This window comes from Melospiza georgiana, unplaced genomic scaffold, assembly GCF_028018845.1.
Source record: "Melospiza georgiana isolate bMelGeo1 unplaced genomic scaffold, bMelGeo1.pri scaffold_42, whole genome shotgun sequence".
Classification (NCBI taxonomy): Eukaryota; Metazoa; Chordata; class Aves; order Passeriformes; family Passerellidae; genus Melospiza; species Melospiza georgiana.
Genome location: NW_026652216.1, coordinates 2553676 through 2696462, shown reverse-complemented (window position 1 = coordinate 2696462; position 142787 = coordinate 2553676).

Here is a 142787-nt window from a genome sequence, read left to right as displayed (position 1 = left end):
CAGAACCCTCAGAACTGCCCCAGGGTGGGCATTGACCACAGGCAGAACCCTCAGAACTGCCCCAGGCTGGGCATTTACCACAGGCAGAACCCTCAGAACTGCCCCAGGCTGGGCAATGACCACAGGCAGAACCCTCAGAACTGCCCCAGGGTGGGCATTGACCACAGGCAGAACCCTCAGAACTGCCCCAGGCTGGGCACTGACCACAGGCAGAACCCTCAGAACTGGCCCAAGGTGGGCATTGACCACAGGCAGAACCCTCAGAACTGCTCTAGGCTGGGCATTGACCACAGGCAAACCCTCAGAGCCTCTTGCTCTACACTGCAAGAGACAAGCCACCAACGGGACCAGGCAGAGGAGAAAGGAAGAGGATCTGTGTCTTGAAATTACACAAGAAAGGGTTTATTCCAAGCAAAAGGATCAGAGCCAAAAGAGCCCTGGACACTCCTGTGCAAGGGCTTTTGTACAGACACAAATCAGGAGGTAGATAAGAACAGCAAACCAAAAGGGAATCCTCAGGGGAGCACTGAGGGGATTACATCAAGTGTCTGGGGCCACTTTGGGTTGGAGGGTGGGGAGGATGGCTCACTTGGGCCAATGGGGCCTCCAGGAACAGGGGAATTCCAAAGGGGTGTTGCAGACAGGGATTGGCTCCAGGTTAAATTGGCAAAGAAAGTTGGGGAACAAAAGGGGCTGGGTTTGACAGGCAGGGAAAGAGCTGGAACAAGGGGCAGGGAATGGCATGAGGGACAGCTTTACAGGGGTAAACTAACTCGGGGACAACACGGGGTACAACAGAACAAACCACTTAACAAGGAATCAATACAAAAAATTTGAACCGCTACACATGGCTGCAGATTTTTTTGTCTCCACTGGAGCTTCCTGCAGTGAACACAAATCATTCTGCTCCCCAGGAGGGGGGAAATGACACCAAGAAGAAAAGCTCACTGCTTGATACAATGACATCTCTCTAACAGCCACCTTCTGCCCTCATCCTTGCTCTGCCCCGTTGCAATCAAATCCATCGCTCTCAAAAACACAAGAATGGTTTCACGCCTTGACCATAAGGTCTGTGAGCTCAGCATATGATTTTGGAAAGCAAACAGTGCTCCTTGAGGAACATCCCGACTAAGCCAGCCAGCAGAGGCCTCCCAGCAGTGCAGATCTCTCCGTGCCAGGATGCTCCAAGCTGGCACCAGAGCTAAAGCCCTCCCACCCTGCAGTGCAGCTCCAGCCCTGGTGCTGCAGCGGCTGTGGCCGGGCTCTTGCCGTACCTCGATGTCCTGGTGTCCCTGGGGGAGGATGGTGCCTCTGCTGGGATTGATGGTGAACTCCCTGGGCTCCACATGGAAATGGATTCCCTTGCTCCAGGCCGGGTCGCTGTCCCTGCGGATCTGATCCACGCTGTCCACAGCCGGCTGCGTGCCATCGTCCGACATGCGGAGCTGGAACGTCAGGGGCACCGCGGAGCTGTTGGTGAGGCGGCAGCGCTGCGTGTAGGGAAAGCCTGGGCAAGGACACAAACAGCCATTCAGGCACCCAGCAGGGCATGATCCTGGGGGCAAGATCCTGGCAGGATCAAAGTGGGATTGGAGTTGAGCTCTTTATGATCTGAACTACAGCTCAGCCAGAAGCTGCGTGAGGAATTAATCGTCACTTAGTTCCCTTTGACACAGATTCCAGACTGCAGCCTTGAAAATGCCCACTCCTAGCCCTGCTGAACACTGCAAGCTTCTCTCTTTGTGATGGGGACCAGCTCCCTCACCTGCCCCAAACCAGCACCAGTTCTCTCTCAGTGATGAGTGTGCACCCAGAGCCAGCATTTACTCTGAGAATTCAAGCTGTCCAATTCCCTGCTCAGCCTGCCAACACTCCCACCTTTTTCAAGACATATAAAGAGTGAGTTGTCAGTGAGAAGAAGCTACAGCAAAAGAAAGTGAGGATGGGATCAGGAACTAGAACGTGATGCAAAGCACCCTAATGCAGCTTCTCTCTGCAGGATCCTTAAGGCATCTCTTGCTTTGGGCCAAACAGACTGAGCACGTGACAGCTCAGAGCCCACTCAGCTGGGGGCACAGCCCAGCCTTGCTTTGAGATTAGCAATCAGGAACCAGGTCCCACCTCAGCCCACATACAGGGACATCACAGCCGTGCTGCGCACTGAGGGTGCTGCCTGCAAGGGTTTACCCCACTTTGGCTCTGAGATTTGCTTTCCATCCTGCAAAGCCAGAGATACAGCCACTCATGGTGGGGATGTCCTGCAGAGCGCGCAGAGCAGCCACAGCCTGCTCTGCACTGCGCATCTGGCTGGGCTGACCAGCTCTGCAGGGAGGAGACTTCTCCCCAGGCCTGCTCACCAAGAGTCACTGGGACACAGATGGGGAGGAAAAACAACTGCAGCTGCAGCCCAGAGCTTCTCTGTGCCCATCCAAGTGACCACTGCCAGCTCCAGCAGGGACTCCAGTAGGGAGGCAAGAGAGGCACACAAAGGACAAACCCAGATGTCAAAACCTCCAACGAGACTGAGGCCAGCACACGCAGACAACAGTCAACGCTTACAAAGAAGCAAAGATACAACAGCTGCCTTCAGCCGAAGAGCCCTTAGGCATGAAAGTGGATTCAGCAGGATCAGTCTCCTGCTTCAGACCCATATTTCCATCTGTTGCCTTTCTTGTTTGATTCCTTCCAAAGTCAACTTGACAAGCGCCTCCGTGGTGATGCAGGCTGGGGAAGAAGCAACTCAAGAAAGGCAATGAGTTTCCTTCAGAAGTTCATGAACTTCATTGTTGTGGCTTTAGGCTTGGCCGTGAACGTTGCCCTGGCTCTGGGAAGGGGGACAGGGGTTCTGGGGGGTTTTGGGCGGTTTTGGCCCTGGGCTGGGCTTTTCCCTGGGGGGTTTTTGGGAGTTGTGGCGTGATGCCGTGGGCGGCTGTGCAGTGGGAGCTGAGGCTGGGCAGGGAGCGGAGCTTCCCTTCCTCCCGCTCGGGGCTCGCAGCTCGGCCGCTGCTGCTGCGGGAGGGTTTGTGCTTGGCCCGGGGCTGCCCTGGCTGCAGCTCAGCGCTGGCACCGACCCTGCCTGCCTGCCCCGCTGCTGCTGCTGCTGCTGGGCACTGCCCGCATTCCCCTGCCCTCTGGGGCTCTGCAAAAGGAGCATTTCCTCCTTCCCTTCCCTTCCCGCACCGGCTGGGGGGGATCCCTGCCCTGCCAGAGCCCACAGCTCCTCCTGCTGTCACCAGACCTCCACCAAAGGGGAAAAACAGGACTTGGCATCTGGAAAATGTCTGTTCTTGCCTTCTTGTCTCTGCTCTCCTGAGACAGTCTAGCAAAGAACTGTTATTCCTTTTCCCACAGTTTTGCCTGGGAGCCCTGTCATTTCAAAGGGATAATCATTTGGAGGGAGGGGCTCATCTTTCCATTGCAGCAAGATTCCCACCTTCCTTGGCACACATCTGTCTTTTAAAGCAGCACAGAGACACCAGAAAATTCTGCCTTTCTATTCCTTGCTTCCATTGGATCTCACAATGGCAAGATGCCCCCTGAGGCAGCAGCAGCAGCAGCAGCAGCCCTGCAGTTCACAGCCTGAAGAGGCTGCTGGGGCAGAGCAGGAGTGAGGGATGCTTTTCTGTTGGAAGGCACAGATCCCTGAGGCTGTGTCCCAGCCCAGGGAACACTCACCAAAGGAGATGTCCCCGAAGTCGAGCTCAGCGAGGTCGAAGTGTAAACTCGGTGCAGTGACGCTGCCCCTGCAGGCCGAGGACAGAGCAGGCAATGGCTCAGTTAAAGGCATTGCACAGGTCCGGCTGTCGTGGCTCGGGGGCACAAAACCCGGGCTCAGGGCACCCTGGGTTTCCAACCAACACAGCCCCGTGTGCTCAGCACAGGGCCCTGGGCACAGGAGGCAGCTCCAGCCAAGGGGCAGCAGCCAACAGCCCCTGATGGGCTCTGGGCACAGGGCAGGCAGGAGAAGCCCCCGGGTTGCTGCGGGTCCCATGAAGGACCCTGAACACACACCCAGACATGGCTCCGTGCCTCAGTTTCCCCATCTGCAATGGCATGGACATCAAGGTGTCCCCACTAACTTCTGAAAGCAGCCCTTCCAGCCACAGCTTCCCTGCTTTGCTCCTTCTGAGCTGCAACTGCTGTTCCCATGGAGGAGCTTTCTCAAGAGAGTTTGACCCACACAATCATTACAGACACTGTTCTGAGACACCAATCCAGGGCATTCCCAAACATCCTCTGAAAAGAGCAGCAACAGTTCTACCCAGGGCACAGATGAATCCTAGAGGAAAGGACCAGCTTGTCAGCAGTGCACCAGCTGGTACAGCCAAGAGCAAGAGCTTCAACAACCAAACTTGGCTGTCCTGAATCTAGCACAGCACCTCACCTGCCCTTGAACTCAGCAGACACACTCCAAAAGCCACCAACATCCACTGAAATCAGCACTTGAAGCTGCACAACATTCACCAGTTGATTTCATGGTTGATGCCAATCAGTGCCCACTCTGCCTTTTGGTTCAAAATCAAGAACCAGTGAGCTGTGTCCTCTATTGTACTCACAGGACTGCCCCTGGCTCTGCTCTGCACATCTCAACAAGAGACACCTGCCCCTGCTCAAGGAGAAAGCTGCTTATGCAGAAACACCCCATGGCCATTTTGGGGGAGGGACAGAGGAGAATCAATTATTTGATGGGGAAAGGTTCCCTCTTGATTTCCAAATGAAAAAAGCAGCACTTTTCCTCCAAAAACAAAGGCAGCATCATTGTTTCTCCACTATGGGCGCACCTGCTCACCACTTTTCTCTTGCTAAGGAATAACTCCCTTGTTCTTCTTTACCCATCTCCCTTATCTCTTTGCTATCATCCAGTGCAGATTGCTTTCATTTCTTCACTGCCTTGAGCCAGTGCCACCCAGGAGCAGCAGCCCAGCTCCAAAGCTGCAGAGCAGCCAGCATCAGCTCTCCTGCTTCCACTCCATTATCCTGCAGCACATGGCTCAGGCTGGCAGGGACAAGGCCTCACGCTGCTGTGGTGCTGAGCCCTGAGCTCTGCCTCCCCTATGATCCGCCCTTCTCCCTGTGCCTGGGCCAGGATTGTCTCTTGCCATGGCACCAGCCCACGGGACAGTGCCCAAGTCCTTGGCACAGTTCCTGACTCCCACATCAGCGCTTTGCTGGCTGTGCAAAGGAGGCACCAGAGCCCTCTGTGCACAGGAGCTGGGGGCACAGCTTGTGCCCCACAGCATGGCCATGAGAGGTGAGCTGAGGCTGCTGCTGCCCATCTGGCATGGATTATTCACACAGGTTTTACAAACACTGCTGCAGCTGCAGAATCAGCCAGGCTGGCCCATCTGCAAAGCCCTGAGGGCCTTGCTGGGTGTTCAGGTGGGACATCCCAGAGCAGCTGCTGCCCAAAGCTGATCCATCCCACTGCCTGCCATGGCCCAAGGCACAGGGAGATCCCTGCAGGGAGGAGTCATTCCGGCTCCCGGCTACCACACAGGGCAGCAGGCAGCCCTGACAGTGCTGAGGAGGCATTTCAGAAGCTGCTTGTGCTCAGCAGGGTGCAAGCCAGCTCCCAACATGTTCCAGCAGCCTCCAGGAAATCTGGGACACAGAAAGATCCAAGGCCACTGAAAGCAAGAGCAGATGCCTTCCATCCTGCTCACTTCCAGCCAGGCTGCAGGGCAGCAGATCCGGTGCTTGGTTCCTTCTGTAGCTCTTTCCCAACTCCGCTCTCACCCAAAGGTGTTTGCACAGGGACAGATGAGCTGCCTCACCTCTGGGTGCCCAGCTGGTACCGAGCTGCCCGGGCACCGACATTGCGCACCAGCAGAGTCTGCTGGGTGCTGACCTTGACTGGACACTTGGAGAAGTCCAGCTGGGCAGGGAAGTCCAGCACAGCTCGGGCACCAATGGCCCGAATTGGCACAACGATCCTTTCCCTTCCAGTGAGGCACACCAGCTCGTGGCAATAATCCTGCAGGAAAAGAAACTGGCTCAGCACAGGACATTTAGTGCCATCCCCACGGCAGAAGAAAAACCATTTCCTATACCTCTCCAAGGGCATCAATTTACCTATTGCACCCTCAAATGAACACTAAGTTCTACTACTATGTCACATTTTAAAGGCACCAGCGCACTTGGCAAAATCTGTCTCAGTGGCATTCAGCTCTTGTGTCACTTGGCTCATACAGATAACAGCCCTAGGCCACCATCATTTTTACTCTAAACTTTAATGATGTTAAAGAATTCCTAAGCCCTTTCTAAGCAACATGGAGCTGGGGAACACAGGACATTGCTCTTTAGGCTTCTATATTCCCACTGTCTGAGAATAGGACAAAGTGTCCAACTGACTCTAAGCAGCAAAAGGAAGAGGAGAAAACAGTTCACCCAAAGACATCCTGCACCTCTGGCCTGGTGCAGAAACATCAGTTGGCTCACAACTCCCCTCTAACTTTGCCTGTCCAACCAAGTCAGGAGAAGAACGGTGCTAAGAGGTAGCAGGATGATGTTGGAAAGGGCCTCTCTTTGTTTCCCTGCAAGGCTTCCTCCCTTCCATGCCATGCCCTCAACCCTTCTGTATGAACAAGCCTCCAGATCAGAACATGAACCCTCCAGATCCCAGCACTGAGATCAGACTTGCCAGGGCCTCAGCACTGCTGTTCAAACCTCCCCGTAAAAGCCCCTTTGGCACGGAATGGGTGCCAGATGACAGAGCAAGCACAGGGACAGGCATGAAGACAGAGCCCCAGCAGTGTCACTGCCACGGGCTCTGGGCTCACAGCTCTGCCTGCAGCTTGTACCTGCCCTACACCAGCTCCTTCAGGCAGGTGTCCAAGTGCCCTGCAGCTCAGCAACCTCCTGCTGACCAAGGGCACCCAGGGCCCAGCGTGCCTGTGCCAGGCCGGGCTCACGGGCACAGCACATCCTCTGCCCTGGCCCTGCAGCTGTGCCATGCTCACTTGTGCTCTGGGACAGCACAGCTGCAAGGCTGCACAACAGAGGGGGTGAAAAAGCACCGGCTTTGCTCCAGCCCAGGGGCAGGCAGGGAAGCTGTTGGCAGTCCAGGAAGGAGGAAAGCTCTCTGACCTCTTTGTTCCTCTGGTGTTTTCCATCAGAATGAAACCCCTTCCACTGGACCTAGAGATGGCCCAACATCTATCAACAGCCCTCTGTCATTTTCATCCTCTTTCCCGCGCATCTTCCCTTGGCAATGCTCAGCAATGTGCAGGGAGGGGAAGCAGAGCCTGTCAGGCCTGGCTGCAGTGCCTGCCAGCAGTGCCAAGGTGTGACTGGCTGCAGGCTGCCTGCCCACGCCTGGAGCCCAGCTCACAGCATGCAATGGGCTGCAGCCAGAGTGCAGGGAAAACAATGGCTGTGGAGGTCATTGTGTGCTTTGGCTCCTCCAGCCTCACCTTGTTCTTGCTGGCGGTGAAGCGGATGCGCACAGGGACAGAGGCGCCCGGCGGCACGGCACGGTACGCATCGCTGGAGCTCACCAGCTGGAAGTAAGGTGAGCTCTCCATGGAGACCTTCACCACGTGAAGAAACTGCAGCAAAGACATGAAATTATGATTTTGCCACTTGTGGAAACAGGACGAGAGGAGACCTGTCCATGCCCTGCTAACATCCCTCCCCTGCCCCTTTTCCAAAGCACTTTCAGCTGAGCAGGCACAGGCACATCATTCACAAGGCTGAACTTGAATCCCTTCTCTCTGGCTCCAGCATTTTGGCCAGGGGCAGTAGGGCAGTGCCTGCTGGGAAGGAAGGGCCGAGCAGGTCAGCACCAGCAGCATGGAGACACAGCACCTGAACCAAGTCACCTGCATATTCAACAAGGCCAAAAAACCTGCTGGCTTCTGCCTGCACACAGCCACAAAGTGGTCATGTTCCAGAGGGGGAATGTGCTACCTAAAAGCAAACCAGCCCATTTCTGTGGGGGAAGGAAGAAATTCCCTTCTAGCAGATCAGCTTTGGATAGGGACCTTCTGGGGATACAGTCAGGCAGGCAGAGCAGCAAGACAGGAGACCAAACACTGTGGTCTCACTGGGAATAAAAGCAAACCTGAAAAGCAAAAGAAGGAATGAACACAGCAAGACAATCCCTAAAACAAGGAGATGGCAAAGAGAATTTAAATGGGCAGTAAAGCAGCAAGCAAGAATCATAAAACCATGAGAGCAACCAGCTTGCCAGAAGTGACAGAAACACAGACAGGCGGTGTCTATTGACCATGGGGCTTCAGAGGCATTTTCTGCCTGGAGAAACAGGACCAGCACTGACTGACAGTGTGGTTCCAGTATGAAAAGCCAATCTTGGCTCTCCAGGGCTTCCTGCTGCCTGTGCAGGCAAGCTGGGCTGCTGGGCATTCCTGCCTGCAGCCAGCAGGCCAGGTTCGGCCCTCTGGGGTACTACATGCACAGCACACATGCATTTTCTAGCACACTGATCTCATCAACCCCTGAGCACCAAAATGCTCTCCAAAAGTCTAAACCAGGTGATTTGGACTCCCTCCTGTCTCCTCCCACCAGCCCACTCTTGGCACAAGCCTCACTTGAGAAAATGTTTCCCGGACTGAAATTCAAATGGTCTCAAGTTTTCCTCTTTACAGTGGAACACAATTGACATTTTTCAACTTTTTCCCTCTCAGCTCTCTTGGGAAACTGCAAAACAATGCCAATTTCTTCAGGTGAAGGTGGAAACCTCCAGGAACACATGCCTTTGGATGTGCTGTGCTTCTGCAAAGGGAAAGCAGAGCACCATGTTGCTTTTGGAAAAGCTGAGCAGAGCTCGATGAAGCTGAGCAGGAGCCTCAAGTGGCACCTAAAGGCCTCTCACTGCTTCTGCTCCATCACTCTGATTGCAGGGCTCTTGCAGAACCCAGTTCCTGCAGGGCCAATGCCATTAATGAGAAGTGATTCCAGCATAAAGTGCAGAAGGCTCAGCCCCTGAGCTTTGGCTGTGAGCTGCACAAAGGGAGCCAAACTGGCTGAGAGAGGCAGAGATTCCTACCAGGAGCCAAGATGAACCAAGGAGACACAGGTTGTGCTATAGAGCCAAGGCAAAGCATGAGAGCAGCTAAGAACTGTACAGCCCTCAACATTCCAGTCAATCCAGAGCTTTCAAGAGAAGGAAACTCCTTTGGGATAGACACCATCAACGCCTGGCCAAAATCTGGGGACAATTCCCAGCACAGGAAGATTTCCACCATCTTGCAGAAGAAGGTGCCGAGATATTTTCTTCTGCATGTGCTGCAGCAGATAACTTGCTTTGCTGTACACTGAGGGAATGAGAGCACTCTCCTCTTCCAGCACAGCGTTAAAGCTCTGGCAGCCAGCACTTACCTTGTCCTTATTCATGAGAGACAGCACCATTTCCGAGACCTCCCGAGCGACAAAGTCCTGAAATACCAGCTCTGGTGGGGAAACCCCAAACCAGCTCTGTTTCGGGGCAGCTGACGGCAGCTGGAGAGGAGAGAGAGCAGGGAGAGCTTCAGCTGCTGGGAGGAAGGTTCATGCAGGAGAATCTTCCTCTGATCCCCAGTGAAGTACAGACTCTGAGGGAGCACGTCTGCCCAGCCCACACTGGGCAAACAGTGGCTCACCCACCTCTGCTCTGAGCTCATCCACAGCTGCTGGGCCACACAGAGCAGGCTCAAGCCAAGCTGCTCTTTCGGCATGGATTTCTCCAGGTTTCTTTCTCCAGAATGCCAGGCAGCACTTTCCTAAAACACAGCCCTGTGCCCATGCGGTCACAGAGCTCTGGGGCACTGACTGAGCACTCATGGAGTAAGTAAAACCCATGAATTTACAGGAGACTCCATGGGAAAGGATTTGGGATGTCTTTTACTCTGAGACAGGGAAACCGAGGCCCACACAACTGCAAATATCTTTTTTTGCTCTAGAACTTAGACATCAGTAAGAAGAGCACAGGACCAGAGCAGGTGTGAGAGATGAGGTGACATTTGGCTGAAGCCAAAAGGTTATTAAGCAAAAGAATGGAATTTGTTGGTTCTGTGTGTTTTTTGTGGTTTGGATTTGTTCAGGTTGGTTTGTTGAGTGTCACAGTGAGAGGGACAGGGTTGAAGACCTGACCAAAAGGAAGGAGGACGAGAAGGGAGCGGACAGAAAAGTTGGTGCTCAGCAGAGAATGGAAGCGCCTGAGTACCCATCCAATGGCAAAGGGCACAGGCACCGCCCCAGCCGGGTACAAAGGGGATACAAAGATTGCCATTTTCTCAGAGGGTGTGTGTGTGCGCTTGGCTCTCAGGGAGGGAGACACCCTCAGCTCAGCTGAATCGTTACTAAGAAACACTTTCCTTTTGCTTTGATGATTTTGTTCCTTTTCATTGTATTTAAAAGTTAGTGTGTTCCAAAGAGAGGAAAAGGCAAAAATAAAAAGACAAATGACATGAAAAGAAAAAGACAAGTGAGGTGAATGCTGAATGAGGATAAGTTTCAGTTATTTTCTCAGCAACTTGGGTAAAAGCAGAGTTGGTATCTCCTTTTTCAATGGCCTTTAAATGGGTGCTCTCTTGTCATTACTGACATCTTATTTCATGCCATTGTAGAGGCACGTCTGGAATGACACAACAACAGCAAATGCTTCTGGAGCAGAGACATTGCTTGGAGAAAACTCTGCCCTGCTTTGTCTGCCTTCTCCAGCCACACTGCTGTCACTGCAGAGACACAAGCAGGTCTCCTCTGTGACTTCACAGCAGACACATTCTGCTGAAGGGAGTGGCTGCAGCACACTGTCCCTTAGCTGTGCCCTTCCCTGAGGTGTTCCCAAGGCCCCTCTCCAGGACAATCCTTAACCTGGATTGTGTTCCGTGTCTCTTGCTGCCAATTTCCTGCTCAACAGCCCACCTCAGTCACCTACCCGTTTGGACTGTGCTTTATACTGAGCTAGTCCTGCCAGAAAAGCAGCTTTAAACACACCTCTGAGTAGGCACTGATCCAGACAAAGAACATCCATTCCCCTCTGCCCAGGGCCAGTCCCCTGTACATCTGGCAGCCTGCAAAATCTAACACCCCGTCAGGGTCCAACACATTGTTCCAGCCCAAAGCAGTAATGACATTTGTTTTGTTCAATCTGAAGTAATTCCTGCAGATCCTTGGCCTTCAAAGGCCAAGGCTGCCACTCTGCAGGGAATCCTGGGACCCCGAGCATTTGATGGTGACCACACCAAAGCAAGAGGTGGCTCCTTCAGCAGGAGAATGGCAAAGGGCAATTTTGGGCCTCTGTGTCCCCAGCCTTCCTCCCATTGTTTTAGCAATGGCAGCTGCACTCCAGCACACCCCAGCAGCTTCAGCAGAGGGTATTTGTGTTGGCTTAGTGCAGATCAGGACTCCCAGTCCACCACTCCCAGCACCTTGCAATGACAGCAGGACCTGGACACTGAGGCATTTTGCTGGAGGCAAGCCTGTCACAAACACACACCCTCTTCAAACTTCATGTGAAACAGAAAGGAAAAGAGCAGGAAAAGGCTACCTTTGGGCGAGTCTCACTCCTGTCTAGAAGTGGGCCAAGTCTGGGCAGAATACTCCCCCCAGTGCTGGCCTCCTTCTTCCTGCTGAGAAACTTCTCCCTCTGGAACTTACAGGGAAGCAGCTGAAAGGCAAAAGTAAACCAGCTAGAGCCTCAGAGTTGTGCTTGTTCAGAAAGGCTTTTCTTCAACAAGTGACACTGGTGAATAACTTGTGATCACAGCCACTAGGACATCCCTGGAAGCCCTGGGAGTTTCCTGCTGAAATACTTAGCATCAGGGAATTAATAATACAGAGTGGAACACACATACTCCAGCCATATGGCTCTGTCCCATTGGCTTCTCCATGACTGGATGGGACATGGTTGGGCATTTCTGCTCTTTGGGCATTTGTTTCCTCTTACGTTTCATTGGATTGAGGCAGTGACCTTTCCAGAGAATGGGGAGGGGCTCTCAGAACTGCCTGAACTCCATCCCTTCACAACGCTCAGAACTCACAGCAAGGAGATATCGCTGCTGGATGAGTCCAAGAGATGCAAGAAAGGAACACTGTACCAAGAGTGAGGTGCACAGGAATGTCTCTAGGTTTTAGTTCTCCCTGTGAATTGTTTTTTCTGTCTGGGCTGACAGAGCCCTCCACAGAAGAAAACAGAGGCATCTCCTTGACAGAGCCTCAGCAGTGGGGCATCTTCAGCCAAGTGAGCTGCAGACAGCAAGGGACCTTTGTGGCCCTGGCTCCAGCGCTGCCTGCAGGGCTGCATCTGTGCCCACACAGGAGCTGGGAGAGAACAGCTGCTTTGGAAGCTCTTCCAGCTGGGACCAGCCGTGGCTCTCAAGGCTTTGGGCAGAGTTTGAGCTTCCCCCCCCCCCCCAACACGCCCAGGTGCCCAAGGGCAGCATGGTCAGAGCAGCACAGGTGAGTGGTGCCCAGCCTGACAGAAGGAATTCCTGTGGCACAGGGAAAGGGACAGAACACATGCTCAGGGCTTCAGCTGTACATTGGTTTCACTTGGCTCTGCTGGCACAGCCAGGCAAGACACAGCTGAAGCATCCCACAGTGTTCCCTATTGCACCAGGACAGCCCCAGCAACAGCAGCACAGCACAAAGGGCTGGGCAGGGGCTCTGCAGCTTCACAGCACTGCTGGACAACAGGGGCAGGGAGAGCAGGCACACCAGGGCAGTGCCAGCCTTAACACAGCCCCAGTGGGTACTCACAGCATTAGGCTTCAGCCCTTCCCTGGACAAAAGACGAGGTGTCGGTGTCTTCTTTGGCAATCCAGACGCCATTTCCAAGGGACGGTGTCGCAGGTGAGCGACAATGCCTCAACAAAACTGGAAGGAGCAACAATGGAACTCTGAAAATCCACAACCCAATTCATGGCAGATTCAAGGTATATTCTGGTGCTAAAAATGTTACATTACTTGAAAGTAGCTAAGTGCTTGTTTGGTGTAAGCAGCTAGTACAGTTAGGCCTCTAGTTGGACTTTATTTGAACTCGATGGCTACCTTGTGCAATTCAAAGTTAGATCATACTGAAACCTGGAGCTAAAAATCTGAACATTAATAACAGTTCAAACAGACAAAGCTGTAGCTTGAATATTACTCAAAAATAGCTAGAGTGGGCCTCCTCTTCTTTAGGCTAAAGCACCCTTGCTCTCTCAGCTGCTCCTCACAGCTGAGAGACTAATGAGAGACTGGAATATTATGGCTAATGGCTTAAATATCATTATAAAGGACTTTCTGCCCATTGTGACAAAACTCTATAAAGAAGCTGCGACCACCCAAGCCCACCCTTCCCTGAAAATGCCTCCTGACTGGAACTTGGCACTGTGAGTTAAGCTGCCTAAGGGAACTTGAGACAAGATCAAGGTGACACTATTGTCCCATTAGCTCAGGTCTGGGGAGAAGTAAACAAGGCTGAGGAGAAAAACCTATCCACAACAAAGCCAAACCCAGCAGCTGTCCTGAAAATCAGCTCTGTCTGCGTTCAGGCTGGGGAAGTCACAGCCACTGACTCTTCTGCTGAGGCCAGCTTTGCACACAAACCTCCCAGCAAAGACCTCCGCAGTGCCTCCAGACCCATTCCTGAGGCCTCGCACCAGACGACTGCAGGGCATGCAAGCTAACAGAACAAATCTGAAAATCCAGAACCCAACTCATGGCAGACTCAAAGGATATACGGGTGCTACAGATTTTATATGATTTGAAAGTAGCAAGAGACAGAGTCCAACTTGCCCCACTCCTGGGAGGTACCTGGGCAAGGTATCACCTTGCCCAAATCTGCATTAATCCATTGGAGTCTTACATTTTGCCAGACCTCACCACAGAGAAGACCAGAAGAGGATTTAATGGTAGGCCAATGGGATCCATGAAATGGTGATATTTTCTACTAAATCTCTCTCTGTCACTCTCTTTCTCCTCCCCCCCTTCCCAACCTCCATCCCCCTCCCACTTTTTCTTTTCATTCTCTCTCTTTCTCCCTCACATTTACTGTTCCATAAAATCCAGACCATTGACTTTGGCATATGCTCTCCTTTGCACCTCAATACAGAGGCATCTCCCTAAAAGTTTTAAAACCCAGATGATAAAAACCCACTGAAACTTGAACAGAACTCATTCACCCTGCATTGCAGCCAGCTGGCCTCTCCTCCTCAGCCTAGTGTGACTTTGCTGCACGGTGATGGACACATCTCGAGGGGCCGTAATGACCAGCATCGCACGGCGATCAGGACACAGGATGCGTCAGACACGGCCCTGTCGGGGCAAGGGGGTCAGTGACGACAGGGGGCTGATTATCTGCAGGGTGCTAGCTGGGGGATGAGTGGGGCTCTGTGTAGTGAGCTGGGTAATGTGGCATGGGTATTTTGCGTCTGGGGTAAGAAGGAAGGGGCAGAATGGAGCAGGAGGACTGGCACATGGGGCAACTGAGCTTGGAGCCGGAGTTACGTGGGAGAATGGCCATGCCCAGTGTGGGACAAGACCTTGAGTCCTGGTGCGCTGGGGCCAGCACCTGTGGCAGCTCACCCTTGTCCTTCACCGCCCAGGCCCTGCCGCCTCAGGAGAGCACCGGCCAGGCACAGCTCCTTGACAGGTCTCATGGGCCCCAGGGCTCGAGCAGCCTCTCCAGCCCCGCCAGACATCAACAACCCCCGGCCAGCTGGAAAGGACTCAGCGCCCAATGCTCGGCCTGGGACATCTTGTCCGAAGCGAGAAACACCTGTGACAATGTCATAAGGAACTTGACTTTTTACTTGTATATAAGAACTAAGTTAGTTGTATATAGTTATTAGGTTAATAAAAACTGTTAAAATTATGGGCAGAGCCTTGTCTCACAGCCTGTCTCTCCCCGGGCTCCCTGGTGTTATTAAAACAAATTCGGTTAATATTTTTTTGTGAGAAAAAGTTACAAAGAGGCAGCCAGATCACTGGCCCTGCCCAAGTTCTGTGTGTTTTGTTATTGTAATCACGGGTCGTTGTGGCTAATTGCTCCTTTTGTATTAGCAGAGCCTTGCCCGAGGCTAAGTTTTACCTTTCTCAGAATAGGGAAGACACCTGAGAAGGTGGGGGGGTTATGCAAAGTGACTCCCAATACCAGAATGCTTTGTGGGACCCCCGACTCCAAACTCACGGAGAAACCCCAAAAACAACGAGCCACCTAAGAGTTGAGAGACTAGAGTGATGTCTGGATGTGAGGAGCAGAGTGCTGGGCCTGCAAGAGATGCTGGAAACCTTCATCGTTCCTCACCCTGTCTTCGAGATCCCCCGGGCCAGGTCTGGGAGGGGAGCGAGACTCAGACCGAACTAACATCTGACGGAGATACCACGCCCTAAAGGCTCCCACGAGGACCGGATCCCCCAGCTCTGTCCCTAGTGGACAGAGCTGTGCATATCCTCCTCCTCTGAGTCGCTCTGGCAGACAACGGGACGCTGCAGACATGCCCGTCGAGACGCCCAATGGTGAGCTGATCACTTTTAATAAAGGCATTAAAAAAGGAGAAGAAGTCTCCTGGCCCTGTTTATTTCACCTGGTGCACTTTCAGCTCCTTCCCCCCTGCTGTGTCTCTGCCCCCGGACTGAGCAGATCGAGCCCCGGGCCAGGCCCTGAGGCCGCTGCTGCTCCCGTGGCGCCTGCGGGGCAGCCCTGAGGCTCCGGGCCGGCTGTGGGAGCAGGAGCCGTGCTGCAGAGCCCGCGGCCCTCACGGGCTGCGAAGGCACGGGCAGATGGCCATGGGGCCTGGGTGGCAATGCCGGCGCTGCTGCTCTCGGCTGCCGCCTGCAATCCTTACAGGCAGCCCTCATGCGGCTCAGGAGCCGCTCGGAGCCGTGCCCGAGGGCTGGCACCGACCCGCGGCCCCCAAGGGCACTTGTCCCTTCATCTCTGCACTGCCACATTCCGAGCTCATTTGTCAGCTCCCTCCTCCCCTTCCTTTCTGCGGGGCAGCGTTAGGGGCCGGCCCAGCGGCTTTCCTCCCACACAGCCGGCAGCCCCCGGCCCACAGCTCCCTGGCGGGAGCCAGAGCTGCTTTCCAGCCGGGCAGCCCCGCCGTGTCCCGCAGCCCGGGCCGGCTCTTGCCCGCCACCAGCGAGGCCCAGCGGCTGGGCCCGGCCATCCCGGGCCAGAGCAGCTCCCTGGCCGGGGGAACACAGCTGGACATGGGAGGACACACAGCAACACAAAGGGGACACACGACGGGAACCGTTTCCCGTGTCCCCGTTGCCGCAGAGCAGTGCTGTGTGCGGGGCTGGCATAGACAATGCAATGTCTGTGCTGTCACCGGAGAAAGGACACGGCAGGGGTGCTGCTCACGGATGAGGGTGCTTGGGGCTGGAGGGGCTCTCCGACCTTCTCACACCTGCGCAGGTCGGGGCAGTCTCTGTCCCTCTCAGCCCTGGTGTGACCCCACCATCATCGGGGTCAGAGGGACAGAGACACCCGCAAACCCCCAGAACGGCAGAACCTGGGATTTGGTTTGGGGCTGAGGATTTAGGAAGGGGCTGGAATTGGGGCTGGCTTGGAGTTGGGGCTGAGATTTGGATTAGAGCTGGGATTGGGGTTAAGACTAGACACGGGATTGGCTTTGGGCTGGGGTTGGGTTGTGGTCTGGGGCTAGACAAGTTTGGAATTGGGATGTGATTAAATACAGAACTGTGAGTGTGTCTAAATGTGGAGTGAGATTGAGACCAGGATCAAGGTCAGGTTTGGGACTGAGCTCACCCAGAGCGGGACAGAGGGGATGTCACTGCAGGATGTCCCTGGCATCATCCTAGCCCTCCTCAGGCACCTCCAAACATGAGGGGCAGCTGGGTGCCCCAAGATCCAGGTGCTCTCACGCTGCCCCTCAATACCAGGCAAGCATTCCCTGAGGGCAGCCCTGACTGTGACCCTTAGGGCTCTGGGATCAGCCCTCACATCCCTGTGGGAGCAGCTGCAGACAGGATGAGAGATTTCCCCCCCTCTTCCCTGTGGAAAGATGAAGCCCAGCTGCCCTTTCCTTCTGGTGCCTCCTCCTCTCCTCAGCTGAGGATGTCAAATTTCCCAGGAGCAGGAAAATCCCCATTCCCTGTTTCCTTGTGGCTGCAGCTTGGAACACCCACTCAGAATTAAGGACTTTCTGACAGCCCTGCTAAATGACACTGGGAGGAGATTTGTGAGAAAGGGAAGAAATTGTATTTCAATAGTAAATAAAAGGTGCAAAATTATTTCTTTCTGTAACATTTGTTTTCAGTCAGTTGCACTTCTGGTCCCAGGCCAGAGAAAAGGGTGGGGCTGGGGGCTGGGAAAAGGTTGCGTTGGTGCTGGATGAAGAGATGCAGGGGGGTGTGGGTTCTCAGGAATGGGGGTGCCAGGGGGGTCTCAAGGTCATGGGAATGGGGGGGGGTGGGCAGGGACGTGGAGAGGTAGAAGGGAGTTCCAGGGGGTCCTTGAGCCCAGGAAAGGGGAGTCCAGGTTTTCCCAGAAAGGGGGGACCAGAGTGGGGACACCCGGGATGTTCGGAAAGGGGGAGTTCAGGCTGTCTCTGGTTTTGCAGAAAGGTGTGCCTGGGAAAGGCAGGAATGGGAGACCAAGGCGTTCCAGGTTGTCCCAGAGTCAGGCCTACGCCAAGTCTGGAGGCTGGGAGCCATGGGATGGCCGGGAAAAGGGGAGCAGCGGGACCTGATGTCCAGAACAGGGCGATTCAGGGGGTCCCTGTGCAGGCTAAGGGGAGCAGGGGGGTTCCGGTGCTGGCAGTGGCGGTTCAGGGTCCCGGTGCCGGGGGTCCCACTCGCCCCTGGCCGCCCAGGAGCGCCCTCAGCCCCAGCGCTGGAGCCATCGCGCTGCTCCTCCTCACTGCCAGTGTGATCCCAGGATGATCCCAGTAGAACTGAGTCACCCAGGAGCTGCTCCCAGGATGATCCCAGTACAGCCCAGTCACTCCCAGTCCTGGCATCCCCCCAGGCCTCTCTGCTTTCCGGCCTGTCCCGGCTCCATCCCCGCCCCTGCCGGGGGCTGCGAGGGCTGCGGGAGCGGGGGAGGAGGAGGAGGAGGAGGGAGGAAGAGGCAGAGCGGGGGAGGAGAGGGGGAGCCAGGCGGCTCCCGCGCTGCCTGAACTTGCAGCAGCCTCTTGTCCCCTCCTGTCAGGGAGTTGTGCAGAGCCAGAAGGTCCCCCCTGAGCCTCCTTTTCTCCAGGCTGAGCCCCCTTCCCTGCTGCCTCAGCCCCTCCTGCTGTTCCAGCCAGGGTCGGATACTAGTGCTGCAAAGAGCAATGTACAGCCCTGGCATAGGTGCCTTTGTCACCACATTTTAACCTTTCATTAGTTACAGAAAGACTCTTGGGAAGCCCCAAACTGCAGTCAGTCGCTGCAGTGCCAATGTCCTTTGCAAAGCCCTGCGGCCCGGCCCGGCCCCGCCCGGCCCCGCACTCGGCGCCGCGGTTGCCCGGTAACCGCGGCCGGGCCCTCAGCGCCTGTGACAGCGGCGCGGCCTCAGCTGCCTGAGAGCGCGGCCCTGGCTGGGTGTGCGCAGCCCGGGCTCCTGCAGGCGGCTGCACCGGGCCCTTCGCCAGGTGAATTGTCGGCGTAGAGAATTGCTAAAGGTGCAGAGCATTGGCCTCTGCGAAAAGCTCCGCAGCGTGCAGAAGACTGGTGTCTGCTAGGGAGTCCTGAATTTCATTTGAAGGTAAAGAGCGACTAAAGTTGAACTTTTTGGTTTTGTTTCATCTGTGATCTGAAAGAGATTGCCAAAGGGAAATAGAGGATGTGATCATGCCAGTGTTCTGGCGCAGTAGTTCACTGACATGTACGCCTGAGAGGATGAACAATAAATGGACTACTGATTGTGCTTTTTTTACTGAAGAAATGCAACATTTTCTAAAAATAGTAGTCTATACATTTTTTTCCTATGGTAAGTGCTTGAACGACTTAAAGGTGAATGAGTTCTGTTCAAGTTTCAATGGGTTTTTATCATCTGGGTTTTAAAATTTTGAGGGAGATGCCTCTGTATTGAGGTGCAAAGGAGAGCATATGCCAAAGTCAATGGTCTGGATTTTATGGAACAGTAAATGTGAGGGAGAAAGAGAGAGAATGAAAAGAAAAAGTGGGAGGGGGATGGAGGTTGGAAAGGGGGGGAGGAGAAAGAGAGTGACAGAGAGAGACTTAGTAAAAGATATCACCATTCCATGGATCCCATTGGCCTACCATTAAATCCTCTTCTGGTCTTCTCTGTGGTGAGGTCTGGCAAAATGTAAGACTCCAATGGATTAATGCAGATTTGGGCAAGGTGATACCTTGCCCAGGTACCTCCCAGGAGTGGGGCAAGTTGGACTCTGTCTCTTGCTACTTTCAAATCATATAAAATCTGTAGCACCCGTATATCCTTTGAGTCTGCCATGAGTTGGGTTCTGGATTTTCAGATTTGTTCTGTTAGCTTGCATGCCCTGCAGTCGTCTGGTGCGAGGCCTCAGGAATGGGTCTGGAGGCACTGCGGAGGTCTTTGCTGGGAGGTTTGTGTGCAAAGCTGGCCTCAGCAGAAGAGTCAGTGGCTGTGACTTCCCCAGCCTGAACGCAGACAGAGCTGATTTTCAGGACAGCTGCTGGGTTTGGCTTTGTTGTGGATAGGTTTTTCTCCTCAGCCTTGTTTACTTCTCCCCAGACCTGAGCTAATGGGACAATAGTGTCACCTTGATCTTGTCTCAAGTTCCCTTAGGCAGCTTAATTCACAGTGCCAAGTTCCAGTCAGGAGGCATTTTCAGGGAAGGGTGGGCTTGGGTGGTTGCAGCTTCTTTATAGAGTTTTGTCACAATGGGCAGGAAGTCCTTTATAATGATATTTAAGCCATTAGCCATAACATTCCAGTCTCTCATTAGTCTCTCAGCTGTGAGGAGCAGCTGAGAGAGCAAGGGTGCTTTAGCCTAAAGAAGAGGAGGCCCACTCTAGCTATTTTTGAGTAATATTTAAGCTACAGCTTTGTCTGTTTGAACTGTTATTAATGTTCAGATATTTTTAGCTCCAGGTTTCAGTATGATCTAACTTTGAATTGCACAAGGTAGCCATCGAGTTCAAATAAAGTCCAACTAGAGGCCTAACTATACTAGCTGCTTACACCAAACAAGCACTTAGCTACTTTCAAGTAATGTAACATTTTTAGCACCAGAATATGCCTTGAATCTGCCATGAATTGAGTTGTGGATTTTCAGAGTTCCATTGTTGCTCCTTCCAGTACCTGCGACACCGTCCCTTGGAAATGGCGTCTGGATTGCCAAAGAAGACACCGACACCTCGTCTTTTGTCCAGGGAAGGGCTGAAGCCTAATGCTGTGAGTACCCACTGGGGCTGTGTTCAGGCTGGCACTGCCCTGGTGTGCCTGCTCTCCCTGCCCCTGTTGTCCAGCAGTGCTGTGAAGCTGCAGAGCCCCTGCCCAGCCCTTTGTGCTGTGCTGCTGTTGCTGGGGCTGTCCTGGTGCAATAGGGAACACTGTGGGATGCTTCAGCTGTGTCTTGCCTGGCTGTGCCAGCAGAGCCAAGTGAAACCAATGTACAGCTGAAGCCCTGAGCATGTGTTCTGTCCCTTTCCCTGTGCCACAGGAATTCCTTCTGTCAGGCTGGGCACCACTCACCTGTGCTGCTCTGACCATGCTGCCCTTGAGCACCTGGGCGTGTTGGGGGGGGGAAGCTCAAACTCTGCCCAAAGCCTTGAGAGCCACGGCTGGTCCCAGCTGGAAGAGCTTCCAAAGCAGCTGTTCTCTCCCAGCTCCTGTGTGGGCACAGATGCAGCCCTGCAGGCAGCGCTGGAGCCAGGGCCACAAAGGTCCCTTGCTGTCTGCAGCTCACTTGGCTGAAGATGCCCCACTGCTGAGGCTCTGTCAAGGAGATGCCTCTGTTTTCTTCTGTGGAGGGCTCTGTCAGCCTAGACAGAGAAAACAATTCACAGGGAGAACTAAAACCTAGAGACATTCCTGTGCACCTCACTCTTGGTACAGTGTTCCTTTCTTGCATCTCTTGGACTCATCCAGCAGCGATATCTCCTTGCTGTGAGTTCTGAGCGTTGTGCAGGGATGGAGTTCAGGCAGTTCTGAGAGCCCCTCCCCATTCTCTGGAAAGGTCACTGCCTCAATTCAATGAAACGTAAGAGGAAACAAATGCCCAAAGAGCAGAAATGCCCAACCATGTCCCATCCAGTCATGGAGAAGCCAATGGGACCGAGCCATATGGCTGGAGTATGTGTGTTCCACTGTGTATTATTAATTCCCTGATGCTAAGTATTTCAGCAGGAAACTCCCAGGGCTTCCAGGGATGTCCTAGTGGCTGTGATCACAAGTTATTCACCAGTGTCACTTGTTGAAGAAAAGCCTTTCTGAACAAGCACAACTCTGAGGCTCTAGCTGGTTTACTTTTGCCTTTCAGCTGCTTCCCTGTAAGTTCCAGAGGGAGAAGTTTCTCAGCAGGAAGAAGGAGGCCAGCACTGGGGGGAGTATTCTGCCCAGACTTGGCCCATTTCTAGACAGGAGTGAGACTCGCCCAAAGGTAGCCTTTTCCTGCTCTTTTCCTTTCTGTTTCACATGAAGTTTGAAGAGGGTGTGTGTTTGTGACAGGCTTGCCTCCAGCAAAATGCCTCAGTGTCCAGGTCCTGCTGTCATTGCAAGGTGCTGGGAGTGGTGGACTGGGAGTCCTGATCTGCACTAAGCCAACACAAATACCCTCTGCTGAAGCTGCTGGGGTGTGCTGGAGTGCAGCTGCCATTGCTAAAACAATGGGAGGAAGGCTGGGGACACAGAGGCCCAAAATTGCCCTTTGCCATTCTCCTGCTGAAGGAGCCACCTCTTGCTTTGGTGTGGTCACCATCAAATGCTCGGGGTCCCAGGATTCCCTGCAGAGTGGCAGCCTTGGCCTTTGAAGGCCAAGGATCTGCAGGAATTACTTCAGATTGAACAAAACAAATGTCATTATTGCTTTGGGCTGGAACAATGTGTTGGACCCTGACGGGGTGTTAGATTTTGCAGGCTGCCAGATGTACAGGGGACTGGCCCTGGGCAGAGGGGAATGGATGTGCTTTGTCTGGATCAGTGCCTACTCAGAGGTGTGTTTAAAGCTGCTTTTCTGGCAGGACTAGCTCAGTATAAAGCACAGTCCAAACGGGTAGGTGACTGAGGTGGGCTGTTGAGCAGGAAATTGGCAGCAAGAGACACGGAACACAATCCAGGTTAAGGATTGTCCTGGAGAGGGGCCTTGGGAACACCTCAGGGAAGGGCACAGCTAAGGGACAGTGTGCTGCAGCCACTCCCTTCAGCAGAATGTGTCTGCTGTGAAGTCACAGAGGAGACCTGCTTGTGTCTCTGCAGTGACAGCAGTGTGGCTGGAGAAGGCAGACAAAGCAGGGCAGAGTTTTCTCCAAGCAATGTCTCTGCTCCAGAAGCATTTGCTGTTGTTGTGTCATTCCAGACGTGCCTCTACAATGGCATGAAATAAGATGTCAGTAATGACAAGAAAGCACCCATTTAAAGGCCATTGAAAAAGGAGATACCAACTCTGCTTTTACCCAAGTTGCTGAGAAAATAACCGAAACTTATCCTCATTCAGCATTCACCTCACTTGTCTTTTTCTTTTCATCTCATTTGTCTATTTATTTTTGCCTTTTCCTCTCTTTGGAACACACTAACTTTTAAATACAATGAAAAGGAACAAAATCATCAAAGCAAAAGGAAAGTGTTTCTTAGTAACGATTCAGCTGAGCTGAGGGTGTCTCCCTCCCTGAGAGCCAAGCGCACACACACACCCTCTGAGAAAATGGCAATCTTTATATCCCCTTTGTACCCGGCTGGGGCGGTGCCTGTGCCCTTTGCCATTGGATGGGTACTCAGGAGCTTCCATTCTCTGCTGAGCACCAACTTTTCTGTCCACCCCCTTCTCATGCTCCTTCCTTTTGGGCAGGTCTTCAACCCTGTCCCTCTCACTGTGACACTCAACAAACCAACCTGAACAAATCCAAACCACAAAAAACACACAGAACCAACAAATTCCATTCTTTTGCTTAATAACCTTTTGGCTTCAGCCAAATGTCACCTCATCTCTCACACCTGCTCTGGTCCTGTGCTCTTCTTACTGATGTCTAAGTTCTAGAGCAAAAAAAGATATTTGCAGTTGTGTGGGCCTCGGTTTCCCTGTCTCAGAGTAAAAGACATCCCAAATCCTTTCCCATGGAGTCTCCTGTAAATTCATGGGTTTTACTTACTCCATGAGTGCTCAGTCAGTGCCCCAGAGCTCTGTGACCGCATGGGCACAGGGCTGTGTTTTAGGAAAGTGCTGCCTGGCATTCTGGAGAAAGAAACCTGGAGAAATCCATGCCGAAAGAGCAGCTTGGCTTGAGCCTGCTCTGTGTGGCCCAGCAGCTGTGGATGAGCTCAGAGCAGAGGTGGGTGAGCCACTGTTTGCCCAGTGTGGGCTGGGCAGACGTGCTCCCTCAGAGTCTGTACTTCACTGGGGATCAGAGGAAGATTCTCCTGCATGAACCTTCCTCCCAGCAGCTGAAGCTCTCCCTGCTCTCTCTCCTCTCCAGCTGCCGTCAGCTGCCCCGAAACAGAGCTGGTTTGGGGTTTCCCCACCAGAGCTGGTATTTCAGAACTTTGTTGCTCGGGAGGTCTCGGAAATGGTGCTGTCTCTCAGGAATAAGGACAAGGTAAGTGCTGGCACCCAGAGCTTTAACGCTGTGCTGGAAGAGGAGAGTGCTCTCATTCCCTCAGTGTACAGCAAAGCAAGTTATCTGCTGCAGCACATGCAGAAGAAAATGTCTCAGCACCTTCTTCTGCAAGATGGTGGAAATCTTCCTGTGCTGGGAATTGTCCCCAGATTTTGGCCAGGCGTTGATGGTGTCTATCCCAAAGGAGTTTCCTTCTCTTGAAAGCTCTGGATTGACTGGAATGTTGAGGGCTGTACAGTTCTTACCTGCTCTCATGCTTTGCCTTGGCTCTATAGCACACCCTGTGTCTCCTTGGTTCATCTTGGCTCCTGGTAGGAATCTCTGCCTCTTTCAGCCAGTTTGGCTCCCTTTGTGCAGCTCACAGCCAAAGCTCAAGGGCTGAGCCTTCTGCACTTTATGCTGGAATCACTTCTCATTAATGGCATTGGCCCTGCAGGAACCGGGTTCTGCAAGAGCCCTGCAATCAGAGTGATGGAGCAGAAGCAGTGAGAGGCCTTTAGGTGCCACTTGAGGCTCCTGCTCAGCTTCATCCAGCTCTGCTCAGCTTTTCCAAAAGCAACATGGTGCTCTGCTTTCCCTTTGCAGAAGCACAGCACATCCAAAGGCATGTGCACATGGAGGTTTCCACCTTCACCTGAAGAAATTGGCATTGTTTTGCAGTTTCCCAAGAGAGCTGAGAGGGAAAAAGTTGAAAAATGTCAATTGTGTTCCACTGTAAAGAGGAAAACTTGAGACCATTTGAATTTCAGTCCGGGAAACATTTTCTCAAGTGAGGCTTGTGCCAAGAGTGGGCTGGTGGGAGGAGACAGGAGGGAGTCCAAATCACCTGGTTTAGACTTTTGGAGAGCATTTTGGTGCTCAGGGGTTGATGAGATCAGTGTGCTAGAAAATGCATGTGTGCTGTGCGTGTAGTACCCCAGAGGGCCGAACCTGGCCTGCTGGCTGCAGGCAGGAATGCCCAGCAGCCCAGCTTGCCTGCACAGGCAGCAGGAAGCCCTGGAGAGCCAAGATTGGCTTTTCATACTGGAACCACACTGTCAGTCAGTGCTGGTCCTGTTTCTCCAGGCAGAAAATGCCTCTGAAGCCCCAAGGTCAATAGACACCGCCTGTCTGTGTTTCTGTCACTTCTGGCAAGCTGGTTGCTCTCATGGTTTTATGATTCTTGCTTGCTGCTTTACTGCCCATTTAAATTCTCTTTGCCATCTCCTTGTTTTCGGAATTGTCTTGCTGTGTTCATTCCTTCTTTTGCTTTTCAGGTTTGCTTTTATTCCCAGTGAGACCACAGTGTTTGGTCTCCTGTCTTGCTGCTCTGCCTGCCTGCCTGACTGTATCCCCAGAAGGTCCCTACCCAAAGCTGATCTGCTAGAAGGGAATTTCTTCCTTCCCCCACAGAAATGGGCTGGTTTGCTTTTAGGTAGCACATTCCCCCTCTGGAACATGACCACTTCATGGCTGTGTGCAGGCAGAAGCCAGCAGGTTTTTTGGCCTTGTTGAATATGCAGGTGACTTGGTTCAGGTGCTGTGTCTCCATGCTGCTGGTGCTGACCTGCTCGGCCCTTCCTTCCCAGCAGGCAGTGCCCTATTGCCCCTGGCCAAAATGCTGGAGCCAGAGAGAAGGGATTCAAGTTCAGCCTTGTGAATGATGTGCCTGTGCCTGCTCAGCTGAAAGTGCTTTGGAAAAGGGGCAGGGGAGGGATGTTAGCAGGCCATGGACAGGTCTCCTCTCGTCCTGTTTCCACAAGTGGCAAAATCATAATTTCATGTCTTTGCTGCAGTTTCTTCACGTGGTGAAGGTCTCCATGGAGAGCTCACCTTACTTCCAGCTGGTGAGCTCCAGCGATGCGTACCGTGCCGTGCCGCCGGGCGCCTCTGTCCCTGTGCGCATCCGCTTCACCGCCAGCAAGAACAAGGTGAGGCTGGAGGAGCCAAAGCACACAATGATCTCCACAGCCATTGTTTTCCCTGCACTCTGGCTGCAGCCCATTGCATGCTGTGAGCTGGGCTCCAGGCGTGGGCAGGCAGCCTGCAGCCAGTCACACCTTGGCACTGCTGGCAGGCACTGCGGCCAGGCCTGACAGGCTCTGCTTCCCCTCCCTGCACATTGCTGAGCATTGCCAAGGGAAGATGCGCGGGAAAGAGGATGAAAATGACAGAGGGCTGTTGATAGATGTTGGGCCATCTCTAGGTCCAGTGGAAGGGGTTTCATTCTGATGGAAAACACCAGAGGAACAAAGAGGTCAGAGAGCTTTCCTCCTTCCTGGACTGCAACAGCTTCCCTGCCTGCCCCTGGGCTGGAGCAAAGCCGCTGCTTTTTCACCCCCTCTGTTGTGCAGCCTTGCAGCTGTGCTCTCCCAGAGCACAAGTGAGCATGGCACAGCTGCAGGGCCAGGGCAGAGGATGTGCTGTGCCCGTGAGCCCGGCCTGGCACAGGCACGCTGGGCCCTGGGTGCCCTTGGTCAGCAGGAGGTTGCTGAGCTGCAGGGCACTTGGACACCTGCCTGAAGGAGCTGGTGTAGGGCAGGTACAAGCTGCAGGCAGAGCTGTGAGCCCAGAGCCCGTGGCAGTGACACTGCTGGGGCTCTGTCTTCATGCCTGTCCCTGTGCTTGCTCTGTCAGCTGGCACCCATTCCGTGCCAAAGGGGCTTTTGCGGGGAGGTTTGAACAGCAGTGCTGAGGCCCTGGCAAGTCTGATCTCAGTGCTGGGATCTGGAGGGTTCATGTTCTGATCTGGAGGCTTGTTCATACAGAAGGGTTGAGGGCATGGCATGGAAGGGAGGAAGCCTTGCAGGGAAACAAAGAGAGGCCCTTTCCAACATCATCCTGCTACCTCTTAGCACCGTTCTTCTCCTGACTTGGTTGGACAGGCAAAGTTAGAGGGGAGTTGTGAGCCAACTGATGTTTCTGCACCAGGCCAGAGGTGCAGGATGTCTTTGGGTGCAGCTGTTTTCTCCTCTTCCTTTTGCTGCTTCGAGTCAGTTGAACACTTTGTCCTGTTCTCAGAGAGTGGGAATATAGAAGCCTAAAGAGCAATGTCCTGTGTTCCCCAGCTCCATGTTGCTTAGAAAGGGCTTAGGAATTCTTTAACATCATTAAAGTTTAGAGTAAAAATGATGGTGGCCTAGGGCTGTTATCTGTATGAGCCAAGTGACACAAGAGCTGAATGCCACTGAGACAGATTTTGCCAAGTGCGCTGGTGCCTTTAAAATGTGACATAGTAGTAGAACTTAGTGTTCATTTGAGGGTGCAATAGGTAAATTGATGCCCTTGGAGGGGTATAGGAAATGGTTTTTCTTCTGCCATGGGGATGGCACTAAATGTCCTGTGCTGAGCCAGTTTCTTTTCCTGCAGGATTATTGCCACGAGCTGGTGTGCCTCACTGGAAGGGAAAGGATCGTTGTGCCAATTCGGGCCATTGGTGCCCGAGCTGTGCTGGACTTCCCTGCCCAGCTGGACTTCTCCAAGTGTCCAGTCAAGGTCAGCACCCAGCAGACTCTGCTGGTGCGCAATGTCGGTGCCCGGGCAGCTCGGTACCAGCTGGGCACTCAGAGGTGAGGCAGCTCATCTGTCCCTGTGCAAACACCTTTGGGTGAGAGCGGAGTTGGGAAAGAGCTACAGAAGGAACCAAGCACCGGATCTGCTGCCCTGCAGCCTGGCTGGAAGTGAGCAGGATGGAAGGCATCTGCTCTTGCTTTCAGTGGCCTTGGAGCTTGCTGTGTCCCAGATTTCCTGGAGGCTGCTGGAACATGTTGGGAGCTGGCTTGCACCCTGCTGAGCACAAGCAGCTTCTGAAATGCCTCCTCAGCACTGTCAGGGCTGCCTGCTGCCCTGTGTGGTAGCGGGGAGCATGAATGACTCCTCCCTGCAGGGATCTCCCTGTGCCTTGGGCCATGGCAGGCAGTGGGATGGATCAGCTTTGGGCAGCAGCTGCTCTGGGATGTCCCACCTGAACACCCAGCAAGGCCCTCAGGGCTTTGCAGATGGGCCAGCCTGGCTGATTCTGCAGCTGCAGCAGTGTTTGTAAAACCTCTTGTGAATAATCCGTGCCAGATGGGCAGCAGCAGCCTCAGCTCACCTCTCATGGCCATGCTGTGGGGCACAAGCTGTGCCCCCAGCTCCTGTGCACAGAGGGCTCTGGTGCCTCCTTTGCACAGCCAGCAAAGCGCTGATGTGGGAGTCAGGAACTGTGCCAAGGACTTGGGCACCGTCCCGTGGGCTGGTGCCATGGCAAGAGACAATCCTGGCCCAGGCACAGGGAGAAGGGCGGATCATAGGGGAGGCAGAGCTCAGTGCTCAGCACCACAGCAGCGTGAGGCCTTGTCCCTGCCAGCCTGAGCCATGTGCTGCAGGATAATGGAGTGGAAGCAGGAGAGCTGATGCTGGCTGCTCTGCAGCTTTGGAGCTGGGCTGCTGCTCCTGGGTGGCACTGGCTCAAGGCAGTGAAGAAATGAAAGCAATCTGCACTGGATGATAGCAAAGAGATAAGGGAGATGGGTAAAGAAGAACAAGGGAGTTATTCCTTAGCAAGAGAAAAGTGGTGAGCAGGTGCGCCCATAGTGGAGAAACAATGATGCTGCCTTTGTTTTTGGAGGAAAAGTGCTGCTTTTTTCATTTGGAAATCAAGGGGGAACCTTTCCCCATCAAATAATTGATTCTCCTCTGTCCCTCCCCCAAAATGGCCATGGGGTGTTTCTGCATAAGCAGCTTTCTCCTTGAGCAGGGGCAGGTGTCTCTTGTTGAGATGTGCAGAGCAGAGCCAGGGGCAGTCCTGTGAGTACAACAGAGGACACAGCTCACTGGTTCTTGATTTTGAACCAAAAGGCAGAGTGGGCACTGATTGGCATCAACCATGAAATCAACTGGTGAATGTTGTGCAGCTTCAAGTGCTGATTTCAGTGGATGTTGGTGGCTTTTGGAGTGTGTCTGCTGAGTTCAAGGGCAGGTGAGGTGCTGTGCTAGATTCAGGACAGCCAAGTTTGGTTGTTGAAGCTCTTGCTCTTGGCTGTGCCAGCTGGTGCACTGCTGACAAGCTGGTCCTTTCCTCTAGGATTCATCTGTGCCCTGGGTAGAACTGTTGCTGCTCTTTTCAGAGGATGTTTGGGAATGCCCTGGATTGGTGTCTCAGAACAGTGTCTGTAATGATTGTGTGGGTCAAATTCTCTTGAGAAAGCTCCTCCATGGGAACAGCAGTTGCAGCTCAGAAGGAGCAAAGCAGGGAAGCTGTGGCTGGAAGGGCTGCTTTCAGAAGTTAGTGGGGACACCTTGATGTCCATGCCATTGCAGATGGGGAAACTGAGGCACGGAGCCATGTCTGGGTGTGTGTTCAGGGTCCTTCATGGGACCCGCAGCAACCCGGGGGCTTCTCCTGCCTGCCCTGTGCCCAGAGCCCATCAGGGGCTGTTGGCTGCTGCCCCTTGGCTGGAGCTGCCTCCTGTGCCCAGGGCCCTGTGCTGAGCACACGGGGCTGTGTTGGTTGGAAACCCAGGGTGCCCTGAGCCCGGGTTTTGTGCCCCCGAGCCACGACAGCCGGACCTGTGCAATGCCTTTAACCGAGCCATTGCCTGCTCTGTCCTCGGCCTGCAGGGGCAGCGTCACTGCACCGAGTTTACACTTCGACCTCGCTGAGCTCGACTTCGGGGACATCTCCTTTGGTGAGTGTTCCCTGGGCTGGGACACAGCCTCAGGGATCTGTGCCTTCCAACAGAAAAGCATCCCTCACTCCTGCTCTGCCCCAGCAGCCTCTTCAGGCTGTGAACTGCAGGGCGGCTGATGCTGCTGCTGCTGCTGCCTCAGGGGGCATCTTGCCATTGTGAGATCCAATGGAAGCAAGGAATAGAAAGGCAGAATTTTCTGGTGTCTCTGTGCTGCTTTAAAAGACAGATGTGTGCCAAGGAAGGTGGGAATCTTGCTGCAATGGAAAGATGAGCCCCTCCCTCCAAATGATTATCCCTTTGAAATGACAGGGCTCCCAGGCAAAACTGTGGGAAAAGGAATACCAGTTCTTTGCTAGACTGTCTCAGGAGAGCAGAGACAAGAAGGCAAGAACAGACATTTTCCAGATGCCAAGTCCTGTTTTTCCCCTTTGGTGGAGGTCTGGTGACAGCAGGAGGAGCTGTGGGCTCTGGCAGGGCAGGGATCCCCCCCAGCTGGTGCGGGAAGGGAAGGGAAGGAGGAAATGCTCCTTTTGCAGAGCCCCAGAGGGCAGGGGAATGCGGGCAGTGCCCAGCAGCAGCAGCAGCAGCAGCGGGGCAGGCAGGCAGGGTCGGTGCCAGCGCTGAGCTGCAGCCAGGGCAGCCCCGGGCCAAGCACAAACCCTCCCGCAGCAGCAGCGGCCGAGCTGCGAGCCCCGAGCGGGAGGAAGGGAAGCTCCGCTCCCTGCCCAGCCTCAGCTCCCACTGCACAGCCGCCCACGGCATCACGCCACAACTCCCAAAAACCCCCCAGGGAAAAGCCCAGCCCAGGGCCAAAACCGCCCAAAACCCCCCAGAACCCCTGTCCCCCTTCCCAGAGCCAGGGCAACATTCACGGCCAAGCCTAAAGCCACAACAATGAAGTTCATGAACTTCTGAAGGAAACTCATTGCCTTTCTTGAGCTGCTTCTTCCCCAGCCTGCATCACCACGGAGGCGCTTGTCAAGTTGACTTTGGAAGGAATGAAACAAGAAAGGCAACAGATGGAAATATGGGTCTGAAGCAGGAGACTGATCCTGCTGAATCCACTTTCATGCCTAAGGGCTCTTCGGCTGAAGGCAGCTGTTGTATCTTTGCTTCTTTGTAAGCGTTGACTGTTGTCTGCGTGTGCTGGCCTCAGTCTCGTTGGAGGTTTTGACATCTGGGTTTGTCCTTTTTGTGCCTCTCTTGCCTCCCTGCTGGAGTCCCTGCTTGAGCTGGCAGTGGTCACTTGGATGGGCACAGAGAAGCTCTGGGCTGCAGCTGCAGTTGTTTTTCCTCCCCATCTGTGTCCCAGTGACTCTTGGTGAGCAGGCCTGGGGAGAAGTCTCCTCCCCACAGAGCTGGCCAGCCCAGCCAGATGTGCAGTGCAGAGCAGGCTGTGGCTGCTCTGCGCGCTCTGCAGGACATCCCCTCCATGAGTGGCTCTATCTCTGGCTTTGCAGGATGGAAAGCAAATCTCAGAGCCAAAGTGGGGTAAACCCTTGCAGGCAGCACCCTCAGTGCGCAGCACGGCTGTGATGTCCCTGTGTGTGGGTGAGGTGGGACCTGGTTCCTGATTGCTAATCTCAAAGCAAGGCTGGGCTGTGCCCCCAGCTGAGTGGGCTCTGAGCTGTCACGTGCTCAGTCTGTTTGGCCCAAAGCAAGAGATGCCCTAAGGATCCTGCAGAGAGAAGCTGCATTAGGGTGCTTTGCATCACCTTCTAGTTCCTGATCCCATCCTCACTTTCTTTTGCTGTAGCTTCTTCTCACTGACAACTCACTCTTTATATGTGTTGAAAAAGGTGGGAGTGTTGGCAGGCTGAGCAGGGAATTGGACAGCTTGAATTCTCAGAGTAAATGCTGGCTCTGGGTGCACACTCATCACTGAGAGAGAACTGGTGCTGGTTTGGGGCAGGTGAGGGAGCTGGTCCCCATCACAAAGAGAGAAGCTTGCAGTGTTCAGCAGGGCTAGGAGTGGGCATTTTCAAGGCTGCAGTCTGGAATCTGTGTCAAAGGGAACTAAGTGACGATTAATTCCTCACGCAGCTTCTGGGTGAGCTGTAGTTCAGATCATAAAGAGCTCAACTCCAATCCCACTTTGATCCTGCCAGGATCTTGCCCCCAGGATCATGCCCTGCTGGGTGCCTGAATGGCTGTTTGTGTCCTTGCCCAGGCTTTCCCTACACGCAGCGCTGCCGCCTCACCAACAGCTCCGCGGTGCCCCTGACGTTCCAGCTCCGCATGTCGGACAATGGCACGCAGCCGGCTGTGGACAGCGTGGATCAGATCCGCAGGGACAGCGACCCGGCCTGGAGCAAGGGAATCCATTTCCATGTGGAGCCCAGGGAGTTCACCATCAATCCCAGCAGAGGCACCATCCTCCCCCAGGGACACCAGGACATCGAGGTACGGCAAGAGCCCGGCCACAGCCGCTGCAGCACCAGGGCTGGAGCTGCACTGCAGGGTGGGAGGGCTTTAGCTCTGGTGCCAGCTTGGAGCATCGTGGCACGGAGAGATCTGCACTGCTGGGAGGCCTCTGCTGGCTGGCTTAGTCGGGATGTTCCTCAAGGAGCACTGTTTGCTTTCCAAAATCATATGCTGAGCTCACAGACCTTATGGTCAAGGCGTGAAACCATTCTTGTGTTTTTGAGAGCGATGGATTTGATTGCAACGGGGCAGAGCAAGGATGAGGGCAGAAGGTGGCTGTTAGAGAGATGTCATTGTATCAAGCAGTGAGCTTTTCTTCTTGGTGTCATTTCCCCCCTCCTGGGGAGCAGAATGATTTGTGTTCACTGCAGGAAGCTCCAGTGGATCTTCTGCTGGCAGTTGTTTGTATGGTGGAGCTTCCTCAGCCCGTGTCGCTTCTTGTTCCCCTCCATCAGAGAGACCAAAGTTTTCACCCTCTGGCCAGCTTGTAATTATTTCCAGAGACCCAGGGTTATTCAGGTTTCCAACACGGGCACGCTGTGTGATAACAGCAATGCATTTGCTCCATGTAGCACTGGTGGCATGGTGCGTAGAGGGAACTTTTGCTTTGGACATCCACCCCAGTACTGGTAGTCGGCGTGCCAGGAGGAGTTGTGCTTCAGGGCCTATTACCTCTGAGGCAGCCTGGACTCCTTCATAGGCAGCCAAGATTTCCTTCTCTGTGGGAGTGTAGTTGGCTTCAGAGCCTCTGTAGCTTCGACTCCAAAATCCCAGTGGTCGGCTTTGAGTCTCCCCAGGCACCTTCTGCCAAAGGCTCCAGGACAAGCCATGGTTCCCGGCTGCAGAGTAGAGCACGTTCTTCCCCTCTGGTCCTGTCCTGACTGGGCCAAGGGCCACTCCATGAGCGATCTCCTGCTTGATCTGTGCAAAGGCTTGTTGCTGCTCAGGGCCCCAGTGGAAAGTGTTCTTCTTACGGGTGACCAGGTAGAGAGGGCTCACGATCCGACTGTATTCGGGAATGTGCATCCTCCAAAAACCTATGACACCTAGGAAAGCTTGTGTTTCTTTCTTGCTGGATGGTGGAGACATTGCTGTGATCTTGTTGATGACATCGGTGGGAATCTGACACCATCCATCTTGCCACTTCACTCTTAGAAACTGGGTCTCTGCGGCAGGTCCCTTGACTTTGCTCTTCTTGATGGCAAAGCCAGCTTTTAGGAGAATCTGGATGATTTTCTCCTCTTTCTGGAACACATCTGCTGCTGTCTTCCCCCACACAATGATGTCATCAATACATTGCAGGTGTTCTGGAGCCTCACCCTTTTCCAGTGCAGCCTGGATCAGTCCATGGCAGATGGTGGGGCTGTGCTTCCACCCCTGGGGCAGTCGGTTCCAGGTGTACTGCACGCCTCTCCAGGTGAAGGCAAACTGAGGCCTGCGTTCCGCTGCCAGGGGAATGGAGAAAAATGCATTGGCAATTTGTCTATAGTGGCGTACCACCTTGCTGCCTTGGACTCCAGCTCGTACAGGAGCTGTCCGGCACAGCCTGTACTCCAGCCTGTCCGGCACAGCAGCGCTCAGGGCTGGAGTCACTTCATTCAATGCACGATAGTCCACTGTCAATCTCCATTCTCCTTCAGGTTTACCCACGGGCCAAATGGGGCTGTTGAAGGGTGAGTGGGTCTTGCTGAGCACCCCTTGGCTCTCCAGCTCACGGATCATTTTGTGCATGAGGATCACAGCATCTCGATTCGTTCGGTACTGTCAGCGGTGCACTGTTGAGGTGGCAATGGGTACTCTTTGCTCTTCCACCTTCAGGAGACCTACTGCAGATGGGCTTTCTGACAGTCCAGACAAGTGGTTCACCTGCTTGACACCCTCTGTCTCTACAGCAGCTATTCCAAATGCCCATCTGAGTCCATTTAGGTCTTTGAAATACCCACTTCGGGGGAAGTCTGTGCCTAAAATGCATGGGGCCTCTGGGCCAGTCACAATAGAGTGTTTCTTCCACTCATTTCCAGTCAGGCTCACCTCAGCTTCCACCAAAGTAAAATCCTGTGATCCCCCTGTCACACCAGCAATAGAAACAGACTCTGGCCCCACATGTCTCAATGGGATTAATGTACATTGCGTACCAGTGTCAACCAAAGCTTTGTATACTTGCGGTTCAGATGTGCCAGGCCAATGAATCCACACAGTCCAAAAAACACGGTTTTCCCCAGCCTCTACTTGGCTAGAGGCAGGGCCCCCCTAAGCCTGGTTATCCTTCTTTCCCTAGGCATATGCCTTGGAGGGTCTTTCAGGGGGATCAAAAATATTGTCATTATCATCATATGTGACAGTTCGGTTACTGGCCACTGGAGCTGCTTCCCTTTTGGAACTTCCTCTCTGAGTCTTCAGTTCACACGCCCATTGTGCCAGAGCAGCGGTAGGTTTTCTGTGCCATCTCCCCATGTCTTCTCCACAATCACGCAGGTAGAACCACAGCTCAGCTCATGGGGTGTTCCTTCTCTCGCCATCTGGGGAACGTCTGCGTTGGGTACCAGAACCTCTGATCTGTACTGCCGAGATTTGGAGAAAGCCCTCTTTAATCTCCTCCCTCAGTTTCTTGTGACCCTCCTCCGTCTTGTCTTCTAATTTTGCAGACATGTTTCCACTGCTGCGATTCTGGCATGTGTTGGGCCATGCACAGCACCTGCATATGCTCGGAGCTTCCTTGCCATATCCAGCACAGTCTCCTCACCATCATCCTGCTTCATTATTGCTAACGCAGAAGCGTATTCTCGTGGCCCAAGTCGTACAAGTTTTCTCCACATCAGAGATGTGCATGGTACCAAGTCTGGATTTACAGTGTTTCCATCATCTGAGAAGACAATCTCGGCCACTGCCATTTCCCTCAAGCGTTGAATCCCTTGCTCTATGGTTTTCCACTGGGTTTGCTGCATATAGAGATCGTCTGCGCACAGGTATCTTTGTGCTACACTCCTTAGGACCCGTTGCCCGAGGCTGTGAGGGTTAGCCCCGCTCATCATTCCTTGGTCGATGACAGGATCCTGTGACGGGGATCCCAAATGCTTGGCTTCAGTGCCATCCAGAATTGTAGCCTTGCCTGCAGCATCCCAGAGACGGAGCAGCCAACAAATTATGGATTCATCAGACCTTCGAGTGTAATCCTTCCCTAGGCCACGAAGGTCCTTCAGGGAAAAGGATTCAATATTTGCGTCTGATCTTGCACCTGCTGCTTTGACTCCTGATTTTATGTCAGGAGGCATCAAGGCTTCTTCTCCTGTATCACCATCATCATCATCATCCACTGGTTGATTAGTTTTTTCTGTGCATTTCCCACTTCTAGTACTGGTAGCAACAGCCATGGGTTTAGATGCTGGCTTAGGCTCACTATCTGGTTTGGCTGCTGGCTTCAAGCCTGGGCTGTTGGCTACAGCTCGAGTGACTGGGATAGCTGATTTATCTCCCTGCCCCCCTGCCCCTGTCTGCTGCCCTACACTATCTAACAGAGTGCGATAAGCATAGGGCAGGGCCCAGCTTATTGCAATGAGCCTTTTCTCCTTAGAATCGTCATGGCACTTCTCTTTTAGGTATTTGTCGACGGAAGGGAACTAGGACATCATTTTGATCATCACAGGCTCGATTTTATTGATCAGTACGGCGGGTTAAATACAGTTGGTAATGAGCTTCATGCATATTGCAAAAGTTGAGCTCAGGATTGGTCAGCTTGCATATCAGCATCTACGCCTACTTCTACATTCCTATGGTTCTACTTTTGATACTTTCTACATATTCTTAGGATGTATTCAGGGCTAATCTCAACTCCCTATCCTCATGTTGCAGCAAGGTCGCTGCTGACTCTTCCTTTTAGCTTGCTGACTGCTGACTTTTCTCCTTCAGTTTAACCAGTGGCATTATATCAGTGTGGCCTTTCTCAGCTAACCAATTATTAATAATGCTCTCCACATTTCCTTCGTTTTCTTCTTGTGCAAGGAGATTAGTTTGCCATGTTTTTGCTATTGTACGGCTGACTATGTTTTGGATACAGTTAAAGATACAAGGCAAAATAAGCAAAAACAGTAAAATTACACCCAGCAGTCTTATAGCATAGATCACAAGGTTCCTCAGCTACGGTCCGAGTCTCAGGCTTTTAAGCCATTCGTCAATTCCTAAACCGTCTTCTTCCTTAAGTTTGTGAAGTTCCTGTTGTAACTCTTTTATCTTAGTGTGAATGGACACTGAATGATCAGACAGATTCATGCAACACATTCCCTCGAACTCTTCACATCCATGCCCTTGTGCTAAGAGCAAAAAATCTACAGCAGCTCTATTTTGCAAAACAGCATGGTTAACACTTTGCACATCTGCAGTTAACATGTCTAGAATTTGTGATGTCTTGTTCAGCTCATTCTTTGCCTAGCATCCTAATTGTTTTGCTAAATTCATGGCTTTATTGGCAGATCTTCCTGGTAAGATAGTTGAAACCACCACCTGTTTGAATGTGCTCCAAAACCGTGGATCTCTTATCTTGCTGCAGTCTAAGTCATGTATGCTACGTTTTCTCCTGTTTGAATTTTGACTCAGCTGCATTAGCAAGGACACATTAGGATGAAACAGTGACAATTTTCCCAAAAAACAGGGTCCACCTTGTGGTTTAGCTGGTATACCATTCTATGCTCTGTCTCCACAAATCAAAAATATTCTTGTGGGTAATTTCATTGGTGCTGTGATATTTGTGCCGTTACATTGACTGTAATGCTGTGGAGAGAATTCACTCACATTCAGGGATGAATCTAGGGTGGCCCATGTTTCTTTAGGTTGGTTTAAATTCTGAGCACCCGAAAGTTTGAAGCTAAACCATCCACCAGCTGTAGTGTTAGATATGCTGGCATTTGTACTTCCAAAAAGATCTAATTCCTCAGGAGGAGAATGCAAAGAGGTGTTAAGTGATTGGATTAGTAAGCATTGACGATAGCCATCACTCTGACCTGCAGTATACTCCTGTTGCACTGGCAATGTGATGTTTGACATGTTAGACCTACATAAGGTTTGATTGTCTATCAAACTACAAAATTCTCTAGGAGACCACACCGGAAGTCCCACCAGGCATGTTTGAAATGGGTTAGTGACTCCTCTAAGGCTAAGACAAAGTGATGATTGGTTAGTTTGATTAGCAAGTGTTACCTATAAATTTTCCCTTGGTTGACTAAAGTGTGTTACTCCTACTGCTTCACTTGCTACAGCATTGAGCAGTATTACAAAAACAAACCTCATTTTTCTTTCTGCTTACTTTGCTTCTCCTTTTCTTCCTTCTGCTTACGTTGTTTTTTCTTTCTTCGCTGTCTTTTCCCTGGTTTGCTAGATTGACTATTGTAAGGCTGAGTCAACTTTTGAATATACTGATCTAATTCTAAATCAGCATCCTTGCTCACAAGTATAGCACGAGGTAAGTTTGAAGGCAAATCAGCTTTGCAGCGAGCTGCTATGATACGTGAGGCTCTAGTAATTTCAAATATTCTAAGGTTTTCCTGTAACTTCCACCTAAGATATGCTATAACTACTTGTTCTGCACTCTCAAAGAGCTGTAATCCTGTCCGTCCTGGCAGGCCAGTACTTTGTTCAAGAGCTCTAACCCAGATATGATTTCGAATCTACTTTCCAAAACAAGGGGCACACCATAAATATCCCAGTGACTTCTGTGAATACTAATAAACCTGATTACAATCTGCACAATGCAAAGCTACCCATGCATAGCATTTATCTTTATCCTTTTTGCAAACATAACAAGGAAGCGAATGCAAGTAAGGACTAGTATAAAATTGTGTATCTTCAACCCAAAGCAACCAATTCAATGGTGGTGATCGCAAAGCCTCTTCAGCTTTTTTACTATATGAGGCTAACAGCTCAAGGTCCTTCTTTAACACAAGGTGTATCTTATTTCGTAATCGTAGTTCTTGTTCGTTATCCTCCTCAACAACTATATCCTCCCGAGGGTCCCACAACAGTAAAATTGTTCTAATCATAGAAAATTAATTAGCAATCACTGATACCCCTATTCAAATGAGTTCTCCTTTTTGCTTTCTTTTTCTTATCTGTCTTCAATCTTGCTGCTCTTAATTTCACTGGTCCTGCCACTTTCAAACTTAATTTTTTCAACTTATCAATGCAGCAATCTAGTGCTCTATCAGGATCTCCTTGGAAGGGTCCTACAACTGAATGCTGTGTTAAAGGCACTAATTTTCTACACCTTATAGAAACTATACGTGATTTACTTTGAACCTTAATTCTATTTACAATACATTGTATTTTCCATCGATAATAAGCAAGAACCTTCTGTTCAGGAGACTCATAAAGATTTAAAGCTATATGTGCGTTTTGCCCCGTTTGTCTCTTTAGTTCATCTTGCAGGCTTTTACCCCACGTGTGCTCGTGTTCACAAGTATGACACCACAAATCCCGTAATAATGATTGTTCTATCCAAAAAGTTCTTTTACAACCCCCACAACGTAGAGCTATCCAGGCAGCACAATGTGGATTGTGACAGTCAAGGCAATATAGTTTCGCTGGATCTGTTAAATGAAAAGTTGATAATGAGTCAATGAAACGAATCAACTCCTGGGCTGTCCGATAGTGACGTGTCAGTGCTCTGTCCACCGCTTCCGAGTACCTCTTCAATTGAAACAGTAGTGGTTGTAGGACTAGAAGCAGTTTCTTCCCCAGTCGCTCCTTGTCCTCCTCCGTAAGGCGATCCACCAGAGGCTGCATCAAAAACAGGTTTAGTCCACTTAGCAGGCACTCACAAAGGCCCTGTAGGTGAGGAAACACAAAGATACCCCCGACCCCAATATAATACTTTTGCAGGTTTTTCCCATAATCCTGTGCTTGGGTTCTTATACTTAACTCAGACCTCTGTTTCCTTAGTATTTTCTTGACCTGACCTTGGATGATGTTTCATTGCAGGGGGGGTATCATCTTCCCCAAAAATGCATAAATGATTAATCACATACAAAACCTTAGCCAAACATGCTTGTGGATCTGTCAAATCTTGATGTTTTTCAATATACTGCTTAAGGGTACCGTTTGCTCTTTCCACTATTGCCTGTCCAGTAGAAGAGTGTGGAATACCTGTCACGTGCTTAACAGACCACTGATTCAAAAATTTCCGGACCCTAGCACTTACATAACCTCGACCATTATCTGTTTTGATACTCTTTGGAACTCCCATAACAGCAAAACAACTTAACAGATGTCTGATAACCTGTATAGCTTTCTGTCCTGCCTGAGCCGTAGCCCATATATAATGACTGTATGTATCTATGGTGACGTGCACATGCTTGACTTTACCGAATCTAGCTACGTGTGTAACATCCATTTGCCATATCTCATTTATTTTTAAACCTCGAGGATTAACTCCGATGCCTAGACCTATCCCTCCATTATGATAACTACATGTTGGACATGCTCTGACAATGGCCTTGGCTTCTGACAAACTCAGCTCAAAGTGTTTTGCCAAACCTCTTGCATTTTGATGATATCTACTATGTGCTTCTCTGGCCAATGTGTGCTTGTCAATAGGACAAGAATTATCAATGGGTAGGGTAACCAATTTATCTGCACGTTCATTCCCTTCTCCTAAACCTTCAGACCACTTATGGCTCTTAATATGAATCACAGAATATGCTGCATTTCTTTCTCGTAAAGCCTTCCTTAACTGTATCAGTAACTCATACAATCGTTTATTATTCACTTCCTTAATTGCTGCTTCCTCTATTCGTTTGACTACTCCTGCAACATACATAGAGTCTGTGACCACATTTAAAGGCTCTTGTAAGTTGGACACCGCCCATACTACTGCTAACAATTCCAAAGTTTGTAAGCTATCTGCAGGGTCTGCGGTGAGGAGTTGATGCTTCCATTGTCCTTTTTCTTGCCAGGTAACAGCAGCACGCCTTGATTTCTTTCCTGCATCTGTAAAAACTGTAATAGCTCCTTCTATGGGGTTTTCTTCTCTCAAAGGTCGAGTAATCCAGTTCCATTCTGTCATCCATTGCAAAACTCTAGGCACCAATTTACTAGTCTCTACTTTAGCAGGTGACATCAATAATGCTTCTTGTAAATTCTTTGAATTTATCAAGTACCAGTCCAAGGTTTCTTTTTCCATAGGCAATCTAATAGTAGCAGGCTCTCTACCATCCACTTCAAGAATTCTGAGACGCTCTTTTTTGATTAATGCAGCTAATTGTTCAATTTTTGAAGATATTGTTTTCTTATGCTGTAGTGGTGGTGATAACCATTCCAACACCCGTATCTCCCCCGTTTTCTTTTGCAACTGAGAGAGAGCACTAAGCAAGTGACAAGGGCTATTCTAAATAGTAAGGTCAATGGGGTGGTCGAGTTGTCGACGAGACACATACTCTTGCTGTACACAGTTACTAATTTGCTGCAAGGCAAGATGATGCTCTTTTGTCAGGTGTACAGGAGTAGTAGGGTCTACACTTTTTAACAAGGGCTGTAGGGCTTCTAATAAGTGATTTGGTATTCTCACAATAGGCTTCAGCCACTGTAAGTCTCTCAGCAACTTCTGTGCATCATGTAGTGTTTTAATGTCTAATTGTAATTCTAGTTTTTGTGGTATCACTATTTGATCTGTCAAAGTCTATCTCAAATATTTCTAGGGCTTTGTAGTCTGAATTTTCTCTGCAGCAATAACAAGTGAATATGCAGCAAGAGTATTTTTAATGGTGTTAATCTGTAAAGAGGAGAATGGCTGTTGCTGTGTAAACAAAATATCGTCTATGTAATGATATATTATAGTTGCTGGCTATTTACGACGTAGTGGCTGTAATGCTGCATCAACATAAAGCTGACATAAAGTGGGGGAGTTGCGCATGCCCTGCGGAAGAGATGTCTATTCAAATCTTTTATCTGGTTCTCTACGATTTATTGCTGGTAAAGTAAAAGCAAATCTCTTCATGTCATCAGGATGCAGGCTAATAGTGAAAAAACAATCTTTTAGGTCAATAATTAAAAGTGGCCAGTGTTCTGGAATTATAGCTGGATTTGGAAGACTAGGCTGTAAGGCTTCCATTGGTTCTATTTGGTCATTTACAGCTTTCAAATCATGTATCAAACGATATTTCTTTGATTTCTTTTTGATTACAAAAATAGGTGTATTCCAAGGGCTTGTGGATAGTCGTAGGTGCTCTTTTGTATATTGTTCTTGTACTAATTCATGGGCATGCATAAGACTCTCTCTTTTTAATGGCCATTGCTTAACTATCACCGGTGTATCCGTTTTCCAGGTGAGTGGAATGGGGAAAGTCTAAGCAATGGCAATTACCCCAAAGGGTGCTGATTAGTTAACACTACTCTTAATTGTGTTAAAATGTCTTTTCTAATTAAACAGGAAACTGTAGGAGGCAGTTGAACAATTGAAAACACAGCAGATATTTGTTGATTCTCAATGCACACAGACAAAGACGGCGACCTGCTTGCCAATGTAAATCTTCTTACTCTTGTGAGCATGTTTGATGAAGGAAATAGAGGCTAATGTTGTGGCTAGGCTTCTGGAGAAATGATGCTAGTATCTGCTCCTGTGTCCAATAATCTATAAAGGGTTATGCTTTGATGCTCATAGGTAATTTCAACTTTTTGTTTTGGTCTATTTTGTAAATCTACAGTTAAAAGTGTAACACCAGTAGAGCTAAAACTTTTTTCATCTCGTGCTTGTCTAGTAAATGGTTGTATTCTTGATGTCATTTGTGACAGTGGCACTAATTGTGCAATGCGTTGTCTTTTTGTAATTTTAATTGGAGGATAAAGGGTGTAAGCCATAATTTGTATTTCTCTTGTAAAGTCTGCATCGATAACACTAGGCAAGACAAATAATCTTAACATAGTTATAGAGGAACGTCTCAGCAATAATGCTCTACATGTTTGTCTATTTAGTATAAGAGGACCCTTTATTCCAGTGGGTATCTTCTCAGGCCGGTTTGTCATTAGTGTGACGTCTACTGCTGCTGATAAGTCTAAGCTGAGGCTCCCGGTTGTTGCGGGTTGCAGACAGGAGGTGGCGGCGATGTCACAGCAGCTGCTGGTGTCTCTGATGTCACGGCGGCAACTTGTGTCTGGGCGCGGCTTCCATGATTCGCGCTCTGCAAATGGTTTCTCGACCGGCGCTTACAAGCCGTAGTGTTGTGGGAGCTGGATCGGCAGTGTTGGCACTATACGCCAGTTGCTCGGCACGTTCGACGTGTATGTCCTTCGTTGTCGCATCGGTAACACTTGAGGAATGGCTTTGAACTTCTTTGAGTGAATGCCAGAGAGCCATTTCGGAGAGGAGCAAGAGCAGCTAGCACCTGATTTTGAGTGGACTCTGCTTGCTTTTGCAACTCTAATCTTAATTCTTTTAAGGCTTCTGCTATAAATGCTTGTGAAGCTGTTGGCATTAATGCTATTCGCTCTAATGCTTCCTCAATAGTCTAATTTGCTCCTAAAGTAGCTAACACTCTCTGGGTTGCTGGATTGCTATTTTGCAAGGCACACTGCTTCAATAGCGCCTCCTTCATGTAATCTGCCACACTAGCTTGATCTATAGCAGTAGCTGCTCTATCTATAAAATTTCTAAATGATTCCTCCCTTCCTTGCTTAATACTTATATAAGCTGGTAGCCTTCCTGGCTCTTTAACCATATCTATTGCAGCACGCACCAACCTCATAGACTCTCTAAGTTTATCAGCTCCCGATATCATCTGTGCTTCTGTACGCAAATATGCCTCTAAGCTCATCAGCTCTTCTACTGTCACTCCATGTAATGGGTCTCTCTGGGCTCGTTGTACAGCAACTGATTCATTTACCAACGCGTGCTAATGGGCATTAAACAATAACTGCTGATGCTGAGTGAATATCAACCGAACTATTCTTCTTAAATCATTAGGACATAAAACCTGAGTATTAAAAAGATAATCTAACATTTGCTTAACAGGTTCACTTTTTACTCTAAACTGACTAACCGTAGAACGTAGCTGAGTTAACAGCTTCCAATCTAAGGGAGTATATTCTGCTATATTATGCGTAAGGTTCCCCTGTGCATCATACTGTGGTGTGTATGTAACTGGACATGCAAGACTAGAAGCTATTTCCACCGCTTCACCATCTCCCATTTGCATTACTTCTTTCGCCAAAGCAGCTCAAGCTTCCCTCCTCTGTTTAGCTATCTCCCCCCATGGATCACGGTGCGCCCCTGGGATGGGATCTGGCCCTTTAAGGGTGCTATGCTGCTGGCGCTTCGGTGCAGACACCGAGGTTTCGCGCGGGGGGGGCAGTGAGGCAGAGGCTGGCTCAAGCGGGGGAAGCGGGAGCCCCCCCTCCCCCGCTGGAGCTGACAGTGAAACCGGAGCCGGCTCACGCTGAGCTAACCTGCGGGGAGGAACCAGCCCCCCCGCTGGAGCCGCCTCGGGCGGGGAAATGGGCCCCTCCCCCACCGAAGCTGTAACCGGAGCCGGCTCATTGAGGGGTAGCGGCGGAGGCAAGGCTGGCGGTGGAGGCGAAGCTGGCTTGCCCCTCCCCCCACTATCTGACTCGCCCTCCCCCTCTGACAGGAAAGGTGCAGACGGTTCCACTGCGCCTATAGGAAAATCTTCCACACTACTTTGCTGGGGACTCTTAGGCATAAGTACCTTAGTTACAGAGGGTGCCAGGGGATCATCTTCACGACCATACCCTATATTCCTCTTATGAGCTTCTGTTGCCCTTTCTGCTGCCTTTTTCTCAGAGACCTGCTGAAGTAACGTGTTATACACCACCCGCCATAACTTCTCAAATTTCTTTGCTGACTTATCATCGTCTAGCACTGTATCTCACAATATTTCTCCAAACTTTCTCCACTCTGATAACTCATGAACTGTATGAGGATTAGAAAAGATACCTTTAGAATGGCCATAAGCTAATAACCCGGGTAACTCCTTTTTTAAATCTATCTCTTTTATCCCACGCCGCTCTAAATAGGCGGTAAATAAATCATATGCCGCTTGCTTATCTATACCTATTAATCAGCGCGCGCTGTTGCAGCTCTCCAGGCTCCTGCGACACGTATTGGCTTAAGTCACGGTTGTGAACCTTAAGGGTGCTTCAAATTCTGGCACTGTCTCGGCTGCTGGGACTCAAACTCAACTTCTGGACCGTGGCGTAATCTCTTTTTCTTTTAATCCGAGAAAAAGGGCAGAGATTCGGTTATGCCCGCATTCTCCACCATTTGTCGACGGAAGGGAACCAGGACATCATTTTGATCATCACAGGCTCGATTTTATTGATCAGTACGGCGGGTTAAATACAGTTGGTAATGAGCTTCATGCATATTGCAAAAGTTGAGCTCAGGATTGGTCAGCTTGCATATCAGCATCTACGCCTACTTCTACATTCCTATGGTTCTACTTTTGATACTTTCTACATATTCTTAGGATGTATTCAAGGCTAATCTCAACTCCCTATCCTCATGTTGCAGCAAGGTCGCTACTGACTCTTCCTTTTAGCTTGCTGACTGCTGACTTTTCTCCTTCAGTTTAACCAGTGGCATTATATCAGTGTAGCCTTTCTCAGCTAACCAATTATTAATAATGCTCTCCACAGGTATTTCCCCACCTCAGCTGGGTTCTGAATTTGTTCCCATGGAAAATCCCAGTCTACAGCATCAGAAAATTCCTTCAGCGTTTGGCTTATATTTTCCCATTGTCCACAGCACTCAGGATTTTTCACGCCTGCATCTGCTTCTGGGTCAGGGGAGGGAGAAATAGGAGAGTTTTCCTTGGAGAAGCTGACTCAGATCCTACAGGCCTGTACTGAGTGTGGGATTTTTTGCCTTGTTTCCTTCCCCATGTAAGATGAGGCTTTTCTCTGCATCATCATGGTAACACCTCCAGCTTCCCTCCCAGAGCAAGCTGGGATGATCCTGGTCTCCATGGAGCCTCTTCCCAAGGCAGCCAGACTCCCTGTTTGCAGGGCTCTGCTTTCACCCAGAGCTGCTGTTGCACTGCTGGCCCTGGAGCTGTCTGACAAAGGCAGACTTTGCAGAGGGGCTGTCTCTTCCTCCCAGCATAGAAAATGGCTTGTTTTTCGGGTGCCAGCACCAAGTCCTGAGCACCCTCACCTGCCTCGAGGCTTGGAGGGATTCAGGTGCTCCCTGGACGTGGCGCACACTGCCCTGGGAGCGGAGAAGGCAAGAGGGAATCTGTCTCCCTTGCCCATTGTCAGTGTGGCAAGCAGGGCTGGAGCTGCCAGTGCCACTGGGGGCCCTCAGCATTGGCCACAGAGGGGCCTCCCATCCCTGCAGGCCCATCACCAAGTGCTGCTGGAGCAGCTGCTTGTTGGAGAGGCCGTGCAGGGTGTGTTGCAGGGCTGCCCAAGGACGCTGTGCAGCACCTGTGGAGGGCACTGCTTCCTCTGCAACTCCTCAGGTGCTCCACAGGAAATTTTTGCAGGAGCTTTTGCTGTAGCACCTTGAGAAAGCAGCATTTAAATCAGAGAGAGAGGGGAAGAGCCTCAGGAGTCAGATGAGCTGGGCTGGACTCCTTCCCTCAGCTCCAAGAGCTCTCACTCTGAGTCTCCTCCTTTTCTAAAAGCAGGAAGTTTTGAAACTTTGTAATGGCAAGCTGTGCATCAGAGAGAATTTCTGCTGCCAGGAGCCATCCCAGTTCACTTTCATGTGATGTACTAATTAATGCATTGACCTGTGAGTATGGGAGAAGATTTTCCCCATGGTCCCTGCACTGGTCAATGGCATGGATGCAGGATGAGGTGAGGGTGATTCTGGCAGTGTTTGGGGAATAGGCCCCTCTGGCTACAGCTGCAAGATGGTCTTCTGCATCCATTTCCATGCTCAACACCTCAATCTCTCCTGTCTTCCATCCAGGCTTTCAATATCCTGCCACTGCCAGGTGTGCTGCAGCCAGGAGAGAGCCAGCAGGTCTCCTCCACCTTCTCTGGCCACCTCACCACCACCTGCAATGTCCCAAGCTGTGCCACGTGGAGGGAGGCTCCACATCCGAGGTGCTGGTGCCCATGGAGGCCTCACGTGTCAGCTCCTCCCTGAGCCCCCAGGAGATCAATAGTGGCTCTCAGGCCCCTCTCAGGGACAGGTGAGTCAGCCTTCCGTGGGTTCCTGCTCTGCCATGGGTTATTGTCCCTGCAGGGCTTTCCTGCTCCAAGGCCTCTGAGCTCAGAGGAGTTGCAGAGCAAAGGCCAGCAGCAACACAGGGATGGCCACTCTGAGCTGCCTGGCTGCCAAGAGAGGAAGGACCTTCTTCTGTTGAGACAGAACATCTTCTTCTCTATTTGAGTGCTGAGCCCTGCTGGCTTAGCTGCTGCCTGTAGGGAGCTGGGCTCTGGGCTTGCCTTGGCACCGCCTCTAGAGGTGTCTTGAAGTCCATGGTGTTGAGTGGCATCTTCTTCATCATCTGCCTTCTTCACCAGAACAGTGGCATTGTGGTATGGGCAGGCGTGGGGCACAGAGCAAACCTTGCTTTGGGTCCTGCTCCTGCCACAGATGAAGTCCTTGCACTGCTGATCTGCCAGGGTTCTCCTTATGGTGGCACAGCAGCCAGAAGAGCTCCTGTGCTTTAGGCTCCCCTGCAGCTGCAGCCGTAGGCAAGCACAGGAGAGGCTCAGCTCCAGCAAGGCAGCCCATCTCAGGACACTCAGGCCAAGTGTGGAGCTGGGAGTGGAGGCTGCTTAAAGCAAGCCTGTTTGATGCAGAAAACATCTGGGTCTGTTGGCAAATTCCCATCCAGGTAGAGCTAAGGCCTGGCCACCACCCAAGCTCTAAGTGGGAGAGAATTCCTTAAATGTAATTTTAAACAAGGCTCTTGAGAATAGCACTTAGGAGTAAAGGTCTAGGGGTGACAGACTAATGAACCATCCAATAGCTGTCTCCTCCAAAATTTCCTCAGCACAGAGATGCTTTAAACCCAGAAACTGTTGGAGTGGTTCTGTAATAATAATTGGGGCAGCATCTGATTTTTTAGAGTTGATGCCACAATACCATCAGTTTAGAGGAGACTTCTGACAAAGCTGAGATCTCATTTCTTGGAACTGTGAAAAATACTTAAAAATGATGAGACAGCACTGGGTCAAACCGCAGAGCCACAGTGTGAAGCCCAGCTAGAGGGGTAGTCTGGTCTGAGAGATACATAAGCAGCTAGGGAACAAAAGGAGGATCTTGAAATGACACGTGTCTTGTAGATAACTACACCAAAAGATGGTAAGGCATATGGAAAGCTGGCTATAAAAACAGTAATACAAACATTTATATATTTATGACAGAATAAATGCATCATAGGAAAACACTGAACACCTCACTAGTAAAATTGATGATACTTCAGATTAAATAACACTCAAACCTGATAGAAATTTATTTGGACAGCGCTAGAGCTTAACAAGAGGAACCTAAACTCAGCCTTAAAAGGATTTCCAATTAATAAACATAATTTCATTATCACCTTAGTAGAACAAAAAGCGCGCTCAAATGAACTCAAAGTTAATTCCTATTAATACCAAACATAACTGGATCCATAAAACCTGGAATAGAACATTGTTCAAACTTAGTAATACTGAAACTTAACAGAAATAAAATCTACCAAAATTAACCAAATAAAACTTTGCCTTATTTAATTTAACAGAACAAAACTGAGCATTGCAGTATTGGGCTTTAATTTAACAGAGTTAAAATGAACATCCTTAAAAGTTATAGGTATGGTGTAGACATGGTGTAATTTTGTCTAAGATTATTAACACAAAACGACTACTTCAAGATGAATAAGCCATAAGTGAAATAACAGCATGATGGTGTACTAGAGGGATTCAAGGTGTTACAAGCATATTAGAATTATTATTAAGTAATTATTAATAAATCAGTTATGAGAAGACCCATGGTAACTGCAAATTCCATGGAAACAGAAATTCAGTTAGACTTTTTAAAGTGCAGGGTTACTGGAAAATAAATATAATAACATGCAATTTAACATATTGCTGAACAACCCAACAGCTTTTTGTGACTGTATCTGGCATCATTTTATTTGGCAAATTTGTTAGCATTCTTGTTAAAGAAATCAGACCATGTTAAAATTTGATAGGTAATAAGGCATTGCATTTACTGCTTTTCAATATAGTTGATATTTATCCATAGGGATAGTTACAGGCTTTGTTAATTGCTGATATGTCTTTTTGGTATGTGTTTTTTGCCTGGTCAATTACTGGCCAACTGTTTTTCAGACGTCTCAAGTAAAATTTGACTCAGGATGTGGCCTTGGATGACTCCAACAGGTCCAGTTCTTGGGATTCCTCTAGAGCATTGGGCAGCATTTTTGTCCACCTGTCCCAAGTATCTGCCAGGTTGGGTCTCTTACCTGTGGTGCAGAGGAGCTCCGAGTTATAGACAGGCCAGGCATCTGCTACAAAGGTGTCACGGTTTGACACAATGCCACTTTGGCACAATGCCAGTGCCCCCAGGAAAATACATTCTCCCTGGTGTCTGCTGTGAGATGGGACCAGGAATAGAGCAAAGCAGGCTCCAGCTTAGGAATAAAAAGGAAAAAAAAAACTTTATTAACTTAGAATATATAAGAGAAACACACAGAACTCAGGACAAAAACCTTCCAAATATTCCTCCTCCCCCCACCAAATTCCCAATACATCACAGTAAGCAAAACCTTGGGTTCTCAATTCAGATACTACCCCTCAGATCGCCAACTCTCAGACTATCACCACCCTTTAGATAATCAATTCTGAGTTCATCAAGAAGAGAGGAGTCCCTCTTGTGCCATAGGCTTCCCCTGGAAACACAGTTGAGACCTCTTGTGTTTCCATGTTACACGTGGCACCGCCCGGAGATCATTTGCCATCTTGACATCTTCCTTCCGTGCCCAGTGCTCTCACCACTGCACATGGACCTGAGCTGCTTCCAGCGTTCCTCTTTTAAGGATGCTTTGCCCAGTTCCAAAAAAAGCGCAGTCTCTCACTTTTAGGACACCTGTCACCCCCAAATTCACCCCCTGGGTCCGATGGGTCTTGAGAACAGAGATCTTCTTCCTTGAAGACAGAGGGCACCACCACCCTCCTCACCTGTCGTCCCTGTTCACGCCACTCCTTCACATAACAACACCACACTCTCTTGGCTCCAAAATTGCCTCCCCCAAAATGCAGTCTCTGTGTCACAGGAGAAATGCTTCTGTCCATGGCTATACAAGAGAAGGCCAGCCAAAGGCCACTCCATCATCTCCTCCCACCTAGGATTTTTCCCAACTCTTCTATCTTTCACTTGCACGGACTTCCATCACACTTGTCCATTTCCTTCTATTTCATCTCAATCTCTCTTGTCATTCAGATCCAGAAGGATCTGTATTTGTAAGGTTTCATCATCCAAGACAGAGTTCAAATCTCAGGCTCTGCCTGTCCAGGACTCCCATGCTGGCCCTGCCGGGCACCTGCTCGCCGCACCCTTGCTGCACGCCCCCCTTCTCCTTCAGCCGCGCTGCCAGCACATGATATCAAATTTCAAGGTGGCACAAGCATAGGCACAATCTCTCTCTCTCTCTGTCTCGGGGGCCGGGGGCTGCCTGCTGCCTCTCAGTGCTCCTCCACCCTTCCATCCTGCAGGGGCCTTCACCTCCCCTGTCTGTACAAGGCCCCGGCCTACCTCACCCGGCTCCATGGCTTCCTCTCACGCGCCCAGCCCGCAGCTGGGCAGGGGAGCTCTGACCTCTTTCACCCACTGGAACCAAAAGACAGTTTTCTTGGCAGCTCTTTGCTTTTAACCCCCTGTGTTCTCAGAGGCGTATCCATGTCCTCAGTGGCCACACCACATGCCAATATTCAAATCTGAGCACCTATTAGTTTGACTACAGCATATCCCAGAAAACTTCTTCCTTTCAAACCACGACAGGTCCATTTACATATTGGGATTAATTGTCCAATTACAGCCTCAGGTTATGCAATCCCATCCTTCCAGTTTGCTCTCCTCAATTCACTGTTTTTGGCGCTTTTTGGGCCTGAAGCTGCAACAGTGTCCAGTTCTGGGGCTGGAAAAGAATTGTTTTGTCTAACTACACTGTGAAGAAAACTTGCTAACACTCTGTATGAAGTCCAGAGTTACAGACTAATGCAGTACAGAATCTGGAAATATGCCAGCTAAAACTGAAGGCATCGGCCTGTTCCATGTTCCCTGGGTTCCATGGGGATCCAGAGCATCACAATGGCCGCTTGTTCCCATGAGGCTCCCGAGTGTCACCGTGGTGTCCTTGGACCCACCTGGTCACAACTGACCCAAGGTACCATGAGGTTCCCCAGTGTCACCATGGTCACTGTCAGAGGCTGGATGTGATCAGTGTCCTGAGACAGCCTGGGATGAGCTGTCAATCAGTCACACAGTGGGGACAGTGCTAACCCAGCCCTGATTGCCTGAGCGATCAGAAATCCCACCTGGGGGAGGCCCACAAGGGCCGGGGGGCTTAAAAACACAGAGCACAAGGTGAGCCCCTGGTATGGACTCTGCCTTCTCCTGGGGTTTGTGTCTCACCCACACTGGAACCCTAGGAACTGATAGTCATGTGCGTGTCTTTCTATAGAGCTTCTGTCTTTCTGTCTCTCTCTCTTTCTTCTCCTTCTAATGGTCTTTATATGCAACATTTTTGGGTACCTCAACAGCTTACATATTTAAAGTTAATGAAGTTGCTGCTATGAAAAGTGTTTTCTGTGTAATTGGAGGTTGCATTAAATCCTCTTCCAAAGTTTCTTGGTTTTTTGCACTTTGCCAGTAGAATTTTGTGTCATTTTGACCTCTTGAAAATATCTGGCTGGTGTTTCTCCTGTGCACCAAACTCGAGTAAAGGAGCCTTTGGTTACCTCCAGCATTTCAGTGTTCTGGGCTGTTGCGCCCCACAGGCTCACAACGGCCTCTTGTTTCCACACTGGCCCCTTGGTTCCATGGGCCCCAACAGTGCCACGATGATCCCCCTGGTTCCACAACTTCCCACAGTGTTGTAGAGAATTCATTGTTAAAGGAGTTAATATAAAGTTCCAATGATAGTTATAGATTGTTTGCTTAATGTTTTATAGTTATGTAATGTTCCAATGTTAGTTATTAATTGTTTGTTAAAGGTTTTATAATTATGTAAATCCCCTTACCGTTGGGTATTACCGCCGCTGCTCCCACTCTCGTCTAAAATGGCGAACCATCCAAGACCATAAAGATGATTACGTCACCTAATAAGCAAATATGAAACTCCCATAAGACTTAGCAGAAAAGGATTACATAACAAAAACCTCTAGAACAATGAAGCACCATGCAAATAAAGAATCAAAATAACACCTCTAAACAGAGAGAAACTTGAGACAATATCAAAGACACAGGTCAGAACTTTTTGCCTACGTCACCCTAACCAGAGTGGGCCAAGAGCAGTATAAAGATTATGAACCTGAAAGCAACAGGCATCTACTCAGAGACTCTTATGAGGAAAGAAGACCCAGCTCTGCTGGACGACGGAGTTGACCTCCTCCTCCTCCTCCACGCCGTCTCGGGAGGAGCGGTGGTGTGCGCACACCCCCATGGGTCCCCTACCTAGACTGTTTCCAGTAAAGCTGAAATCACTAAAGAGCTGGTCATGTGCCATTCATAACAGTCTTGGGGACTGGTCCAGGCCAGACCACACCCGAAGAGGACTGAGGGCCTCCGGGATATCTGGCCCTATCTGGACCGGTCGGCAGCAGCCTAGGACCAGTGTGGAGGAGCATCGGTGAGTAAAGGCGGTGGCAGAAGTAGGAGGCAAGCGAAAGAAGTGTGTGTGAGACGGGGCCCAGCAGCTCGGAGCCCGAAGCAGCTGTGGCCCTCCGAGTACCACGGTTCCGGACTCCTGCGAGGAGACCGGCCAGAAAGAGAGGGAAGCAAGAGAAGCCTGAGTGAGTGAGACGCCTCCCAGGGGAATGAGGTGGGCCCCCCGTCTGGGCGTGGGGAGGAATAGAAAGGTGAGTGGCACACAAGGGGTCGGCCTTTCCCCTTAAGACTTGGTAGGTGCCCTCAGGGTGTGCTGAGGGTGGCAGACGCATTGGTGAGTTGGCACGCAAACCCCGAATGGCGCTCCGGGTGCGTGGAGGATCGGGGCAGTGTGAGTCGCGCACAATCCCTGCAGTGGGGGGACACGGGTCCCTAGCAGGGTTTAGGGTGCCCCGAGTACAGCAGCAGCACTGAGTAGAGCCAAGAGGGCCCCAGTGCCCAGGGTGGAACGGCGGTGCTGGGGGTTCAGTGTGCCGCGGTTCAGGTAGAAACCGTAAACCCACTGGAGGCCCCTGGAGGGATTGGGGTCACAGGGCAGGGCAGGGCTGGGCTCACAGGGCAGGGCAAGGCTGGACCTGCCCCTTCGTCCCCCACACACAAAATGTTTAGAGCCAACAATCTCCTCCAGTCTGTCACAACAGGCAGTGTTGGAGGTGAAATCCCATTTGTGGCCATGGGCACCTGGCTGAGAAGGACAGTTCTTTTCCATGGGAAGGAAAACACAGAGCCCCAAGGTTTGGAAGGCAGGTGACAGCCTCAGCAGGCCAAGGCCAGCTAGACTTGTCAGTAATAGCACAGTTTGGATTTAGGGAATTTTGGAGGTGGAAACCCAATCTCGGCCATGGGCACCTGGAAAAGCAGGACAGTTCTTTCCCATGGGAAGGAGAGCATGGAGCCTCCCTCAGTGTTTTGGGGACGGATGAGAGGTGACCCTTGTGAAACCACTGCCAGCCAGACTTGTCCTGGCAATATTCCTATGGGAAGAATCCCTGGATATAAAGGAAATTTGGAGGTGAAATCCCACTTCTGGCCATGGGTGCCTGGAGCAGAAGGACAGTTCTTTTCCATAGGAAGGAAAGCACAGAGCCCCAGTGTTTCGGCAGCACATGAGAAGTGACACTCAACATGCAAAGGTCAGTTGGACCAGTCAGGCAGTCCATGGGAGGCCAAACCAGCCAGAGCTGTTCTGTGTTCCCTTGGTTTTATGGGGCTCCATAGTGTCACAATGGTGCCTTGGATCCATGGGGCCCCGCAGTGTCATAATGGTGACTTGATTCCATGGGTTCCAGCAGTGTCACAATGGCCCCTTGATTACAAGAAGACCTGCAGTGTCACACTGGCCCCTAGGTTCAATGGGGTCCCACAATGTCACAGTAGCCCCTAGGTGTCATAAGGCCCCGCAGTGTCACAATGGTCCCAAGGATTCCATGAGGCTTTGCAGTGTCACAATGGTCTCTGCGGTCCCTCAGGCCCCACTCTGTTCCATGAGGTCTGCAATGTCACAATGGACCTTTGGACACTGGGGGTTTGCTGTGTCTCAATGGTCTCCTTTGGTTGCCCAGTGTCACAATGGACCATTGATGACAGGAGGCCACTCTGTGTCACCCTGGAGCTTTGATTCCATGTAGCCCTGCAGTGTCACAAGGGTCTCCTTTGGTTGCCCAGTGTCACAATGGACCACCGATGACATGAGGCCCTGCAGTGCCACAATGGACCTTTGGTTCCATGCAGCCCTGCAGTGTCACAAAGGCCTCTTGGTTTCACAAGGCCCCACAATATCACAATGGTCCTCCCAGGGTCACAATGGTCTCACTGATTCCATGAGGCCTCACAGCGTCACAATGGTCTGCATGTTTCCATGAGTCCCCTGAGTGTCACAATGGTCTCTGTGTTTCCGTGGTGCCTCTCAGTGTCACAATGGCCCCTTGGTTCCATGAGGCTGTAAAGTGTCTTAATTGTTTTTGCATGGTTCCATGAGGCCTTGCAATGTCACAATGGACCTTTGGTTCCATGGAGTCTCGCAGTGTCACAATGGCCCCTTGGTTCCATAACACCCCACAATGTCAGAATGGTCTCCATTGTTCCATAAGGCCCCACGGTGCCACAATGGACCCTTGGTTGGAAGGGGCCTCTCAGTGTCACAATGATCCCTACATTCCATGGAGCCACACTGCATCAGTACAGTCCCCTTGGTTCCATGAGGCCCAGCTATGTCACAGTGCTCTCCATGATTCCATGAGGCCCCACAGTGTCACACTGGTCCCTTGGTCTCACACGGCCCCACAGTGTCCCAATGGCCCCTTGGTCTCACAGGGCCCCACAGTGTCATAATTGTCCCTTGGTCTCACAGGGCTCCACAGTGTCACAATGGTCCCTTGGTTCCATGGCCCTGTGCTGCTGCATTCCCCCCTCCCCTTCTCAGGCCGCCCCTGCCAGCTGAGAAATGCTCCCTGGGCCTCGGCCTTGGCCAACTGCCCCTGGGCTCAGCTCCACTGCAGCTCATCACAAACACTGTCTGCTCCAGGCACTGCTTCTGCCCAACCAGCTCCTGGTTCCTTTAGCAGCAGCCCTGGGAACTGTTTTTGTTCCCTCCGTGGCACAACATCCCTGTTCTCACACTGCCAAAAAAAGCTGTTGGTGCCAAGTGCGGCCAGGATGAACCATTGCTGGGACTGAAGCCCCTCTCTTGGGGCCCTGCAAACAGCGCTCCAAAAGGAGCCCTTGGAGCTCTCCTGGGCCAGCCACTCCCTCTGAGTGGGGCCTCTCCCAGCCGGGAACTCTCCCGTTTGCAGCACCCGGGGATCCTGAACAACGACGGAGCCTGGGCCGATCCCCCCACTCCTCCAGGCTCAGCCCTTTGCCCTTTGCTGGGGAGATGCCAAAGCATCAGCAGTGAGCATTGCCTGCCCTCAGGGGAATTGCTCACAGCTGCCGTGCACTGACTCTTTGTGTCTGTGTGCACACAGGAGTGCCTGTGCTGGGGAAATGTGGCAGAAATGCCACAGAACTCTGAGGGGTTGGAGTGCCTTGGATAGCTGAGTCAGTCAGGCCCGTAGCTAAGTTAAATCACACGATCTACGTGAAGATAAATGCTGCTAAGAGTTGTTCTTAGTTGCTGAGTTGTTACCTTTAATATAAGTTATAAGATAAGTATTGTAAAGTGTTATTCCTCTGTTAAATTGCAAAGTCATAGGTTTAAGTTAGGTTAAATGCCGTTAGACTCTGCTCTTTTGCTAAATTGTGAAGTTGAAAATATCAGTTAAGGTTAAGGTATCAGTTAAGTCCTGTTGAGTTTGAGCTCTGTTAAGCTTTTAGGCCGTATTCCTTTGATCCTTGCGCTCACTGTCCTTGTGTCACACACACACGCAGAGGGACAGTTCTGGGTTAATTTCTGGTTTGATTGCCTGGATTCTGTTTGGCGTTGCTGTTGCTTTGTTTCCCTGGTGTGCCTGAAGTGTCCAGTCAGGAGCAGAGTGACTCTTGCCAAGGAACTCTGTGCTGCTGTCCCTTAATATTCAATCTGGTTTTTGCTGCTCCCTTGCTGGGGATTTTTTCAGCGCTCTCAAGCCCTTGTTCGTACCAGGGTGAAGGAGCCCTGGCCCAGGCTCTGGCCCTGGGGCACACGGGGACGCTGCCGGGGGGGGGGGGGTCCCTGTCCCCCTGTGCCACCCCCAGGGCCCCGGCCCCCGTCCCCGTGTCAGGCTCTGGGGTCGATCTCGTGGAACATCCTCTGGGGGAGGCTGCGGGGCCGGGGGACCCGGGGGGACAGGGGACCCCGCTGTGCACAAGCAGGGTTGGACTGCTCTGGGAGGAACTGTGAGGGGGGCCGGGGCAGAGTGACCTCCCCGGGATGAAGCAAAGTGAAAATTTTCCAGGGTAGAAATCCATTTTTATTTAGGTGAAATGTACATTTTTGAGTTGAGTCTGTGGTTAGAAATCGTAGTTATTTAGCCAGACTGCAAGGCCTAAGCTCAGTGAAGTTACTTCAGCGAAGGACAGAGATAAAGGGGAGGAGACAGAAGATGATAGAGAGAGACAGGGATTGCTGTAAGGGCAAGTCAGCCTGACCTCGGAATTCTTGCTGATAAAAAGGAACTAGTGGTAAAAGTCGCACAAAACCTATAAAAATGAATATGTATGAACCCATTGTGAAACTGTATGCATATGTATTGGAGAGGGGGATAAAAGGAGATCTGAAGTTCTCAGAGGTACGCAGGCCTTTTTGAGGAGACTTTTCTCCGCATGTGTCCGGCGCCCTAAATAAACATACCGAGCTTTACAACTTTTAAAAAGTTGTGAGGTTTCTTCTTTTCTCTGCAAAACGGGGGACCTCACACTGCCCCTTTGATGTCACACTGCCCCCTGTGAGTTCACACAGCCCATGTGATGTCACACAACCCCCTGTGATGTCACACAGCCATTGCTGTGATGTCCCACAGCCATCTCTGTGATGTCACACAGCCCCCTGTGATGTCACAGAACCAACTTTATGTCACCTTGTGATGTCATACAGCAGTGCTCTGATGTCACACAAGAGTGATGTCACAAAGTCACCCTGTGATGTCACCATCTGTTCTGTGAGGTCACAGCCTGCTCTATGATGTTACACAGCCACCAGGTGATGTCACAACTCACTCTCTGATGCCACAGAGCCACCCTCTATGATGGCAGACTCTGCTCTATGGCCTCACACCCTACTCTGGGGTGTCACAGCCAGCTCTGTGATGTCACCACCCACTCAGTGATGTCACAAAACCCTCAAGAACTCAGTTCTATTGAAACACTGAAGTTCCTTGTACTTTGAAGAGATCCCTGTCAGGGACACGACTGAGAAAGTGTCCCCAGGCCCCAGGCAGAGCAGAGAACTGGAGGCAGTGATGACAGGTGGGGACAAAGAGAAGCCAGTTCTTGGTGCCCTGGGGCACAGCAGGGTCTGTGCCACCAAGGGCTGTGAGGACACACCTTGTCCTGAGGCCCTGGGGCCTCCTGGCACAGCCCCAGCCAGGCTGGGCACTGTCAGCCCCTTGTCCTGCCCTCAGCATCCCCCCCTAGCCCACATCCCAGTGGCCTCAAGGATCTGCTGGAAGGAGTCCCTGGGGAGCCTTGCTCAGCAATGGCCCTGGGGGCTCCTGAATGCTCCCTGCAGGGACTGCAAGTTTTTCAAAGGACCTTTTTTGGGTTTGGCTTTTGCCTTGGAGTCTCGGAGAGGTTTGTGCAATCATGGCCTCCAATTTTCTGCTGTACTTAGTCCCTGGAGAGGCTTTGTCAGTAACAACCCTCAGTGGGGCTCATTAATGCCTTGAGATACTCAAAGTTTTTAAGGTACTTTGGATTTTCCTTCCCACACTGAGTGTCTGAAAGGTTTCTGTGCCATCCTGGCCACCAGTTCTCTCCTCCAAGGAGTCCATGAGGAGCCTGTGTTGGAGAGGGACCTCAGTGGGAGCCATGAATGCCTGGAGACACTCGGGGTGTTTCCTCTGACTGTGACTCCTGGCAAGGTTTGTGCAATCTCCTCCTAGGCCCTGGGCTTCAAGGGCTCAGCTCCAAATGCACCACGGAGCTCATCAGGATCAGGCAAGTCCTGACAAACCATGGCTCTGCCTTGATTTCCCTCTGCTCTCATGCAGTTCATCAGGAGGGTTTCTGTAGACGTTTTGGGTCACCAATTTGAGATTTCTTGGCCAAAGCATCAATTAGTGTGGTGTGGTTGGGTAATTACCAGTGCACTCACTAGAATACATTGAGATAGGCTGTGAGATAGGATTAAGAGAAAGGCAAAGTAGGCTCAAAGCTTAAAAGGGTATAAAGAAAAGTTTGTCAATAATAACTAAGAGTAGTAGGAATTCAGAACACTTCTCCTCTCTCTACACCCTTTTCTTTCTTACTGACAATGAAAAGAGACGAAACCTAAAATTTTCAGTCAGTTTACCACCTCTAGAATAGTCTTTCTTCAGTTCACTTAGGGAGAGGAGTCTCACTTTCATGCCATGGAGACTTCTCTATAAGAAAACAGTTCTCTTGTGGTTCTCAATTCCCATGAAGAGCAGCTGCCGTGAAAATCTGCAATTGTGAATCCCTTCCATTTTTTCCACAGCTTTTCCCAAAGCTGTGTTTATGGGTCATGTGAACTCATGGGGTATTAGTTTAAAGATGAGCTGTTGAAGAGCAAAGGTGCACTTCATCTATTTCTGAAATCATCTTCATCCCTGAAAATAGAGATCTTCTTCTCCTGTGAGGGCACAGGGTCTCATCACTCTTTTCTCTTTCTCTGTGAAGCTTCTCATGGGATCACAGCTACTTCAATATTTGCTTACTTTAGCATGGAGGCCTTTGCTGAACAAGTCATCTCTCCATAGTTTTCAACGTGTTATAGGGAATAAGAGAGTCTAATGTATCAATTACATCCTTCTCCATGGCTTTACAAGAGGATTTCAGCCCCAAGATCAAGGTATCTCCTCATCCCTCCCATCTGGGACTCAACTTGCTCTTCAGGGATCTTGGTGTCTTCCTGTTGCTCCTCTGTGAGCCTGAACTTTGTCCTTTTCTCTCACTCGATGGAGGATGGAGGCACTGAAAGAGTTCATATCTCACCCGGAGCCTGCAGATGGTTCCGTGACCCCGGCCGGGCTCGGTGTTTGGGCCAGAGCTGTTTTACTATGGGGGTTTCTGCAGCGGCTGCGCTGGGGCTGTGTCAGGATGGGCCGCGCTGGGGCAGGGCCAGGATCTCAGCAGCCAGGCCAGAGCACAGCAGCAGCACGGCCGGGGCCAATGGCTTCTGAAATAAACAGGGCCAGGAGACTTCTTCTCCTTTTTAATGCCTTTATTAAAAGTGATCAGCTCAGGATTGGGCGGCTCAACGGGTCTGCAGCATCCGTCATCTCTCCCAGGGCGACTCAGAGGAGGAGGATATGCACAGCTCTGTCCACCAGGGCCAGAGCTGGGGGAAATCCAGTCCTCGTGGGAGCCTTTAGGGCGTGATGTCCCCGTCAGATGTTACCCCTCCCACTCTGTCAGCTTGGTCTCACCGCCGGGGTCAACTCCCATGGTCAGGGCGAGAGGGTCCGAAGGTGTTCCGCGTTTCTGCAGGCTCAGCACTCGGTTCCTCACGTCCAGACATCACTTCAGTCTTTCAACTCTCAGGTGGCTCGTTGTTTTTGGGGTTTCTCCATGAGTTTGGAGATGGGGGTCTCACAAAGCATTCTGGTCTTGGGAGTCACTTTGCATAACCCCCCCCCCCACCTTCTCAGGTGTCTTCCCTATTCTGAGAAAGGTAAAACTTAGCTTCGGGCAAGGTCCCCACCCAGGAGAAGGGCCATTACCTCACCCCAGCCAGGGCTTTTACTAATACAAAAACAACCATTAACGACAACGACCCGTCATTACAATAACAAAGGCAGCAGCCCAGCAGTAGTGGTAACTTTTTCTCACAGAAAAAAATATTAACCAATTTTTTGTTCATAACAGTCCCCCCTCTTTTTCTTTGATCAAGCTTAAATTCTAAGCTCGCATCAACTCCCAATTTTTGTTTTGAATCTACTATAAATCTCTTGTGCACTTTGGTAATCATGGTTACTTAACCTTGTTACTTTCCTTGGTTTCTTCTTGTTGGTCTGCACGGCCAGTACTATTTTACTAAAACAGATAAACAAGCATAATAAAAAGAGCAATCCTCCAAGTACACACACTGTGAGAAAAAGTACTTTTTCCCATACATCCTTTTTGAAAATCTCCAGGCTCCCCCACCCACTGGGATCAAGTGTAGGAGTTTGTTCCTCATTATTTACACATGCTAACCTTTTTATTTAATTTGAAATGTTCCTAATGATTGAATTCTTTATTTTTAATACTGCCTGGAGCCAGATAACTTTGTTTAACATAGATATTGGCATCCAAATTTGGCTTTTGCAATTTTGGATTTTCTCAATTTCTATTTCACTGTGCCTGTTCTGTTTAATTTCTCCCAAATTATTATATATATGAACTCCCAAACTTGATCCAGTTTCTTTGGGTAATAAGAAAATTGGTTTTATCACTCTAGCAGTGCAGCTGCCAGATACGATCAAACCTAGGGGTTGAGCTCCCCTGAAATGTGTTCTAAAGGGGTTTATCTCTTTTCCAGTACACTCATATAAATACTTGTAACAAACAATTTTTCTTACCATTTTCACCATTTCTTTGCTTTTTACTAGATCTGCTGAGCTTGTTTCAGCAGTATCCCATTCAAAGCACAACCAGGCTTCCCCTATAGGGTACTCTCCTAGGAGTGGCTGCCTAAAAGTGGCAGTATTGTATGCTCTCCAATACACTCTCTTATTTTTCTGATAAAGGACCAATTGGGAGAGGTTAACACAATTAGGGTTAGAACTGATGTGGACTCTCGACAAGGAGCTCACTTCCTCCTCACAGCGGGGTTGGTAGCATTCATTGCACGGCTCAGCTGGGCTCCCCTGAGCACCACCAGCAATCAGAGCCATCAGCACTACCCTTCCCAAGAGTCCGCTATGGGTCATCTCACACAGCCTGCCCACCCGGCCTTGCATCTTGGGAAATTTTACTGAGGAAAAGCTTCCAAGCTCTTTAGAGTCCCTTCTACCCGTTTCTCTGGTTAAACCTCTCTTGGTCTGTTCCCTACCAATTTTGGTTTCCCCTCCCAGGGGAGTGTTCTGTAGAGGATTAACCTGGAGTCTTTAGAAATAAATTGGGGAACTTAACCAGAATTACTTATTTACAGTCTTAAACTTTTTACCAACATAGTTTACACAGAACAGTCTTAAAACATTTTAAGCAATATTAGAACTCTTAACAAACATTTTTTTTTTTCCCACACAGTTCAGTCTTTTTGACTCTTCCTTCTGAGAGTCAACTTTAAATCCTTTGGTCCTTTTACCACAGTGTACTCAGGTGATTTAGCTTGTGAAGCAGATGAATCTCGTCCAGCGCCGGGGGGTGAGAGTGGTGTAGACTCTGGTCCAATGCCAGTGGGGGAAGCTGATGTTGGATCCAGTCCCGTACCTGGGGGTGAGACTGGCCCTTTTATTCTTGTGATATGATGTTGTGGTGTGCTGTATTGTCCCATTTGTGCCTTCCAGGTCACTTTCCCAGGTGTGCCTATGTCTCTCTCCCTTCCCCCTTACCCCCATGGTGAGTGAGTCCTGTCACTCAGACCTAACATTCCAGCAAGGCGTCGTGTGGTTGGTCAAGTTCAAAAGATGCCCCTATGCCCAGAGGTCATTGGCCTGTCTGGGTGTCATCTTCCCCTGAGACTCTGCCCCTCTCACATGGTTGGTGGCTCACCTGTACCTCCCCTCCCCCTGTCCCTGAGCTTAAAAAGGTGATCAGACCATGCGGTTGGTGTTCTGTTGGAGCAGGTCCTCACGTTCAGACCTCTGTAACCATGGAATAAACCTCTGGACATTAAACCCTCCAGCAGAATCCTCTCCTTTTTCTCTTCACCATCGCCTGAAGCTATCCTCCTGAGGTAACGGGGTCCCTTACAAGCCTGGACTTGTTCAGTGCCCAGCTGAAACCACCAGCAAGCTAAGGTATCTCTGGGGTGACACGCCGCAGTTGCTGCCTTTGGCCCAGCAGCGAGGGTCAGACTGGTCCAGGCACAATCTAACTGGTAATATTGGGAGCATTTTTTCCCGATATTTGGCGCCCAACGTAGGGCAAAGCGACTCTGCAGCCCAAGACGGACCCGCAGCACCTTGGAGGAGCTTCTGGCAGCCGTGCATCCAGCTGAAAGGGGCTTTGGTTGCAAGGCCCTCGGCTGGAGACTTTGGGAATATTCCCAGAAGAAGTTTCGTGGACTGTTCGGCGCCTCTGGAAAGCCCAGCTCCTTTCTGGTGAGCAGATTTTCCAGAGGAAGAACAGGGGAGCCTCTCTCGCCCACAGAGGGGTCCTGTTCCGGTGAAGAGACCTGCCTGTACCCAGCCAGCTACAGCTTCCATTTTGGGTGAGTATCTCTGCTCTCGGTAGGGCAGGAGCTCAAGAACAGACTCTGCCGTGAGTTCTGTTCCTTTTTGCCTTTGCATTTTTGGCTGCGCAGCCCCACAGACGGGAATTCATTGATTTCTAGCTATTAGCTTTCTGCCGCGTGTTTTGCTGTCTTTTGGAATTCGCGTGGGAGCTCTCTGCCCTTCCCTCCCAGCTCTGCAGGCTCAACTCTCTCCACGTGGTCAGGAGATCTTTCTCTCTCTCTCTGTGCGGGGGAGGGGGGGTTCTCGGCTCTCTTGCCGCGGGGGACTCTCTCTCTCTCTCTCTGTGGAGGAAGGGGGATTCTCTGCACACGCGGCGCGGGGGGCCCTGGTTTCGGCTTGCCACGTGGCGTGGCTGCTCTCCCTGCTCCGCGGGGGGGTGCATTCCACAGCGGGGGGAGGCTTTGTTTCCACCTCAGCTAGGCAGGGCGTGCCCTGCTGCTGCTGCCCGGGAATTTTAAAAGCAGTATATACAGCTGCATTGTGAAGCTTTTGTCGGCTCGTTATCCCTTTCCATCTGTGGTTTTTTTTTTTTAGAAATCGGTAGCTGATTTTGGCTTTGTTTTTGGTCAGGCGGGATTTAGTACTTTGCTTTTAACATCTAACATGGGTTTGAAACTCAGCATTGTACAAAAAGGAGTGTATTATAATATTGTTAGCATTTTAAATAGTGGTAATGTGAAGTTCTCAAAGGGAAAATTGAAACAGTTTATAAGATGGCTTTTCCTCCACTTCCCACAAATCTCCCCTGAAGAAATCCACAATATTCAATTCTGGGATAAAGTTGGAAATGAATTGATAACCTTAGGACAATCTGGCAATGCCCCCTCAGCTAAATTTGTGTTTTGGAGTTTACAAATTCGAACAGCATTGCTCAAACAAAAGGAAATGGAGAAAAAGCCAAATGTAAAGCCATGTACCTCTACTCTCCCTGTTTCTCCCTCTCCTAGTTCTAAAACCCCTAAACCTCTTTCCCCAAAACTTAGTATTTTAAACAGATCAAACTCATTGGGAAGTCGACGCCCAAAGTCTGTTGAAATGCCTGAGTTGCCCTGTCCACAAGGCCCTGGCCAGGCTGTGTGGAACCTTTCCCAATCCCCTGTGTCCCCTCCTCTGAAACCCACAGCACGTGTTAGCTTTCCTGAGAGCAGTGATAACCAAAATGGCCCCCAGTCCCTAGGGGGTCCACAAGATGGTGGATGCCACGTGGCATCTTCCCAAACCTGGTCTTCTTCTTCCCAAAATCCTCTTAAGCATCCCGAAACTCCAGCCCCATCCCCCCCTCCTCCTGTTCCTCCTGATACCTTCCCCCCTCCCCCTCCCTTTCCTGCTATACCCTCAGCTCCGCCCCTCTACTCCTCCCAGGGGGCGTCTGCTGACGTGATGTCACCAGGTGTCCCCGCCCCCTGCTTGCCCCCTGACCCCGCCCCCTGTTCCCACGGTTTCCCCGCCCCTTGCCGGCCTCCTATCCCCGCCCCCGGTACCCGTTGCGTCCCCGCCCCCTCCCCGGTCTCCCACAGTGGGGACACACCCACTGCCATCCCCCAAACCTGTAGCTGTGATCCCAATGCTTCTGTTTCAAGGGATACAGAGCACGGAACAGCAGATCCAATGCATAGTCCCATGTTGTCACTGGCTCCTGTTACCTTTCAGCCTGCTGCTCAGGGGGGAGCAGCTCCAACTGCTAATTGGAGTTCTTTTGGACGGCAATTGATTAAAGAGATCTGTAAGTCTCATAAAGAATATGGTCCACACAGTCCATATTTCCGTGGCCTTTTAAATTCTGAATTGAGTAGGACTGTAGTGATTCCACATGATTTAAAACAGCTTTTTTCCTGTCTAATGACCTCCACGGAATTTAAATTATGGGAAATAGCATGGAAACAAATCTAAAAGATGCTCTCCCAGGCTTGCATGCTGATCCAAACACAGCCAAAGACAACAGTGGTAACCCTATCACCATTGAGCACCTCTGTGGTGAGGGCCAATGGTCTTCTCCCTCGATCCAAGCTACTGCAATTCCTGCAGAAACACTCGAGAAAGTAAAAGAAGCAGCTGAAAAAGCATTCTTTTCTCTACAACCTGAGGGGCCTTTTGAGCCCTATAGTAAAATTAAACAGCTACCATCAGAGCCTTTTTTGAAATTTGTAGAAAAGTTAACTAGAGCTATTGAAATACAAGTTAAAAAAGAGAATGCTAGGGAAGCAATTTTAGAGGAAATGGCGTTTACAAATGCAAATGAACAGTGTCAAGCGGCAATCCTGAGCCTTCCTCTCGAACCTACCCCTACGTTAAAGGACATGCTTCTAGTGTGTAACAGGAAAGTGCCTCTGATGAGTGTGGCTGAAGACACCAGACCAAGGCTGCTGCCAAGACCACCTCAGCGTGTCACCGTTGCCAGCCCTGCGCCTTTCCCCTCAGCACAGCAGTACCCTGGGCAGCAGCGGAGACCAGCAATGGTTGAGCCCACAAAACCATGCCTGCTTTGTAACAACCTAGGGCACTGGAGTAACCAGTGCCCCCTGAAAAGGGAATTTGATGAATTTAGAAATGGCAGGGGAGGAGAACTACAAGCCCTCCCCAGGGGTCAACAACAACAAAAAAACTGAAGAGCCAGTGCCGGCCTGCCAGGCGCGTAGACACAAAAAGAGCAGGCCAAGGGAATAAAGGTAGCAAAACAAATCAAGCGCGCGATAATATTAATGTTTGTGTAAGTGAAGCAGGTGCTTCAAAGACTGTGTATGATTTAAGTGATCCTGTGTTAACCACGTCTTCTGTCAATGAGCCTTACAGGTTGCAGCTGACTGAGTCACTCCATCTGGAGGACACTGATTGGCATTTTGTGTCTGTAAATCCTGAACAGAAAGGTACTTGGAACTGGATTAGTTGTAAGTACATCGTCATTGGGGACACCAAACACACACCACAAGAGATCGAAATTGCTCCGGGAATGACAACATCAGATCCTGAGCAATTCGTTCTCGGCCTGCATTGTTTCCATCCACCCCTGTTTCTTCCCAAGGGACAAATTGTTGCACAAGCTATCCCTGTGCCATCTTTACCTGAAAATATCAAAAAACAAGGGCCCACAGTCGCCCAGGTCCAAGTTATTGGAAAAGACAAACCCAAATTATGGTGTAATGTCAGTGGGGGTGGGGAGTCTAAACGCATTGAGATGCTTGTAGACACAGGTGCAGACTGCACAGTGATTCCAGTACAAGACTGGCCAGCACATTGGCCTTTGCAAAATGTTGCCGGTCACCTTCAAGGTGTAGGAGGTCTACAATTGGCAAGACAATCCAAAAGCATTATTCAATTTGAGGGACCAAACGGACAATTGGCTAATATCCGTCCATTTGTGTTGGATTATTCAGAACCTTTGTTAGGGAGAGATTTAATGGCCCAGTGGGGTGTCACAATTGATATTCCAGACTCTCCACAGCATATTTGTACAGCAGCCATTGAACAACAGCGCCCCACCCAAAAACTGAAGTGGATAACAGACAAACCAGTTCAGGTGAAACAGTGGCCGCTCAGTAAACAAAAAATAAAGGTTCTTGAGGAGCTAGTAGAAGAGCAACTAAAAAAGGGCCACGTTGTGGAGACCATGTCCCCATGGAACTCTCCAGTGTTTGTCATCCAAAAAGCTGACAAAAAGAGATGGCGGCTCCTCTGTGATCTCCGACAAATTAATAATGTAATTGAAGATATGGGTTCTCCCCAACCTGGTATGCCATCCCCAACAATGCTTCCCCAAGATTGGAAATTAGCTGTTATTGATATTAAGGATTGTTTTTTCCAAATCCCCTTGCACCCTGACGATGCACCGTGTTTTGCATTTTCAGTTCCTTCTATTAATATGGAATCCCCTATGAAAAGGTACCATTGGACCGTTCTTCCTCAGGGATTAAAGGTATCTCCAGCTATCTGCCAGTGGTATGTCTCTTCCCTGCTTTCCCCAATATGTGCAGCCGCAGAGAAGGCCATTATCTATCATTATATGGATGATATCCTTGTGTGTGCCCCCAATGATGATTTACTCACACATGCGCTTGACCTAACGATCGATGCATTGATTGTTGCAGGGTTCGAGCTCCAGGAAAAGAAAATTCAAAAGATGCCACCTTGGAAGTATTTGGGCTTAGAAATTGGAAATAGGACCATTGTTCCTCAAAAACTAGAAATCAATCCAAACATCAAGACCCTTGCGGATGTCCACAAGTTGTGTGGCTCTTTGAATTGGGTAAGACCATGGCTCGGTCTGACTAATGAAGACCTTGCCCCTCTTTTCAATTTATTGAAAGGGGGAGAGGACCCAGGTGCTCCTAGATCTGTTACCCCAGAGGCACGGAAAGCTCTAGAAAAGGTTCAGATTGCAATGTCCACAAGACAGGCCAACCGATGCCGGCCTGACCTGCCATTCAAATTTATCATCCTAGGTAAGTTGCCACACCTCCATGGAATTATTTTCCAGTGGGAGGAAAAACAAACACCTAAGGCAAAGAACACACCAAAAACGGACCGGGACCAGAGGGACCCCTTCTTGATCATAGAATGGGTTTTCCTCAGTCACAAAAGGTCCAAGAGACTGACAAAGCCTCAGGAGCTGGTAGCAGAACTGATCCGAAAGGCAAGGACCCGGATCAGGGAGTTAGCAGGATGTGATTTTAAGTGCATTCACATTCCAGTTGAGTTAAAATCAGGTCAAAATACTGTGAAAATACTGGAACAATTGTTTCAAGAAAATGAAGTGTTGCAGTTTGCTCTGGATTCCTACTCAGGATAAATTTCGGTAGCGCGGCCCGCTCATAAATTGTTCGAACAAGATGTTCAATTTACCTTAAAACTGAGAAGTGCTCTAAGTAGGAGACCTTTAAAAAGGGCTCTAACTGTCTTCACAGATGCATCCGGGAGGTCCCACAAGTCCGTTATGACTTGGAAGGATCCTCAAACCCAGCAGTGGGAGACAGACATTGCTGAGGTGGAAGGTTCACCTCAGGTTGCTGAATTGGCTGCAGTTGTTGGGGCCTTTGAAAGGTTCTCAGAACCATTTAATCTGATTACAGACTCTGCATACGTTGCAGGAGTAGTATCCAGGGCAGATCAAGCAATACTGCAAGATGTGTCTAACATTGCACTTTTCGAATTGCTCTCAAAGCTGGTAAAGTTAGTCACTCACCGAGAGCAACCATTTTATGTGATGCATGTCAGGTCACACACTGACTTGCCAGGGTTTATCGCTGAAGGCAACAGAAGGGCAGATGCCCTTGCTGCACCTGCAGTGATGGCCACTCTCCCAAATGTTTTTGAACAGGCAAAAATCAGCCACCAGCTTTTCCACCAAAATGCACCTGGCCTGGTTCGTCAGTTTAACATCACTCGAGAACAGGCCAAAGCGATTGTGGCCACATGCCCAAATTGCCAACAACATGCACTCCCTACAGTGAGTACGGGAGCAAACCCAAGGGGACTGAACAGTTGTGAACTGTGGCAAACAGATGTAACACACATACAGTCTTTTGGACGGCAGAAATATGTTCATGTTAGTGTAGATACCTTTTCTGGAGTGGTCTATGCTTCTGCCCACACAGGAGAATCATCTATTGATGCTACTAAGCACCTCTTGCAGGCTTTTTCTTTCATGGGCATCCCCAAGGAGCTGAAAACTGATAATGGGCCTGCTTACAAATCCAAGGAATTCGGGAGCTTCCTGCAGCAATGGGGAGTAGAGCACAAAACTGGCATCCCCTACTCCCCTACAGGTCAAGCCATTGTAGAAAGAACTCACTGTGATATTAAAAGGGTCCTGGACCAGCAACAACAGGTTCTGAAGGTAGAACCTCCCCACATCCGGTTATCCAGGGCGCTATTCACAATAAATTTTCTGAATTGTTCTTTTGACAGCCTGAACCCGCCCATCCTACGCCACTTTGGGGGGAGCAATCATAAGTTAATGAAAGAAAAACCTCCAGTTTTAGTAAAGGACCCTGAGACTTGGAAAATGGTGGGACCCTACAAATTGGTTACTTGGGGACGTGGATACGCCTGTGTGTCCACCCCCTCTGGTTTAAGGTGGGTTCCTTCCAAATGGATAAAGCCCTATGTTCCCAAGGTCTCAGAGAAATCTACAGAAGCATCCCAGGTTGCTCATGCTGCCTGGAGAAGAAAACGCCGCACATGTTCTCTAGAGGAAATTCCATTTAAGCCTCCTATCTGGAATAGTTTATAATATATGTTTGTTTCAAGTTTTTGTACCAGTTTAGATCCCACTGTTCGTGTGTAGCCTCGAGATGCCATGAGACCGAGCCTGCTTCTCGTCCTACTCGTGATCATCCCACCTGTGACCTTCTGCATAGTGCCGCAGCCCAAACCACATATGGACTACCTTGACAAAGGCTCTCAGACATCAACAGAGAAACTGACAACTGGCTGAATGGACTGTTCAAAGGCTGGTTGGGATCTATTCTGAAAACTGTGTTTTTAGTGCTGTTTATTTTAGTTATAGTTATTGTAGTTTTTAGCATTGTTTTTGGACTAATCAAACGCATGGTTCTCAAGTTAGTTTCAAGCTCATCTCCCCCTCCTGAGGTCTACCATTTGGAAGCCCTCAGTGCTCCAATGGATGACCTAGAAGCCTCAGTGGAAAACACTGACCCTCCTGTAGAGGAAGAACTGATTTACCAACCATGGTTTGGCAATCATTCTGCACCACAAACACAGTCCTCTTCTTTTTAAACAAAACTAGGGGGAGATGTTGTGGTGTGCTGTATTGTCCCATTTTGGCCTTCCAGGTCACTTTCCCAGGTGTGCCTATGTCTCTCTCCCTTCCCCCTTGCCCCCATGCTGAGTGAGTCCTGTCACTCAGACCTAACATTCCAGCAAGGCGTCGTGTGGTTGGTCAAGTTCAAAAGATGCCCCTATGCCCAGAGGTCATTGGCCTGTCTGGGTGTCATCTTCCCCTGAGACCCTGCCCCTCTCACCTGGTTGGTGGCTCACCTGTACCTCCCCTTCCCCTGTCCCTGAGCTTAAAAAGGTGATCAGACCATGCGGTCGGTGTTCTGTTGGAGCAGGTCCTCACGTTCAGACCTCTGTAACCATGGAATAAACCTCTGGACATTAAACCCTCCAGCAGAATCCTCTCCTTTTTCTCTTCACCATCGCCTGAAGCTATCCTCCTGAGGTAACGGGGTCCCTTACAAGCCTGGACTTGTTCAGTGCCCAGCTGCAACCACCAGCAAGCCAAGGTATCTCTGGGGTGATACACCGCAGTTGCTGCCTTTGGCCCAGCAGCGAGGGTCAGACTGGTCCAGGCACAATCTAACTGGTAATATTGGGAGCTTTTTTCCCGATAATATGAGTCCAACCTTTTTCTTTGGTCCGCACAGCTGAATTTGTGATCAGGAGCACCTGGAAGGGGCCTTCAAATTTAGGCATTAATGTTCCCGTAGTCCATGATTTTATCAAAACCCAATCTCCTGGACTAATGTTGTGAACTTTTGTGTCGAGAGGGGAAGTTTGAGAAAGGTATCCTTTCTTTCTAAGTCCCTCCAGAGTTCTTCCAATTATTTCTAAATATTTTCTGGTAGCTTCTTCCCCTTCCAGATAGTCTCCTGTGCTATAAGGTGTTAACAAGAATGGCAGCCCAAACATCATTTCATAAGGTGAAATTCTTATGTCAGCTCGAGGTCTTGTTCTGATGCACAATAGCGCTAGGGGCAAACACTTCAGCCAATTCATCTTTGTTTCCTCAATCAATTTAGTTAATACATTTTTGATAGTTTTGTTCATTCGCTCCACCCTTCCAGAACTCTGGGGGTGCCACGGAGTATGCAACCTCCATTTCATTCCTAAAGCCTCAATTATATTTTGTAATGTTTGGGACACAAAATGTGGACCTCGGTCTGAGTCTATGGTGTTCACAATACCATATCTGGGGATAATATTCTCTAGGATTGCTTTTGCCATGACTTGAGCTGTTTCCCTCCTGGTCAGGAAGGCTTCTACCCAATTTGTGAGATGATCAACTATAACCACTAAATATCTGTATCCTTGCACTGGGGGCATTTCAGTGAAATCTATCTGTATGCTTTGGAAGGGTCTCAAGGCTAATTCCCTTCCTCCAGGTGCTACTTTTCTAATAACTTTCTGGTTCACTTTTTGACAAATGATACACCCTCTGGTAACAGCTTTAGCCGGGCTCTATACCCCAATGCATAGGTTATTTCTTAGGAAATGATCACATAGTCCTTGGACTCCCCAGTGAGTTAATTTATGTAGTTCTGTTAGCACTGTCCGAGCCAGTGCTTTATTCAAAAACACCCGTCCATCTGAGGTTAACCACTCTCCCTGTTGTCCTTTATGTAACTTTAAATCTTTTAGTGCTTCTAATTCTTCTTCACTAAATATAGGTTCCTCCCCTTTTTCAGGTGTCATTTTTGTCTTCAAAATTTTTACTGGGTCCCCTGGTTCTAGAGCTGCTTCTTTCTGATCAGCCAGTCGGTTTCCTTTAACTTCTAAACTGTCTCCTCTTTGGTGCCCCTCTATATGGACCACTGCTATTTCTGTAGGTTTTTGTAGGGCCTCTAGTACTGATCGGACTTGGTTCTCATGGGCTAAGCTCTTTCCCTTTGAACTTAAATACCCACGTTCCTCCCATATTTTCCCAAATGTATGAACTGTCCCATACGCATATTGGGAGTCCGTATAAATGGTTCCCCGGTCCCCCTCCAGTAAGTCCAGTCCCCTTTTCAGGGCATATATTTCACATTTTTGGGCTGACCAGCTTGGGGATAGTTTCCCTTTTTCTGCAATTTGTAATGTTTCTCCATCTATAATGGCATAACCTGAAGCTCTTTTTCCATTTACTACCCTCGAAGAGCCATCTATGAATAAGCTTCTTCCAGTTGCTAGAGGCTCATCTTCCTTTTACTTTTCTTTGGAGATAAACCAATTCTAGACAATCATGTTCTAAATTCTCTATAGGCTCTCCCATTAGGAATTGTGCTGGATTGAGGGCATTTGATGTGATAAATTCTAAGTCCTCTGTATTCATTAGTATTATCTCATATTTTAATATTCTAGCATCGGTTAAGACCTCTCTGTCTCAGTACTGCCTTAAGATCATGAGGAGTATGTACTTTAATTTTTCCCTGTAAGGTCAATTTTTGAGTCTCCTCTATCAGGATTGCAGTTGCTGCTACTGCCTGTATACCAACTGGCCAGCCTCTAGCCACTGGATCTAACAATTTGGAGATGTATGCCACGGGTTTCCTGCACCCTCCCCACTCTTGAGTTAAGACTCCATAGGCAATACCTCCTTCTGCACTCACAAACAGGTCAAAGCCCTTCCTGAGGTCTTGTAAGCTTAGGACCGGGGCAGAAGACAATTTGTTTTTTAAGTTTTCCAATTGTTGATCATCTTCAGCTGTCCAAATTAGGGGTTCTGGATCCACTAGTTTATTGTACAGAAATTTCACACTCTGTGTGTATTGATCCAACCATAACTTACAATACCCGAACAAGTCCAGGAGTTTTCTCACATCTCTTTTCGTTTTTGGGGCCGGGAGAGGTAAAATACCTGAAATTCTGTCAGGGCTTAGTTTCTTATACCCTCCCCCTATTATGTGCCCCAAGTATGTTACTTCTGATTGCACAAATTGTAGTTTCCCTTGGGAAACTATTAGTCCTTTCTCCCCCAGAAAATTCAAAAGTTTAATACTAGTTTGTCTGACCTGATCTTTTTCCTTTCCTGATACCATCAGGTCATCAACATACTGCAAGATCTGCACTTCTTGTTCAGGGACAGATTGTTCCAACAAACTCTCTAAAGCTTGTCCAAAGAGATTGGGGGATTCAGCGAACCCCTGTGGTAATCGGGTCCACCTTAACTGTTGTCTCCGTTTCGTACTCGGGTCCTCCCATTCAAAGGCAAACCAATCCCTACATTCTGTTGCCAGAGGACATGCCCAGAAAGCATCCTTCAGATCTATGACAGTGAACCAAGCATGTTCTCTTGGAATTCTGCTTAGGAGACTATATGGGTTGGGCACAACTGGATGTCTGGCAATGGTTCTTTTGTTGACTTCCCTCAGATCTTGTACCAGCCTATATTTCCCTTCAGCCTTTCTAACTGCCAGTATAGGGGTATTATGTGGTGAAATGCGGGGTTCTAAAATTCCCTCCTGCAACAGTTGCTCGATGACTATAGCAAGCCCCTTCTTTCCTTCTAGGGAAATTGGATACTGTTTAACCCATATGGGTGAGGTATCATCCTGCATTTTTATTGTTATCGGTGGAATGTCTAATAAGCCTCTCTTTCCCCCCTCAGCCCATACCTCAGGATTTATTTCTGCAACATCTCCTTGAGACAGCTTCATCACTTGTACTACCATCCTCCCTTCCCTTGGAACAATCCCAACCCCCAAATGGACTTGCAGATCCCTTCCTAACAAACTTTTTTCTAAGTTGGGCAGATAAAGAAAATTAGCTTTACATTGCCTTGAGTTTCCAATTATTTTCATTTCTTCAATCACCGATGCTCTAAATGGTCTCCCCTCTGCACCCAATACTTCACAAAATTGTCTCCCAATTTCCATACCTTGTGGTATTTTGTTGAGACAGGACTTATCTGCCCCTGTATCAACCAAAAATTCAAATTCCTCATTTAGGGGTCCCACTTCAAAGTTTACCAAGGGCTCTTCTAGATGTTTCATCGGGTCCCCTATAGTAAAAAGCCCTTGACACCCCTAGTCCTCCCCCTTAAGAATCCTTCCTAAATTGTCCTGTTCCTTGGCTATTGCCTCATCGAGACTGAGCTTTTTACAAAACCTCCTGATGTGTCCTGCCTCCCCACAGTAATACCACTGTCGTCCTCTCAAAGGGACTTCTTGAGGTCTCTCCACCCTTCGTGCACCGGTCAGTACTGGCCTTCCTCTGCCTCCTCCTGATGGTGGACCCGCCCCCCCTGCACTTTCTCTAGCTACAGCAACCATGATCTTAGCCTTGGCCTTTACTTTTTCTTCCTCCCTCCTTAAATACACCTTCATTGCCTCCTTTAATAACTCATTAATGTCCTTCTCTTGCCAATCTTCCATCTTTTCCAGTTTTCTCCATATATCAGCCCAAGATTTGGTAACAAATTGGACTTTTAGTAGCATTTGACCTTCTGGGGTGTCTGGGTCTATTCTAGAGTACAACTGGAAGTTCCGCCTTAAGGCGGTTAAGCCAGGCAGCAGGAGCTTCATCTTTCTCTTGTGTACCCTCAAATGCCAATTGGGTATTAGTTCCTTTGGGAACTGACTCTTTGATCCCCCATATTATCAAAGACCTATATTCCCTCATGGCCTTCCTCCCCTCCTCCTGATTAGGGTTCCAGTTGGGCTCCGTTAGTGGCAATTTCTGTTCACCTGATGGCACCTGGGGTCCTGGACTGTTATCTTTCTCCCAAATTTTTATGCCAGCCGCGCTTATCATCTGGACCTCTTCTGGGGAAAATAATATACTCAGGATGGAATTTATCTCCCCCCAAGTGTAGATATTTGGACCTAGAAATTGATCCACTTGGTTGGCTATGCCCACTGGGTCCTCAACTAAATGCCCCAACTCTTTCTTGAATCCTCTCACCTCAGAAGCAGTTAGGGGAGCATTCACAAAGCCAACACCTCCCGCTACTCCTCCCATAGGAACCTCTCTGAGGGGAAAGAGTCTCTCTGCCTTGGAGGTCTTGGATCTGGTGCTAAAGTAAGGCCCATCTTCAGATGCCAAACTACTTTGTGGGTTCTCTGGGTTACCCTGAATGTTCTGCCCATCAGCAGGTGTATTTGCTGATAGCTGTTTACTGGGCGAGGAGGCATTTGTGTCCCAACTAGGAGGAGGTAAAGGGACAGCAATAGGAGGGGGAGAAGAGCCTGAGTAGATATTAAGCGGAGCTGGAGAAGGGGTGGAGAATGCAGCAGGTGGAGTAGGCACTCGTGGTGGTGCAGAAGGAACTGGAGGAGATACTGGGTTTATCATAGCGGAAGCTGAAGAGGTAGAAGGAGGAATTTGAGCAGGTGGTAATGAGATGGCAGCTGGGGGAAGAACCGGACCTGCCATTTGAGGTGCTTGAAGAAGAGGATTATAAGGTGGAGGGGCAGAAGGAGGGAAATAATCCAGGGGGTCCCATCTTTTACTAGTTCTATCATCCCCTCCTTCATTCCCCTCTTTCTTCCTCTGTACCTTACAAATTTGCACCCCTTCATCCCCAACAGCACTCTTTAACCAGCAAGCCACATACAATAATTGCTCAGGATCAGTATCTCTTCGAGCTGTCAGATAATTATTTAATTGTTGGCACATCCACTTATCCTTTGTCCCACACCAAGGCCATCCTCCTTGCAACTCTAATTCTGGCCACGCTTCCATACAATAATGGATCATTTTCACTTTATCTAATCCCTCCGTGGCCTCTATAGAATCCCATTTTACTAACAATTCTCCTAAGGGACTACTAAGAGGTATATCTCTCAGTCTCTTGCCAGTCTTTTTACTATTACAACCTCCCATTTTTCAAGTCTCAAAAAAAATCCTGAAGGTGCCTCTACTGACCGGGAATTTAAAAAAAAACTTTCTTTGAGGAGCTCCAGCCTCCTCCACTGAACTTCAAATTTCTGCCTGATGCTCAGGACTTTATACTGAAACAACTGCCCAATCTCTTGATTGCCCAACTTCCCAATGTCAAGTCTTACATCTATGGGGACTTGAACACATGAAGCCTTGGCCAAGAATCCGGGTCGTGCCTGACTCCCTCAGTCAGGAAAAACAACTGCCTGATTTTTTAGTTTGCCTAACCTGCCAATTTTTAGGCTTCACCATATCAGGACTTAAAAGCAAATCGCAGCCTCCTTCGCTGGGGTTTGTGCCTGACTCCCTTTGTCAGGACTTACTTTGCCTGCAGGGCTTGGGAAACACCCAAATCCTTCTCGGGACTGACAAATCTTACTCGAATCTTTCTCGAGACTTACAAAAGTGCCTGACCTCCCTTTGTCAGGACTTTGGGGTGCGTGCCACTCATACACAGTAATTCACTCCACACGCCCGGAGTGGGGGGGCCCTTTATTCCCCCTTGGGAGACGACTTCACTCACGCTAATTCCACTCGCTTCCCCCTGTTCCTGGCCGCTTTTCTCGCGAAAAGCCGGAACCGCAGTACTGAGGGGTCCCTCTCACTTTGAAGGTCCGGCTGCTGGCCCTTGTCTCACTCACACACACATGCACACGTCTCCCACTCCCGCCACCAGATTTCTCACCAGTCCGGTGCTCCGGTGCTCCTCTGCGTCACTGTCCTGAGCCGGTCCCTCTGGTCCTGGTAGCCAGCTGTCCTCTGAAGATCCAAGATAGCCAGTCCTGAGTCCTCTTGCGGCGTGGCTATCCCGGACGAGAGCCCCCAGCTGAAATAAACAGGGCCAGGAGACTTCTTCTCCTTTTTAATGCCTTTATTAGAAGTGATCAGCTCAGGATTGGGCGGCTCGACGGGTCTGCAGCATCCGTCATCTCTCCCAGGGCGACTCAGAGGAGGAGGATATGCGCAGCTCTGTCCACTAGGGCCAGAGCTGGGGGAAATCCAGTCCTCGTGGGAGCCTTTAGGGCGTGGTGTCTCCGTCAGATGTTACCCCTCCCACTCTGTCAGCTTGGTCTCACCGCCGGGGTCAACTCCCATGGTCAGGGCGAGAGGGTCCGAAGGTGTTCCGCGTTTCTGCAGGTTCAGCACTCGGTTCCTCACGTCCAGACATCACTCCAGTCTTTCAACTCTTAGGTGGCTCGTTGTTTTTGGGGTTTCTCCATGAGTTTGGAGATGGGGGTCTCACAAAGCATTCTGGCCTTGGGAGTCACTTTGCATAACCCCCCCCCCCACCTTCTCAGGTGTCTTCCCTATTCTGAGAAAGGTAAAACTTAGCTTCGGGCAAGGTCCCCACCCAGGAGAAGGGCCATTACCTCACCCCAGCCAGGGCTTTTACTAATACAAAAACAACCATTAACGACAACGACCCGTGATTACAATAACAAAGGCAGCAGCCCAGCAGTAGTGGTAACCTTTTTCTCACAGGAAAAAATATTAACCGAATTTTTGTTCATAACAGCTTCTCCTTCCCCTGCCCGGGGCTTGCGGCTGAACCCCAATGGTGGCAGAATCTTGGTCGAGCCGGCCCGGCCTGGGGCTGCTCCTGGGGCCCGGCGGATCCTGGCTGGGCCCGGGCTGGTGGCGGGGCAGGGCTCAGCAGTGCCCAGATGGTCACAACTGCAGCCATGGCCTCCCCTGCCCTGCCTGGCAGCCGATGGGGCCTGTAATGGGTTAAAACTTTAAGATTGTTCATCAAAACTTACAAAGTTATTCCTGTAAGACTGTTGCACCACCTCTAGTTTGTTTAAGTAAATTTCCAGACTTTAAAGCATAAGGAAGGTGAAACCAAAAGGCAATAGGTTTCACAAATATTTGTTTATCTGTTTTGTAAACTGTTAATATGGGTGGGGGATTTGCTATGATTGATAACACAGTATCAGCTTATCCGCTCAGTAAACCTAGGATTCCAGGAACTCAGCAGATTGAGCCTAAAAGTTCCAGGAATCAGACAAAGGAAAATTACCAACCTTCATCTTCAGACCCCAGGAGGTGGACTATAACCACCTAAACACAAAAGAAGAATACGCTGAGTACTACACATCAACCTGGAAGAAGGACTGTATAAGAACTCCGCGGAAAATCAGAAGAGTGCGGCAGTGGCGGAGCGGAGACTCCCCTGTCGCCCAGCGCTGATTTGCTTATTGCCTTGCCCTCTGTAATCAATAAATTCTCAATTGGTTTTACTTGGCAAATTGTCGTCTCAATTTATAACAGGGCCTGGCGGGGTCCCTGGGAAGGGGCCCGGCCCCACGGCAGGAGCCGCCTGGCCCGGCCTGGCTGAGATGGTGGCCGGGTCAGACTTGTTACCTCTTTGCCAGCCAGAAGGGAAAGAGAACCTCTATCCTGCTTTGAAAAGGAAGTGAGTTTTTGTAAGGCTGTGGTTAAACCAATAGGTACTCAGATTTGAATATTGGCACGTGGTGTGGCAACTGAAGACATGAATACGCCTCTGAGAACACAGGGGGTTAAAAGCAGAGAACTGCCAAGAAAACTTTCTTTTTTTCCGGTGGGTGAAAGAAACCTGTTACCTTTGTCTGCTATTTGAAATATTCCTGATTGTTGTATCCAAATTATTCCTAATTGCTGTAAATTTCTTGTCCACTGCATGTAAGATTTTGCTATGATGTTTCGTCGTACTCATACTAAAAGACATTCTTAAAAAACAAAATAGAAGAGGAATGAATGCCTTAAGAACGTTCAAATAAGGCAATTGTACATGAGAAATTTGGACAACTAATCATTTTGAATAATGCAATATTTACATGAGAAATTTGGAAAAAGATCATCACATCTAAATCCCAATTGAGTGTACCACAGTGAAGCCTGATTGATTCATTAACTTCAGGAGAAGATGTGCCTGTGTTTTATCATCAGCAGTTCAAAGCAGTCACCTGCTCATTCCATCAGATACTGATCAGCTCTGAAAACATGAGGCCCAGTGAAAGGAGAAATGACCTCATCACCTTGCAGCCTTTGTGGCCAGAGCAGGAGCAGAAGGAGGACTGCCAAAACATGGCTGTGGCTGGAAACTGACAGAGGCAATTTGCCAACAAAAGCCTCATGGCATCCTCATGGTACAGTGCTCCTACGAACCTTCTGCAGTTATTCCCTGTTCCAGCGCCCAGGAGGACATTCAGTCATGTCAAAGATCAACATTTTCAGCTCATAGACTTTCTCATCCTTCTCAACTCATTGGAAACAATGGTCATTTCTTTCCATTTCCCTAAGAGACATTGGACATTATTCTTTTGTTTTCTCATGCTGCAAAACCCTGTGTCAATGACTTGATAGAATTTGCTAAGTTTTGTTGATTGTAATTGGTCTTTTGTCTATCTTATCCCATATCTAACAGATAACCAGTGACAACTGTGATGAGATAATACCCTCACAAGAGTGAGCTGTTTCAACATCAGAACATAGGAGCCTTTTTAAATGAACAAAAAGGGGGAGATGTCATAGACAGGTAGAATAATGATAAAAGAAAGGTCTTTTGAAATCAGGCCTTGTTCTGCCTTATTAATAGCATAATATGGCAGAACATATTCTGAGTGCAGCTAAGCAGTTACAAGTTCCCATGTGAAGCTATTTTGAGAATGAGACTTTGTGAACAATCTCTTCTGAGGGTGAAAAACAAATGCACCTGCAACAAGGGATTTGTCCCATGAGAATCAGTGAAGAGAACAGGTAAACAATACAATAGAGAGGTTTGATGCACAAGTAAAATCTAATTTATTAACCAATAACAGAAGAACTGCTAAGAAATCTATGAACTAACTAATGTTGCACACGAGGTCTGTCAAACTGTGTAAAATGAGTTTTGTGAATAAAGAGTAAAGAGTTCTCCAGCTCAGCTGGGTCTTCTGGGATTGCAGTTCCCCCCTTCTTTAGGGCTTTGGTTTTGCTCTTCTTTAGGGCTTTGGTTTCGCTCTTCTCTGGAGCTTTGGGTTCCTTCTTCTTTAGGGCTTTGGTTTCCTTCTTTTCTGGCGCTCTGGTTTCCTTCTCTGGGATTTTGGTTTCTTTCTTCTCTGGGATTTTTGCTTTCCTTCTTCTCTGGGATTCTGCTTTCCTTCCTCTCTGATGCTTTCGCATGGGCTTCTTTCTTCTCCCGGGTCTTGGTTTTCCCCTTCGCTGGTTTTGGAGCTTGCTTCCCAACAGAGACACTCTTCTTTTCCTTCTTCTGCCTCTCATCCTCCTTCCTCCTCTCTTCCTCCTCTAAGGCCTTTGCCTCCTCCTCGACATTTTGAGCTGGCTCCTTCAGCTCCCTTGTGCAGACAAAACAGAAAACACTGCTGAGAGTCCCACCAGAACCTTGGGCTCCCTCGTCCTGACTGGCCCTGCACTTCATTCCTTGACCCTGAGGCCATTTCCGTCAATTCTCCTCAACCCACAGAGGTTGGGAACATCCCAAGTGAGGGCAAGGGTGGAAGGGGACCTCCAGGACCGGCCAAACCTGAGCTTTGCCATCATAAGGTGTTGACTGTGCACGCTCCCTCTGAAGGCACAGCCAGACCCCTCAGCTCCTGCCAAAGGCTGATCCAGCAGCTCTCTGTGCTGGTGCCTGGAAACGCCCTTTGTCTCTTGGCTTCCCAGTTTAAAGCAGAGCACTGATTGCTGACATCTGCTTAGCTCTCCTCCAGTTCTTACTGAGCTCATTCAGCCCCCTTCTCCCTGGGCACAGCTGAAGCATGATTTTAAAGAGTTCAGATTTCAGCTGAGGGTTAGAAGCAATTGCCATTGATCAGGATGTAAGTTAGATAGGCAGACCATAGGTTAATGGTTATGAGATGCTTAAGCTGGAGCTGATTGTTCTATTGTTTACCATTAGGAGCTTCTTTCTAGAAGGAAGTGGAGGAAGTGAACTGTGATAAGAACATCTTGAAACCAGGAGAACAATGGTTAGCACCTGGGCTTGATGTCAATCAATCACTAAGTTGGGGACCTTGGATGGTGCCAGAGGGTCACAGAGACCTGATGAAGACATTCCTGACCTCATCCCTTAAGACCACTGACCCAATTTGAGACCATCAACCCAATTCAAGGGAAGAAGTGCACAGGAGTGAAGGACCAATGACCTCATTTGAATACAGAGCAGGCATGGGAGGTGCTGGGGTTGTGCAGATGTATTGTGTGTAAGATCTTGGGAAATAAAGAGAGGGCAAAGAACCTTGGACAGCGCGGTCACGCCTTTTAGGGACGGCTCTGGTGCCACCCGCCGGTGTTAATAAACATCCCACTGTCTAACTTGAATTAGTTAGAGAGTCTCTGCCCGTGATCTTCAGTTTTAACGACTCCTAGCCTGCTCCTTCATGAGAACAATCCTATCAGTCAGAAAGCAAAGGCTGCAGGAACCCCTCTCCTGCAAGATAGGCTCTTGTCAGGCAGATTTCCTGCTGGAACCCAGCTGGGACCAAGCAAACCAGTGCTGGCTGCCATGGAAACCATTGGAAGCAGCCTCGTCCCTCTCCTCCCCATGAAACCAACTTCAGCCTGGCCTGAAGAAGTCCTGATGCACAGGCTTGCTTTAAGCAGCCTCCACTCCCAGCTCCACACTTGGCCTGTGTGTCCTGAGCTGGGCTGCCTTGCTGGAGCTGAGCTTCTCCTGTGCTTGCCTACGGCTGCAGCTGCAGGGGAGCCTAAAGCACAGGAGCTTTTCTGGCTGCTGTGCCACCATAAGGAGAACCCTGGCAGATCAGCAGTGCAAGGACTTCATCTGTGGCAGGAGCAGGACCCAAAGCAAGGTTTGCTCTGTGCCCCACGCCTGCCCATACCACAATCCCACTGTTCTGGTGAAGAAGGCAGGTGATGAAGAAGATGCCACTCAACACCATGGACTTCAAGACACCTCTAGAGGCGGTGCCAAGGCAAGCCCAGAGCCCAGCTCCCTGCAGGCAGCAGCTAAGCCAGCAGGGCTCAGCACTCAAATAGAGAAGAAGATGTTCTGTCTCAACAGAAGAAGGTCCTTCCTCTCTTGGCAGCCAGGCAGCTCAGAGTGGCCATCCCTGTGTTGCTGCTGGCCTTTGCTCTGCAGCTCCTCTGAGCTCAGAGGCCTTGGAGCAGGGAAGCCCTGCAGGGACAATAACCCATGGCAGAGCAGGAACCCACGGAAGGCTGACTCACCTGTCCCTGAGAGGGGCCTGAGAGCCACAGTTGATCTCCTGGGGGCTCAGGGAGGAGCTGACACGTGAGGCCTCCCCGGGCACCGGCACCTCGGAGGTGGAGCCTCCCTCCATGTGGCACAGCTTGGGACATTGCAGGTGGTGGTGAGGTGGCCAGAGAAGGTGGAGGAGACCTGCTGGCTCTCTCCTGGCTGCAGCACACCTGGCAGTGGCAGGATATTGAAAGCCTGGATGGAAGACAGGAGAGATTGAGGTGTTGAGCATGGAAATGGATGCAGAAGACCATCTTGCAGCTGTAGCCAGAGGGGCCTATTCCCCAAACACTGCCAGAATCACCCTCACCTCATCCTGCATCCATGCCATTGACCAGTGCAGGGACCATGGGGAAAATCTTCTCCCATACTCACGGGTCAATGCATTAATTAGTACATCACATGAAAGTGAACTGGGATGGCTCCTGGCAGCAGAAATTCTCTCTGATGCACAACTTGCCATTACAAAGTTTCAAAACTTCCTGCTTTTAGAAAAGGAGGAGACTCAGAGTGAGAGCTCTTGGAGCTGAGGGAAGGAGTCCAGCCCAGCTCATCTGACTCCTGAGGCTCTTCCCCTCTCTCTCTGATTTAAATGCTGCTTTCTCAAGGTGCTACAGCAAAAGCTCCTGCAAAAATTTCCTGTGGAGCACCTGAGGAGTTGCAGAGGAAGCAGTGCCCTCCACAGGTGCTGCACAGCGTCCTTGGGCAGCCCTGCAACATGCCCTGCACGGCCTCTCCAACAAGCAGCTGCTCCAGCAGCACTTGGTGATGGGCCTGCAGGGATGGGAGGCCCCTCTGTGGCCAATGCTGAGGGCCCCCAGTGGCACTGGCAGCTCCAGCCCTGCTTGCCACACTGACAATGGGCAAGGGAGACAGATTCCCTCTTGCCTTCTCCGCTCCCAGGGCAGTGTGCGCCACGTCCAGGGAGCACCTGAATCCCTCCAAGCCTCGAGGCAGGTGAGGGTGCTCAGGACTTGGTGCTGGCACCCGAAAAACAAGCCATTTTCTATGCTGGGAGGAAGAGACAGCCCCTCTGCAAAGTCTGCCTTTGTCAGACAGCTCCAGGGCCAGCAGCGCAACAGCAGCTCTGGGTGAAAGCAGAGCCCTGCAAACAGGGAGTCTGGCTGCCTTGGGAAGAGGCTCCATGGAGACCAGGATCATCCCAGCTTGCTCTGGGAGGGAAGCTGGAGGGGTAACCATGATGATGCAGAGAAAAGCCTCATCTTACATGGGGAAGGAAACAAGGCAAAAAATCCCACACTCAGTACAGGCCTGTAGGATCTGAGTCAGCTTCTCCAAGGAAAACTCTCCTATTTCTCCCTCCCCTGACCCAGAAGCAGATGCAGGCGTGAAAAATCCTGAGTGCTGTGGACAATGGGAAAATATAAGACAAACCCTGAAGGAATTTTCTGATGCTGTAGACTGGGATTTTCCATGGGAACAAATTCAGAACCCAGCTGAGGTGGGGAAATACCTAAAAGAGAAGTGCCATGACGATTCTAAGGAGAAAAGGCTCATTGCAATAAGCTGGGCCCTGCCCTATGCTTATCACACTCTGTTAGATAGTGTAGGGCAGCAGACAGGGGCAGGGGGGCAGGGAGATAAATCAGCTATCCCAGTCACTCGAGCTGTAGCCAACAGCCCAGGCTTGAAGCCAGCAGCCAAACCAGATAGTGAGCCTAAGCCAGCATCTAAACCCATGGCTGTTGCTACCAGTACTAGAAGTGGGAAATGCATAGAAAAAACTAATCAACCAGTGGATGATGATGATGATGGTGATACAGGAGAAGAAGCCTTGATGCCTGCTGACATAAAATCAGGAGTCAAAGCAGCAGGTGCAACATCAGACGCAAATATTGAGTCCTTTTCCCTGAAGGACCTTCGTGGCCCAGGGAAGGATTACACTCGAAGGTCTGATGAATCCATAATTTGTTGGCTGGTCCGTCTCTGGGATGCTGCAGGCAAGGCTACAATTCTGGATGGCACTGAAGCCAAGCATGTGGGATCCCCGTCACAGGATCCTGTCATCGACCAAGGAATGATGAGCGGGGCTAACCCTCACAGCCTCGGGCAACGGGTCCTAAGGAGTGTAGCACAAAGATACCTGGGCGCAGACGATCTCTATATGCAGCAAACCCAGTGGAAAACCATGGAGCAAGGGATTCAACGCTTGAGGGAAATGGCAGTGGCCGAGATTGTCTTCTCAGATGATGGAAACACTGTAAATCCAGACTTGGTACCATGCACATCTCTGATGTGGAGAAAACTTGTACGACTTGGGCCACGAGAATACGCTTCTGCGTTAGCAATAATGAAGCAGGATGATGGTGAGGAGACTGTGCTGGATATGGCAAGGAAGCTCCGAGCATATGCAGGTGCTGTGCATGGCCCAACACAGGCCAGAATCGCAGCAGTGGAAACATGTCTGCAAAAATTAGAAGACAAGATGGAGGAGGGTCACAAGAAACTGAGGGAGGAGATTAAAGAGGGCTTTCTCCAAATCTCGGCAGTACAGATCAGAGGTTCTGGTACCCAACGCAGACGTTCCCCAGATGGCGAGAGAAGGAACACCCCATGAGCTGAGCTGTGGTTCTACCTGCGTGATTGTGGAGAAGACATGGGGAGATGGCACAGAAAACCTACCGCTGCTCTGGCACAATGGGTGTGTGAACTGAAGACTGAGAGAGGAAGTTCCAAAAGGGAAGCAGCTCCAGTGGCCAGTAACCGAACTGTCACATATGATGATAATGACAATATTTTTGATCCCCCTGAAAGACCCTCCAAGGCATATGCCTAGGGAAAGAAGGATAACCAGGCTTAGGGGGGCCCTGCCTCTAGCCAAGTAGAGGCTGGGGAAAACCGTGTTTTTTGGACTGTGTGGATTCATTGGCCTGGCACATCTGAACCGCAAGTATACAAAGCTTTGGTTGACACTGGTACGCAATGTACATTAATCCCATTGAGACATGTGGGGCCAGAGTCTGTTTCTATTGCTGGTGTGACAGGGGGATCACAGGATTTTACTTTGGTGGAAGCTGAGGTGAGCCTGACTGGAAATGAGTGGAAGAAACACTCTATTGTGACTGGCCCAGAGGCCCCATGCATTTTAGGCACAGACTTCTCCCGAAGTGGGTATTTCAAAGACCCAAAGGGACTCAGATGGGCATTTGGAATAGCTGCTGTAGAGACAGAGGGTGTCAAGCAGGTGAACAGCTTGCCTGGACTGTCAGAAAGCCCATCTGCAGTAGCTCTCCTGAAGGTGGAAGAGCAACGAGTACCAATTGCCACCTCAACAGTGCACCGCCGACAGTACCGAAGGAATCGAGATGCTGTGATCCCCATGCACAAAATGATCCGTGAGCTGGAGAGCAGAGGGGTGCTCAGCAAGACCCACTCACCCTTCAACAGCCCCATTTGGCCCGTGCGTAAACCTGAAGGAGAATGGAGATTGACAGTGGACTATCATGCATTGAATGAAGTGACTCCAGCCCTGAGCGCTGCTGTGCCGGACAGGCTGGAACTCCAGTACGAGCTGGAGTCCAAGGCAGCAAGGTGGTACGCCACTATAGACATTGCCAATGCATTTTTCTCCATTCCCCTGGCAGCGGAACGCAGGCCTCAGTTTGCCTTCACCTGGAGAGGCGTGCAGTACACCTGGAACCGACTGCCCCAGGGGTGGAAGCACAGCCCCACCATCTGCCATGGACTGATCCAGGCTGCACTGGAAAAGGGTGAGGCTCCAGAACACCTGCAATGTATTGATGACATCATTGTGTGGGGGAAGACAGCAGCAGATGTGTTCCAAAAAGGGGAGAAAATCATCCAGATTCTCCTAAAAGCTGGCTTGGCCATCAAGAGCAAAGTCAAGGGACCTGCCTGAGAGACCCAGTTTCTAAGAGTGAAGTGGCAAGATGGATGGCGTCAGATTCCCACCGATGTCATCAACAAGATCACAGCAATGTCTCCACCATCCAGCAAGAAAGAAACACAAGCTTTCCTAGGTGCCATAGGTTTTTGGAGGATGCACATTCCCGAATACAGTCGGATCGTGAGCCCTCTCTACCTGGTCACCCGTAAGAAGAACACTTTCCACTGGGGCCCTGAGCAGCAACAAGCCTTTGCACAGATCAAGCAGGAGATCGCTCATGGAGTGGCCCTTGGCCCAGTCAGGACAGGACCAGAGGGGAAGAACGTGCTCTACTCGGCAGCCAGGAACCATGGCTTGTCCTGGAGCCTTTGGCAGAAGGTGCCTGGGGAGACTCAAAGCCGACCACTGGGATTTTGGAGTCGAAGCTACAGAGGCTCTGAAGCCAACTACACTCCCACAGAGAAGGAAATCTTGGCTGCCTATGAAGGAGTCCAGGCTGCCTCAGAGGTAATAGGCCCTGAAGCACAACTCCTCCTGGCACCCCGACTACCAGTACTGGGGTGGATGTCCAAAGCAAAAGTTCCCTCTACGCACCATGCAACCAGTGCTACATGGAGCAAATGCATTGCTGTTATCACACAGCGCGTCTGTATTGGAAACCTGAATCGCCCTGGGATTCTGGAAATAATTACAAACTGGCCAGAGGGTGAAAACTTTGGTCTCGCTGATGAAGGGGAACAAGAAGCGACACGGGCTGAGGAAGCTCCACCATCCAACCAACTGCCAGCAGAAGATCCACGATACGCTCTCTTTACTGATGGTTGGTGCCGCATTGTGGGAATGAACCGGAAGTGGAAAGCAGCCGCATGGAGCCCCACACGACAGGTGGCAGAGGCCACTGAAGGAGAAGGTGGATCAAAGCCAACTTGCTGAACTCAAAGCTGTTCAACTGGCCCTGGACATTGCTGAGAGAGAGAAGTGGCCAAAGCTCTACCTCTACACTGATTCATGGATGGCAGCCAATGCTCTGTGGGGATGGCTGGAGAGGTGGAAACAGGCTAACTGGCAGCGTAGAAGAAAACCAATTAGGGCTGCTGAAGAGTGGAAAGACATTGCTCCCAGGGTAGGGAGGCTACCTGTGAAAATCCGCTATGTGGATGCTCAGGTTCCCAAGAGTAGGGCCAATGAGGAGCACCAAAACAATGAGCAAGTAGACCAGGCTGCAAAGATAGAGGTGTCAAAGATAGACTTAGATTGGCAACATAAAAGAGAGTTATTCCTAGCTCGATGGGCCCACGATGCCTCAGGCCATCAGGGCAGGGATGCCACCTATAAGTGGGCACGAGACCGAGGGGTGGATTTAACCATGAACAGTATTGCTGAGGTTATCCATGACTGTGAGACGTGTGCTGCCATCAAGCAGGCCAAGGGAGTGAAGCCCCTCTGGTACAGTGGGCGGTGGTCCAAGTACAAGTATGGGGAGGCCTGGCAGATTGACTCCATCACACTGCCCCAGACACGCCAGGGCAAGCGCTACGTGCTGACCATGGTGGAAGCCACCACGGGATGGTTGGAAACCTACCCTGTGTCTCATGCTACAGCCCGGAACACCATCCTGGGCCTGGAAAAGCAAGTTCTGTGGAGACATGGCACCCCTGAGAGGACTGAGTCAGACAATGGGACTCATTTCAAGAACAGCCTTATCAACACCTGGGCTAGGGAACATGGCATTGAGGAGGTGTACCATATCCCCTACCATGCACCAGCTGCAGGAAAAGTAGAGAGGTACAACGGACTGTTAAAAACCACATTGAAAGCATTAGGTGGGGGATCTTTCAAAAACTGGGAGCAGCATCTGGCAAAAGCCACCTGGTTAGTTCACACCCGAGGCTCTACTAACCGAGTGGGCTCCGCCCAATCTGAGCCTTTGCAGAGAGTAGATGGAGACAAAGTCCCAGTGATACATGTCAGAGGTTTATTAGGGAAGACAGTTTGGATTAATCCTGCCTCGAATACAGACAAACCCATTCGTGGGGTTGTTTTTGCTCAGGGACCGAGTTGCACATGGTGGATAATGCAAAAAGATGGAAGAACACGATGAGTACCTCAGGGAGATCTGAATGTTGGATAAAACCTCTGTAAATATCACTGTTTGCTGAATGTTATTACCATTGTCTGTGTATAGCTGTATAATGGATGTATCATGTATGTACTTGTAGAGTTAGAGTTTATATTAGTTTTAGTAGTGAGCAGATGATATGGGGATAAGGGGTGGAATGTCCTGGCTTGACCATTTGATGCTTTTATCCCCAGTCGTCTCATTCTGTTTATGTTGGATAATAAGTTTTGCACCTTTAAGAGTGTTCCAGAGAGTGAAGGGGGGAGAGAAGAAGCGCGCAGTTTGTTTTCATACACTGCACTCCACTCCCCCACATTCCTGCCCCTGGACTGCTGTTGTCTGTGGACAGACAGCGGGACAGAGCTCTTCTTTGGCTTTTTAGTTAGTGTTAGCTAGCTGAGGCAAAGAAGTTCCCTGGACTGTGTATTTTCTTTTCTTTGGACCTCTTGAAACCTGCTCTGGACTGAACACCCAGGAGAGCACCTGCAGCTGCACCTGTGGCCCACCGGGCCGGGCCTGGCCTGAGACAATTCCAGCACCGGAGGGACTGATCAGAGACTGAGTGAGCTGCAACCCAGGGAGGGGCTTTTCTCAGTTTGTCATCTCTTTTAGAGTGGCAAGGGGTCTCATTGTTTGATATTGTTTTGGGTTTATTGTTTAACAAACAGGTTGTTTTCCATCTTTCTCCAGGGAGGTATTTTTTCCTGCTGGACCAGTTGGGGGGAGGGGCCGATTGGATCTGCTTTTTTCCCACTGGAGCTGCTTCGGGAGATTCTTCCCCAAATTTGGTCTAAACCTGGACAGGACTCTGGCTGCCTCCTCCTTTCCAGTCCTGAAGTGCCTCCATCGAGTTGCCGAGCAATCCAGACTGGTTCTCATCTCCTTTGTTGGCTGGGGTTTGAATTTAGGTTGGTGGAGCTCATCTCTGGAAAATAAATAACTATGAACAGGGACCTGCAGTTGGAGGGAGGGAGGGACACCTGCACCAACAGCTCCTGGCCAGGATGCAGCCCCTGGCTGGGTGCTGGCTCCTTGAACTGAGAAATGCTTTGATCCAGCCCTTCCCAATCCAGGCTGGGGCAGGTCTGTTCTAAAGGCAGCCCAGGGATGGCACTGAGGTGCTGCAGCAGCTGCAACTGCTCGCATTGAGCACTTACAGAGGACAGGCATTTACACCTGGTGGGGATGCAAAAAGCACAGTGGGAGAGGAAAAGACAGAGAAGGCAGCAAAAAGGTGAGATTTGAGACACCGAGGGGCAGACCCAGCCAGTGCCCAGCCAGCACAGCCCACCCAGTGCCCAAGGCCAGAAACTCTGCAGCTCCACCAGGGATTTATCAGCAATGTTCCCCTGACACCGCTGGGGGCTTGGTTGACATTTTACAACACTCCCAGGTGACTCAGGTCGCATTCCCCATCCATCCATCCATCCATCCATCCATCCATCCATCCATCCATCCATCCATCCATCCATCCATCCTTCCATCCATACATACACAGGCTGTGGTGCTGGGATCCTGCCAAGCTCTGCCAGCCTTGGGCTTGGGGAGATTTCTGCCAGCCGTCCTGAGCTCCGTAATTGTGCTCTCTGTTCCAGGAAGCAAGCAAGAAAGAGTTTATAAAACCCAAAACAAACCACAACAGAGAAACCTAAAAAACCTTCAACAGCTCAACCCTGCTCAAGTTATTTCTTTAGGGACAGCTACCACTCTCCAGCTGAAATGCTGGGCTTTTGGGGAAAAAGAAAATTACATGTTCACCTCCAAATTGAAAAGGATTAAGGTAAGAGAACCTTTCAAACTAAAAATTACTGTCCGAAAGCTTTCATCTTTGCAAGAAATCTCTAGGTAAGACCAGCCTGACAGTTAAACAACTGGTTCTTCTGGTGGGGAGAAACTCTCCTCTTTAAGGGAAGCAGCCTGATAGTTAAAAGCAACTGTTTGGTCAAACTTCAGGCTCCCTGGCACAGCCTGCATGGCCTTTCCTTCCTGTTCACTGATTTACAGGCAGTGCCACGATGGCCCGGGTTCAGATGTTTGGTGCCATCCAGGGAATTTGGCATTGCCATTTCCATATGTTTTAATTGAAGTTTCAGTCCTTGCAACCACTCTTCAAATGCCAGCTTTCCTTTCTTTTACAGAAAGCTCAAGGTTCCCAGAAGACTTCTGACATCCTCTCTTGCGCTCAGAGAGATGACATTTTCAAACAGATGTTTCCAAAGTTAACAGCATTTGAAAGAAAAATGACCTGAAATCCCCCTGGATTCCAGCTTAGCCCAACTCCATTCTGTGTCAGACACTGAGATTCCCACCTCTAAGGCAGGAGCTGTTTGTGCCCCCATCCCTCCTGTCCTTCTCCCCAGCAGCCTGTGCCTGTTTTCCCCGGCAGAATCCCTGTCCCCGTGCACCCTGCCAGGAGCAGCTGCACACAGGCTCACAGCTCCCCTTGCCCTCACCAGGGGGTTCCTCTCATCCCCGAACACGCCGATGAGAACGTCGGTGCAATGAGTGCCCAGGGCCTGCACTGCCACCACAACTGGGATCTCTGCTGTGCTCTGGGGCTGCACAATCCCACAGGGCTTGGGGCTGGAGCAGAGCACAGCAGAGTCCTCCTTGCACTTCTGGAAGGGACACAATGAAACGCACATTCAGAGGGACCTCTCAAGAAACTTTAGGCTCCTTAACATCCACCACAACAGCAACTTACACACACCTTTAAAGCTCCCCAGGACAAAGGTCAAAGGCACAAACAAGATGCAAGAATTGTAGGCTTAGCACTCCCAGGGCATCCTGCAAGGAGGCTGCCAGCACAGGCACCGGTGTCTGTGGGTGCAGCAGCTTTTCACAACCCTCTAAGATCTCCCACAGGAAAACAGCCTGAGGACTAGAGCATCAACTGTTTCCTCAGGAGCTTAAACTGCCTCCTCAAGTTTACAGTTGGGTAGGATCCTGTTCTCAGCAGATCTTTAAGACTGAATAGAAACCAGCAAGGTCTTATCCAAACCCTTTGTTCCCCTAATAATCTCCTCAGGAAGATTTGACAGGAGGAGGTGGATGTGATGCCAAACCTGGGGAATAAGCCCGTAGCAGCCAGGAAGGTGGCTGGGATTCCTAATGAGGATCTTCCTCTCATAGGGCACCTTCAGGTGGCACTCATCACACAGCAGCACTGGGGAGGACACTTGGAGCTCAGGAACGAGACACCTGGGCAAAGAGATGAGCCCAGGACAATCAGAGATCCTGAGAGAATGGAGAATGCCTACCCGCAAAGATTGTGAAATGGAGCAGAACACATTGGTCACTGTCAAATGCACACTGAAGAGCCCTACAGGGATAAATTGCCTTCTACCTCTTCCCACTCCAACATGTCTTGTCAAGGAGGGGCAAACCCTGAGAGGCAGCACCCAGAGGCTGCCAAGTGCCCCAGGCAGAGCACTTTGCCCCACAGCTGCCTCAGCCCCTCCTTTACCCAAGAAGGCTTGCAAGGACTCCTGCAACAGTGCCAGTGACCCACGAGCTCTGGGGAAGCCTTCCCAACAAGGATCAGTGCTCCCTAAGGCTCAAGGAACACACAGCTCCAGGGTCTCAGTAAAAATGACGCCCTTCTCTGCCATGGTGCTGTTGCCCTGCCTGAAAACTCAGCTCTTTGCCCCAGCCCTGGAGGGCACGAGACAGCAGCTGCCCCACAGAGGGGCTGATCAGCCCCTGCCAGGCCCTGCAGCTCCCTGGCTCCTTCACTGCACAGCTCCAGGCACTGCCTGGCCCCAGCTCCACCTGCTGTACACAGTGGCAGCCCAGGCACTGCCTGCATGGCTCTGCCTGGCACAGGGAACAGCACCAGGGAGCTGCATCCCTCTGGGCATCACACTGACACCCACAGCAGCACAGCAGCATGGAATTCTGCTGCAGCAACAACGACTTTTGCTCTCAACTCTGACAACACTAAAGCTCAAAATGGGAAGCAGAGGGAAGGACAACAACTGGAGCTGACCTGCCACATCAAGGGCTGCTTTCCCCTTGTCAGACCTTGCCCTCCCCACTCTTGCTGGGAGCCACTTCCCCCCTGCCATGTGCCCTCATGGACAGAGCCAGAGCCTGACTCTCAGCAGCTGCTTGGTGTGGCCCAAACCAGTGCACGGTGCTCACAGCCAGCACAACTCCACCTCTTGCAGCCAGAAGGAGAGGAGCCCCTCAAGAAATTTGTTCCACCTCAAGCACCAAAAACAAGGCCAATCAATGATATCATTCCTGGTGCCTTTAGAAGAGGGCCCAGGACCGTGCTGGGCTGGCAGCAAACGTGCTTTTCACTACAGGCTGCTGCCCAAGCACTGCTGTTCTCGTGTCCAGCTGGCACAACATGAGGGCATTCAGCAGCACTTCTCCTTGGCAGCTGCAGCCAGCACAGCCTGGGCAAGGCAGTGCCTGGGGGAGACCAGGCAAGGGCTGCTACCTGGCTGTGATGATCAGGGCTGCCACTCCCTTGCCAACACCCTCCAGGTCCACCAGCAACCTCCGGTAGAACTCCATCACCGTGTTGGAGCACAGGGTCACCTGGTGGAAGAGAAGAACAGTCAATGCTTCCTTCCAAAAGCTCATTACCCACGGGTGATATCCTCCAGTTCCTGAGGGAGGACTTGCCCTTCATTCTTCGGCTGCTCCATGTGTAGAGCACAGTCTCAGAGTAACAAAAGCCTTCTGGCAATACCACATTTGTTAAACACACCTTGCTATCAGGGCACAGGTCAGCTACATTAAAACATTAGACTACAGCTCCATGCACCACTGCATTCAAATGAAGGGGCCAATTTCTGATCTGACTACAAAGACATCCATGCAGAGGAAATCTGACTTGACCACAACGAGTTCAGCTTTACAGCAGGAGGCTGAGGGCAAAGTGTGGCCCAGCAGGTGCTGGGCAGTTCATGGCTGCCCTGGGACCCCGAGCCCGGGCTGGCTCTGAGAATTCCGGCCCCACGCCAGGAGTGGGGAACTGCCCCAGGCTGGGCAATGACCACAGGCAGAACCCTCAGAACTGCCCCAGGGTGGGCACTGACCACAGGCAGAACCCTCAGAACTGCCCCAGGGTGGGCATTGACCACAGGCAGAACCCTCAGAACTGCCCCAGGGTGGGCATTTACCACAGGCAGAACCCTCAGAACTGCCCCAGGCTGGGCAATGACCACAGGCAGAACCCTCAGAACTGCCCCAGGGTGGGCATTGACCACAGGCAGAACCCTCAGAACTGCCCCAGGCTGGGCACTGACCACAGGCAGAACCCTCAGAACTGGCCCAAGGTGGGCATTGACCACAGGCAGAACCCTCAGAACTGCTCCAGGCTGGGCATTGACCACAGGCAAAACCCTCAGAGCCTCTTGCTCTACACTGCAAGAGACAAGCCACCAACGGGACCAGGCAGAGGAGAAAGGAAGAGGATCTGTGTCTTGAAATTACACAAGAAAGGGTTTATTCCAAGCAAAAGGATCAGAGCCAAAAGAGCCCTGGACACTCCTGTGCAAGGGCTTTTGTACAGACACAAATCAGGAGGTAGATAAGAACAGCAAACCAAAAGGGAATCCTCAGGGGAGCACTGAGGGGATTACATCAAGTGTCTGGGGCCACTTTGGGTAGGAGGGTGGGGAGGATGGCTCACTTGGGCCAATGGGGCCTCCAGGAACAGGGGAATTCCAAAGGGGCGTTGCAGACAGGGATTGGCTCCAGGTTAAATTGGCAAAGAAAGTTGGGGAACAAAAGGGGCTGGGTTTGACAGGCAGGGAAAGAGCTGGAACAAGGGGCAGGGAATGGCATGAGGGACAGCTTTACAGGGGTAAACTAACTCGGGGACAACACGGGGTACAACAGAACAAACCATTTAACAAGGAATCAATACAAAAAATTTGAACCGCTACACATGGCTGCAGATTTTTTTGTCTCCACTGGAGCTTCCTGCAGTGAACACAAATCATTCTGCTCCCCAGGAGGGGGGAAATGACACCAAGAAGAAAAGCTCACTGCTTGATACAATGACATCTCTCTAACAGCCACCTTCTGCCCTCATCCTTGCTCTGCCCCGTTGCAATCAAATCCATCGCTCTCAAAAACACAAGAATGGTTTCACGCCTTGACCATAAGGTCTGTGAGCTCAGCATATGATTTTGGAAAGCAAACAGTGCTCCTTGAGGAACATCCCGACTAAGCCAGCCAGCAGAGGCCTCCCAGCAGTGCAGATCTCTCCGTGCCAGGATGCTCCAAGCTGGCACCAGAGCTAAAGCCCTCCCACCCTGCAGTGCAGCTCCAGCCCTGGTGCTGCAGCGGCTGTGGCCGGGCTCTTGCCGTACCTCGATGTCCTGGTGTCCCTGGGGGAGGATGGTGCCTCTGCTGGGATTGATGGTGAACTCCCTGGGCTCCACATGGAAATGGATTCCCTTGCTCCAGGCCGGGTCGCTGTCCCTGCGGATCTGATCCACGCTGTCCACAGCCGGCTGCGTGCCATCGTCCGACATGCGGAGCTGGAACGTCAGGGGCACCGCGGAGCTGTTGGTGAGGCGGCAGCGCTGCGAGTAGGGAAAGCCTGGGCCAGGACACAAACAGCCATTCAGGCACCCAGCAGGGCATGATCCTGGGGGCAAGATCCTGGCAGGATCAAAGTGGGATTGGAGTTGAGCTCTTTATGATCTGAACTACAGCTCACCCAGAAGCTGCGTGAGGAATTAATCGTCACTTAAGTTCCCTTTGACACAGATTCCAGACTGCAGCCTTGAAAATGCCCACTCCTAGCCCTGCTGAACACTGCAAGCTTCTCTCTTTGTGATGGGGACCAGCTCCCTCACCTGCCCCAAACCAGCACCAGTTCTCTCTCAGTGATGAGTGTGCACCCAGAGCCAGCATTTACTCTGAGAATTCAAGCTGTCCAATTCCCTGCTCAGCCTGCCAACACTCCCACCTTTTTCAAGACATATAAAGAGTGAGTTGTCAGTGAGAAGAAGCTACAGCCAAAGAAAGTGAGGATGGGATCAGGAACTAGAACGTGATGCAAAGCACCCTAATGCAGCTTCTCTCTGCAGGATCCTTAAGGCATCTCTTGCTTTGGGCCAAACAGACTGAGCACGTGACAGCTCAGAGCCCACTCAGCTGGGGGCACAGCCCAGCCTTGCTTTGAGATTAGCAATCAGGAACCAGGTCCCACCTCAGCCCACATACAGGGACATCACAGCCGTGCTGCGCACTGAGGGTGCTGCCTGCAAGGGTTTACCCCACTTTGGCTCTGAGATTTGCTTTCCACCCTGCAAAGCCAGAGATACAGCCACTCATGGTGGGGATGTCCTGCAGAGCGCGCAGAGCAGCCACAGCCTGCTCTGCACTGCACATCTGGCTGGGCTGGCCAGCTCTGCGGGGAGGAGACTTCTCCCCAGGCCTGCTCACCAAGAGTCACTGGGACACAGATGGGGAGGAAAAACAACTGCAGCTGCAGCCCAGAGCTTCTCTGTGCCCATCCAAGTGACCACTGCCAGCTCCAGCAGGGACTCCAGCAGGGAGGCAAGAGAGGCACACAAAGGACAAACCCAGATGTCAAAACCTCCAACGAGACTGAGGCCAGCACACGCAGACAACAGTCAACGCTTACAAAGAAGCAAAGATACAACAGCTGCCTTCAGCCGAAGAGCCCTTAGGCATGAAATTGGATTCAGCAGGATCAGTCTCCTGCTTCAGACCCATATTTCCATCTGTTGCCTTTCTTGTTTCATTCCTTCCAAAGTCAACTTGACAAGCGCCTCCGTGGTGATGCAGGCTGGGGAAGAAGCAGCTCAAGAAAGGCAATGAGTTTCCTTCAGAAGTTCATGAACTTCATTGTTGTGGCTTTAGGCTTGGCCGTGAACGTTGCCCTGGCTCTGGGAAGGGGGACAGGGGTTCTGGGGGGTTTTGGGCGGTTTTGGCCCTGGGCCGGGCTTTTCCCTGGGGGGTTTTTGGGAGTTGTGGCGTGATGCCGTGGGCGGCTGTGCAGTGGGAGCTGAGGCTGGGCAGGGAGCGGAGCTTCCCTTCCTCCCACTCGGGGCTCACAGCTCGGCCGCTGCTGCTGCGGGAGGGTTTGTGCTTGGCCCGGGGCTGCCCTGGCTGCAGCTCAGCGCTGGCACCGACCCTGCCTGCCTGCCCCGCTGCTGCTGCTGCTGCTGGGCACTGCCCGCATTCCCCTGCCCTCTGGGGCTCTGCAAAAGGAGCATTTCCTCCTTCCCTTCCCTTCCCGCACCGGCTGGGGGGGATCCCTGCCCTGCCAGAGCCCACAGCTCCTCCTGCTGTCACCAGACCTCCACCAAAGGGGAAAAACAGGACTTGGCATCTGGGAAATGTCTGTTCTTGCCTTCTTGTCTCTGCTCTCCTGAGACAGTCTAACAAAGAACTGTTATTCCTTTTCCCACAGTTTTGCCTGGGAGCCCTGTCATTTCAAAGGGATAATCATTTGGAGGGAGGGGCTCATCTTTCCATTGCAGCAAGATTCCCACCTTCCTTGGCAGACATCTGTCTTTTAAAGCAGCACAGAGACACCAGAAAATTCTGCCTTTCTATTCCTTGCTTCCATTGGATCTCACAATGGCAAGATGCCCCCTGAGGCAGCAGCAGCAGCAGCAGCAGCCCTGCAGTTCACAGCCTGAAGAGGCTGCTGGGGCAGAGCAGGAGTGAGGGATGCTTTTCTGTTGGAAGGCACAGATCCCTGAGGCTGTGTCCCAGCCCAGGGAACACTCACCAAAGGAGATGTCCCCGAAGTCGAGCTCAGCGAGGTCGAAGTGTAAACTCGGTGCAGTGACGCTGCCCCTGCAGGCCGAGGACAGAGCAGGCAATGGCTCGGTTAAAGGCATTGCACAGGTCCGGCTGTCGTGGCTCGGGGGCACAAAACCCGGGCTCAGGGCACCCTGGGTTTCCAACCAACACAGCCCCGTGTGCTCAGCACAGGGCCCTGGGCACAGGAGGCAGCTCCAGCCAAGGGGCAGCAGCCAACAGCCCCTGATGGGCTCTGGGCACAGGGCAGGCAGGAGAAGCCCCCGGGTTGCTGCGGGTCCCATGAAGGACCCTGAACACACACCCAGACATGGCTCCGTGCCTCAGTTTCCCCATCTGCAATGGCATGGACATCAAGGTGTCCCCACTAACTTCTGAAAGCAGCCCTTCCAGCCACAGCTTCCCTGCTTTGCTCCTTCTGAGCTGCAACTGCTGTTCCCATGGAGGAGCTTTCTCAAGAGAGTTTGACCCACACAATCATTACAGACACTGTTCTGAGACACCAATCCAGGGCATTCCCAAACATCCTCTGAAAAGAGCAGCAACAGTTCTACCCAGGGCACAGATGAATCCTAGAGGAAAGGACCAGCTTGTCAGCAGTGCACCAGCTGGCACAGCCAAGAGCAAGAGCTTCAATAACCAAACTTGGCTGTCCTGAATCTAGCACAGCACCTCACCTGCCCTTGAACTCAGCAGACACACTCCAAAAGCCACCAACATCCACTGAAATCAGCACTTGAAGCTGCACAACATTCACCAGTTGATTTCATGGTTGATGCCAATCAGTGCCCACTCTGCCTTTTGGTTCAAAATCAAGGACCAGTGAGCTGTGTCCTCTATTGTACTCACAGGACTGCCCCTGGCTCTGCTCTGCACATCTCAACAAGAGACACCTGCCCCTGCTCAAGGAGAAAGCTGCTTATGCAGAAACACCCCATGGCCATTTTGGGGGAGGGACAGAGGAGAATCAATTATTTGATGGGGAAAGGTTCCCCCTTGATTTCCAAATGAAAAAAGCAGCACTTTTCCTCCAAAAACAAAGGCAGCATCATTGTTTCTCCACTATGGGCGCACCTGCTCACCACTTTTCTCTTGCTAAGGAATAACTCCCTTGTTCTTCTTTACCCATCTCCCTTATCTCTTTGCTATCATCCAGTGCAGATTGCTTTCATTTCTTCACTGCCTTGAGCCAGTGCCGCCCAAGAGCAGCAGCCCAGCTCCAAAGCTGCAGAGCAGCCAGCATCAGCTCTCCTGCTTCCACTCCATTATCCTGCAGCACATGGCTCAGGCTGGCAGGGACAAGGCCTCACGCTGCTGTGGTGCTGAGCACTGAGCTCTGCCTCCCCTATGATCCGCCCTTCTCCCTGTGCCTGGGCCAGGATTGTCTCTTGCCATGGCACCAGCCCACGGGACAGTGCCCAAGTCCTTGGCACAGTTCCTGACTCCCACATCAGCGCTTTGCTGGCTGTGCAAAGGAGGCACCAGAGCCCTCTGTGCACAGGAGCTGGGGGCACAGCTTGTGCCCCACAGCATGGCCATGAGAGGTGAGCTGAGGCTGCTGCTGCCCATCTGGCATGGATTATTCACACAGGTTTTACAAACACTGCTGCAGCTGCAGAATCAGCCAGGCTGGCCCATCTGCAAACCCTGAGGGCCTTGCTGGGTGTTCAGGTGGGACATCCCAGAGCAGCTGCTGCCCAAAGCTGATCCATCCCACTGCCTGCCATGGCCCAAGGCACAGGGAGATCCCTGCAGGGAGGAGTCATTCCGGCTCCCGCCTACCACACAGGGCAGCAGGCAGCCCTGACAGTGCTGAGGAGGCATTTCAGAAGCTGCTTGTGCTCAGCAGGGTGCAAGCCAGCTCCCAACATGTTCCAGCAGCCTCCAGGAAATCTGGGACACAGAAAGCTCCAAGGCCACTGAAAGCAAGAGCAGATGCCTTCCATCCTGCTCACTTCCAGCCAGGCTGCAGGGCAGCAGATCCGGTGCTTGGTTCCTTCTGTAGCTCTTTCCCAACTCCGCTCTCACCCAAAGGTGTTTGCACAGGGACAGATGAGCTGCCTCACCTCTGGGTGCCCAGCTGGTACCGAGCTGCCCGGGCACCGACATTGCGCACCAGCAGAGTCTGCTGGGTGCTGACCTTGACTGGACACTTGGAGAAGTCCAGCTGGGCAGGGAAGTCCAGCACAGCTCGGGCACCAATGGCCCGAATTGGCACAACAATCCTTTCCCTTCCAGTGAGGCACACCAGCTCGTGGCAATAATCCTGCAGGAAAAGAAACTGGCTCAGCACAGGACATTTAGTGCCATCCCCACGGCAGAAGAAAAACCATTTCCTATACCCCTCCAAGGGCATCAATTTACCTATTGCACCCTCAAATGAACACTAAGTTCTACTACTATGTCACATTTTAAAGGCACCAGCGCACTTGGCAAAATCTGTCTCAGTGGCATTCAGCTCTTGTGTCACTTGGCTCATACAGATAACAGCCCTAGGCCACCATCATTTTTACTCTAAACTTTAATGATGTTAAAGAATTCCTAAGCCCTTTCTAAGCAACATGGAGCTGGGGAACACAGGACATTGCTCTTTAGGCTTCTATATTCCCACTGTCTGAGAATAGGACAAAGTGTCCAACTGACTCTAAGCAGCAAAAGGAAGAGGAGAAAACAGTTCACCCAAAGACATCCTGCACCTCTGGCCTGGTGCAGAAACATCAGTTGGCTCACAACTCCCCTCTAACTTTGCCTGTCCAACCAAGTCAGGAGAAGAACGGTGCTAAGAGGTAGCAGGATGATGTTGGAAAGGGCCTCTCTTTGTTTCCCTGCAAGGCTTCCTCCCTTCCATGCCATGCCCTCAACCCTTCTGTATGAACAAGCCTCCAGATCAGAACATGAACCCTCCAGATCCCAGCACTGAGATCAGACTTGCCAGGGCCTCAGCACTGCTGTTCAAACCTCCCCGCAAAAGCACCTTTGGCACGGAATGGGTGCCAGCTGACAGAGCAAGCACAGGGACAGGCATGAAGACAGAGCCCCAGCAGTGTCACTGCCACGGGCTCTGGGCTCACAGCTCTGCCTGCAGCTTGTACCTGCCCTACACCAGCTCCTTCAGGCAGGTGTCCAAGTGCCCTGCAGCTCAGCAACCTCCTGCTGACCAAGGGCACCCAGGGCCCAGCGTGCCTGTGCCAGGCCGGGCTCACGGGCACAGCACATCCTCTGCCCTGGCCCTGCAGCTGTGCCATGCTCACTTGTGCTCTGGGACAGCACAGCTGCAAGGCTGCACAACAGAGGGGTGAAAAAGCAGCGGCTTTGCTCCAGCCCAGGGGCAGGCAGGGAAGCTGTTGGCAGTCCAGGAAGGAGGAAAGCTCTCTGACCTCTTTGTTCCTCTGGTGTTTTCCATCAGAATGAAACCCCTTCCACTGGACCTAGAGATGGCCCAACATCTATCAAGAGCCCTCTGTCATTTTCATCCTCTTTCCCGCGCATCTTCCCTTGGCAATGCTCAGCAATGTGCAGGGAGGGGAAGCAGAGCCTGTCAGGCCTGGCTGCAGTGCCTGCCAGCAGTGCCAAGGTGTGACTGGCTGCAGGCTGCCTGCCCACGCCTGGAGCCCAGCTCACAGCATGCAATGGGCTGCAGCCAGAGTGCAGGGAAAACAATGGCTGTGGAGATCATTGTGTGCTTTGGCTCCTCCAGCCTCACCTTGTTCTTGCTGGGGGTGAAGCGGATGCGCACAGGGACAGAGGCGCCCGGCGGCACGGCACGGTACGCATCGCTGGAGCTCACCAAGTGGAAGTAAGGTGAGCTCTCCATGGAGACCTTCACCACGTGAAGAAACTGCAGCAAAGACATGAAATTATGATTTTGCCACTTGTGGAAACAGGACGAGAGGAGACCTGTCCATGCCCTGCTAACATCCCTCCCCTGCCCCTTTTCCAAAGCACTTTCAGCTGAGCAGGCACAGGCACATCATTCACAAGGCTGAACTTGAATCCCTTCTCTCTGGCTCCAGCATTTTGGCCAGGGGCAGTAGGGCAGTGCCTGCTGGGAAGGAAGGGCCGAGCAGGTCAGCACCAGCAGCATGGAGACACAGCACCTGAACCAAGTCACCTGCATATTCAACAAGGCCAAAAAACCTGCTGGCTTCTGCCTGCACACAGCCATGAAGTGGTCATGTTCCAGAGGGGGAATGTGCTACCTAAAAGCAAACCAGCCCATTTCTGTGGGGGAAGGAAGAAATTCCCTTCTAGCAGATCAGCTTTGGGTAGGGACCTTCTGGGGATACAGTCAGGCAGGCAGAGCAGCAAGACAGGAGACCAAACACTGTGGTCTCACTGGGAATAAAAGCAAACCTGAAAAGCAAAAGAAGGAATGAACACAGCAAGACAATCCCTAAAACAAGGAGATGGCAAAGAGAATTTAAATGCGCAGTAAAGCAGCAAGCAAGAATCATAAAACCATGAGAGCAACCAGCTTGCCAGAAGTGACAGAAACACAGACAGGCGGTGTCTATTGACCATGGGGCTTCAGAGGCATTTTCTGCCTGGAGAAACAGGACCAGCACTGACTGACAGTGTGGTTCCAGTATGAAAAGCCAATCTTGGCTCTCCAGGGCTTCCTGCTGCCTGTGCAGGCAAGCTGGGCTGCTGGGCATTCCTGCCTGCAGCCAGCAGGCCAGGTTCGGCCCTCTGGGGTACTCCATGCACAGCACACATGCATTTTCTAGCACACTGATCTCATCAACCCCTGAGCACCAAAATGCTCTCCAAAAGTCTAAACCAGGTGATTTGGACTCCCTCCTGTCTCCTCCCACCAGCCCACTCTTGGCACAAGCCTCACTTGAGAAAATGTTTCCCGGACTGAAATTCAAATGGTCTCAAGTTTTCCTCTTTACAGTGGAACACAATTGACATTTTTCAACTTTTTCCCTCTCAGCTCTCTTGGGAAACTGCAAAACAATGCCAATTTCTTCAGGTGAAGGTGGAAACCTCCAGGAACACATGCCTTTGGATGTGCTGTGCTTCTGCAAAGGGAAAGCAGAGCACCATGTTGCTTTTGGAAAAGCTGAGCAGAGCTCGATGAAGCTGAGCAGGAGCCTCAAGTGGCACCTAAAGGCCTCTCACTGCTTCTGCTCCATCACTCTGATTGCAGGGCTCTTGCAGAACCCGGTTCCTGCAGGGCCAATGCCATTAATGAGAAGTGATTCCAGCATAAAGTGCAGAAGGCTCAGCCCCTGAGCTTTGGCTGTGAGCTGCACAAAGGGAGCCAAACTGGCTGAGAGAGGCAGAGATTCCTACCAGGAGCCAAGATGAACCAAGGAGACACAGGGTGTGCTATAGAGCCAAGGCAAAGCATGAGAGCAGGTAAGAACTGTACAGCCCTCAACATTCCAGTCAATCCAGAGCTTTCAAGAGAAGGAAACTCCTTTGGGATAGACACCATCAACGCCTGGCCAAAATCTGGGGACAATTCCCAGCACAGGAAGATTTCCACCATCTTGCAGAAGAAGGTGCTGAGACATTTTCTTCTGCATGTGCTGCAGCAGATAACTTGCTTTGCTGTACACTGCGGGAATGAGAGCACTCTCCTCTTCCAGCACAGCGTTAAAGCTCTGGGTGCCAGCACTTACCTTGTCCTTATTCCTGAGAGACAGCACCATTTCCGAGACCTCCCGAGCAACAAAGTTCTGAAATACCAGCTCTGGTGGGGAAACCCCAAACCAGCTCTGTTTCGGGGCAGCTGACGGCAGCTGGAGAGGAGAGAGAGCAGGGAGAGCTTCAGCTGCTGGGAGGAAGGTTCATGCAGGAGAATCTTCCTCTGATCCCCAGTGAAGTACAGACTCTGAGGGAGCACGTCTGCCCAGCCCACACTGGGCAAACAGTGGCTCACCCACCTCTGCTCTGAGCTCATCCACAGCTGCTGGGCCACACAGAGCAGGCTCAAGCCAAGCTGCTCTTTCGGCATGGATTTCTCCAGGTTTCTTTCTCCAGAATGCCAGGCAGCACTTTCCTAAAACACAGCCCTGTGCCCATGCGGTCACAGAGCTCTGGGGCACTGACTGAGCACTCATGGAGTAAGTAAAACCCATGAATTTACAGGAGACTCCATGGGAAAGGATTTGGGATGTCTTTTACTCTGAGACAGGGAAACCGAGGCCCACACAACTGCAAATATCTTTTTTTGCTCTAGAACTTAGACATCAGTAAGAAGAGCACAGGACCAGAGCAGGTGTGAGAGATGAGGTGACATTTGGCTGAAGCCAAAAGGTTATTAAGCAAAAGAATGGAATTTGTTGGTTCTGTGTGTTTTTTGTGGTTTGGATTTGTTCAGGTTGGTTTGTTGAGTGTCACAGTGAGAGGGACAGGGTTGAAGACCTGACCAAAAGGAAGGAGGACGAGAAGGGAGCGGACAGAAAAGTTGGTGCTCAGCAGAGAATGGAAGCGCCTGAGTACCCATCCAATGGCAAAGGGCACAGGCACCGCCCCAGCCGGGTACAAAGGGGATATAAAGATTGCCATTTTCTCAGAGGGTGTGTGTGTGCGCTTGGCTCTCAGGGAGGGAGACACCCTCAGCTCAGCTGAATCGTTACTAAGAAACACTTTCCTTTTGCTTTGATGATTTTGTTCCTTTTCATTGTATTTAAAAGTTAGTGTGTTCCAAAGAGAGGAAAAGGCAAAAATAAAAAGACAAATGACATGAAAAGAAAAAGACAAGTGAGGTGAATGCTGAATGAGGATAAGTTTCAGTTATTTTCTCAGCAACTTGGGTAAAAGCAGAGTTGGTATCTCCTTTTTCAATGGCCTTTAAATGGGTGCTCTCTTGTCATTACTGCAACCTTATTTCATGCCATTGTAGAGGCACGTCTGGAATGACACAACAACAGCAAATGCTTCTGGAGCAGAGACATTGCTTGGAGAAAACTCTGCCCTGCTTTGTCTGCCTTCTCCAGCCACACTGCTGTCACTGCAGAGACACAAGCAGGTCTCCTCTGTGACTTCACAGCAGACACATTCTGCTGAAGGGAGTGGCTGCAGCACACTGTCCCTTAGCTGTGCCCTTCCCTGAGGTGTTCCCAAGGCCCCTCTCCAGGACAATCCTAAACCTGGATTGTGTTCCGTGTCTCTTGCTGCCAATTTCCTGCTCAACAGCCCACCTCAGTCACCTACCCGTTTGGACTGTGCTTTATACTGAGCTAGTCCTGCCAGAAAAGCAGCTTTAAACACACCTCTGAGTAGGCACTGATCCAGACAAAGAACATCCATTCCCCTCTGCCCAGGGCCAGTCCCCTGTACATCTGGCAGCCTGCAAAATCTAACACCCCGTCAGGGTCCAACACATTGTTCCAGCCCAAAGCAGTAATGACATGTGTTTTGTTCAATCTGAAGTAATTCCTGCAGATCCTTGGCCTTCAAAGGCCAAGGCTGCCACTCTGCAGGGAATCCTGGGACCCCGAGCATTTGATGGTGACCACACCAAAGCAAGAGGTGGCTCCTTCAGCAGGAGAATGGCAAAGGGCAATTTTGGGCCTCTGTGTCCCCAGCCTTCCTCCCATTGTTTTAGCAATGGCAGCTGCACTCCAGCACACCCCAGCAGCTTCAGCAGAGGGTATTTGTGTTGGCTTAGTGCAGATCAGGACTCCCAGTCCACCACTCCCAGCACCTTGCAATGACAGCAGGACCTGGACACTGAGGCATTTTGCTGGAGGCAAGCCTGTCACAAACACACACCCTCTTCAAACTTCATGTGAAACAGAAAGGAAAAGAGCAGGAAAAGGCTACCTTTGGGCGAGTCTCACTCCTGTCTAGAAGTGGGCCAAGTCTGGGCAGAATACTCCCCCCAGTGCTGGCCTCCTTCTTCCTGCTGAGAAACTTCTCCCTCTGGAACTTACAGGGAAGCAGCTGAAAGGCAAAAGTAAACCAGCTAGAGCCTCAGAGTTGTGCTTGTTCAGAAAGGCTTTTCTTCAACAAGTGACACTGGTGAATAACTTGTGATCACAGCCACTAGGACATTCCTGGAAGCCCTGGGAGTTTCCTGCTGAAATACTTAGCATCAGGGAATTAATAATACACAGTGGAACACACATACTCCAGCCATATGGCTCGGTCCCATTGGCTTCTCCATGACTGGATGGGACATGGTTGGGCATTTCTGCTCTTTGGGCATTTGTTTCCTCTTACGTTTCATTGGATTGAGGCAGTGACCTTTCCAGAGAATGGGGAGGGGCTCTCATAACTGCCTGAACTCCATCCCTGCACAACGCTCAGAACTCACAGCAAGGAGATATCGCTGCTGGATGAGTCCAAGAGATGCAAGAAAGGAACACTGTACCAAGAGTGAGGTGCACAGGAATGTCTCTAGGTTTTAGTTCTCCCTGTGAATTGTTTTTTCTGTCTGGGCTGACAGAGCCCTCCACAGAAGAAAACAGAGGCATCTCCTTGACAGAGCCTCAGCAGTGGGGCATCTTCAGCCAAGTGAGCTGCAGACAGCAAGGGACCTTTGTGGCCCTGGCTCCAGCGCTGCCTGCAGGGCTGCATCTGTGCCCACACAGGAGCTGGGAGAGAACAGCTGCTTTGGAAGCTCTTCCAGCTGGGACCAGCCGTGGCTCTCAAGGCTTTGGGCAGAGTTTGAGCTTCCCCCCCCCAACACGCCCAGGTGCCCAAGGGCAGCATGGTCAGAGCAGCACAGGTGAGTGGTGCCCAGCCTGACAGAAGGAATTCCTGTGGCACAGGGAAAGGGACAGAACACATGCTCAGGGCTTCAGCTGTACATTGGTTTCACTTGGCTCTGCTGGCACAGCCAGGCAAGACACAGCTGAAGCATCCCACAGTGTTCCCTATTGCACCAGGACAGCCCCAGCAACAGCAGCACAGCACAAAGGGCTGGGCAGGGGCTCTGCAGCTTCACAGCACTGCTGGACAACAGGGGCAGGGAGAGCAGGCACACCAGGGCAGTGCCAGCCTTAACACAGCCCCAGTGGGTACTCACAGCATTAGGCTTCAGCCCTTCCCTGGACAAAAGACGAGGTGTCGGTGTCTTCTTTGGCAATCCAGACGCCATTTCCAAGGGACGGTGTCGCAGGTGAGCGACAATGCCTCAACAAAACTGGAAGGAGCAACAATGGAACTCTGAAAATCCACAACCCAATTCATGGCAGATTCAAGGTATATTCTGGTGCTAAAAATGTTACATTACTTGAAAGTAGCTAAGTGCTTGTTTGGTGTAAGCAGCTAGTATAGTTAGGCCTCTAGTTGGACTTTATTTGAACTCGATGGCTACCTTGTGCAATTCAAAGTTAGATCATACTGAAACCTGGAGCTAAAAATCTGAACATTAATAACAGTTCAAACAGACAAAGCTGTAGCTTGAATATTACTCAAAAATAGCTAGAGTGGGCCTCCTCTTCTTTAGGCTAAAGCACCCTTGCTCTCTCAGCTGCTCCTCACAGCTGAGAGACTAATGAGAGACTGGAATATTATGGCTAATGGCTTAAATATCATTATAAAGGACTTTCTGCCCATTGTGACAAAACTCTATAAGGAAGCTGCGACCACCCAAGCCCACCCTTCCCTGAAAATGCCTCCTGACTGGAACTTGGCACTGTGAGTTAAGCTGCCTAAGGGAACTTGAGACAAGATCAAGGTGACACTATTGTCCCATTAGCTCAGGTCTGGGGAGAAGTAAACAAGGCTGAGGAGAAAAACCTATCCACAACAAAGCCAAACCCAGCAGCTGTCCTGAAAATCAGCTCTGTCTGCGTTCAGGCTGGGGAAGTCACAGCCACTGACTCTTCTGCTGAGGCCAGCTTTGCACACAAACCTCCCAGCAAAGACCTCCGCAGTGCCTCCAGACCCATTCCTGAGGCCTCGCACCAGACGACTGCAGGGCATGCAAGCTAACAGAACAAATCTGAAAATCCAGAACCCAACTCATGGCAGACTCAAAGGATATACGGGTGCTACAGATTTTATATGATTTGAAAGTAGCAAGAGACAGAGTCCAACTTGCCCCACTCCTGGGAGGTACCTGGGCAAGGTATCACCTTGCCCAAATCTGCATTAATCCATTGGAGTCTTACATTTTGCCAGACCTCACCACAGAGAAGACCAGAAGAGGATTTAATGGTAGGCCAATGGGATCCATGAAATGGTGATATTTTCTACTAAATCTCTCTCTGTCACTCTCTTTCTCCTCCCCCCCTTCCCAACCTCCATCCCCCTCCCACTTTTTCTTTTCATTCTCTCTCTTTCTCCCTCACATTTACTGTTCCATAAAATCCAGACCATTGACTTTGGCATATGCTCTCCTTTGCACCTCAATACAGAGGCATCTCCCTAAAAGTTTTAAAACCCAGATGATAAAAACCCACTGAAACTTGAACAGAACTCATTCACCCTGCATTGCAGCCAGCTGGCCTCTCCTCCTCAGCCTAGTGTGACCCTGCTGCACGGTGATGGACACATCTCGAGGGGCCGTAATGACCAGCATCGCACGGCGATCAGGACACAGGATGCGTCAGACACGGCCCTGTCGGGGCAAGGGGGTCAGTGACGACAGGGGGCTGATTATCTGCAGGGTGCTAGCTGGGGGATGAGTGGGGCTCTGTGTAGTGAGCTGGGTAATGTGGCATGGGTATTTTGCGTCTGGGGTAAGAAGGAAGGGGCAGAATGGAGCAGGAGGACTGGCACATGGGGCAACTGAGCTTGGAGCCGGAGTTACGTGGGAGAATGGCCATGCCCAGTGTGGGACAAGACCTTGAGTCCTGGTGCGCTGGGGCCAGCACCTGTGGCAGCTCACCCTTGTCCTTCACCGCCCAGGCCCTGCCGCCTCAGGAGAGCACCGGCCAGGCACAGCTCCTTGACAGGTCTCATGGGCCCCAGGGCTCGAGCAGCCTCTCCAGCCCCGCCAGACATCAACAACCCCCGGCCAGCTGGAAAGGACTCAGCGCCCAATGCTCGGCCTGGGACATCTTGTCCGAAGCGAGAAACACCTGTGACAATGTCATAAGGAACTTGACTTTTTACTTGTATATAAGAACTAAGTTAGTTGTATATAGTTATTAGGTTAATAAAAACTGTTAAAATTATGGGCAGAGCCTTGTCTCACAGCCTGTCTCTCCCCGGGCTCCCTGGTGTTATTAAAACAAATTCGGTTAATATTTTTTTGTGAGAAAAAGTTACAAAGAGGCAGCCAGATCACTGGCCCTGCCCAAGTTCTGTGTGTTTTGTTATTGTAATCACGGGTCGTTGTGGCTAATTGCTCCTTTTGTATTAGCAGAGCCTTGCCCGAGGCTAAGTTTTACCTTTCTCAGAATAGGGAAGACACCTGAGAAGGTGGGGGGGTTATGCAAAGTGACTCCCAAGACCAGAATGCTTTGTGGGACCCCCGACTCCAAACTCACGGAGAAACCCCAAAAACAACGAGCCACCTAAGAGTTGAGAGACTAGAGTGATGTCTGGATGTGAGGAGCAGAGTGCTGGGCCTGCAAGAGATGCTGGAAACCTTCATCGTTCCTCACCCTGTCTTCGAGATCCCCCGGGCCAGGTCTGGGAGGGGAGCGAGACTCAGACCGAACTAACATCTGACGGAGATACCACGCCCTAAAGGCTCCCACGAGGACCGGATCCCCCAGCTCTGCCCCCAGTGGACAGAGCTGTGCATATCTTCCTCCTCTGAGTCGCCCTGGCAGACAACGGGACGCTGCAGACATGCCCGTCGAGACGCCCAATGGTGAGCTGATCACTTTTAATAAAGGCATTAAAAAAGGAGAAGAAGTCTCCTGGCCCTGTTTATTTCACCTGGTGCACCTTCAGCTCCTTCCCCCCTGCTGTGTCTCTGCCCCCGGGCTGAGCAGATGGAGCCCCGGGCCAGGCCCTGAGGCCGCTGCTGCTCCCGTGGCGCCTGCGGGGCAGCCCTGAGGCTCCGGGCCGGCTGTGGGAGCAGGAGCCGTGCTGCAGAGCCCGCGGCCCTCACGGGCTGCGAAGGCACGGGCAGATGGCCATGGGGCCTGGGTGGCAATGCCGGCGCTGCTGCTCTCGGCTGCCGCCTGCAATCCTTACAGGCAGCCCTCATGCGGCTCAGGAGCCGCTCGGAGCCGTGCCCGAGGGCTGGCACCGACCCGCGGCCCCCAAGGGCACTTGTCCCTTCATCTCTGCACTGCCACATTCCGAGCTCATTTGTCAGCTCCCTCCTCCCCTTCCTTTCTGCGGGGCAGCGTTAGGGGCCGGCCCAGCGGCTTTCCTCCCACACAGCCGGCAGCCCCCGGCCCACAGCTCCCTGGCGGGAGCCAGAGCTGCTTTCCAGCCGGGCAGCCCCGCCGTGTCCCACAGCCCAGGCCGGCTCTTGCCCGCCACCAGCGAGGCCCAGCGGCTGGGCCCGGCCATCCCGGGCCAGAGCAGCTCCCTGGCCGGGGGAACACAGCCGGACATGTGAGGACACACAGCAACACAAAGGGGACACACGACGGGAACCGTTTCCCGTGTCCCCGTTGCCGCAGAGCAGTGCTGTGTGCGGGGCTGGCATAGACAATGCAATGTCTGTGCTGTCACCGGAGAAAGGACACGGCAGGGGTGCTGCTCACGGATGAGGGTGCTTGGGGCTGGAGGGGCTCTCCGACCTTCTCACACCTGCGCAGGTCGGGGCAGTCTCTGTCCCTCTCAGCCCTGGTGTGACCCCACCATCATCGGGGTCAGAGGGACAGAGACACCCGCAAACCCCCAGAACGGCAGAACCTGGGATTTGGTTTGGGGCTGAGGATTTAGGAAGGGGCTGGAATTGGGGCTGGCTTGGAGTTGGGGCTGAGATTTGGATTAGAGCTGGGATTGGGGTTAAGACTAGACACGGGATTGGCTTTGGGCTGGGGTTGGGTTGTGGTCTGGGGCTAGACAAGTTTGGAATTGGGATGTGATTAAATACAGAACTGTGAGTGTGTCTAAATGTGGAGTGAGATTGAGACCAGGATCAAGGTCAGGTTTGGGACTGAGCTCACCCAGAGCGGGACAGAGGGGATGTCACTGCAGGATGTCCCTGGCATCATCCTAGCCCTCCTCAGGCACCTCCAAACATGAGGGGCAGCTGGGTGCCCCAAGATCCAGGTGCTCTCACGCTGCCCCTCAATACCAGGCAAGCATTCCCTGAGGGCAGCCCTGACTGTGACCCTTAGGGCTCTGGGATCAGCCCTCACATCCCTGTGGGAGCAGCTGCAGACAGGATGAGAGATTTCCCCCCCTCTTCCCTGTGGAAAGATGAAGCCCAGCTGCCCTTTCCTTCTGGTGCCTCCTCCTCTCCTCAGCTGAGGATGTCAAATTTCCCAGGAGCAGGAAAATCCCCATTCCCTGTTTCCTTGTGGCTGCAGCTTGGAACACCCACTCAGAATTAAGGACTTTCTGACAGCCCTGCTAAATGACACTGGGAGGAGATTTGTGAGAAAGGGAGGAAATTGTATTTCAATAGTAAATAAAAGGTGCAAAATTATTTCTTTCTGTAACATTTGTTTTCAGTCAGTTGCACTTCTGGTCCCAGGCCAGAGAAAAGGGTGGGGCTGGGGGCTGGGAAAAGGTTGCGTTGGTGCTGGATTAAGAGATGCAGGGGGGTGTGGGTTCTCAGGAATGGGGGTGCCAGGGGGGTCTCAAGGTCATGGGAATGGGGGGGGGTGGGCAGGGACGTGGAGAGGTAGAAGGGAGTTCCAGGGGGTCCTTGAGCCCAGGAAAGGGGAGTCCAGGTTTTCCCAGAAAGGGGGGACCAGAGTGGGGACACCCGGGATGTTCGGAAAGGGGGAGTTCAGGCTGTCTCTGGTTTTGCAGAAAGGTGTGCCTGGGAAAGGCAGGAATGGGAGACCAAGGCGTTCCAGGTTGTCCCAGAGTCAGGCCTACGCCAAGTCTGAAGGCTGGGAGCCACGGGATGGCCGGGAAAAGGGGAGCAGCGGGACCTGATGTCCAGAACAGGGCGATTCAGGGGATCCCTGTGCAGGCTAAGGGGAGCAGGGGGGTTCCGGTGCTGGCAGTGGCGGTTCAGGGTCCCGGTGCCAGGGGTCCCACTCGCCCCTGGCCGCCCAGGAGCGCCCTCAGCCCCAGCGCTGGAGCCATCGCGCTGCTCCTCCTCACTGCCAGTGTGATCCCAGGATGATCCCAGTAGAACTGAGTCAACCAGGAGCTGCTCCCAGGATGATCCCAGTACAGCCCAGTCACTCCCAGTCCTGGCATCCCCCCAGGCCTCTCTGCGTTCCGGCCTGTCCCCGCTCCATCCCCGCCCCTGCCGGGGACAGCGAGGGCTGCAGGAGCGGAGGAGGAGAAGGAGGAGGGAGGGAGGAAGAGGCGGAGCGGGGGAGGAGAGGGAGAGCCAGGCGGCTCCGGCGCTGCCTGAACTTGCAGCAGCCTCTTGTCCCCTCCTGTCAGGGAGTTGTGCAGAGCCAGAAGGTCCCCCCTGAGCCTCCTTTTCTCCAGGCTGAGCCCCCTTCCCTGCTGCCTCAGCCCCTCCTGCTGTTCCAGCCAGGGTCGGATACTAGTGCTGCAAAGAGCAATGTACAGCCCTGGCATAGGTGCCTTTGTCACCACATTTTAACCTTTCATTAGTTACAGAAAGACTCTTGGGAAGCCCCAAACTGCAGTCAGTCGCTGCAGTGCCAATGTCCTTTGCAAAGCCCTGCGGCCCGGCCCGGCCCCGCCCGGCCCCGCACTCGGCGCCGCGGTTGCCCGGTAACCGCGGCCGGGCCCTCAGCGCCTGTGACAGCGGCGCGGCCTCAGCTGCCTGAGAGCGCGGCCCTGGCTGGGTGTGCGCAGCCCGGGCTCCTGCAGGCGGCTGCACCGGGCCCTTCGCCAGGTGAATTGTCGGCGTAGAGAATTGCTAAAGGTGCAGAGCATTGGCCTCTGCGAAAAGCTCCGCAGCGTGCAGAAGACTGGTGTCTGCTAGGGAGTCCTGAATTTCATTTGAAGGTAAAGACCGACTAAAGTTGAACTTTTTGGTTTTGTTTCATCTGTGATCTGAAAGAGATTGCCAAAGGGAAATAGAGGATGTGATCATGCCAGTGTTCTGGCGCAGTAGTTCACTGACATGTACGCCTGAGAGGATGAACAATAAATGGACTACTGATTGTGCTTTTTTTACTGAAGAAATGCAACATTTTCTAAAAATAGTAGTCTATACATTTTTTTCCTATGGTAAGTGCTTGAACGACTTAAAGGTGAATGAGTTCTGTTCAAGTTTCAATGGGTTTTTATCATCTGGGTTTTAAAATTTTGAGGGAGATGCCTCTGTATTGAGGTGCAAAGGAGAGCATATGCCAAAGTCAATGGTCTGGATTTTATGGAACAGTAAATGTGAGGGAGAAAGAGAAAGAATGAAAAGAAAAAGTGGGAGGGGGATGGAGGTTGGAAAGGGGGGGAGGAGAAAGAGAGTGACAGAGAGAGATTTAGTAAAAGATATCACCATTCCATGGATCCCATTGGCCTACCATTAAATCCTCTTCTGGTCTTCTCTGTGGTGAGGTCTGGCAAAATGTAAGACTCCAATGGATTAATGCAGATTTGGGCAAGGTGATACCTTGCCCAGGTACCTCCCAGGAGTGGGGCAAGTTGGACTCTGTCTCTTGCTACTTTCAAATCATATAAAATCTGTAGCACCCGTATATCCTTTGAGTCTGCCATGAGTTGGGTTCTGGATTTTCAGATTTGTTCTGTTAGCTTGCATGCCCTGCAGTCGTCTGGTGCGAGGCCTCAGGAATGGGTCTGGAGGCACTGCGGAGGTCTTTGCTGGGAGGTTTGTGTGCAAAGCTGGCCTCAGCAGAAGAGTCAGTGGCTGTGACTTCCCCAGCCTGAATGCAGACAGAGCTGATTTTCAGGACAGCTGCTGGGTTTGGCTTTGTTGTGGATAGGTTTTTCTCCTCAGCCTTGTTTACTTCTCCCCAGACCTGAGCTAATGGGACAATAGTGTCACCTTGATCTTGTCTCAAGTTCCCTTAGGCAGCTTAATTCACAGTGCCAAGTTCCAGTCAGGAGGCATTTTCAGGGAAGGGTGGGCTTGGGTGGTTGCAGCTTCTTTATAGAGTTTTGTCACAATGGGCAGGAAGTCCTTTATAATGATATTTAAGCCATTAGCCATAACATTCCAGTCTCTCATTAGTCTCTCAGCTGTGAGGAGCAGCTGAGAGAGCAAGGGTGCTTTAGCCTAAAGAAGAGGAGGCCCACTCTAGCTATTTTTGAGTAATATTTAAGCTACAGCTTTGTCTGTTTGAACTGTTATTAATGTTCAGATATTTTTAGCTCCAGGTTTCAGTATGATCTAACTTTGAATTGCACAAGGTAGCCATCGAGTTCAAATAAAGTCCAACTAGAGGCCTAACTATACTAGCTGCTTACACCAAACAAGCACTTAGCTACTTTCAAGTAATGTAACATTTTTAGCACCAGAATATGCCTTGAATCTGCCATGAATTGAGTTGTGGATTTTCAGAGTTCCATTGTTGCTCCTTCCAGTACCTGCGACACCGTCCCTTGGAAATGGCGTCTGGATTGCCAAAGAAGACACCGACACCTCGTCTTTTGTCCAGGGAAGGGCTGAAGCCTAATGCTGTGAGTACCCACTGGGGCTGTGTTCAGGCTGGCACTGCCCTGGTGTGCCTGCTCTCCCTGCCCCTGTTGTCCAGCAGTGCTGTGAAGCTGCAGAGCCCCTGCCCAGCCCTTTGTGCTGTGCTGCTGTTGCTGGGGCTGTCCTGGTGCAATAGGGAACACTGTGGGATGCTTCAGCTGTGTCTTGCCTGGCTGTGCCAGCAGAGCCAAGTGAAACCAATGTACAGCTGAAGCCCTGAGCATGTGTTCTGTCCCTTTCCCTGTGCCACAGGAATTCCTTCTGTCAGGCTGGGCACCACTCACCTGTGCTGCTCTGACCATGCTGCCCTTGGGCACCTGGGCGTGTTGGGGGGGGGAAGCTCAAACTCTGCCCAAAGCCTTGAGAGCCACGGCTGGTCCCAGCTGGAAGAGCTTCCAAAGCAGCTGTTCTCTCCCAGCTCCTGTGTGGGCACAGATGCAGCCCTGCAGGCAGCGCTGGAGCCAGGGCCACAAAGGTCCCTTGCTGTCTGCAGCTCACTTGGCTGAAGATGCCCCACTGCTGAGGCTCTGTCAAGGAGATGCCTCTGTTTTCTTCTGTGGAGGGCTCTGTCAGCCTAGACAGAGAAAACAATTCACAGGGAGAACTAAAACCTAGAGACATTCCTGTGCACCTCACTCTTGGTACAGTGTTCCTTTCTTGCATCTCTTGGACTCATCCAGCAGCGATATCTCCTTGCTGTGAGTTCTGAGCGTTGTGCAGGGATGGAGTTCAGGCAGTTCTGAGAGCCCCTCCCCATTCTCTGGAAAGGTCACTGCCTCAATTCAATGAAACGTAAGAGGAAACAAATGCCCAAAGAGCAGAAATGCCCAACCATGTCCCATCCAGTCATGGAGAAGCCAATGGGACCGAGCCATATGGCTGGAGTATGTGTGTTCCACTGTGTATTATTAATTCCCTGATGCTAAGTATTTCAGCAGGAAACTCCCAGGGCTTCCAGGGATGTCCTAGTGGCTGTGATCACAAGTTATTCACCAGTGTCACTTGTTGAAGAAAAGCCTTTCTGAACAAGCACAACTCTGAGGCTCTAGCTGGTTTACTTTTGCCTTTCAGCTGCTTCCCTGTAAGTTCCAGAGGGAGAAGTTTCTCAGCAGGAAGAAGGAGGCCAGCACTGGGGGGAGTATTCTGCCCAGACTTGGCCCATTTCTAGACAGGAGTGAGACTCGCCCAAAGGTAGCCTTTTCCTGCTCTTTTCCTTTCTGTTTCACATGAAGTTTGAAGAGGGTGTGTGTTTGTGACAGGCTTGCCTCCAGCAAAATGCCTCAGTGTCCAGGTCCTGCTGTCATTGCAAGGTGCTGGGAGTGGTGGACTGGGAGTCCTGATCTGCACTAAGCCAACACAAATACCCTCTGCTGAAGCTGCTGGGGTGTGCTGGAGTGCAGCTGCCATTGCTAAAACAATGGGAGGAAGGCTGGGGACACAGAGGCCCAAAATTGCCCTTTGCCATTCTCCTGCTGAAGGAGCCACCTCTTGCTTTGGTGTGGTCACCATCAAATGCTCGGGGTCCCAGGATTCCCTGCAGAGTGGCAGCCTTGGCCTTTGAAGGCCAAGGATCTGCAGGAATTACTTCAGATTGAACAAAACAAATGTCATTATTGCTTTGGGCTGGAACAATGTGTTGGACCCTGACGGGGTGTTAGATTTTGCAGGCTGCCAGATGTACAGGGGACTGGCCCTGGGCAGAGGGGAATGGATGTGCTTTGTCTGGATCAGTGCCTACTCAGAGGTGTGTTTAAAGCTGCTTTTCTGGCAGGACTAGCTCAGTATAAAGCACAGTCCAAACGGGTAGGTGACTGAGGTGGGCTGTTGAGCAGGAAATTGGCAGCAAGAGACACGGAACACAATCCAGGTTAAGGATTGTCCTGGAGAGGGGCCTTGGGAACACCTCAGGGAAGGGCACAGCTAAGGGACAGTGTGCTGCAGCCACTCCCTTCAGCAGAATGTGTCTGCTGTGAAGTCACAGAGGAGACCTGCTTGTGTCTCTGCAGTGACAGCAGTGTGGCTGGAGAAGGCAGACAAAGCAGGGCAGAGTTTTCTCCAAGCAATGTCTCTGCTCCAGAAGCATTTGCTGTTGTTGTGTCATTCCAGACGTGCCTCTACAATGGCATGAAATAAGGTTGCAGTAATGACAAGAGAGCACCCATTTAAAGGCCATTGAAAAAGGAGATACCAACTCTGCTTTTACCCAAGTTGCTGAGAAAATAACTGAAACTTATCCACATTCAGCATTCACCTCACTTGTCTTTTTCTTTTCATGTCATTTGTCTTTTTATTTTTGCCTTTTCCTCTCTTTGGAACACACTAACTTTTAAATACAATGAAAAGGAACAAAATCATCAAAGCAAAAGGAAAGTGTTTCTTAGTAACGATTCAGCTGAGCTGAGGGTGTCTCCCTCCCTGAGAGCCAAGCGCACACACACACCCTCTGAGAAAATGGCAATCTTTATATCCCCTTTGTACCCGGCTGGGGCGGTGCCTGTGCCCTTTGCCATTGGATGGGTACTCAGGAGCTTCCATTCTCTGCTGAGCACCAACTTTTCTGTCCACCCCCTTCTCATGCTCCTTCCTTTTGGTCAGGTCTTCAACCCTGTCCCTCTCACTGTGACACTCAACAAACCAACCTGAACAAATCCAAACCACAAAAAACACACAGAACCAACAAATTCCATTCTTTTGCTTAATAACCTTTTGGCTTCAGCCAAATGTCACCTCATCTCTCACACCTGCTCTGGTCCTGTGCTCTTCTTACTGATGTCTAAGTTCTAGAGCAAAAAAAGATATTTGCAGTTGTGTGGGCCTCGGTTTCCCTGTCTCAGAGTAAAAGACATCCCAAATCCTTTCCCATGGAGTCTCCTGTAAATTCATGGGTTTTACTTACTCCATGAGTGCTCAGTCAGTGCCCCAGAGCTCTGTGACCGCATGGGCACAGGGCTGTGTTTTAGGAAAGTGCTGCCTGGCATTCTGGAGAAAGAAACCTGGAGAAATCCATGCCGAAAGAGCAGCTTGGCTTGAGCCTGCTCTGTGTGGCCCAGCAGCTGTGGATGAGCTCAGAGCAGAGGTGGGTGAGCCACTGTTTGCCCAGTGTGGGCTGGGCAGACGTGCTCCCTCAGAGTCTGTACTTCACTGGGGATCAGAGGAAGATTCTCCTGCATGAACCTTCCTCCCAGCAGCTGAAGCTCTCCCTGCTCTCTCTCCTCTCCAGCTGCCGTCAGCTGCCCCGAAACAGAGCTGGTTTGGGGTTTCCCCACCAGAGCTGGTATTTCAGAACTTTGTTGCTCGGGAGGTCTCGGAAATGGTGCTGTCTCTCAGGAATAAGGACAAGGTAAGTGCTGGCACCCAGAGCTTTAACGCTGTGCTGGAAGAGGAGAGTGCTCTCATTCCCGCAGTGTACAGCAAAGCAAGTTATCTGCTGCAGCACATGCAGAAGAAAATGTCTCAGCACCTTCTTCTGCAAGATGGTGGAAATCTTCCTGTGCTGGGAATTGTCCCCAGATTTTGGCCAGGCGTTGATGGTGTCTATCCCAAAGGAGTTTCCTTCTCTTGAAAGCTCTGGATTGACTGGAATGTTGAGGGCTGTACAGTTCTTACCTGCTCTCATGCTTTGCCTTGGCTCTATAGCACACCCTGTGTCTCCTTGGTTCATCTTGGCTCCTGGTAGGAATCTCTGCCTCTTTCAGCCAGTTTGGCTCCCTTTGTGCAGCTCACAGCCAAAGCTCAAGGGCTGAGCCTTCTGCACTTTATGCTGGAATCACTTCTCTTTAATGGCATTGGCCCTGCAGGAACCGGGTTCTGCAAGAGCCCTGCAATCAGAGTGATGGAGCAGAAGCAGTGAGAGGCCTTTAGGTGCCACTTGAGGCTCCTGCTCAGCTTCATCCAGCTCTGCTCAGCTTTTCCAAAAGCAACACGGTGCTCTGCTTTCCCTTTGCAGAAGCACAGCACATCCAAAGGCATGTGCTCATGGAGGTTTCCACCTTCACCTGAAGAAATTGGCATTGTTTTGCAGTTTCCCAAGAGAGCTGAGAGGGAAAAAGTTGAAAAATGTCAATTGTGTTCCACTGTAAAGAGGAAAACTTGAGACCATTTGAATTTCAGTCCGGGAAACATTTTCTCAAGTGAGGCTTGTGCCAAGAGTGGGCTGGTGGGAGGAGACAGGAGGGAGTCCAAATCACCTGGTTTAGACTTTTGGAGAGCATTTTGGTGCTCAGGGGTTGATGAGATCAGTGTGCTAGAAAATGCATGTGTGCTGTGCATGTAGTAGCCCAGAGGGCCGAACCTGGCCTGCTGGCTGCAGGCAGGAATGCCCAGCAGCCCAGCTTGCCTGCACAGGCAGCAGGAAGCCCTGGAGAGCCAAGATTGGCTTTTCATACTGGAACCACACTGTCAGTCAGTGCTGGTCCTGTTTCTCCAGGCAGAAAATGCCTCTGAAGCCCCAAGGTCAATAGACACCGCCTGTCTGTGTTTCTGTCACTTCTGGCAAGCTGGTTGCTCTCATGGTTTTATGATTCTTGCTTGCTGCTTTACTGCCCATTTAAATTCTCTTTGCCATCTCCTTGTTTTCGGAATTGTCTTGCTGTGTTCATTCCTTCTTTTGCTTTTCAGGTTTGCTTTTATTCCCAGTGAGACCACAGTGTTTGGTCTCCTGTCTTGCTGCTCTGCCTGCCTGCCTGACTGTATCCCCAGAAGGTCCCTACCCAAAGCTGATCTGCTAGAAGGGAATTTCTTCCTTCCCCCACAGAAATGGGCTGGTTTGCTTTTAGGTAGCACATTCCCCCTCTGGAACATGACCACTTCATGGCTGTGTGCAGGCAGAAGCCAGCAGGTTTTTTGGCCTTGTTGAATATGCAGGTGACTTGGTTCAGGTGCTGTGTCTCCATGCTGCTGGTGCTGACCTGCTTGGCCCTTCCTTCCCAGCAGGCAGTGCCCTATTGCCCCTGGCCAAAATGCTGGAGCCAGAGAGAAGGGATTCAAGTTCAGCCTTGTGAATGATGTGCCTGTGCCTGCTCAGCTGAAAGTGCTTTGGAAAAGGGGCAGGGGAGGGATGTTAGCAGGGCATGGACAGGTCTCCGCTCGTCCTGTTTCCACAAGTGGCAAAATCATAATTTCATGTCTTTGCTGCAGTTTCTTCACGTGGTGAAGGTCTCCATGGAGAGCTCACCTTACTTCCAGCTGGTGAGCTCCAGCGATGCGTACCGTGCCGTGCCGCCGGGCGCCTCTGTCCCTGTGCGCATCCGCTTCACCCCCAGCAAGAACAAGGTGAGGCTGGAGGAGCCAAAGCACACAATGATCTCCACAGCCATTGTTTTCCCTGCACTCTGGCTGCAGCCCATTGCATGCTGTGAGCTGGGCTCCAGGCGTGGGCAGGCAGCCTGCAGCCAGTCACACCTTGGCACTGCTGGCAGGCACTGCGGCCAGGCCTGACAGGCTCTGCTTCCCCTCCCTGCACATTGCTGAGCATTGCCAAGGGAAGATGCGCGGGAAAGAGGATGAAAATGACAGAGGGCTGTTGATAGATGTTGGGCCATCTCTAGGTCCAGTGGAAGGGGTTTCATTCTGATGGAAAACACCAGAGGAACAAAGAGGTCAGAGAGCTTTCCTCCTTCCTGGACTGCAACAGCTTCCCTGCCTGCCCCTGGGCTGGAGCAAAGCCGCTGCTTTTTCACCCCCTCTGTTGTGCAGCCTTGCAGCTGTGCTGTCCCAGAGCACAAGTGAGCATGGCACAGCTGCAGGGCCAGGGCAGAGGATGTGCTGTGCCCGTGAGCCCGGCCTGGCACAGGCACGCTGGGCCCTGGGTGCCCTTGGTCAGCAGGAGGTTGCTGAGCTGCAGGGCACTTGGACACCTGCCTGAAGGAGCTGGTGTAGGGCAGGTACAAGCTGCAGGCAGAGCTGTGAGCCCAGAGCCCGTGGCAGTGACACTGCTGGGGCTCTGTCTTCATGCCTGTCCCTGTGCTTGCTCTGTCAGCTGGCACCCATTCCGTGCCAAAGGGGCTTTTGCGGGGAGGTTTGAACAGCAGTGCTGAGGCCCTGGCAAGTCTGATCTCAGTGCTGGGATCTGGAGGGTTCATGTTCTGATCTGGAGGCTTGTTCATACAGAAGGGTTGAGGGCATGGCATGGAAGGGAGGAAGCCTTGCAGGGAAACAAAGAGAGGCCCTTTCCAACATAATCCTGCTACCTCTTAGCACCGTTCTTCTCCTGACTTGGTTGGACAGGCAAAGTTAGAGGGGAGTTGTGAGCCAACTGATGTTTCTGCACCAGGCCGGAGGTGCAGGATGTCTTTGGGTGCAGCTGTTTTCTCCTCTTCCTTTTGCTGCTTAGAGTCAGTTGAACACTTTGTCCTGTTCTCAGAGAGTGGGAATATAGAAGCCTAAAGAGCAATGTCCTGTGTTCCCCAGCTCCATGTTGCTTAGAAAGGGCTTAGGAATTCTTTAACATCATTAAAGTTTAGAGTAAAAATGATGGTGGCCTAGGGCTGTTATCTGTATGACCCAAGTGACACAAGAGCTGAATGCCACTGAGACAGATTTTGCAAAGTGCGCTGGTGCCTTTAAAATGTGACATAGTAGTAGAACTTAGTGTTCATTTGAGGGTGCAATAGGTAAATTGATGCCCTTGGAGGGGTATAGGAAATGGTTTTTCTTCTGCCATGGGGATGGCACTAAATGTCCTGTGCTGAGCCAGTTTCTTTTCCTGCAGGATTATTGCCACGAGCTGGTGTGCCTCACTGGAAGGGAAAGGATCGTTGTGCCAATTCGGGCCATTGGTGCCCGAGCTGTGCTGGACTTCCCTGCCCAGCTGGACTTCTCCAAGTGTCCAGTCAAGGTCAGCACCCAGCAGACTCTGCTGGTGCGCAATGTCGGTGCCCGGGCAGCTCGGTACCAGCTGGGCACTCAGAGGTGAGGCAGCTCATCTGTCCCTGTGCAAACACCTTTGGGTGAGAGCGGAGTTGGGAAAGAGCTACAGAAGGAACCAAGCACCGGATCTGCTGCCCTGCAGCCTGGCTGGAAGTGAGCAGGATGGAAGGCATCTGCTCTTGCTTTCAGTGGCCTTGGAGCTTGCTGTGTCCCAGATTTCCTGGAGGCTGCTGGAACATGTTGGGAGCTGGCTTGCACCCTGCTGAGCACAAGCAGCTTCTGAAATGCCTCCTCAGCACTGTCAGGGCTGCCTGCTGCCCTGTGTGGTAGCGGGGAGCATGAATGACTCCTCCCTGCAGGGATCTCCCTGTGCCTTGGGCCATGGCAGGCAGTGGGATGGATCAGCTTTGGGCAGCAGCTGCTCTGGGATGTCCCACCTGAACACCCAGCAAGGCCCTCAGGGCTTTGCAGATGGGCCAGCCTGGATGATTCTGCAGCTGCAGCAGTGTTTGTAAAACCTCTTGTGAATAATCCGTGCCAGATGGGCAGCAGCAGCCTCAGCTCACCTCTCATGGCCATGCTGTGGGGCACAAGCTGTGCCCCCAGCTCCTGTGCACAGAGGGCTCTGGTGCCTCCTTTGCACAGCCAGCAAAGCGCTGATGTGGGAGTCAGGAACTGTGCCAAGGACTTGGGCACTGTCCCGTGGGCTGGTGCCATGGCAAGAGACAATCCTGGCCCAGGCACAGGGAGAAGGGCGGATCATAGGGGAGGCAGAGCTCAGTGCTCAGCACCACAGCAGCGTGAGGCCTTGTCCCTGCCAGCCTGAGCCATGTGCTGCAGGATAATGGAGTGGAAGCAGGAGAGCTGATGCTGGCTGCTCTGCAGCTTTGGAGCTGGGCTGCTGCTCCTGGGTGGCACTGGCTCAAGGCAGTGAAGAAATGAAAGCAATCTGCACTGGATGATAGCAAAGAGATAAGGGAGATGGGTAAAGAAGAACAAGGGAGTTATTCCTTAGCAAGAGAAAAGTGGTGAGCAGGTGCGCCCATAGTGGAGAAACAATGATGCTGCCTTTGTTTTTGGAGGAAAAGTGCTGCTTTTTTCATTTGGAAATCAAGGGGGAACCTTTCCCCATCAAATAATTGATTCTCTTCTGTCCCTCCCCCAAAATGGCCATGGGGTGTTTCTGCATAAGCAGCTTTCTCCTTGAGCAGGGGCAGGTGTCTCTTGTTGAGATGTGCAGAGCAGAGCCAGGGGCAGTCCTGTGAGTACAACAGAGGACACAGCTCACTGGTTCTTGATTTTGAACCAAAAGGCAGAGTGGGCACTGATTGGCATCAACCATGAAATCAACTGGTGAATGTTGTGCAGCTTCAAGTGCTGATTTCAGTGGATGTTGGTGGCTTTTGGAGTGTGTCTGCTGAGTTCAAGGGCAGGTGAGGTGCTGTGCTAGATTCAGGACAGCCAAGTTTGGTTGTTGAAGCTCTTGCTCTTGGCTGTGCCAGCTGGTGCACTGCTGACAAGCTGGTCCTTTCCTCTAGGATTCATCTGTGCCCTGGGTAGAACTGTTGCTGCTCTTTTCAGAGGATGTTTGGGAATGCCCTGGATTGGTGTCTCAGAACAGTGTCTGCAATGATTGTGTGGGTCAAACTCTCTTGAGAAAGCTCCTCCATGGGAACAGCAGTTGCAGCTCAGAAGGAGCAAAGCAGGGAAGCTGTGGCTGGAAGGGCTGCTTTCAGAAGTTAGTGGGGACACCTTGATGTCCATGCCATTGCAGATGGGGAAACTGAGGCACGGAGCCATGTCTGGGTGTGTGTTCAGGGTCCTTCATGGGACCCGCAGCAACCCGGGGGCTTCTCCTGCCTGCCCTGTGCCCAGAGCCCATCAGGGGCTGTTGGCTGCTGCCCCTTGGCTGGAGCTGCCTCCTGTGCCCAGGGCCCTGTGCTGAGCACACGGGGCTGTGTTGGTTGGAAACCCAGGGTGCCCTGAGCCCGGGTTTTGTGCCCCCGAGCCACGACAGCCGGACCTGTGCAATGCCTTTAACCGAGCCATTGCCTGCTCTGTCCTCGGCCTGCAGGGGCAGCGTCACTGCACCGAGTTTACACTTCGACCTCGCTGAGCTCGACTTCGGGGACATCTCCTTTGGTGAGTGTTCCCTGGGCTGGGACACAGCCTCAGGGATCTGTGCCTTCCAACAGAAAAGCATCCCTCACTGCTGCTCTGCCCCAGCAGCCTCTTCAGGCTGTGAACTGCAGGGCGGCTGATGCTGCTGCTGCTGCTGCCTCAGGGGGCATCTTGCCATTGTGAGATCCAATGGAAGCAAGGAATAGAAAGGCAGAATTTTCTGATGTCTCTGTGCTGCTTTAAAAGACAGATGTCTGCCAAGGAAGGTGGGAATCTTGCTGCAATGGAAAGATGAGCCCCTCCCTCCAAATGATTATCCCTTTGAAATGACAGGGCTCCCAGGCAAAACTGTGGGAAAAGGAAGACCAGTTCTTTGCTAGACTGTCTCAGGAGAGCACAGACAAGAAGGCAAGAACAGACATTTCCCAGATGCCAAGTCCTGTTTTTCCCCTTTGGTGGAGGTCTGGTGACAGCAGGAGGAGCTGTGGGCTCTGGCAGGGCAGGGATCCCCCCAGCCGGTGCGGGAAGGGAAGGGAAGGAGGAAATGCTCCTTTTGCAGAGCCCCAGAGGGCAGGGGAATGCGGGCAGTGCCCAGCAGCAGCAGCAGCAGCAGCGGGGCAGGCAGGCAGGGTCGGTGCCAGCGCTGAGCTGCAGCCAGGGCAGCCCCGGGCCAAGCACAAACCCTCCCGCAGCAGCAGCGGCCGAGCTGCGAGCCCCGAGCGGGAGGAAGGGAAGCTCCGCTCCCTGCCCAGCCTCAGCTCCCACTGCACAGCCGCCCACGGCATCACGCCACAACTCCCAAAAACCTCCCAGGGAAAAGCCCAGCCCAGGGCCAAAACCGCCCAAAACCCCCCAGAACCCCTGTCCCCCTTCCCAGAGCCAGGGCAACGTTCACGGCCAAGCCTAAAGCCACAACAATGAAGTTCATGAACTTCTGAAGGAAACTCATTGCCTTTCTTGAGCTGCTTCTTCCCCAGCCTGCATCACCACGGAGGCGCTTGTCAAGTTGACTTTGGAAGGAATGAAACAAGAAAGGCAACAGATGGAAATATGGGTCTGAAGCAGGAGACTGATCCTGCTGAATCCACTTTCATGCCTAAGGGCTCTTCAGCTGAAGGCAGCTGTTGTATCTTTGCTTCTTTGTAAGCGTTGACTGTTGTCTGCGTGTGCTGGCCTCAGTCTCGTTGGAGGTTTTGACATCTGGGTTTGTCCTTTTTGTGCCTCTCTTGCCTCCCTGCTGGAGTCCCTGCTGGAGCTGGCAGTGGTCACTTGGATGGGCACAGAGAAGCTCTGGGCTGCAGCTGCAGTTGTTTTTCCTCCCCATCTGTGTCCCAGTGACTCTTGGTGAGCAGGCCTGGGGAGAAGTCTCCTCCCCACAGAGCTGGCCAGCCCAGCCAGATGTGCAGTGCAGAGCAGGCTGTGGCTGCTCTGCGCGCTCTGCAGGACATCCCCTCCATGAGTGGCTCTATCTCTGGCTTTGCAGGATGGAAAGCAAATCTCAGAGCCAAAGTGGGGTAAACCCTTGCAGGCAGCACCCTCAGTGCGCAGCACGGCTGTGATGTCCCTGTGTGTGGGTGAGGTGGGACCTGGTTCCTGATTGCTAATCTCAAAGCAAGGCTGGGCTGTGCCCCCAGCTGAGTGGGCTCTGAGCTGTCACGTGCTCAGTCTGTTTGGCCCAAAGCAAGAGATGCCTTAAGGATCCTGCAGAGAGAAGCTGCATTAGGGTGCTTTGCATCACCTTCTAGTTCCTGATCCCATCCTCACTTTCTTTTGCTGTAGCTTCTTCTCACTGACAACTCACTCTTTATATGTGTTGAAAAAGGTGGGAGTGTTGGCAGGCTGAGCAGGGAATTGGACAGCTTGAATTCTCAGAGTAAATGCTGGCTCTGGGTGCACACTCATCACTGAGAGAGAACTGGTGCTGGTTTGGGGCAGGTGAGGGAGCTGGTCCCCATCACAAAGAGAGAAGCTTGCAGTGTTCAGCAGGGCTAGGAGTGGGCATTTTCAAGGCTGCAGTCTGGAATCTGTGTCAAAGGGAACTAAGTGACAATTAATTCCTCACGCAGCTTCTGGGTGAGCTGTAGTTCAGATCATAAAGAGCTCAACTCCAATCCCACTTTGATCCTGCCAGGATCTTGCCCCCAGGATCATGCCCTGCTGGGTGCCTGAATGGCTGTTTGTCTCCTTGCCCAGGCTTTCCCTACACGCAGCGCTGCCGCCTCACCAACAGCTCCGCGGTGCCCCTGACGTTCCAGCTCCGCATGTCGGACGATGGCACGCAGCCGGCTGTGGACAGCGTGGATCAGATCCGCAGGGACAGCGACCCGGCCTGGAGCAAGGGAATCCATTTCCATGTGGAGCCCAGGGAGTTCACCATCAATCCCAGCAGAGGCACCATCCTCCCCCAGGGACACCAGGACATCGAGGTACGGCAAGAGCCCAGCCACAGCCGCTGCAGCACCAGGGCTGGAGCTGCACTGCAGGGTGGGAGGGCTTTAGCTCTGGTGCCAGCTTGGAGCATCGTGGCACTGAGAGATCTGCACTGCTGGGAGGCCTCTGCTGGCTGGCTTAGTCGGGATGTTCCTCAAGGAGCACTGTTTGCTTTCCAAAATCATATGCTGAGCTCACAGACCTTATGGTCAAGGCGTGAAACCATTCTTGTGTTTTTGAGAGCAATGGATTTGATTGCAGCGGGGCAGAGCAAGGATGAGGGCAGAAGGTGGCTGTTAGAGAGATGTCATTGTATCAAGCAGTGAGCTTTTCTTCTTGGTGTCATTTCCCCCCTCCTGGGGAGCAGAATGATTTGTGTTCACTGCAGGAAGCTCCAGTGGAGACAAAAAAATCTGCAGCCATGTGTAGCGGTTCAAATTTTTTGTATTGATTCCTTGTTAAGTGGTTTGTTCTGTTGTACCCCGTGTTGTCCCCGAGTTAGTTTACCCCTGGGTTTTACCCTCCCTCAAAGCTGTCCCTCATGCCATTCCCTGCCCCTTGTTCCAGCTCTTTCCCTGCCTGTCAAACCCAGCCCCTTTTGTTCCCCAACTTTCTTTGCCAATTTAACCTGGAGCCAATCCCTGTCTGCAACGCCCCTTTGGAATTCCCCTGTTCCTGGAGGCCCCATTGGCCCAAGTGAGCCATCCTCCCCACCCTCCAACCCAAAGTGGCCCCAGACACTTGATGTAATCCCCTCAGTGCTCCCCTGAGGATTCCCTTTTGGTTTGCTGTTTGTATCCACCTCCTGATTTGTGTCTGTACAAAAGCCCTTGCACAGGAGTGTCCAGGGCTCTTTTGTCTCTGATCCCTTTGCTTGGAATAAACCCTTTCTTGTGTAATTTCAAGACACAGATCCTCCTCCTTTCTCCTCTGCCTGGTCCCATTGGTGGCTTGTCACAGAATCACAGAATCACAGAATTTTCAAGACTGGAAGAGACCTATAAGTCTCTTGCAGTGTAGAGAAAGAGGCTCTGAGGGTTCTGCCTGTAGTCATTGCCCACCCTGGGCCAGTTCTGAGGATTCTGCCTGTGGTCAATGCCCAGCCTGGGGCAGTTCTGAGGGTTCTGCCTGTGGTCAATGCCCAGCCTGGGGCAGTTCTGAGGGTTCTGCCTGTGGTCAATGCCCAGCCTGGGGCAGTTCTGAGGGTTCTCCCTGTGGTCAGTGCCCAGCCTGGGGCAGTTCTGGGGGTTCTGCCTGTGGTCATTGCCCAGCCTGGGGCAGTTCCCCACTCCTGGCGTGGGGCCGGAGTTCTCAGAGCCAGCCCGGGCTCGGGGTCCCAGGGCAGCCATGAACTGCCCAGCACCTGCTGGGCCACACTTTGCCCTCAGCCTCCTGCTGTAAAGCTGAACTCGTTGTGGTCAAGTCAGATTTCCTCTGCATGGATGTCTTTGTAGTCAGATGAGAAATTGGCCCCTTCATTTGAATGCAGTGGTGCATGGAGCTGTAGTCTAATGTTTTAATGTAGCTGACCTGTGCCCTGATAGCAAGGTGTGTTTAACAAATGTGGTATTGCCAGAAGGCTTTTGTTACTCTGAGACTGTGCTCTACACATGGAGTAGCCGAAGAATGAAGGGCAAATCCTCCCTCAGGAACTGGAGGATATCACCCGTGGGTAATGAGCTTTTGGAAGGAAGCATTGACTGTTCTTCTCTTCCACCAGGTGACCCTGTGCTCCAACACGGTGATGGAGTTCTACCGGAGGTTGCTGGTGGACCTGGAGGGTGTTGGCAAGGGAGTGGCAGCCCTGATCATCACAGCCAGGTAGCAGCCCTTGCCTGGCCTCCCCCAGGCACTGCCTTGCCCAGGCTGTGCTGGCTGCAGCTGCCAAGGAGAAGTGCTGCTGAATGCCCTCATGTTGTGCCAGCTGGACACGAGAACAGCAGTGCTTGGGCAGCAGCCTGTAGTGAAAAGCACGTTTGCTGCCAGCCCAGCACGGTCCTGGGCCCTCTTCTAAAGGCACCAGGAATGATATCATTGATTGGCCTTGTTTTTGGTGCTTGAGGTGGAACAAATTTCCTGAGTGGCTCCTCTCCTTCTGGCTGCAAGAGGTGGAGTTGTGCTGGCTGTGAGCACCGTGCACTGGTTTGGGCCACACCAAGCAGCTGCTGAGAGTCAGGCTCTGGCTCTGTGCATGAGGGCACATGGCAGGGGGGAAGTGGCTCCCAGCAAGAGTGGGGAGGGCAAGGTCTGACAAGGGGAAAGCAGCCCTTGATGTGGCAGGTCAGCTCCAGTTGTTGTCCTTCCCTCTGCTTCCCATTTTGAGCTTTAATGTTGTCAGAGTTGAGAGCAAAAGTCGTTGTTGCTGCAGCAGAATTCCATGCTGCTGTGCTGCTGTGGGTGGCAGTGTGATGCCCAGAGGGATGCAGCTCCCTGGTGCTGTTCCCTGTGCCAGGCAGAGCCATGCAGGCAGTGCCTGGGCTGCCACTGTGTACAGCAGGTGGAGCTGGGGCCAGGCAGTGCCTGGAGCTGTGCAGTGAAGGAGCCAGGGAGCTGCAGGGCCTGGCAGGGGCTGATCAGCCCCTCTGTGGGGCAGCTGCTGTCTCGTGCCCTCCAGGGCTGGGGCAAAGAGCTGAGTTCTCAGGCAGGGCAACAGCACCATGGCAGAGAAGGGAGTCATTTTTACTGAGACCCTGGAGCTGTGTGTTCCTTGAGCCTTAGGGAGCACTGATCCTTGTTGGGAAGGCTTCCCCAGAGCTCGTGGGTCACTCGCACCGTTGCAGGAGTCCTTGCAAGCCTTCTTGGGTAAAGGAGGGGCTGAGGCAGCTGTGGGGCAAAGTGCTCTGCCTGGGGCACTTGGCAGCCTCTGGGTGCTGCCTCTCAGGGTTTGCCCCTCCTTGACAAGACATGTTGGAGTGGGAAGAGGTAGAAGGCAATTTATCCCTGCAGGGCTCTTCAGTGTGCATTTGACAGTGACCAATGTGTTCTGCTCCATTTCACAATCTTTGCGGGTAGGCATTCTCCATTCTCTCAGTACCTCTGATTGTCCTGGGCTCATCTCTTTGCCCAGGTGTCTCGTTCCTGAGCTCCAAGTGTCCTCCCCAGTGCTGCTGTGTGATGAGTGCCACCTGAAGGTGCCCTATGAGAGGAAGATCCTCATTAGGAATCCCAGCCACCTTCCTGGCTGCTACGGGCTTATTCCCCAGGTTTGGCACCACATCCACCTCCTCCTGTCAAATCTTCCTGAGGAGATTATTAGGGGAACAAAGGGTTTGGATAAGACCTTGCTGGTTTCTATTCAGTCTTAAAGATCTGCTGAGAACAGGATCCTACCCAACTGTAAACTTGAGGAGGCAGTTTAAGCTCCTGAGGAAACAGTTGATGCTCTAGTCCTCAGGCTGTTTTCCTGTGGGAGATCTTAGAGGGTTGTGAAAAGCTGCTGCACCCACAGACACCAGTGCCTGTGCTGGCAGCCTCCTTGCAGGATCCCCTGGGAGTGCTAAGCCTACAATTCTTGCATCTTGTTTGTGCCTTTGACCTTTGTCCTGGGGAGCTTTAAAGGTGTGTGTAAGTTGCTGTTGTGGTGGATGTTAAGGAGCCTAAAGTTTCTGGAGAGGTCCCTCTGAATCTGCATTTCATTGTGTCCCTTCCAGAAGCGCAAGGAGGACTCTGCTGTGCTCTACTCCAGCCCCAAGCCCTGTGGGACTGTGCAGCCCCAGAGCACAGCAGAGATCCCAGTTGTGGTGGCAGTGCAGGCCCTGGGCACTCATCGCACCGACGTTCTCATCGGCGTGTTCGGGGATGAGAGGAACCCCCTGGTGAGGGCAAGGGGAGCTGTGAGCCTGTGTGCAGCTGCTCCTGGCAGGGTGCACGGGGACAGGGATTCTGCCGGGGAAAACAGGCACAGGCTGCTGGGGAGAAGGACAGGAGGGATGGGGGCACAAACAGCTCCTGCCTTAGAGGTGGGAATCTCAGTGTCTGACACAGAATGGAGTTGGGCTAAGCTGGAATCCAGGGGGATTTCAGGTCATTTTTCTTTCAAATGCTGTTAACTTTGGAAACATCTGTTTGACAATGTCATCTCTCTGAGCACAAGAGAGGATGTCAGAAGTCTTCTGGGAACCTTGAGCTTTCTGTAAAAGAAAGGAAAGCTGGCATTTGAAGAGTGGTTGCAAGGACTGAAGCTTTGATTAAAACATATGGAAATGGCAATGCCAAATTCCCTGGATGGCACCAAACATCTGAACCCGGGCCATCGTGGCACTGCCTGTAAATCAGTGAACAGGAAGGAATGGCAATGCAGGCTGTGCCAGGGAGCCTGAAGTTTGACCAAACAGTTGCTTTTAACTATCAGGCTGCTTCCCTTAAAGAGGAGGGTTTCTCCCCACCAGAAGAACCAGTTGTTTAACTGTCAGGCTGGTCTTACCTAGAGATTTCTTGCAAAGATGAAAGCTTTCGGACAGTAATTTTTAGTTTGAAAGGTTCTCTTACCTTAATCCTTTTCAATTTGGAGGTGAACATGTAATTTTCTTTTTCCCCAAAAGCCCAGCATTTCAGCTGGAGAGTGGTAGCTGTCCCTAAAGAAATAACTAGAGCAGGGTTGAGCTGTTGAAGGTTTTTTAGGTTTCTCTGTTGTGGTTTGTTTTGGGTTTTATAAACTCTTTCTTGCTTGCTTCCTGGAACAGAGAGCACAATTACGGAGCTCAGGACGGCTGGCAGAAATCTCCCCAAGCCCAAGGCTGGCAGAGCTTGGCAGGATCCCAGCACCACAGCCTGTGTATGTATGGATGGAAGGATGGATGGATGGATGGATGGATGGATGGATGGATGGATGGATGGATGGATGGATGGATGGATGGATGGGGAATGCGACCTGAGTCACCTGGGAGTGTTGTAAAATGTCAACCAAGCCCCCAGCGGTGTCAGGGGAACATTGCTGATAAATCCCTGGTGGAGCTGCAGAGTTTCTGGCCTTGGGCACTGGGTGGGCTGTGCTGGCTGGGCACTGGCTGGGTCTGCCCCTCGGTGTCTCAAATCTCACCTTTTTGCTGCCTTCTCTGTCTTTTCCTCTCCCACTGTGCTTTTTGCATCCCCACCAGGTGTAAATGCCTGTCCTCTGTAATTGCTCAATGCGAGCAGTTGCAGCTGCTGCAGCCCCTCAGTGCCATCCCTGGGCTGCCTTTAGAACAGACCTGCCCCAGCCTGGATTGGGATGGGCTGGATCAAAGCATTTCTCAGTTCAAGGAGCCAGCACCCAGCCAGGGGCTGCATCCTGGCCAGGAGCTGCTGGTGCAGGTGTCCCTCCCTCCCTCCCTCCCACTGCAGGTCCCTGTTCATAGTTATTTATTTTCCAGAGATGAGCTCCACCCACCTAAATTCAAACCCCAGCCACCAAAGGAGATGAGAACCAGTCTGGATTGCTCGGCAACTCGATGGAGGCACTTCAGGACTGGACAGGAGGAGGCAGCCAGGGCCCTGTCCAGGTTTACACCAAATTTGGGGAAGAATCCCCCGAAGCAGCTCCAGTGGGAAAAAAGCAGATCCAATCGGCCCCTCCCCCCAACTGGTGCAGCAGGAAAAAATACCTCCCTGGAGAAAGGTGGAAAACAACCTGTTTGTTAAACAATAAAACCAAAACAATATCAAACAATGAGACCCCTTGCCACTCTAAAAGAGATGACAAACTGAGAAAAGCCCTTCCCTGGGTTGCAGCTCACTCAGTCTCTGATCAGTCCCTCCGGTGCTGGAATTGTCTCAGGCCAGGCCCGGCCCGGTGGGCCACAGGTGCAGCTGCAGGTGCTCTCCTGGGTGTTCAGTCCAGAGCAGGTTTCAAGAGGTCCAAAGAAAAGAAAATACACAGTCCAGGGAACTTCTTTGCCTCAGCTAGCTAACACTAACTAAAAAGCCAAAGAAGAGCTCTGTCCCGCTGTCTTGTCCACAGACAACAGCAGTCCAGGGGCAGGAATGTGGGGGAGTGGAGTGCAGTGTATGAAAACAAACTGCGCGCTTCTTCTCTCCCCCCTTCACTCTCTGGAACACTCTTAAAGGTGCAAAACTTATTATCCAACATAAACAGAATGAGACGACTGGGGATAAAAGCATCATATGGTCAAGCCAGGACATTCCACCCCTTATCCCCATATCATCTGCTCACTACTAAAACTAATATAAACTCTAACTCTACAAGTACATACATGATACATCCATTATACAGCTATACACAGAAAATGGTCATAACATTCAGCAAACAGTGATATTTACAGAGGTTTTATCCAACATTCAGATCTCCCTGAGGTACTCATCGTGTTCTTCCATCTTTTTGCATTATCCACCATGTGCAACCCCACGAATGGGTTTGTCTGTATTCGAGGCAGGATTAATCCCAACTGTCTTCCCTAATAAACCTCTGACATGTACCACTGGGACTTTGTCTCCATCTACTCTCTGCAAAGGCTCAGATTGGGCAGGGCCCACTCGGTTAGTAGAGCCTCGGGTGTGAACTAACCAGGTGGCTTTTGCCAGAAGCTGCTCCCAGTTTTTGAAAGATCCCCCACCTAATGCTTTCAATGTGGTTTTTAACCGTCCGTTGTACCTCTCTGCTTTTCCTGCAGCTGGTGCATGGTAGGGGATATGGTACACCCCCTCAATGCCATGTTCCCTAGACCAGGTGTTGATAAGGCTGTTCTTGAAATGAGTCCCATTGTCTGACTCAATCCTCTCAGGGGTGCCATGTCTCCACAGAACTTGCTTTTCCAGGCCCAGGATGGTGTTCCAGGCTGTAGCATGAGACACAGGGTAGGTTTCCAACCATCCCGTGGTGGCTTCCACCATGGTCAGCACGTAGCGCTTGCCCTGGCGTGTCTGGGGCAGTGTGATGGAGTCAATCTGCCAGGCCTCCCCATCCTTGTACTTGGACCACCGCCCACCGTACCAGAGGGGCTTCACTCCCTTGGCCTGCTTGATGGCAGCACACGTCTCACAGTCATGGATAACCTCAGCAATACTGTCCATGGTTAAATCCACCCCTCGGTCTCGTGCCCACTTATAGGTGGCATCCCTGCCCTGATGGCCTGAGGCATCGTGGGCCCATCGAGCTAGGAATAACTCTCTTTTATGTTGCCAATCTAAGTCTATCTTTGACACCTCTATCTTTGCCGCCTGGTCTACTTGCTCATTGTTTTGGTGCTCCTCATTGGCCCTACTCTTGGGAACGTGAGCATCCACATGGCGGACTTTCACAGGTAGCCTCCCTACCCTGGGAGCAATGTCTTTCCACTCTTCAGCAGCCCAAATTGGTTTTCCTCGACGCTGCCAGTTAGCCTGTTTCCACCTCTCCGGCCATCCCCACAGAGCATTGCCTGCCATCCATGAATCAGTGTAGAGGTAGAGCTTTGGCCACTTCTCTCTCTCAGCAATGTCCAGGGCCAGTTGAACAGCTTTGAGTTCAGCAAGTTGGCTTGATCCACCTTCTCCTTCAGTGGCCTCTGCCACCTGTCGTGTGGGGCTCCATGCGGCTGCTTTCCACTTCCGGTTCATTCCCACAATGCGGCACCAACCATCAGTAAAGAGAGCGTATCGTGGATCTTCTGCTGGCAGTTGGTTGGATGGTGGAGCTTCCTCAGCCCGTGTCGCTTCTTGTTCCCCTTCATCAGTGAGACCAAAGTTTTCACCCTCCGGCCAGTTTGTAATTATTTCCAGAATCCCAGGGCGATTCAGGTTTCCAATACGGGCGCGCTGTGTGATAACAGCAATGCATTTACTCCATGTAGCACTGGTGGCATGTTGCGTAGAGGGAACTTTTGCTTTGGACATCCACCCCAGTACTGGTAGTCGGGGTGCCAGGAGTTGTGCTTCAGGGCCTATTACCTCTGAGGCAGCCTGGACTCCTTCATAGGCAGCCAAGATTTCCTTCTCTGTGGGAGTGTAGTTGGCTTCAGAGCCTCTGTAGCTTCGACTCCAAAATCCCAGTGTTCGGCCTCGAGTCTCCCCAGGCACCTTCTGCCAAAGGCTCCAGGACAAGCCATGGTTCCCGGCTGCAGAGTAGAGCACGTTCTTCCCCTCTGGTCCTGTCCTGACTGGGCCAAGGGCCACTCCATGAGCGATCTCCTGCTTGATCTGTGCAAAGGCTTGTTGCTGCTCAGGGCCCCAGTGGAAAGTGTTCTTCTTACGGGTGACCAGGTAGAGAGGGCTCACGATCCGACTGTATTCGGGAATGTGCATCCTCCAAAAACCGATGGCACCTAGGAAAGCTTGTGTTTCTTTCTTGCTGGATGGTGGAGACATTGCTGTGATCTTGTTGATGACATTGGTGGGAATCTGACACCATTCATCTTGCCACTTCACTCTTAGAAACTGGGTCTCTCAGGCAGGTCCCTTGACTTTGCTCTTCTTGATGGAAAAGCCAGCTTTTAGGAGAATCTGGATGATTTTCTCCTCTTTCTGGAACACATCTGCTGCTGTCTTCCCCCACACAATGATGTCATCAATACATTGCAGGTGTTCTGGAGCCTCACCCTTTTCCAGTGCAGCCTGGATCAGTCCATGGCAGATGGTGGGGCTGTGCTTCCACCCCTGGGGCAGTTGGTTCCAGGTGTACTGCACGCCTCTCCAGGTGAAGGCAAACTGAGGCCTGCGTTCTGCTGCCAGGGGAATGGAGAAAAATGCATTGGCAATGTCTATAGTGGCGTACCACCTTGCTGCCTTGGACTCCAGCTCGTACAGGAGTTCCAGCCTGTCCGGCACAGCAGCGCTCAGGGCTGGAGTCACTTCATTCAATGCACGATAGTCCACTGTCAATCTCCATTCTCCTTCAGGTTTACCCACGGGCCAAATGGGGCTGTTGAAGGGTGAGTGGGTCTTGCTGAGCACCCCTTGGCTCTCCAGCTCACGGATCATTTTGTGCATGAGGATCACAGCATCTCGATTCGTTCGGTACTGTCGGCGGTGCACTGTTGAGGTGGCAATGGGTACTCGTTGCTCTTCCACCTTCAGGAGACCTACTGCAGATGGGCTTTCTGACAGTCCAGGCACGCTGTTCAACTGCTTGACACCCTCTGTCTCTACAGCAGCTATTCCAAATGCCCATCTGAGTCCCTTTGGGTCTTTGAAATACCCACTTCGGGGGAAGTCTGTGCCTAAAATGCATGGGGCCTCTGGGCCAGTCACAATGGAGTGTTTCTTCCACTCATTTTCAGTCAGGCTCACCTCAGCTTCCACCAAAGTAAAATCCTGTCATCCCCCTGTCACACCAGAAATAGAAACAGACTCTGTCCCCACATGTCTCGATGGGATTAATGTACATTGCGTACCAGTGTCAACCAAAGCTTTGTATACTTGTGGTTCACATGTGCCAGGCCAACGAATCCACACACTCCAAAAAACACGGTTTTCCCCAGCCTCTACTTGGCTAGAGGCAGGGCCCCCCTAAGCCTGGTTATCCTTCTTTCCCTAGGCATATGCCTTGGAGGGTCTTTCAGGGGGATCAAAAATATTGTCATTATCATCATATGTGACAGTTCGGTTACTGGCCACTGGAGCTGCTTCCCTTTTGGAACTTCCTCTCTGAGTCTTCAGTTCACACATCCATTGTGCCAGAGCAGCGGTAGGTTTTCTGTGCCATCTCCCCATGTCTTCTCCACAATCACGCAGGTAGAACCACAGCTCAGCTCGTTGGGTGTTCCTTCTCTCGCCATCTGGGGAACGTCTGCGTTGGGTACCAGAACCTCTGATCTGTACTGCCGAGATTTGGAGACAGCCCTCTTTAATCTCCTCCCTCAGTTTCTTGTGACCCTCCTCCGTCTTGTCTTCTAATTTTTGCAGACATGTTTCCACTGCTGTGATTCTGGCATGTGTTGGGCCATGCACAGCACCTGCATATGCTCAGAGCTTCCTTGCCATATCCAGCACAGTCTCCTCACCATCATCCTGCTTCATTATTGCTAACGCAGAAGCGTATTCTCGTGGCCCAAATCGTACAAGTTTTCTCCACATCAGAGATGTGCATGGTACCAAGTCTGGATTTACAGTGTTTCCATCATCTGAGAAGACAATCTCGGCCACTGCCATTTCCCTCAAGCGTTGAATCCCTTGCTCCATGGTTTTCCACTGGGTTTGCTGCATATAGAGATCGTCTGCGCCCAGGTATCTTTGTGCTACACTCCTTAGGACCCGTTGCCCGAGGCTGTGAGGGTTAGCCCCGCTCATCATTCCTTGGTCGATGACAGGATCCTGTGACGGGGATCCCAAATGCTTGGCTTCAGTGCCATCCAGAATTGTAGCCTTGCCTGCAGCATCCCAGAGACGGAGCAGCCAACAAATTATGGATTCATCAGACCTTCGAGTGTAATCCTTCCCTTGGCCACGAAGGTCCTTCAAGGAATAGGACTCAATATTTGCGTCTGATCTTGCACCTGCTGCTTTGACTCCTGATTTTATGTCAGGAGGCATCAAGGCTTCTTCTCCTGTATCACCATCATCATCATCATCCACTGGTTGATTAGTTTTTTCTGTGCATTTCCCACTTCTAGTACTGGTAGCAACAGCCATGGGTTTAGATGCTGGCTTAGGCTCACTATCTGGTTTGGCTGCTGGCTTCAAGCCTGGGCTGTTGGCTACAGCTCGAGTGACTGGGATAGCTGATTTATCTCCCTGCCCCCCTGCCTCTGTCTGCCGCCCTACACTATCTCACAGAGTGTGATAAGCATAGGGCAGGGCCCAGCTTATTGCAATGAGCCTTTTCTCCTTAGAATCGTCATGGCACTTCTCTTTTAGGTATTTCCCCACCTCAGCTGGGTTCTGAATTTGTTCCCATGGAAAATCTCGGTCTACAGCATCAGAAAATTCCTTCAGGGTTTGTCTTATATTTTCCCATTGTCCACAGCACTCAGGATTTTTCACGCCTGCATCTGCTTCTGGGTCAGGGGAGGGAGAAATAGGAGAGTTTTCCTTGGAGAAGCTGACTCAGATCCTACAGGCCTGTACTGAGTGTGGGATTTTTTGCCTTGTTTCCTTCCCCATGTAAGATGAGGCTTTTCTCTGCATCATCATGGTAACACCTCCAGCTTCCCTCCCAGAGCAAGCTGGGATGATCCTGGTCTCCATGGAGCCTCTTCCCAAGGCAGCCAGACTCCCTGTTTGCAGGGCTCTGCTTTCACCCAGAGCTGCTGTTGCACTGCTGGCCCTGGAGCTGTCTGACAAAGGCAGACTTTGCAGAGGGGCTGTCTCTTCCTCCCAGCATAGAAAATGGCTTGTTTTTCGGGTGCCAGCACCAAGTCCTGAGCACCCTCACCTGCCTCGAGGCTTGGAGGGATTCAGGTGCTCCCTGGACGTGGCGCACACTGCCCTGGGAGCGGAGAAGGCAAGAGGGAATCTGTCTCCCTTGCCCATTGTCAGTGTGGCAAGCAGGGCTGGAGCTGCCAGTGCCACTGGGGGCCCTCAGCATTGGCCACAGAGGGGCCTCCCATCCCTGCAGGCCCATGACCAAGTGCTGCTGGAGCAGCTGCTTGTTGGAGAGGCCGTGCAGGGCATGTTGCAGGGCTGCCCAAGGACGCTGTGCAGCACCTGTGGAGGGCACTGCTTCCTCTGCAACTCCTCAGGAGCACCACAGGAAATTTTTGCAGGAGCTTTTGCTGTAGCACCTTGAGAAAGCAGCATTTAAATTAGAGAGAGAGGGGAAGAGCCTCAGGAGTCAGATGAGCTGGGCTGGACTCCTTCCCTCAGCTCCAAGAGCTCTCACTCTGAGTCTCCTCCTTTTCTAAAAGCAGGAAGTTTTGAAACTTTGTAATGGCAAGTTGTGCATCAGAGAGAATTTCTGCTGCCAGGAGCCATCCCAGTTCACTTTCATGTGATGTACTAATTAATGCATTGACCCGTGAGTATGGGAGAAGATTTTCCCCATGGTCCCTGCACTGGTCAATGGCATGGATGCAGGATGAGGTGAGGGTGATTCTGGCGGTGTTTGGGGAATAGGCCCCTCTGGCTACAGCTGCAAGATGCTCTTCTGCATCCATTTCCATGCTCAACACCTCAATCTCTCCTGTCTTCCATCCAGGCTTTCAATATCCTGCCACTGCCAGGTGTGCTGCAGCCAGGAGAGAGCCAGCAGGTCTCCTCCACCTTCTCTGGCCACCTCACCACCACCTGCAATGTCCCGGAGCTGTGCCACATGGAGGGAGGCTCCACCTCCGAGGTGCCGGTGCCCGGGGAGGCCTCACGTGTCAGCTCCTCCCTGAGCCCCCAGGAGATCAACTGTGGCTCTCAGGCCCCTCTCAGGGACAGGTGAGTCAGCCTTCCGTGGGTTCCTGCTCTGCCATGGGTTATTGTCCCTGCAGGGCTTCCCTGCTCCAAGGCCTCTGAGCTCAGAGGAGCTGCAGAGCAAAGGCCAGCAGCAACACAGGGATGGCCACTCTGAGCTGCCTGGCTGCCAAGAGAGGAAGGACCTTCTTCTGTTGAGACAGAACATCTTCTTCTCTATTTGAGTGCTGAGCCCTGCTGGCTTAGCTGCTGCCTGTAGGGAGCTGGGCTCTGGGCTTGCCTTGGCACCGCCTCTAGAGGTGTCTTGAAGTCCATGGTGTTGAGTGGCATCGTCTTCATCACCTGCCTTCTTCACCAGAACAGTGGGATTGTGGTATGGGCAGGCGTGGGGCACAGAGCAAACCTTGCTTTGGGTCCTGCTCCTGCCACAGATGAAGTCCTTGCACTGCTGATCTGCCAGGGTTCTCCTTATGGTGGCACAGCAGCCAGAAAAGCTCCTGTGCTTTAGGCTCCCCTGCAGCTGCAGCCGTAGGCAAGCACAGGAGAAGCTCAGCTCCAGCAAGGCAGCCCAGCTCAGGACACACAGGCCAAGTGTGGAGCTGGGAGTGGAGGCTGCTTAAAGCCAGCCTGTGCATCAGGACTTCTTCAGGCCAGGCTGAAGTTGGTTTCATGGGGAGGAGAGGGACGAGGCTGCTTCCAATGGTTTCCATGGCAGCCAGCACTGGTTTGCTTGGTCCCAGCTGGGTTCCAGCAGGAAATCTGCCTGACAAGAGCCTGTCTTGCAGGAGAGGAGTTCCTGCAGCCTTTGCTTTCTGACTGATAGGATTGTTCTCATGAAGGAGCAGGCTAGGAGTCGTTAAAACTGAAGATCACGGGCAGAGACTCTCTAACTAATTCAAGTTAGACAGTGGGATGTTTATTAACACTGGTGGGTGGCATCAGAGCCATCCCTAAAAGGCGTGACCGCGCTGTCCAAGGTTCTTTGCCCTCTCTTTATTTCCCAAATCTTACACACAATACATCTGCACAACCCCAGCACCTCCCATCCCTGCTCTGTATTCAAATGAGGTCATTGGTCCTTCACTCCTGTGCACTTCTTCCCTTGAATTGGGTTGGTGGTCTCAAATTGGGTCAGTGGTCTTAAGGGATGAGGTCAGGAACGTCTTCATCAGGTCTCTGTGACCCTCTGGCACCATCCAAGGTCCCCAACTTAGTGATTGATTGACATCAAGCCCAGGTGCTAACCATTGTTCTCCTGGTTTCAAGATGTTCTTATCACAGTTCACTTCCTCCACTTCCTTCTAGAAAGAAGCTCCTAATGGTAAACAATAGAACAATCAGCTCCAGCTTAAGCATCTCATAACCATTAACCTATGGTCTCCCTATCTAACTTACATCCTGATCAATGGGAATTGCTTCTAACCCTCAGCTGAAATCTGAACTCTTTAAAATCATGCTTCAGCTGTGCCCAGGGAGAAGGGGGCTGAATGAGTTGAGTAAGAACTGTAGGAGAGCTAAGCAGATGTCAGCAATCAGTGCTCTGCTTTAAACTGGGAAGCCAAGAGACAAAGGGCGTTTCCAGGCACCAGCGCAGAGAGCTGCTGGATCAGCCTTTGGCAGGAGCTGAGGGGTCTGGCTGTGCCTTCAGAGGGAGCGTGCACAGTCAACACCTTATGATGGCAAAGCTCAGGTTTGGCCGGTCCTGGAGGTCCCCTTCCACCCATGCCCTCACTTGGGATGTTCCCAACCTCTGTGGGTTGAGGAGAATTCACGGAAATGGCCTCAGGGTCAAGGAATGAAGTGCAGGGCCAGCCAGGACGAGGGAGCCCAAGGTTCTGGTGGGACTCTCAGCAGTGTTTTCTGTTTTGTCTGCACGAGAGAGCTGAAGGAGCCAGCTCAAAATGTCGAGGAGGAGGCAAAGGCCTTAGAGGAGGAAGAGAGGAGGAAGGAGGATGAGAGGCAGAAGAAGGAAAAGAAGAGTGTCTCTGTTGGGAAGCAAGCTCCAAAACCAGCGAAGGGGAAAACCAAGCCCCGGGAGAAGAAAGAAGCCCATGCGAAAGCATCAGAGAAAGGAAAGCAGAATCCCAGAGAAGAAGGAAAGCAAAATCCCAGAGAGGAAGGAAACCAAAATCCCAGAGAAGGAAACCAGAGCACCAGAAAAGAAGGAAACCAAAGCCCTAAAGAAGAGCAAAACCAAAGCCCTAAAGAAGAAGGAACCCAAAGCTCCAGAGAAGAGCGAAACCAAAGCCCGAAAGAAGAGCAAAACCAAAGCCCTGAAGAAGGGGGGAACTGCAATCCCAGAAGACCCAGCTGAGCTGGAGAACTCTTTACTCTTTATTCACAAAACTCATTTTACACAGCTTGGCAGACCTCGTGTGCAACATTAGTTAGTTCATGGATTTCTTAGCAGTTCTTCTGTTATTGGTTAATAAATTAGATTTTACTTGTGCATCAAACCTCTCTATTGTATTGTTTACCTCTTCTCTTCACTGATTCTCATGGGACAAATCCCCTGATGCAGGTGCATTTGTTTTTCACCCTCAGAATAGATTGTTCACAAAGTCTCATTCTCAAAAGAGCTTCACATGGGAACTTGTAACTGCTTAGCTGCACTCAGAATATGTTCTGCCATTATATGCTTTTAATAAGGCAGAACAAGGCCTGATTTCAAAAGGCCTTTCTTTTACCATTATTCTACCTGTCTACGACATCTCCCCCTTTTTGTTCATTTAAAAAGGCTCCTATGTTCTGATGTTGAAACAGCTCACTCTTGTGAGGGTATTATCTCATCACAGTTGTCACTGGTTATCTGTTAGATATGGGATAAGATAGACAAAAGACCAATTACAATCAACAAAACTTAGCAAATTCTATCAAGTCATTGACACAGGGTTTTGCAGCATGAGAAAACAAAAGAATAATGTCCAATGTCTCTTAGGGAAATGGAAAGAAATGACCATTGTTTCCAATGAGTTGAGAAGGATGAGAAAGTCTATGAGCTGAAAATGTTGATCTTTGACATCACTGAATGTCCTCCTGGGTGCTGGAACAGGGAATAACTGCAGAAGGTTCGTAGGAGCACTGTACCATGAGGATGCCATGAGGCTTTTGTTGGCAAATTGCCTCTGTCAGTTTCCAGCCACAGCCATGTCTTGGCAGTCCTCCTTCTGCTCCTGCTCTGGCCACAAAGGCTGCAAGGTGATGAGGTTATTTCTCCTTTCACTGGGCCTCATGTTTTCAGAGCTGATCAGTATCTGATGGAATGAGCAGGTGACTGCTTTGAACTGCTGATGATAAAACACAGGCACATCTTCTCCTGAAGTTAATGAATCAAGCAGGCTTCACTGTGGTACACTCAATTGGGATTTAGATGTGATGATCTTTTTTCCAAATTTCTCATGTAAATATTGCATTATTCAAAATGATTAGTTGTCCAGATTTCTCATGTACACATTGCCTTATTTGAACGTTCTTAAGGTGTTCATTCCTCTTCTATTTTATTTTTTAAGAATGAGATGCATGTCTTTTGTTATGAGTATGAAACAACACCATTGCAAAATCTTACATGGAGTGGACAAGAAACTTACAGCAATGAGGAATAATATGGATACAACAATCTGGAATATTTCAAATAGTAGAGAAAGCTAACAACATAGGTGGAATTAGGTAAATAGCAATCTCTGAAATAATGTACCATCACCTCAGAGTCTGCAAACAGCTGACAAACCTCGATTCAGTGGGGACTTGGATAATTATTTCCAGATAATAATTCCCAAGCTCCCTTTAAAAATGGTTCAACTGTCATGTCTAGAGGGTCAAATTGCCAAGTCAAAGCAACTCAAATCTAGCTTTGATGCAGAAAACATCTGGGTCTGTTGGCAAATTCCCATCCAGGTAGAGCTAAGGCCTGGCCACCACCCAAGCTCTAAGTGGGAGAGAATTCCTTAAATGTAATTTTAAACAAGGCTCTTGAGAATAGCACTTAGGAGTAAAGGTCTAGGGGTGACAGACGAATGAAGCATCCAATAGCTGTCTCCTCCAAAATTTCCTCAGCTCAGAGATGCTTTAAACCCAGCAAACTGTTGGAGTGGTTCTGTAATAATAATTGGGGCAGCATCTGATTATTTAGAGTAGATGCCACAATACCATCAGTTTAGAGGAGACTTCCGACAAAGCTGAGATCTCATTTCTTGGAACTGTTAAAAATACTTAAAAATGATGAGACAGCACTGGGTCAAACCGCAGAGCCACAGTGTGAAGCCCAGCTAGAGGGGTAGTCTGGTCTGAGAGATACATAAGCAGCTAGGGAACAAAAGGAGGATCTTGAAATGACACGTGTCTTGTAGATAACTACACCAAAAGATGGTAAGGCATATGGAAAGCTGGCTATAAAAACAGTAATACAAACATTTATATATTTATGACAGAATAAATGCATCATAGGAAAACACTGAACACCTCACTATAAAATTGATGATACCTCAGATTAAATAACACTCAAACCTGATAGAAATTTATTTGGACAGCGCTAGAGCTTAACAAGAGGAACCTAAACTCAGCCTTAAAAGGATTTCAAATTAATAAACATCATTTCATTATCACCTTAGTAGAACAAAAAGCGCGCTCAAATGAACTCAAAGTTAATTCCTATTAATACCAAACATAACTGGATCCATAAAACCTGGAATAGAACATTGTTCAAACTTAGTAATACTGAAACTTAACAGAAATAAAATCTACCAAAATTAACCAAATAAAACTTTGCCTTATTTAATTTAACAGAACAAAACTGAGCATTGCAATATTGGGCTTTAATTTAACAGAGTTAAAATGAACATCCTTAAAAGGTATAGGTATGACATGGTGTAATTTTGTCTAAGGTTATTAACACAAAAAGACTACTTCAAGATGAATAAGCCATAAGTGAAATAACAGCATGATGGTGTACTAGAGGGATTCAAGGTGTTACAAGCATATTAGAATTAAGTAATTATTAATAAATCAGTTATGAGAAAACCCATGGTAACTGCAAATTCCATGGAAACAGAAATTCAGTTAGACTTTTTAAAGTGCAGGGTTACTGGAAAATAAATATAATAACATGCAATTTAACATATTGCTGAACAACCCAACAGCTTTTTGTGACTGTATCTGGCATCATTTTATATGGCAAATTTGTTAGCATTCTTGTTAAAGAAATCAGACCATGTTAAAATTTGATAGGTAATAAGGCATTGCATTTACTGCTTTTCAATATAGTTGATATTTATCCATAGGGATAGTTACAGGCTTTGTTAATTGCTGATATGTCTTTTTGGTATGTGTTTTTTGCCTGGTCAATTTCTGGCCAATTGTTTTTCAGACGTCTCAAGTAAAATTTGACTCAGGATGTGGCCTTGGATGACTCCAACAGGTCCAGTTCTTGGGATTCCTCTGGAGCATTGGGCAGCATTTTTGTCCGCCTGTCCCAAGTATCTGCCAGGTTGGGTCTCTTACCTGTGGTGCAGAGGAGCTCCGAGTTATAGACAGGCCAGGCATCTGCTGCAAAGGTGTCACGGTTTGACACAATGCCACTTTGGCACAATGCCAGTGCCCCCAGGAAAATACATTCTCCCTGGTGTCTGCTGTGAGATGGGACCAGGAATAGAGCAAAGCAGGCTCCAGCTTAGGAATAAAAAGCAAAAAAAACAACTTTATTAACTTAGAATATATAAGAGAAACACACAGAACTCAGGACGAAAACCTTCCAAATATTCCTCCTCCCCCCACCAAATTCCCAATACATCACAGTAAGCAAAACCTTGGATTCTCAATTCAGATACTACCCCTCAGATCGCCAACTCTCAGACCATCACCACCCTTTAGATAATCAATTCTGAATTCATCAAGAAGAGAGGAGTCCCTCTTGTGCCATAGGCTTCCCCTGGAAACACAGTTGAGACCTCTTGTGTTTCCATGTTACACATGGCACCGCCTGGAGATCATTTGCCATCTTGACATCTTCCTTCCGCGCCCAGTGCTCTCACCACTGCACATGGACCTGAGCTGCTTCCAGCGTTCCTCTTTTAAGGATGCTTTGCCCAGTTCCAAAAAAAGCACAGTCTCTCACTTTTAGGACACCTGTCAGCCCCAAATTCACCCCCTGGGTCCGATGGGTCTTGAGAACAGAGATCTTCTTCCCTGAAGACAGAGGGCACCACCACCCTCCTCACCCGTCGTCCCTGTTCACGCCACTCCTTCACATAACAACACCACACTTTCTTGGCTCCAAAATTGCCTCCCCCAAAATGCAGTCTCTATGTCACAGGAGAAATGCTTCTGTCCATGGCTATACAAGAGAAGTCCAGCCAAAGGCCACTCCATCATCTCCTCCCACCTAGGATTTTTCTCAACTCTTCTGATATCTTTCACTTGCACGGACTTTCATCACACTTGTCCATTTCCTTCTATTTCATCTCAATCTCTCTTGTCATTCAGATCCAGAAGGATCTGTATTTGTAAGGTTTCATCATCCAAGAAAGAGTTCAAATCTCAGGCTCTGCCTGTCCAGGACTCCCTGCCGGGCACCTGCTCGCCGCACCCTTGCTGCACGCCCCCCTTCTCCTTCAGCCGCGCTGCCAGCACATGATATCAAATTTCAAGGTGGCACAAGCATAGGCACAATCTCTCTCTCTCTCTGTCTCGGGGGCCGGGGGGCTGCCTGCTGCCTCTCAGTGCTCCTCCACCCTTCCATCCTGCAGGGGCCTTCACCTCCCCTGTCTGTACAAGGCCCCGGCCTACCTCACCCGGCTCCATGGCTTCCTCTCACCCGCCCAGCCCGCAGCTGGGCAGGGGAGCTCTGACCTCTTTCACCCACTGGAACCAAAAGACAGTTTTCTTGGCAGTTCTTTGCTTTTAACCCCCTGTGTTCTCAGAGGCGTATCCATGTCCTCAGTGGCCACACCACATGCCAATATTCAAATCTGAGCACCTATTAGTTTGACTACAGCATATCTCAGAAAACTTACTTCCTTTCAAACCACGACAGGTCCATTTACATATTGGGATTAATTGTCCAATTACAGCCTCAGGTTATGCAATCCCATCCTTCCGGTTTGCTCTCCTCAATTCACTGTTTTTGGTGCTTTTTGGGCCTGAAGCTGCAACAGTGTCCAGTTCTGGGTCTGGAAAAGAATTGTTTTGTCTAACTACACTGTGAAGAAAACTTGCTAACACTCTGTATGAAGTCCAGAGTTAGAGACTAATGCAGTACAGAATCTGGAAATATGCCAGCTAAAACTGAAGGCATCAGCCTGTTCCATGTTCCCTTGGTTCCATGGGGATCCAGAGCATCACAATGGCCGCTTGTTCCCATGAGGCTCCCGAGTGTCACCGTGGTGTCCTTGGACCCACCTGGTCACAACTGACCCAAGGTTCCATGAGGTTCCCCAGTGTCACCATGGTCACTGTCAGAG